Here is a 138107-nt window from a genome sequence, read left to right as displayed (position 1 = left end):
GTCAACATGTACGACTCCTAACTCCCTTTGACTTCTTGAAACCAACTTAAGAATCAGATTCAAATATAAGGGCTATCGGATTTTAAGCTTTTATTCCCCAGATCACTGACTAAAGTTCGAAATAAAAGATCTCATTCTTCTAATAATTTAACAAAAGTTTTATCCGGAATCATCCACTCAATAGAGTTGCATTGCAGTATGTCAACTCTACGTTAATTAAATAATAAACTAAAAATAAACATCGGCAAAACATTATTGGTACATATACATTGCAAAATTTGCAACCAACAATCATGATTTTTTTTATTTCTTTTCGACAAAACCGTAGTTCAATTGAATATTTGACAAAATAAATAAAATATATTCCCTTCGATTTTAATATTATTGTTACATATGTTATTTATTGTAAAATATTTTTTCATATTGAAATGCAATTGTTCACATTACTTAATACTATGTAACCAAATATATTCTAATTTTCTATGACTGTTTGACTTTTTATCTATTTATACTATTATTTGCGAAATAAATTTTTGGAATCGAACTTTCACGTTAAAGGTACAATTGATTAAAATTAATAATAGTAAGAATTATCCAAAATCTGAAAATATAATTTAAAAAGAGATAATTTCTTTATATATTGTATTGTTATCTGAAAAAGTCTTTTAATAAAAAGTTAATAACATGAATTATATAACTAAATATTTTTTTTGTCAACATAACTAACTAAATATTAATCAAATAAAATTCTTAATTATATAATTAAAAATAGAATATTGAATTATCATAAATCTAAAAATATAATTAAAAAAGAAGAAGATAATTTCTATATATATATATTGTATTGTTATCTGAAAAAGTATTTTAGCAAAAAGTTAAAAACATAAATTATATAATCAAATTAATCAAATAATTTTTTTAATTATATAATTAAAAATATAATATTAAGTTATTTTAAGATTTATTTTAGTATAACGAATATAGTGTACAAAGAACTTTTCAAAAATTATGAAATGTTTAAGTCCGCATCCCGGACATAACACCTAGTTTATCAAATGTTTTTGAATGTAAAATTTTAAAATCTCCACACTTTTAGCTAAGAATAATTTATATTATAAACTAGGAAGAATATAATTTCTGAATTAATTTTTCTACGACTGGTGATACAAAATATTCCAATCATTTAAATGGACTTTTTTTCACAATAATGGAGATTTTACATTTTTTTAAAAGATTTTACATTTTTACTTGTAAAAATAAAATAAAAAAAGAATCGCAGACAAAAGTTATTTAGATCCGTCTGTTTCGTACTTCTTCGTTAGTCTCAAAGGGTTTTAGTCAAAAACTCCCTCCACTCCTTTGACTGATAGGACAAAAAAACAAAGATCCGATCCGAAACATCAGTTTCGTCGCCATGGAAACTCTCTCTCCGCCTATCATCACCTCCACCGTCTCGATTCCTTACAGCAACGGCTCTGTCCTCGTAAGGTCTCACGGTCTCAGCTCTTTAATCCTCCGGAAACCGAGATCTCCGGCGGCGAATCCCTCGCTGATCTCCTCTCGCAGCTCTTTCAATCGAGCTTCAGCGGTTGAACACGGCAAAACCTCGGTTTCGATCGATCTCAGCGATCCGAATTGGAAAAGAAAGTACGAGAGAGAGTTCGAGGAAAGATTCAGCATCCCTCACATCACTGACGTCTTCCCAGATGCAGAAGCTATCCGTTCTACGTTTTGTCTCAAGATGAGGTTCGAGTTTAAAAACTTTGGTATCGTTAATATGCAATGTTCAAGATATCACTAGACGATAAGTTTTATAGAAGATTAATGTTTAGACATGTAGCATTATGATTTTATGATGCGGAATACTGTTCTATATCTTGTGTTTTTTTTAAAATCTATTTATATTATATATATACACGTAGTTAAATTGTTGTCGTTTATTTATTCCGTTTATAACATGTTTCTATGAATCAATCATTTTTTTTTTATTATTGTTTAGGTCTCCGACGGAAGATTTTGTGGGTGGGTACCCATCTGATGAAGAATGGCATGGATACATTAATAACAATGATAGGGTTCTTCTCAAGGTTATTAGTTATTCTTCACCAACTTCTGCTGGAGCTGAGTGCATTGATTCCGACTGTTCTTGGGTTGAGCAATGGTAACTCTTTTTGATTCTGAGTTTTGATATTAGAGTTTTATCTTTTTTTCTTTTTTTTTGGTTTTTATAATTTGTGATTTTTGTTGGGGATGATTAGGATTCACCGTGCTGGGCCGAGGGAGAAGATATACTTCAGACCGGAACAAGTGAAGGCTGCCATCATCACTTGTGGTGGGCTTTGTCCTGGTCTCAATGATGTCATCAGACATGTGAGTTTTAATTATTGTCTGAAAACTTTTGGCATTATATAGAGAGGGAGAGGTAGTGTGTTAAAGTGTTTGGATACATTTTTGCAGATTGTCATCACTCTTGAGATTTATGGTGTTAAGAACATTGTTGGGATTCCTTTTGGTTACAAAGGCTTCTCTGATAAAGATCTAACCGAAATGCCGGTATAAGTTTGATTCTCCCTCTTTTTGAAGTTGGAATCTATGATCTGCTTCTTCTTCTTCTGTTTAATGTTTTGCTCTTTTAAACTTCTTCAGTTATCAAGGAAAGTGGTACAGAACATTCATCTATCTGGAGGAAGCTTGCTTGGAGTTTCACGTGGAGGTCCTAGTGTGAGCGAGATTGTTGACAGCATGGAGGTATATCATTTGGTTTCCAAGTCCTTAAGGAACCTTTATGAGATTCACAAATTCTGAAAATTTGAAATTTACTTAGGAGAGAGGAATCAACATGCTTTTTGTGCTTGGTGGAAACGGCACTCATGCTGGCGCCAACGCTATCCACGATGAGGTTCGTACTTAAACACCACAAACTATATGTTGTTCTTGTGAAGATAGATGGTTTACCATTCTCTCTTGCTTTTTAATACTTCTAGTGCCGCAAAAGAAAGATGAAGGTAGCTGTAGTTGGTGTGCCAAAGACCATTGACAATGATATATTGCACATGGATAAGACATTTGGGTTTGATACTGCTGTTGAAGAAGCACAACGAGCTATAAACTCTGCCTACATTGAGGTAACTTAACCAGCCTTCTATGTAATATTCTCCACTATATCTCTTTACCTTAAGTACTTAACCACTATGTTGCACCGAGACGGATACGGGGACAGATACGGGTATGAAAGCGGGGACGGGAAACGGCAAAACTAAAAATTTATGGGTACGGGTACGGCATATATATATCAACAAATATATGTATATATGTATATTTATATACTGAAAAATGAAAAAAATATAATTTTAAATCTTGTCTAGTGAAAAGTTTATAAACTAAAACATTAGAAAGAAGGCTATAAATTCAAAATCTAGTTTAGACTTCTATTTCTTATTTTTATCTGGATGAAAAGAAAGGGAACAAGCTTAAGAAAGGAAAATATTAAAACAAACTGTTCAGAAACATTCCATAATTAAATGTTTCCGTCCCCGGTGCCGTCCCCACAGTGTTCCCGTCCCGGAAACGTCTCCGGTACGGATACATCAATCACTTTGACGTCCCCGTGCTTCATAGCTTAACCATTGCTATGTGGATTTTGTCTTTTGTGTTAGGCACATAGCGCTTATCATGGCATTGGCATAGTGAAACTGATGGGTCGTAACAGTGGTTTCATTGCCATGCAAGCCTCTTTAGCTAGCGGACAAGTAGACATCTGTTTGATTCCTGAGGTACTTTTATTTTTTATTTTTTGCTATACTTTTTCATTTTTCAAAAACATGTTTGCTGAGTTTTTTTGTTCTTCTTCTTTCAAAAGGTTCCTTTCAATATTCATGGACCTAATGGTGTACTGAAACACTTGAAGTACCTTATCGAAACAAAAGGCTCCGCTGTGATCTGTGTAGCAGAAGGAGCTGGACAGGTAATGAGGAGCTTCTTTTTTTCCTCCACTTAAAAGATATGATTTAGTTAACATCTTGGGCCGTTTTTGTTGCAGAATCTCCTCGAGAAAACTAATGCAAAAGATGCATCTGGAAACACGATACTTGGTGATTTCGGTGTCCACATTCAACAAGAGGTTAGTTAGTTACTTATAAGCTAAAAGTTTGATTGATATATCTATTAAAGAGTTATAGTTATATCTTGTTGTTTTTGGTATAGACGAAAAAGTACTTTAAAGAAGTAAGTATGCCAGTAGATGTGAAGTACATTGATCCAACATACATGATTCGAGCTGTCCGTGCAAATGCCTCAGATGGTATCCTCTGCACCGTTCTTGGACAAAACGCTGTAAGTCACTCTCTCATGGCTTAGAAGTTTCCCAATCTTCTAAAGTCCATTAAGTTTGTTAAAAGAGCTTCTGGTCTTATGAAAACAGGTTCATGGTGCATTTGCTGGATACAGTGGCATCACAGTAGGCATAATCAACACTCATTACGCGTATTTGCCAATCCCTGAAGTAATTGCTTATCCAAAGTCGGTCGATCCCAATAGTCGAATGTGGCATCGTTGCTTGACATCAACTGGTCAACCAGATTTCATCTAAAGAAAGGTTTCTTATATTCACTCTTGAAACGTATCAATAAAAGAAAGCCTCGAAATATGTATATACATCATTCTTGGTTCCTCATCATTTAATACATTATAGTCCTCAAAAAATAAAATAAGAAACTGTATTTCTATCACTATGGACCACTTTGATTTAGTTGTTTTTTTTGTCTTTTGCTTCAACTTGTTTCTCCTGAATCTGTTCACTATGCAACGAACACTCACCTCTAAGATCGTGATTTTGCAAACGTTCACAGAATCTGTTTATGTACAACTTTTTGGTAACTCCGCAGACGAAAGACAGTTGTTTCCTACCACTTCGAGCCAAACTTGTAGAGTTAATATGTGTTTTTCATCATTAATGAAGACCACTTTTTGTTTTTCTTTTCTAATTGTTCTCGGCTCTTCATTGAATTCATCTCTTGAATCTCTTTTATTTTTTTGAGAACAGACCTCTCCTGAATCTATATTCACATTTTCGCTGTTTCAAATTCAAAACATCTAAAGTATTTTGTGGTATTTAAAATTATTTGTAGTCCACCTCTATTTTTATTTTCTATATTTTTTTCTAAAATAGAGAAATTATATTATAAAGGTTCTTCAATATATGTCTCCATAATATAATTTCTCTATTTTAAGAAAAATGTATAGAGTAGTACTAATTTTATTTCTGTTTTTCAAGAGTTTGTTTTGACTTTTTAATGCGATATATTCTATTAACTTTTATGTCATTGTATTTGATAAACTATATTGAATAAAATAAGTTCCAGAAAAAAATTTCTTATTTATTAGATTGTGGATCCTATAGCGGTGATAGTAGAACTCAACATATTACAACCTCTGGTCATTTGTATATGGGAGACTAAACATTTGATGCAATTTATAACTGTTTCCTCCCCCCCCCCCCCCCCCCCCCCCCCCCCTCTATTATTGTCATATTTTTCCTATAATGAATATGATTTGGATCTATAACTGTATTTCTTCATATACCTTTTGAAATTACAAAAGAAAACTAGAAATGAGGACAAACCGAGCAAGACAGAGGGAGAGAAGCAAGAAAGTGAGGACTAAAGAGTAAAGAGAAACTGGAAAACCTGTGAAGGTTGCAGTAAGTTTGACAGGTCCCCTCCCCCACATTTATCAGTTATCATTTCCTCAACATGCACTCATACCCCACTCGTTTTCACTTTTTACATATTGACCCCTGTTATTCTTCAGACTTTATCCCCATTTTACTTTTTTTGTTCTTTTTCCCTTTACGGAATAGTATATATAAATCATTGTCTCCGACTCTTAAAATCTGCAAATGTGCTGAACTGCTGATCAAAAGTTGATAAGGAGGCTACAGAATAATAAAATTATGCTAATAATTATTTGCCTTAGTATAATTTTAAACATGATATAAAAGCCAACATGATATAAAAGCCTTATGGCTTAAACGTGTAATTTAATATCTTATCCTGTATTTTCTTTTTAAATTAAGCATAATCAGTTATCATGGATTCCGTTTCCATAATATAAGCAGACGAAAAACCAATAGTAAATAATGATTAGACAAAGGTACAGTGTCTTATGTGTGTTTGAGAGTGTTAAACAAAATCCAAAAATACTAACTAGCTAGTTAATTTTGTAATAAAGAAAATGACCAGGCATGCCGCCTGCACTTACACGAGTTATTCTTGGGTTCACCCCATAGAGAGAACCTCTAGATTCACCAGCCAATAGAATTTCATTATTTCAAATTCGATATCTTTTAAAAAAGGAAACAAAATATTATCAAGTTATATTATGTTTTTAAAATAAAAAAGTAAAAAAAAAAATAGCAGCTACAGAAAAAAGAATTAAAAAAATATTTTTAACGTCGTTAGCAAAATACTAAACCCTAAATCTTAATCCCTAAACTCTAAATCCTAAACCCTAAACCCTTGGGTAACCCTAAACCCTTGGGTAAACCTAAACCTTTGGGTAAACCCTAAACCCTTGGATAAACTCTAAACCCTTGGATAAACCCTAAACCCTTGGATAATATCTAAACTCTAAATAAAAACACTAAACCCTAAAACTCTAAACCCTAAATCCTAAACCCTAAACCCTTGAGTGTTTTCGTGTTTAGTGATTTTGATTTAGAGTTTAAGATTTATCTTAGAGTTTAAGATTTATCCTAGAGTTTAGGGTTTACCCAAGGGTTTAGGATTTAGGGTTTAATGTTTTGCTGACGACGTTAAAAATATTTTTTTTGTAATTTTACTATTTTTTATTTATTTCTTTTTACTTTTTAATTTAAAAAAGATAATATAATTTGACAATATTTTGTTTCCTTTTTTAAAAAATATCGAATATGAAATAACACGATCTTATTGGTTAGTGAACCTAGAGTTAAGAATAAGTCCACTTGCACTTACATTCATTAGAGCTTTTATATATTAAAATGAATTACCGAACTGTATAATTATTCCGAACACTAAAGTTAAAAGTTGTGTCTGCAACCACGATGAAACTAGATTCGATTCCGTTATTGGAATTAATCATAGAAAAATGTGCTCATTTGATTCGAAATTCTAATTAATATGTAATATATTATAAGTGTGTTTAAGAGGAAGAAAAATACTCGGTAACGAATAATAATATATGAAAGGATGAGTATATTTTTTTTTTATAATATTTTTTAGAAATTTAATTTTCATATATTTGCTAATTATATTAAATTTGTGGTACTTTTTTTTAATTGTTAAAATTGTGATGTTGTATACACTTGTGTCATAGTTATTATGTGTAATATTGTATTGATGAAATATAATACCGCACTACACCATTCTGTAACTGTTTAAAACAATATAACATGGAAAAATATAACGTAGTTACTGTCTAGGGAAATAGAACATATTATAATAATCTATTGACACATTCACGTAACCGTTAAAACAACGTAACATAGAGATATAACATATTCTTATAACCGTTTTTGTTAAAGGAGAAATAGAAGGTGGTTAGTATTTAAATACAGTTGGACACAACTTTTATCAATTGGACATGTTCCTATTTTACTAGAATACTAGATTCTGACCCGCCCTAAAAAAGGCGGGTATATTTTTTGTTTTACATCTTTTTAGGTCTTTTCAATTGGTAATTTAAATATATGTCTAATGGCATAAATCATAATAAATAATATTCTAAATAATGATAAAGATAAAAGAAATAATAGTTGGACCATACTTTTATCAATGGGTCACACTGCTATTTTAATAGAATATATATATTTTTGCTAATTATATTGAATTTGTGGTACTTTTTCTAACTATTAAAATTGTAATGTTGTATAATTATACACTTGTGTCATAGTCATTATGTGTAATATTATATTGATGAAGTATAATACTGCACTACACCATTCACGTAACTGTTTAAAACAACATACCATGGAAAAATATAACGTGGTTACTCTCTACGAAAGTAGAACATATTATAATAATCTATTGACACATTCACGTAACCGTTAAAACAACGTAACATAGAGATAGAACATATTCTTATAACTGTTTGTTATCTCATGCACTACATTATTTGTGTAACCGTTTTTGTTAAAGACGAAATAAAAGGTGATTAGTATTTAAATACAGTTGGACACAATTTTTATCAAATGGAGGTGTTCTTTGATAGAATAGATTAAAACAACTTAAGTAACAACATTTTATCAGTCGATAGAAAGAATTCTATTTTAATAATTATTTACTTTTATATATTTTATTAGCTGTTCTGGTTAACTACGTAACGAACACACTTAGTAGTATATAGTAGATTGGTTAACATGTCACATAGTCTGAATTTAGAATGGGTTCCGACTAGTACGAAGCGATAGTTGTGTTGTTGGTTACTGTACAATCCAGCTGTTTTGAGATTTTAGGGATCATAACCGAAACAAAAATATTTATTTAAAGTTTATTTAGTTTTTAGAAAATTTGATTAATGTTTCTTTTATCAATTTTTATTCAATTTATTTTTTAAAATAAAAATAAATGAGATTTTAAGTGACATAATTTTATAAAATATTTTATTTTTATTTCTAAGAACTTTTAGATTTACTATTCAATTTATTTATATTTAAATTATAATGTTTCTTATATCAATCTTAGCTTTACTATTTAATTTATTTATATTCAAATTATAATAACATTAATTTTATAAAATATTTTATTTTTATTTCTAAGAACTTTTTTAATATTAATTTTATATATAATTTTATAAATATATGTATGTAAATAGAAAAAAAAACTTTATAAAAAATAGAGGTCTCATGGGTCTCATTAAAATGTTTCAAATGTTTGTCTAGAGGCATGCCTCTGTGACAACCATATTAACTGTCTAACCTTAGTTCTTTTTCTTTTTACGAAACTGTCTAACCTTAGTTCAAATGTAGATTAGCCAAATAATAGCGATTTTATTCTCAGTAGAAATCAAATTTAGAACAAACGGGTTTAAGCTGAATTAAAAAGTACTGTATTAAGCTGCAAGAAAATATGTGAATATAAAATACTTAACGGAAATATTATAATACATGTAAAATATAATAAAAGTAACAAAAGATTCCAAAGGTTTCCTGCGCTCAGAGATTATTATTATCAGTATTTTTATTCTGAACACGAGGACAGGGAGAAAGAAGAGATGTTGACCGGTCGCATAGTCAAAACAAAAATTGGGCCCACTAAGACCTTTTCAGGGCCGATGATGGCTTTCCCTTCTCCAATCCCCAAAACATGCAATTCTCCTCTAAACCAATTACACAATTTCATCAAACCAAGAAAAATAAAAACTTTTTAAAATATGCCACCTAATCTCTTTTTCAAAGATAAACATCTTTAAAAAAGGAATATTGTCTTTTCATATTTTCCTGTTAATTTTTTTTTTTTAAATAGTATAAATTACATTCATTGATATTTTTATAGTTTTCACATATGTATCCAAGTTTAAAATGCATCAAAATTTATTGAGTTATTATTACTAATCAATCTACTATTAAAAATAAATATGATTAATCATGTATGTATTAGAAAAGCAAAACAGGTATCAATCTTTATAAAATAAAATTTAATTAATTTCAGTAAAACATAAAATATCATTTTATATTTTTTTTTGTTTACAACTCACACATACATTTCATAAAATATGAATCTGAGTGATGAACAAAGGATGCGCTTAATAAAAATTATTAGGTCATAACCCGTTTATAACATTCCCATTTTCAACTGCAATAATAATGGCAGTAAATTATATAATATTATTTACCTAATTTTCTTTTGAATAAACAACTTAGCGTCACAATGAATTAAAAAATCATAAAAAATTAGATTTATCTTTATATTTATTTTCTTATATATTTGTTCTTATGTAGAAAAATAGGTCCCTTGGAGCAAGAACATGAATAGGAATGTATCTCATCATCTTCAATAATGACATTAATTTTGCCGCCTTCAAAAGATCCCTCTTTATTTTTTTTCTCTCTCAAAAAACTCTGATTGAAGATGAGAAACCAAAGAAAGGTAAAGAAATTGAAGTAAAAAAAGGAATAAACCAAAACTATAAAGAACCGCAAATGTCATGACCCTTTTATGGATTGGTGTTGAAAAAGCAAGGTATGACTCTTTATTTCTCTCTCTCATTGTTTTCTCCTCCTCTTGTTGCTATTATTATTGTTGTTGTTTGTGTCTGGACTGCTCTGTGAGGAATTTGTACATGACTCAACTGTTCTCTCATCACTCCTACAGCTCAAACATGTTGCTTCCAACACTCCAATTGGACTCACTGGCACCACTCTTGCCGCTAATCTCGGCTGCTGTGACGACAATGTAGCACCAGTCACATCCTCCCCTGTGAGGTTTCTCATCAGATTCAAACATACCTTCACTCTCTCCTGCTATCCATTTGATCAAATTTCAACATATTAATAAAAATGTGTGATCCTGAAACAGTACTACAAGGAGCAAACAAATTAGGTGGGTTTTACCTGTTTTACACATGTGAGATTAGACATTGTCTTTTCATCATCAATGCAAATAACTTCTCCTGAAATGGAAACAGACGCTGCCGCTGCTGCAGCTATCTCAGAAGGCCTGAAGTCTAAGAATTCAATTGCTGCATTCAATTTTTAACCACCCATCAAGCCTTCCTCTAAACAGAGCAATTCAAAACTACAAACAAGGAAAGAATAATAATACTATACCTTTTGTGGTGTTCAAGATGAACTGTGAGGACCTATAGATGGAATTCTCTGACACGTGACCTTTGGTCTTGTGAATGAAATGATCAATGAAGGAGAATGGAGTTAGAGCTTGCAATCTCCAATTCAAAGTGTTGAGTATCAAAAGTTCCATCCTTTTAACCGTTTTGGCCTCAAAAACAAACTTGGGATCTCCCACCTGCTCATTCAAAAAACACTTCAAAACTCACTAAAACCGCCATAGTTGTAAGACTGAAGGACTAGAATGTGAATTGCACCTGTAACTCAACAGTTTGAGGCACATCTGATTCTTCCATTTTAGCTGCTAATGATAAGCAAGAGACAGCTAGCAACTGAACAGCCCATGACTTGTCTCTCTATGCAATTGAAACACACAAGATTAGCAAATTGTCTGGCACATTAGATAAATTTAATAAAAGAGAGAAAGATGAATCGAAACTTACTGGCAGCTCATAGGATGTTAAGAACCGATCCAAGTAGTTCATGGATAGACATATGCAGAGTGTTCCAAAATTGTAATGAGCACAAACCTGTTTTTTTTTTTCAGACACAACAACAATTGGCACTCAAGTTACTGAAACAGATCAGAATCTCAATCTATAGAGAAGATCCAACTGATCTCAACACATCTAATGATCAGAAGCCTCTTTTATAAACACAAACATAAAGATCAAACCTTTAGAATCCAATCGAGAGCTTGGTTCCTAACACGCAACTCCCAGTCCCCAGAACGCAGCCTCTTGAGGTAATCAGCTCCTGGCAAGAACTCAACCTCTCGCTCCATCATCTCTCTGATTCTTTCTTCTCTCAGCGACGACGACGGAGGAGAACCCATCATCGGGTTTGATCCGTTTCCGTTAAAGTTATCGTCTTTACTAAAAAGTTCATCGTTCACGAATCCGCCGTCACAGTTGGTTTCATCAGTGATCCATGAATCGCTGGTTTCTCCACAGGAGAGACTCTCAGCCATGGGTTTGATCTTTTGTTATCAGCTTTCAATAGTGTCTTTATCGTTTATTTGGGGTCTCAAAAGTTAAAGTATTCAGAGCGTTCGGACAGAAGTCAAGAAGAAACAAAAGTCATCAAGATAGGAGGAGGCTTCTGAGGAGTTTGTGTCTGCGATTTTCGTGGCAGGAGAGAGAAGGAAGAGAGAGGTTTATGGAAGAGGAGGAAGTGGGTGAGTGTGTTTTAGGGTAGAGAGGCCAGAGAGAGAGAGAGAGAGAGAGAGGCCACCACTCTCCGTAGAGTCGAAATGGGATACGCAGAATATATACACTTAAAAGAGACATTTGGAAAATAATTAAATTACATTCATTAATGTATAAATAGTTAAATACTGTATCTCTTCAATCACTTTGGCAATATGTGCAACTTAACTTAAGCTAATTATAGCAATTTTGACGTGGAAGTTTATTTTGTCTTGCGGTTCTTTTTTAACTATTACAAAAACAATTATACAACCTATAAATCTATAATTATATTTGTTTTACGAGAATTCACGGTTGATTGCATCACTCTGAGTCTTTAACTGAGTTTCTTCTATAATATCTATGTCACATGATATTTCTTATAACATACTCGGATGAACATACGAGAGGACAATAGATATTCAACGAAACTTATCACTTTTACGTGCTGATGTGAAGTTTTGATTTGGAATATGAAATGCGTAAAAATCTTACAAATGGAATATGAAATGCATAAAAATCTTACAAATGAAAGTAATTTTCGCAATAAATTGTTTTTTGTTGGTGAAAATGATGGTGGCACCAATAAATTGTTCACTAACCATATAAATGGATTTCAAAAATTTAAGGAATTCTTTTCTAATTTCTTGATCATACTTCATACATATACCAAGAAAACATAATACAGATAAATTTTCATGTGGTATTCGTAAATTTTTTCTTTATTATATGTTGATTTTATACATCAAATAGGTGATTGTTTATGCATAGTTTAGTTATTGTTGTAAAAAGAAAAAGTAACCAATGGAACTTTCAATCTAATCACAGTCCGGGAGTATTATCGGTACCACTAAAAAGCCCAAAAGTAAGTAGCTCAAAGCCCATTAGCTAAAACCCTAGAGTCATTCCTCTATAAAACTTCTCCGCATTCTTGCATGATACTCATCTCCTGTCATCGTGTGCGGTTTAAAAACCTTTGTTTCGCATCTGAAAACAAACATAAATGCAATTTTTAGATGTTTCAGGTCTTTATGGTATGTTAAATTGCTCCTGGTTAGTGCTTATTCTCGTTGTTTGTGTTCGATATGGAAGAAAACTATGTGAAATGTTTTCACTTATGGGTTGCAGTGATGATAACTTTATGATTACAATGAAAGTGTTTTAAAAACGCTTAATGAACGGTCGACAAAATGTCGAACCTGAGCGGTTAGCTGAGCAACCATCTTATTATATTATTCCTTGTCAATATCAATCTAATTTGCTACTTATATAATAATGATTTTAGTTGCGAAACTCGGTGAGCGTTTTAAGACTTTTTTTACTCGGAGCAGGCGTAGTAGCAAACTGTAAAACCCTCTGATGCATGCTTAAATGGGCATGACAACAACCAAGTTCAAAGCGTAACAGTCTCGATAGCAAACCATAAAGCTTATATTGATGTGATGATGCTGGACTGTTTCAGCCCACTCATTAAGCCCATGACAACAACCTAAGTTCTAATGTTGGAGTTTGGTCATGTGGTCTGGTTTAATGTCCATCGGTTTAGTTTTTTTTTTCTTTTTTTGTCAGCTGACCATCTGAGCTCCACTAATATTTCACTTTCTACCAACTTTTTCCATGCTTGTCTTTGATACTGATGATCCGATTCTGGGCTCTTAGTTGTTTTGTAATGATATGATGAAATTTTGTGTTTTTGTCCCCATTTATGTGCCAATTGTTCCTATTTTTTTTTCTTAAATATTTTTAGGCCAAAATCAGTTGTCTTTTCAAATCTTCCATTTCTATGTTGTAGAGTTTTCATCATCTTGTGTCAGGTCTATCTTATATTTTAACTCTTTAATCAGTATAACATAATTTGTTGGATTTTACTTCTTCTAGGAACTACTTCTATTTCGACATGAGGTAACTTTTTGATAAAAAATCCGCATTAGAATTTCATCAAACTTTCTCCATCTCGAGATTACCGCTTCCTTGAATTCTTGTTTTTCTATCAATCTCTTGTCGAATCTGAAATTATTTCTTGTCCTCTTAACACTGGATTAGATCTGTGCTAGGATTGGTCTGTGATCTGAGCCCCATAGTTGCAAAATTCTACTACTGAGTGGGTAAATAAAGCGTGACATTCTTCATTTGCCATTGTTCTATCTAATTTACATTTAACTTTTTCGGATCGTTTTTTTCCCACCTATGAGAATGAGTTTCCTTAGTATGAAAAGTAAAGTATTCCACAATTTTCTTTAACATGATTCGGAAGGGAATGAATGAGCTCTCTAAACGACGCCTTCCTCCTCTTCTCATGGTTTTCCGTGATTTCATTAAAATTTCTAATCATAAACCACGCTTTACTACATGTTGTACTCATGTGCGACAATCGTTCCCAAACTAGGTCCCAATGTCTAACAACAAGGTCACTGTACACGAAAGTCATAAAAATCTCAGGTCCTTCAAGTATGGTTTCAATATCAATCATGTGCTCATCCGCATACAAAATAGAAACCGAAAGATGATCCATATAAAAACGTGGTAGACCTTCACTTCGACCAACCGGGTCCATGGTCATATCTAAAAGAAACTTGCACATTTTGCAAGACATTATGATTATTTTTAGTCTCCTATAAAAATAAAAACTTAGGTAGAAAACACTGATGTAATTCATTTTCTTTGGTCAAGTCGGTTTCCACTCATTGATAGTTTCACGCAATTGTGTTCATTTCAGAATTTTCGGTGGCTTGTTGCTGGCCACCACTGATGTTTTTGCATGGAGATCTTTAGATTTTTCTTGTCCGGTGAGAGAGTTTGTAGGCTGGTCCTGATCTTCCAATTGGTTTAGTTATAGTGTTGTTTTCACATATACAATATTTCATTTCTTTGCCGTCACCAAAAGTGTTTTTAGACAATGAAAACACAGAACCAAAAAAAGTAAGATAGCACTTCTCCTAAAGAAGAGAACAATCCATATCAACGCACCAAACGATGATGGAATCAGATTCCGATGACTTAAAAGTGAATCAATTTTGAGTCGTAAACGTGTGGTCGTTCTCGTAGACGCGGTTTAAATGATACACTATAGAATATATTCGATGTCTTAACGTATGTGTACAACTAAAGCATCTTAAACACATACGTGGAAGATTGCACCGGTTCGCGACTTGTTTTTTATACACTTTTGGGGTGACGTTGTAATGTTCACGTTTTCAAAGATTTCATTGTCTACATCTTGATCAAAGATCAATTATTCATGATCTATCTGATATAATGGAATATGTATATACTTAGGAAAGGTTCTTCAAGTTAATAATCCATAGGAATATTATTTGAACACTTCTAAGGTTTTAAACTCAAATCAAAATAATTATAAAATAAATCATTGATGTTGTCGTTGTTAGAAATAAACTTGAAAGTAGCTTGAAACTCAAGTCATACTAATCCTACTTGTATTAGGATTAGGATAAAAGGTTTTACTATTAAGTTTAGGAGTTTTAAGATCTCTATATAAGAAGATGTTGAGTTGTGACATGAACTTATAAGTGAGAGAGATTATTGTGAGAGCTTAAGTTTTGAGAGATTCTCTTAAGTTAATAAAAAAGTTATTTTATAATCTTGTGAGTTTAGCCAATAATTGGTATCAGAGCAAAATCAGAAATCAGATTCAACAAAGATGGGAGACATCACGACCATACCGACGAGATCAAAAGAAGGGCCATCATCCATAAAGTGTCCAATGTTAACATCAGCTAATTATACAGTTTGGGCAATGCGCATGAAAGTTCTTCTCAAGGTTCACAAAGTATGGGAAACCGTTGAAAGTGAGACGATCGAACCTGAAAAAAACGATATGGCCACAGCTCTTCTCTTCCAATCCATTCCAGAAGCGCTTATCCTGCAGGTCGGAGAGTTAGATACCGCGAAGCAGGTTTGGGACGCCATTAAAGCCCGACATCTAGGAGCAGACAGAGTCAGAGAAGCTCGTTTACAAACCCTAATGGCAGAATTCGATCGCTTAAAGATGAAGGAAACCGATACAATCGATGACTTCGTTGGCAAGCTATCGGAGATTTCTTCAAAATCTGCATCTTTAGGGGAAAACATTGAGGAAACAAAGCTCGTCAAAAAATTTCTCAAGAGTCTACCTAGAAAGAAATACATACACATCGTGGCGTCCCTCGAACAAGTACTTGATCTTAAGGTAACAAGCTTTGAAGATATCATTGGTAGATTAAAAGCTTATGAGGAGCGGGTTGGAGAGGATGATGAAGATGGTCATGAAGAACAGAGTAAGCTTATGTATGCAAACTCAGAGAATCAAGACTACAATGGAGAGTTTCGAAACAGAGGAAGAGGAGGACGTTCGTATGGAAGAGGACGAGGACGAGGAAGACCCTATCAGGAGTTTGACATATCAAAAATTACATGTTTTAGGTGCGACAAGAAGGGACACTTTGCGTCCAGTTGTCCTGATAGACTTCTGAAGCTTCAAGAGACATACGAAAATAGAATCAAGGAAATAACAGAGGATACACAAGAGGCTGATAGGTTATTGATGCACGAAGTAGTCTACCTAAATGAAAAAAACGTAAACCCCAAGGAGTTTGATGATAGTTCGGACAGTGACAGAGTTTGGTATCTCGACAATGGGGCGAGTAATCATATGACAGGGAGGTATGAGTACTTCAAGAACATTGATTATTCGGTGACAGGAAAGGTGAGATTTGGGGATGACTCAAGAATCAACATCAAAGGCAAAGGTTCCATACTATTTGTAAGTCAAAACGGGGATAAAAAGATCTTGGCTGATGTTTACTACATACCAGACTTAAAGAGCAGTATTATTAGTCTTGGACAGGCTACAGAGGCAGGTTGTGAAGTGAGAATGAAAGAAGAATATCTGTTCCTCCATGACAAGCAAGGAAAACTTATAGTACAAGCTAAGAGGTCGAGAAACAGATTGTATAAAGTCTTGATGAACATCGTGGAAGCTAAGTGTCTTAAGATGGAGGCTCAATCCGAAAGTAGTACATGGCATGCGCGGTTAGGTCATATTGGAGCAAGCTCTATGCGAGTGATGATGAAAGAGCAATTAGTAATAGGCTTGCCAAGTCTAAACGTTGACAAAGAAACGTGTTCTTCGTGTTTACTTGGCAAGCACGCCAGAGCTCCATTCCCTAGCTCTACCATGTATCGAGCAACTCAGCCGTTGGAACTCATTCATGGTGACTTGTGTGGACCCATCACACCTCCTACCGCAGGAAGGAACCGATATATATTTGTTCTTATCGACGACTACTCAAGGTATATGTGGTCAATTCTGTTAAAAGAAAAGAGTGAGGCTCTAGAAAAGTTCAAAGTATTCAAAACCGTGGTTGAAGGAGAAACAAAAGAGTCTATAAAGACACTTAGAACCGATAGGGGAGGTGAGTTCACCTCAAATGAGTTCAAGAGTTTCTGCGAGACAACGGGAATAAACAGACACCTAACTGCTCCATATTCGCCACAACAAAACGGAGTGGTAGAACGTCGAAACCGAACACTGATGGAGATGACAAGGAGCATTTTCAAGCACATGAGTGTACCTAACTATCTGTGGGGAGAGGGAGTCAGATACGCCACCTATATCATCAATCGAGTAGGAACAAAAGTTCTCAAGAACCAGACACCATATGAAGCTCTAAAGGGTCGTAAGCCTAATATCGAGCATCTCAAAGTATTTGGATGTATCGGTTATGCCAAGGTGGATACTCCACATCAAAGAAAGCTAGACGACAGATCAAGGATACTCGTGCATTTAGGAACAGAACCAGGAAGCAAAGCATACAGATTGTTTGATCCAATGACTCGGAAGGTAGTGGTAAGTAGAAACGTTGTGTTCTATGAGCAAAAGAGCTGGAACTGGAATGTCTCTACAAGCGATGAGACTCTTGCTCCCGGATCATTCAAGCTCTCTTTCGGAGACTTTGGGAACAATGGCATGCGAGAAGATGGAGGGAATGTAGATGAGAGTGTCAAAGAAACTAAAGAAGAAGATCAAACTCAAATATCAACATCAATCGTAGATCACGATAACGAAACAGAGTCCGAAACAAAGCAAGAAGCAGAGCCGGTACTGCGAAGATCAACTAGGGTCAGTAAGGCTCCTGCTTACCTAGAAGACTATGTATATTTATTTGAAGTCGAGGGAGAACGACTGTTACTTATGTTGAACGAGGAACCATTCAACTATGATGAGGCATGTGAAGAAGAGATATGGAGGAATGCTTGCGACGATGAGATACTGTCTATAGTGAAGAATAAGACATGGGAACTGGTAGACCTGCCTCCCGGAGCTAAAGCCATAGGTCTAAAGTGGATCTTCAAGGTAAAAAGAAACTCTGATGGAACCATAAACAAACATAAGTCGAGATTAGTAGATAAGGGTTACATTCAAAGACACGGTGTAGACTATGAAGAAGTCTTCTCCCCTGTGGCGCGAATAGAGACTGTACGTCTCATCATAGCACTAGCAGCTTCAAGAGGATGGCAAGTGCATCACCTGGATGTTAAGACAGCCTTTCTCAATGGTGAGCTAAAAGAAAACGTCTACGTATGTCAACCTGAGGGTTATGTAGTCAAAGGAAGAGAAGAGAAGGTTTATAAGCTTAAAAAGGCGTTGTATGGCTTGAAACAAGCCCCGAGGGCATGGAATGAGAAGCTCAATAAAACCTTAGAGGATCTGAGGTTTGTCAAGTGCACAAAGGAAGCATCCTTGTACCGGTTGATGTGTGATGGAGACGTTTTACTTGTGGCAGTATATGTTGATGATTTGTTGATCACAGGGTCTAAGACAGAGATGATAGATGAGTTCAAAAGCAATATGTCAAACAAATTCGAGATGAGTGATCTTGGTCTCTTAACCTATTACCTCGGTATTGAAGTGGTTCAAAGCAATGAAGGAATATCGATCAAACAAGAGAGCTATGCAAAGAAAGTTCTTGAGGAAACAAGCATGATTGACTGCAATGCAACACAGTTTCCTATGGATGCTGGTCTAAAACTTTCAAAGGCGGAGCAGGAGGCAAGTGTGGATGAGAAGGATTACCGCAGGGTCATAGGGTGCTTGCGTTACTTGCTACATACTCGACCGGACATATCTTATTCGGTTGGAGTATTAAGTAGGTATATGCATGACCCTAAAACCTCGCATTGGACGGCTTTGAAACAAGTCCTAAGGTATGTAAAGGGCACACTCGCGTATGGTCTCAACTTCTTATGGTCAAGAAAAAAAGGATGGACGTTAACAGGGTATAGTGACAGTAGTCACAATGTTGACATTGATGATGGACGAAGTACCACATGCCATATGTTCTACCTGAATGAGTGTCCTATCACTTGGTGCTCTCAGAAGCAAGAAACTGTTGCTCTCTCTTCATGTGAAGCCGAATTCATGGCAGCTACTGAGGCGGCAAAACAAGCAATTTGGCTACAGGAATTACTTGCTGAAGTAACTGAAGAACCGTGTGAGAGAGTGGTGGTTAAGATAGATAACAAATCTGCAATAGCGCTTACAAAGAATCCGGTGTTCCATGGACGGAGCAAGCATATTCATAAACGTTATCATTTCATCAGAGAGTGCATAGACAATGGTCTAGTGGACGTAGAGCATATTGCAGGAAGCCTTCAAAAGGCTGACATTCTCACTAAAGCCTTAGGAAGATTGAAATTCAAGGAGATGCGAGAGCTGGTTGGAGTTCAAGATTTGAAAGATGGTGATTTCAAGTTTAAGGGGGAAAATGTTAGAGATAAACTTGAAAGTAGCTTGAAACTCAAGTCGTACTAATCCTACTTGTATTAGGATTAGGATAAAAGGTTTTACTATTAAGTTTAGCTAGGAGTTCTAAAATCTCTATATAAGAAGATATTGAGTTGTGACATGAACTTATAAGTGAGAGAGATTATTGTGAGAGCTTAAGTTTTGAGAGATTTTATTAAGTTAATAAAAAAGTTATTCTATAATCTCGTGAGTTTAGCCGATAGTCGTTAGTATAATCTCTATTACAACTACAAGTAACACTAGAATTTTGTAAGACTTCATATTTGAATAGTTGATCAAATAAACTGCCACCTGTATAACATTCAATAAGTAACACTGGTTTTCAATATTCGTAAAGAACAAAAAAAAGTTAAAATGGACATTATATATATAATTTTGAATGTGAATTAAAATAAGATTTGGAGTAAAATATTATTGATCATATTTCATTTAAATTCAAAATAAAATAGAAGTAGAATAATTATTATCATCATTCTGTTTTTCATTTATAATTTTATTTTACTCAAAAATAGAATAAGACTGAAGTAAAATTCAACTTTGATTTGAAAAGAAATATGAATAACACATTGAAGATGTTATGCATTTTTTTTTCATCTAATAATTGTTCTCTTTTAACTAAAACTTTTGTTCACCTAATCTCTCAAAATTAGACCCTCTACTTATTTTCCGAGCATTGAATACGGGTAGTAGGTACCACAATATTTTCAATCTTTCATAACAGATTCATCTTTGAATAGTAGTACAAGATTTTCCGGAATAAATGAAAAGAATATTACATGTAGTTCAAAACTAGCATCAAGATCATCAATGGATCAATATGACTGAGAAAAACAGAAAATATCTCTCTTCAAATCGAATCAAATGAACTGTTTCTGCTTCTCATAGATTAGAAAATTTAATTCCACAGAACTTTAAACTATTCGATTAATCAAAAGAAAATACAATAAAAAAAAACAAAATTTATTTAGTTTAAAGCAAATTATCGCCACCATCACCTTTAACTCTTGTCTCAAAAGTCAAAGTCCTTGAACACCTTCTTAACTTGTTCAAGTGTCACAAACATAATCACCGTGAACGGTGCTTGTCTCGACACCGTCGGCAGAAACCCTTTGTATAAAGCCATGATCCCTTCCGCTCTCACCGTCTTCAACGCGCAATCAACCGCCCCCTTATACGGCGCCGTTTTCCCCGCCTCCACCTTCATATTCATCACTCTCGTCTTGATCACATCCACGGGGTTCGACGCGACCGAAGCCACAAACCCCGCCGCGAAGCTCGACGTCACGTGAGTCCCGAGCCCGTCCCTCATCAACCCTTTCTCCAAAATCGTCTCTTTCACCGAGTCGTACGTAGCCAGCTGCGACGCCGTCACGAGCATCGCTCTGTTTATCGTCATCGACGAACCTCTCCACAGCGACGTGACGCCTTCGCCGCGAACCATCTGCGCGATCGCGTCCAAAACGCTCTTGTAGTTCCTCCGGTCGACCACCGGGAGCCTCCCGTCGGCTTGCATGCGCACCATGGCGACATCCGCCGGGTTCCCGACGGCGGCTCCGATACCTCCGGCGATGAACCCGGCGGCGAGTTTGCGGGTCAAAGGTATGGTTTTGGTTTCCGGGTCGGTCCATTTGGTTTTCAGGATGTCGTATAGACCCATACGAGTCGTCGAGTAGAGAGTCTGGCGGAGAACGGTGGCGGAGACGCCGGAGAAGAGCGCGCGCGTGCCTTCTTGTCTGATGATGCGAGATCCGATGGTGATGATACCCACGCGCGGAGGAGGCGAAGGCGCGTGAGCGGCGGCGGAAGTCTGGAAAGCGAGTGCTGGTCGGAGGTTTGTCTGAATTGAGGCAGATTCGCCTTGGAGCTGCATTCGGACCTTGATTAGATCGAGCGGGTGGGTCGAACAGCCCGCTACGATCGATGCGATCCCTCCTTCAGCGAAACCCTTTAGACCCATTTCAGAAAGATTCTTTTTTTTCGGAGAAAATGAAAAAGGTTATACTTTTATTGTTTTTAAAGAGACCAGTTGGAATTAGAGCTGATCTCACTGGAGATTAGGAGATGGGAATGGAGACCAAAAGCTATAGAAGAAGAATGAGGAACTTGAGGTCTTTGAGACATATGCCGTTCAGACAGGTTTTTTTTTAGGTTGGGAGTTTATGTCTTTCAGAGAGATGAGGTTGAAGAGGAAGAGAGCAGAAAAGCGTTTAAATAAGGGAGGGGATGTAAAGGAAACGCGGAGACTTGTTTGCTATTTTGCGCAGATCTGGAATAATAAAGCGTTTTCCTTTGAAATTTTGGTAGTATCTTGTGACTTTCCCTTGTTGTTTGAAATATATGCTACATATCTTTTTTGACCAGATAAATGGAAACTCGCTTTAATATGTAATTAGTAAAACAAATTATTGGTTAAGCTTATAAAAAAATGAAAATGAAAAGTTGAAAACTTTTCAACCAAACTAGTAAAGTCTACTGAATCGCTTAAATTCATAATTTATGTTCACACAAACACGGATTCATATAAAATATGATTTTTTGTGTATAATAAAGAATAATTGATTTAAAATAAATTATACTAATAAAATTTCTATTTTATTATTTGATGAGCATTTTTAACAATAAACTTTATCCTTACGTGTGATTAATATTTAAATGTCATCACCATAATCATTTTCACACCATTTATGGAAAAACTCTTTCTTGCCTACATTAATTACATGTAATACCATTGCCTATATTTCATATAGTATAGTCACAAATTGATTGTCGCCTGCGGTCATTACATATACCGAAATAATTATTTATGGTTAACTTTCCTAATTATTAAACCACAACTAACCAGAATATTATTTCGATCCGTATGACATTTAGGTTGATACCTTAATATGGTCAGTCAAAATAATATGATCTAACTAATATTTTTTTTAATATATTATATCATATCAATATATAGTGATCGTGGAGATGTCAAGGTATTTTGTTCTCGCATAGACATATTTTCAATCGTGAAATATCCGTAGAATAACGATTTCTGTTAATATGATTTGTCTATTTGGTCCAATAATTATTCGATAAAATATTTAACCAAAATGTATGAGGGCTTTTTATTTTGCAAAGTTATATGAAATTTACTTTAAGGTAAACCATATTATATTATCTCATATTCATTTTTTTTTTTTAACTATGATACATGACATTTTTACTCGGGACTGAAAAATACAAACGGTTCATATATTCATGTTATTTTCTAAAACTTTGATACATGACATTTATTTTAATTAAGATGTTTTTGATTTTATGACACATTATTCATGTGATAATATAGTGGCTTTATATCACGTAAATAATATATCATTTGTCACTTCTTAGCTTTTTATATTATGTAAATTATATATATATCATATTGCATTTTATCGACATATTGATCAAATTTTTGTGACTATCAGATTTTTATAAACATTTAAATAGGAGGTAAGAATTCATTATAAAACGCAATCTTGACTGATTGTACAATACATTCTAAAAAGGAGTCCATATTAAGTTCATGGAATCGAATAACTTAAGCACCAAAACTTTTATTTAAAAAATAATAATAAATGGTGACAAACACAATAAGTTCCCGCTTGGTGAATTTGTGAATGAATTGGGCCAACACCATCATCTCTTTGATTAAGCTATATTTTCTTTCAAATACACTGAACATTATTGAATACTTATTTTCAGTTAAATTTTAATGTGGTCACCATTTATGATAATTATGAAATCAACATTAATGGTAATAGTAGACTTTTAATTTCGAAATCAACATTAATGGTAATATGAGTTTATTTAGTCAATATGCAACGCAGTTAAGTACATTTCCTATACTAATCGTATGCAATGTAAGATCGATAAAACATCAGTTTTTCTTTATAAACATCAACCTTTGGTCTCATTCATTCCATCCCAAGCATAAACTGATGTTATAACAACTTCTTGAGACGGTTTCGAACCGTTATTGGTTTAAACCGGCTGGTCTCGATTTTGCTTTTCATATATTAACGATTATATAACTGATTGTATTCAAAAGAAGGTCCATATTAAATTAAAAATGAAATCCCTTAACTTAAGCACGAAGACTTTTAATTTCGAAATTAACAGTAAGGGTAATAGGAGTTTATTTATTTAATATATAAACTCAAATCCGGTTAAGTTATAGTCAAACAAAAAATTAATATGGTCACCATTTATGATAATTCTGAAATCAACATTAATGGTAATAGGAGACTTTTAATTTCGAGATCAACATTAATGGTAATACGAGTTTATTTAGTCAATATATAAAACTCAAATCCGGTTAAGTTTATAGTCAAATATAAATTTTAATGTTATTTCCTATATTTTATTTTTTTTGCATTTAATACTTTCCAAAATTTTCAAAGAGGGATCAAATAATAAGAAACTTCTCAGATTGATTTTTTTTCGAATTGATTCTCGAATTGAATTGAGGTGGTATAAACCCTAACATTTGTAAATATATAAATATCATACTAAACTGCTAGCTACAGTATCACAACCGAGAATAGAAACAGAAAATGAGTGCCATGAAATTCATCTCTGACTTCACGCCAAAGAAGTCTATGTGTTTAATAAGGGCTCATATTTTTACATGTATGTTTTGATTTGCCCAATTAATTTGGCAACTATTATTGTTAATAGATTACATTTATCCTTCTTCTATTTTTAAGGATTCGGCAAAACAGTATAAAATTGTGAAAAAAACTATAACATATTAGTTTATTAAGAAAACTATTACTTTTAATTATTTTATTTTCATTTAATCATGATAGCAAAGTACATCGGAAAGTCCAAACTGTTTATTTTTAGTTGACATGTATATCAAAAGTTACATAATTGTGTTATATAACATGTATTATTTGTTATTATGATTTTTTACCTTTTTAATACTTATAAACTGATAATTATAATTTTTTTTAATCGTTCATTCCGCACGGGATCATCACCTAGTATAGTAGTATTATCAAAACTGCTGGGCCAATAACATTCTCGCGCATGACACGAGGTAACACTTGTTTATGTCTACACTTGTAAAAATCTACTGTGTACCAGTTATAAAAATCAAATGAAAACGTAAGGAAAAATTAAAATAATTCATTTTTATCTGAATATTCTTTTGTCTACGTTTTATTCTGGTAAATTCCCATCAGTAAAAAGGGGGAAAACAGTGTCTTTGTTTTTGGCATCACTTTCACTTTGTTATTCATTGGTTATAGAATTCAATAAATATTTTCCCACATGAATTATTTTTCACCCAACATTCACATCATCACATGGGATGCTTGCTTCCTTTTCGTTAATGAGATGCTTCCTTAGTTCGTCCCTCCATGTTTGATTATTCCTTGAAAAAGATATATTGAATGGACGAAAGAAAATAATAGGAGGCTACTTTGTAATAATGGTGTGCGATGATTTTATTGAGGCTTTATAATGTGGCTTTAGATTTGATCTTGATTTAAGCTTTGTTGGTTTTATTTTGTTAGAAAATACAAACCAAAACTTACAGTGACATGATTAAACGGGGAATATGTTTTTTCTTAAAATAAAAAAAATCTGTTAGAAATATACAAACGGAAATCAAATAATTCATGATTATGAATCTATGATCACTATGTCACATAACCCTTTTTTTGTCAGCATCACATAACCATTCTTGCACGTAATAATATGTTTTATTTATATAGAAAAATTGTCCTTTAAACATTATTAAATGTGCAACAGGTCTAGAAATGCATAGTTCCTTTATTTAGTTTATAGTATATATTAAAAATATATATAATATGGTATCAGAAACCATATGGTAAAACTTATATGTCCGGAGGTCTGAGAGCCGTCCAATGGCGATCACAGAGATCCAAGAAAATCAAAGATTCTTCTTACAGCGTCACAGACTTTCTCACCTCTCACTCACTTGGCATTGATGGCTCTTATTGCATCTCATGATAACATATTCCATGTTTGTTTATTTAATTGTTTTCTTATACTCATATACAACTCATGCAAATTAGTATTAGAAACTAAGATTAGCTTTTAGATTTATCTTTTAGAATATCTCCATCTTCCAAATCAATATTAATCCACTTGGTCAATCATCGTTTTATGATAGTTGGAACTTGAAAATCTAAAGAGTTGGGTTGAACATAGTTGCAACTTTTATATAGCGGAACATGGCTAGGACTTCGATTTCTACGAATATAAAAATGAAGAGAAAAAATATTAATATCCAAATTACCTCGCGCTTGTACTTGTTGGGTGGACGTTCTACTCTCCTGAGCCATCTAATATTATAAACCAGGTGAAAAAAGAAAAACTAAAACACTTAGCTTCAGATGGTTATGTAAGGTTGGCTTCGGCAGGTCACGCATCAGGGTCTTAACTAGATGGTTCATTTACAGTTGTCAGTTAAATTGGCTTTTGACATCTCCTTTGTAATATATATTATTAATAAAATTCACTTCTTTTTTTGAAAAAAAAAAGATTTCAGTAAATTAAAAGCTTCAGATGAATAATGAGCTAAATTAATCCAAACAAACAATTACGCATATTTTTCTCATCCGGTCTTGTATACTACGGCACGAAATCAGCTGCCAGCATTGACTTTTAATTTGAAAAATAATTACGCAACAAAGATCAAGTAAATAAAGCCACGATTGAAATATGTTTTACTAAGAAACTATGTGTGGCCCGAAGAGGACATTTGGGCCAAGAAGAAGGGGTCTTAATTAAAAGAGGCGACTGATGACTTGTACACCTCTCCCGTTGAGTAAAAGCCGTCTTCTTACAAAACTCGCCACCTGTGACGTGGCTCCGTGGAAATCGGAGTGGCCCGAGAGCTGACTGTTGACCTTTTCCCAGCAAGTCCGAAAAAGTCTGTTATTATAAAATTCCGAAACGCAGGGGACGCACACAAGTAGGCTTGGGCATTTTACCCGGACCCGACCCGAAAAATCCCGATCCGATCCAAAACTGACCTGATTTTTTTACGCTATTGGGTCTTGTTGTGAAGGATCTGCGGGTCTTGGACCCGACCTGACCCGAACCAGAGACCCGAATCGGGTATCCGAAAATCCGAAACTTCTAGTATATATTAGGTATATATGGGTGTTTCAGTTTATTCTTGCTATTATGGATATTTTCTTAAGTTTCAAATTTTATTTTTTGGGTAAGGTTTTGGGTTTCGGATAAAAATTAGATTTTTAAAAATATAATTCGGATAATCAGATTAAATTTCGGATATTTTTCATGTCCTTGATACAGATTTTAGATAAAATTCTCATATTTTCGAGTATTTAAATATTTTCATGTATTTTCTGTGTGTTTTAGGTATTTTTTGGGTTGGACCCGACATGACCCGAACCAAACCCGATCTGTAACCGAACCGAATCTGAATCGACAAACTCTAATTAACCTATTGGATCCAACTATCTAAGACCCGACCCGACCTGGACCCAATAAGACCCGAACCGACCCCGAACCAAGAATTTCAAATTACCCTATCGAATCTGAAACTCTTAGACTCGAACCCGACCCGACCCGACCCGAACCCGACCCGAGGACCGGAATACCCAGGCCTACACACCAGTCCACAAAATAGGCCGCCTGCAAACGTTTTATAGAGACGATGCTCTATATCATCATTCAGCGGACTTAGTTATGGGCCTGTTAAATGATTGATTACCAGTTCCCATGCAAATTGTACCAAAGGTTACTGTCATTTCCCTTGGCAATTCTCTAACAAACCATCAGTTTTTCGGAAGAATTGAAGCAACAAGCACTTCTTCTCCCTTTTACGTGTTTTGGAGAAGAAGTGCCTACCGCCTTACTCACTCGGTACAACAGCAGGTGCTTTAAATTTCAAAGGCTCGAAAAACCTTTTTTAGTTATACCGCAATCACCACATGGTTTTTTCATGTGCTTTTGTCTCATTTGCAGAATATCATGAATTAATTTCTAATAATTCACTCATCTTTCCACTACTCTAAAGCACAATTAACTTTGGAGTTCTTTTTAGATTTATTATCGAAAAGATAAGTGCACTTTAATAATTTAGATAGACAAATAAATTATTTTAAATCTTTCAACATACAATATCATATACCACAAACCGGAATGTTATGTTTGATGGAACATGGCTTGTTTATGGTAACATTTTAGGGTACTTTATGGATGATAATTCGTCTATTACTGTTTTAATAAACAGATCAAGAAGAAGAAATTTTGTAATCTTTAGAACACTATTAAGATATATATATCTCTTACATACTAAAGCGCAAGTCGCCTCGCCAATCAAAAGGTGACACGTGGAAAAAAAAAAAAAAAATAATTGCAAAAAAATAGAAAAGCAAAAATGTCAAAATATAATAAAACAATCATGGAAGTTTCAAAATGTCAAATAACCAACCTAATGTTAATGTATCCGATTATTATGCTTTTAAAAAAAAAAATTCTTTGCATCTCCTATTTTTCTGGAATCTAAATATAAACTAACAATTTTCTAATTAAAAAATAATTATATGTGCAACTCTATCTTCCCATTATCTCCATAACTACTTCTATTTTCACTGTGTTCGTCGTGTGAAACTATATAAAGTAACCATAAACTCTTTACTTTTGGAAACACCGATCTAAAACCAGCAAAATGTTTTATATATTTTTTTTACATAAAATAGATGAATACAACTTCACCAGTTTGGTCATTAATCTCCAACCAGGTTTGTTATTGTTGTTTTTTAGTCCATCTCAAATACATTTCTTGATATATATACCTCTGTATATATCTACTTATTTTATTTTTATTTTATTTGGGATGAAGAAGGTCAATGCGTTGGGAGAAAAAAAATATTGATATCCCTATGAGTGATTGGGTAGAAGTTTATCAAAGCATAGAAAAGGAGGCCAATCAGTTCAATGCGTAAATATAAAAATTAATTAAAATCAAGTATGTGTATTTAATTATGTTTCATTCTACGTAAAAAAGAGAGGTAAATGTCGTATGATTAAAATTGGTATAAGAAAGTGGTAAACATGTAATTTTCCCAATTAATTAATTATTTTGTTTTTTTAACAAATTTAATATATCATACAAAAATTATTTACATTTTCTTGCAATTTTATGAAAGATTTTCTTGTCACATTTCTAAATAAAAATTCACAAAATTTTCATGGTTTTTTAATCTTTCAAAAATATTGGAGTTTTTATGATAGTAACACAATTATACTCAGATCCACTATTTTCTTACTTTTATTCATAATTATTCAAGTTTATTAATTTTTTTGTTCAGAATTAATATTATTATAATAAATATCTGGCTTAAACTCATACAAATATTTTCAAATTTAGAATGCTATAGTACTAATTTATTAAACAGTATTGTGTCCATGCATAGCATGGGCCACAATTTCTTAGTAAATATTTTTATGGTTAATTGTTTTATTCTTTTCAATAGTTTCGTTTGAATACATCACTTTTAATATTATGTGCTACTGTTCATAAAATATTTGATAAAAATAATATAATTTATGATTTAAGACTAACATGATCAAATAAAGTTTAGAAACAGTCAATAATCCGTGCAATAGCACGGGCGGAAATACTAGTGTATATATATATATTACAAAGCAATCATTGCCAGAAACAACAACAAGAAGAAGAAAAGCATCAAACAACAGCAAAAGAATAAGAAACAGAATACGAAACACCACAAACATGTGCAACTAAAGTGTGTGTGAGAGTGAGACAGACGGTAATGTGTTGTGTGGCAACACTTAAAGAGCTTAGCTTCTCACTTGGAAGGTGGTGGAGTGAAGAAAGGAATGGTAGGAATGCTAGTGGGAATATTAAAGGGGAAGTTGTTTGGAATGCTAATTGGGAAATTAGGGATACTGATTTGTGGAAAGTTTGGGATATTAATGGGTTGTGTTGGGTTAGGCAGAGAAGGTATCTGTGTGCTCGGTAATGGTGGAAACGCTGCAGGTTGAGGAAGGGTTGGTTGAGGAAGCGAAGAAGGCATTGGTGGTGGCATTGTGGGTTTGGGAAGAGGTGGGAATGTTGTTGTAACCGGTGGTTGAGTGGCTGGTGTTGATTGGAGAAGATGGCGAGCAGATAGACCGGTGAATAAGCTAGTGAATGTCACTGCAATGACGAGGGATGATAGCCAGGAAACCATTTTGGGGATTTAGGATTTTGTGTTGTTACTATAGAGAGAGAGGATGAGTGTTGTGCATGTGTGTTTTTAGGTTTGATCGATGGAGTGATTATGAAGGAGCTCGTGTGTATTTATAGACTAGTTAATTAACGAGGGGTTGAGGTTTGATGAGAAGTAGGTGAGGGGAGGTTTGAAGAATTTGGTTGTTGGTGCAACTTAATAACAGTTACTTGTTTCACAAGAAAGTTGGGTCACTAGAAGCAGCTTTAACATTAACACTTTATCTCGGTTGAGCAACCTTAGACTTCAAAATCAGTGTTTTAAAAGTTTGATAAGAAATCCTGATTGTTAAACTTATTATATTGTATTTTCCCATTATAGTATTTTTTTGGAATATTACAAACATTTGCAAACAAAGTGTGTGCGATCCCAAGATAGAGATGGTGGTAATCTGTTAATGTTTTAGAGAAAAATATTTATACTATTAAAGAAGAGATCACGTTCTTGACAAAGAGACCATCTTTGCCTTGAATTGTTTTAGATTTTTAAAAAGGCTTCTTCACACATCGATTCTTGTTTCTTCAGCAGTTAAAAACTTAAAATCCTTGCATAGGTTGGAGCTATCCTCAATTCATCAGGGAAAGGGGTGATCGCCACAAAATCTAATTGACATACAGATATTTATAAAAATTTAGCATAAAAACATATTGAAATAATTAAAAAAATCAACTGGTAATGAATTATGAAGCTCACATCACCCTTTATGGAGTTAATCTTGAGTTATCGGAAGAGAACCTATTCAGACACTTCACCATATCAGTAAACATGAACTTCTGTCTCACCACCAGTTGACAATGTCTTGATTGATTGGTACCTAATATATACCAGGTGATATTGTCGATTACTACCGATGTGGGATGGGGCAATAACCATAATGCCCATTTTTTTACAAGAACAAAAGTAAAAGTCCATTACTTTGGTATAGAGAGGCCCACGTATGAAGAAAAACGGAGGTTTTACGAAGCAACGTCGGAAAGAAAACGAACGATCTCAAGCGACCGAGTCAGTGCTCAGTTACGAACGATCTCAAATAACAGTCAGAGTGGGTGGTGATGAGATATGTCTTGACAAACGCTTGTCGCTAAGAAGACTGCAAAGAGAGCAAAATACTTAGATTAGTGGTCAAACACTTTCCATTGGTTCTTGTTTCTTCAGTTGTTACATAATACAAACTCTTTTGTATAGGTTGGAGCGCCATGAAAGCTTTCCTTATCATCAGAGAAAGGGATGATCGTCATAAGTCTATTATCGGTATACAGAGATGATTGTTATATTTATGTAAATTTATTATCAGAAAACATAACAAAAAATATTGGAATAATATAAAAAGTCAACCAACAGGTGAGTTAAATGACTCCCTTTATAGAGTTAGTCTTCAGTCCAAGGACCTATTTAGCCACCTTCGCCTTCGATCATTACCGATGTGGGACGTGTTCATAACTTTATTACAAGTGAAAGTCCATTCCTTTGGACGTGTTCATAACTTATGAAGAAAACTGAACGTTTTACAAAGCAAAGGTCAAAAAGAAAACGAACGAGTCATGAATCTATATACCTCCACGTTATTCTCAGTGTAGCCTCGATCACGAACAGTTTTGATCTCAGAGCAGAACTCTGCAATTTTGTTCTTTAACTGAATCTATGATGAAGAGATATGTCTCTCGAGAAACACTTGTCCCTAAACAGACTACTCAAACCATAACTTATATATAGAATAATATTTAGCTAAAGTCACATCTGTTTCAAAATAAATACCAAAATAAAATAAGTTTGCAATAAGTACCACCGAAAGCATTATAACATCAAAAGAAAATTCATAATTTACGCTGAGAGTTTGATCTTCTTGGCTGCTGGCTCATCTTCAGACACATGAACGTCGGATTCTTCTTCTTCCTCGTCTTCCTCCTCTTCCTCTTCCCCTTCTTCTTCTTCTTCTTCCTCTTCCTCTTCTTCAGATCCTGTGTTTCCACCTTCAGCGGAATTTTCAGAGTTTTCTTCATCTTGTCGCTCCTCCAACTCTTTCTTCTTCTTCACCTCCTCTATCACATCCATCAATTCCCTATTCACCTGTTTTATCACATACATTTTAAGTTAGCACAAGCAATTTAATTACACTGGAATATACAACAAATTTGTTTAACTAGAATGTGGTCATCATCAAACACATTCCACCTTTCTTAACCAGCAGCTTCGATTTACAAGTTTCGTATTATGTACACACTATCATGCCAATTGACTTAATCCTTTCATCATATGATGTGCTACCTAAGGAATCAAGTACAGACAGTTTTATTCTTAAAGTTACCACTTAACTAACTTCATCCAGTTCATATATATGTAAGGACATTGCTTCACTACACATAAGCAATGGACGAAGAAGAGAATACGTTACTGACCTGTGGGTTCTGCAGGAAGTCAGAAATGTCATTTGGGCAGCAAGGGCATTTCATGACGTTCTTCTGTGCACGTAGAGTGCGCCCACCTCTGCTTCTCTGCCTCACTTGAGTTATCCCAGCAAATTTCCCAGTTAAGCATTCCTTGCAGAAGTTGTGAGCGCAGGGCGTTGTCACAGGGGAGCTCATCACTTTCCGACAGATTTGGCAGCCAAATTCTGAGTCAAACCAAGTAAGAAAAAACAGACAAGACAGTTCAGATGTGAGCCTCCTATCTAACATCAACAGCAAAGGAATGAGCTGCACAGACCTTTGAGAAATTTGTCCCTTTTGTTTCCTCCCCCTTTCATGGCTTTCCTCGCTGCAGGATCCAAAGCAGCAATCGCCTTTCTGCTAGCAGGTGGAGACTTCATCCACTTCCAACGACCATCAGATTCCTGATACAAGTAAATGTATCAGATCATCAGTGTTATACACACTCACAACTGTTACCATCGCTGTTTTTTACAAGAAAGAAAAGAGAGGATGTGCTGTGCTTACATCAAAATCCCATGATGGGCTTTCCGTTCTCACAAACATATCGGTGGCCTTCTTGAGCTCTGGGATAGAAGGCAAAGGTCTTGGACGATCACCATGCTCATCACTGCAGTATAACTCAATGTTGAGAGCATAACTAGAAAATACAAAAAAAAGGGAGGTTTAACAACAAGAAATAGATCAAACCTGGTCCATGGAGCTGGTTCGTTGTCAACTCTGACAAAAAGGTAACGGCAGACCCTCTTGCCCTATAGAAAACACAGGCAGAGTACGTCAGAAAAAAAATAAAATCAAACTCTGAATAAAAGTGAACAATTAGGATTCTTAGCCCATAATAACCAAACCTGTATTCCAACTTTTCTCCAGCACTTCTCAATCCTGTACACTCCATCATATCTTACACTTTTCTCCGCAGGGGCATAAGCAGAACGCTTCTCCTTGTGAGACCTGATCATTTGTAAAAAAACCGAAGCACTAAGACAACTATCTGCACATAGTATCATTGAAAACGAAAGACTGCAGAAAGTAAGAAAGGACTAACCTAACAACTCTCACAGGATATCCCATTTTGCAACTGATCCTCAGAGCTGCATTTGACTTTGTAAACTGCTGATCAAACGCCTGATCTTTATTGGTTCTCTTGTTCCCTGTCAGATCTCTTCCTCCACTGCAATACACATTCACAACATAACATATAACAGCAGTGACAGATACACAAAATAAAGAAAAAGGCTTAATCAATCAAAGGAAAACCTTCCAGTGTAGAGAAACCATTCACCATGATCCTCGTCATCCTTGTAACCTCCAGAGAGCGCAACAGACTGAGCTCCATAGCTCGACTGCCCACCAATCCCAGCAACATGCGGGAAATGAGCTCCCCACTGCCGGCACTCCTGCCTGTCCTCCCAAGACTCCCCAACCAAAACACCTTGGTTCCTGTCCGGATCATTCCCCGCCAGAATAGGACCGAAATGATCAGACGGTACAGTCACATAAATCCTCCCACTGCAAGCATTAGCCTTCCCGGTCTTCTTAGCCCTCTCGGTGGTAAACGCCTTCTCAGGCCGGTCCACATTCCTAATGAACTGGTAAGTTTTCGCAGTTGACACAGTAGTCGATTTGGAAACCATGGCAAGACGGATGGCAGAGACGAGAACGGAGTTGATTCTTGGATTGTCCTTCATCTTCTTAGGTATCGAAGCTCGACACGTCCCGCATGTAGGCTTCCTCTTGCCAGCAACCCATTTCTGAAAACACTTGAGGCAGAAATTGTGGCCGCACGGCGTATGCAAGTATCGTTCACAAGAAATATAAATTCAACATTAGCCATAGTCAGTTACATGCAATGGATAAATTTAACATTAACTATAGTCAATTGAATAACACGGAGTTTGATCCGTACGGTGACGGGCCTCTCAGGAAGCTGGAGGCATATAGAGCAGCTGACGTTCTTCCGAAGGGAAACCAGAAAGTCATCTGACTGTTGTTCCTCTTTCTTCTCCTCCTCAACGGCTTTGCCGCTCACCAGCTGCTGCCTCTTCTTCGCTTTCTGCGCCTCGTTCAGAGACGCGTCCGCCTCGATCTCGCGGATCGCCGCCACTAGGCTCGAGTTGCTAGGGTCTAAGCCGGAAGCAGGAGCGGGAGCGGGATCGACGTCGCCGGAGCAGTCGGGACACTCCCACGACTGGGTGGAGGCGAGGGTCGCGGGACGGGATCGGAGGCACGACACGTGCCACGGGGTGACGCACGTGCTGCACGTGAGGCACTCTTCCGACGGGATTTTGGATTTGCATCGCATGCATACGTCATCGGCGTCGCAAGGGAGTTGGATTTCACCGCGATCCATATCGATACAGAGAAGTGATGTATGTTTTCGAGATCTGATGATGTTGAAAGGAAGAAGCGAGAGAGAGGTTATAAGTAGAGAGAGATAGGGGGGGGGGGAGGCGAAATTCGGAAAGGCGCCTTTTGAAATATATTTTTGGAGCGTCTTTTTCGTTTTCGAAACGAAATTGAAAAGACTCTCTCGAAGAAGAAATAAGAATAAAATCTCTAATTTGGATAAGATCTTAACAAATGGCAACTGTATATTCATTTTGTATTTCTTTTGAATATTTGTTTCTTAAATTGGCTTCTTGATATCTCTCCAAATACTAGGAAAGAGAATATTTTATAAAAAATGAAATCTAATAGCATATCTCTTTTTATATAATGTATATTTACTTTTCTAAATTTGATTTGATTTATGATATGTTCCTATCCATACTCAAGATTGGACTTATCAAATACAGAAACAAATTAGATGTGGTAGGTAAAGTGAATCTACTGCTGATAATTATCTGTAAATTGTAAAATAAACTTGAATGAGATTTACTTGAATTTATTGTTTTAAAAAATGTAAATTTACAGTGTGTCATTTCAATCAAATCGTATATGGGGATAGTGTGTTGCATGCCATCGAATCGCATTACCGTATTAATGCCGAAATTACACTAAAATAATGTAATTTTAACACTAAAATAGTATTTCTGGTTAGATATACTCTAACCGATGAGGTTACCAATAGTGAAAAACAAAATTAATTATATTTAATTATGCGTATGACTAGTAACGTTTGGAGTAAATGAAAAAAATAAACAATGTGAAAAGATAAACAAAAAATAAAAAGAAAAAATAAAAAGAAATAGCGACTCTCGTAATCTATGATGAGTAAGCTTTATTTTGATTTCATACTAGTAAACAAAATTTTAATTTCAATATATTTTATTTATTTAAAATATTGGTGTTGATCAACATAGGAAGCTATCATGCACCGAAACAAATCCAAGCACACCAAATATCAAAAGTTTAATGTTTTATTTAATTATGTAATAATTGATTCATCAGTTTTTTTAATCATTTAGGTTCCACGGTGATAAGAGCATCGCTAAAGTTTCTTATTATTATTATTATTATTTTTTTTTATTTAAAAAATAAAAAAATAAAAAAAATAAAAAGCGCACTAATCGCGGACTGCCACATGTTGGTGAGACCCGCGAACAATACAAAAAACACACATCATACGTTTTTTATTGTGTACACTTTGTATACGGTTTATTCCAAAATTGTGGAACCCCCCTTTAGAGACGCGCGTCTCTGCGCGATGCAGATGCTCTAACAACTCTATTGAGTTGTACGAACCTAAAGAAGAGAAGCTTGACTTTAAAATGTGAACCGTTTAAGCCCGATGTGAATTGTTTTATATATAGTACTAGGTGATAATCTGCGTCCTGCACGGAGCGAATAGATTTAAAACTATTATAACTTTTAATATGTAGACATAATAAAAGTTAAAGTCATAGTAAGAAAAATATATGTAAAAAAGTACGGATTATAACTAAAAAATTTAGTATGTCAATATAAATTTATATGCGATGGACTTTAAAATTAATTTGTATATTTGTTTGCATAAAGGTAAATTATAAATATAAGATTACATGAAACATAAGCAATAGTCTAATAAAATATAAAAGGAACAATGTATCAGAAAACAAAAGAAAATGAAAAATAGAGACAAAATAACTGCTGTCAATAATGTCTTCAGAAATCTTCGTTTGCAATCCTATTATGAGCAATAGCAAAGAGATCATCTTGAGAAATTAAAAACATTATTTAACAAAATATGTGAATGCATGTATTAAATCAATCGTAAAGCATCAATTTCTGGAATACCAGTGGGGTCGAAGACAATTTTGGAAAACCCATCAATGTTAGTAACCTTCTTAAGTCGGCCTTTTTATGAAAGATGAAAAATATTAGCAAGATGTACATATAATATCAGCTCCAAAAGATTTATTATATACAATAAATACAATAGATTACCTTGTCTCCAATTAATTTGCCAACAATGTAAAACACATAATACTATGTCTGCATCTATAGAATTCCGTAAATCATTGAAAACATGAGCAAGTGCACCATAAGCGACACACTTAATGACGACGTTACTGTAAAAAAAAAAGGGGATCAAACCATGTGATACTATACAAGTTCTGGTCACGCAAACTTTATTTCACAAATATTCTCCGATCGATTAAGGTAAGTATTTCAATTCTTCGAATTTTGTTTCCTTTAATACGTTAAAATTCTCATTTTTCTTTTATATAATATATTTGATCTCGTGATTAATTCAATTATATTTCTTTTTAAATTTGAAGCATTAAGTTTTGGGAATAAAAAAAGGGATTTTCGATGACTTGAATCTAAAAGATCATAAAACGATTTGAAACTCATATTAGTTTTTCAAAACATTATGATAAACATGGTTTACTTGTTGCAAGATTAGATATGAACAGCAATACATGTTATGATATTTTATTACAAATCGGCATATCAAGCTAAAATAACCAATTCAAACCGTAAAGAACTTAGTTGTACGCAGTGTTTTGAAATCCGACCCGGACCCGCGGTTGAACCGGTAAACCCGGCAACCCTGAAAAATCCGGTTTGGGTTTTGTGAAAAACCCAATATTTAGAAACCCGCAAAAACCCACAAAAACCCAATAGAACCCGGAACCCGATACCGGTTGAACCACTGGTTGAACCAATAAATAACTTTTAATTCATTTTTAATTGTTAATTATGTTTTTAGATTATGTTTTATATTCTAAATTTCTAATTAAGAAGTGATATACCGACAAGAAAAAGTTAGGTTTTTCCTTTTCAGTTTTATATTTGTGATTTTTAGATTTTAATGAAGATTTCACTATGCCACTTGAAGAAAATAAAAGTGAACAATGGTAGAGAGAACCAAAATTAGTTGATGTGATTTGGTGTTAGTTTATTTCTGTTATTGATAATTTTTATAATAATTTTTTACTTTTGATTTATTTTGTATTTGAAATTTAATTTATTATTCACATCAAACATTTAAATATTTATAAATTTTATGTCTTGATTTTTTTAGATGCCATAACTCTTACCTTGTTAGACAAAATTATAAATAGTCTAAACTATTTTTTGATATTTTGTATATCTAATGAAAATAAAAATATAGAAATTAAAGTTAAGTATTTTCTAAATGTTATTAAACATAAAAATATACACTTAAATGAACCACTTTATTGCCTTATTTAAATGAACCACTTTCAAGTTTTCGAGCAAACAATAATGTCTCTTTTTGAATGGTAATAATATGTTACCTTAGTTAAATTCCCGTTTTTTTTTTAAATCCGAGTGTAATATTGATCAAAAATCTTATAATATAATGTAATGACCAGTGACATTTGTTTGTAATTATTCTAGTTGAGAAAAGATTTTTAAAAAAATGTTGTGAGAGTGCATGTGGTGATGACACCTAAGAAATGACACACATGTAATAAACAAATGAAACCAATTATTTTTTATCAATGCTCCTCAAATAGTAAAAAAAAGATTTAATATTCAATGTGGTAAAATTTATTTAAGAAAGTTGCATAATGTATATTGTAAATCAGATTATGGTGGTGAATTTGGATAATATGTTTTGATACCTAATGAATGGATATACCCTATACTTGAAGTTGATACAAGTCCTTGTTGCAAAGCAAAATAATTAACTCGTGACATTAGACCATCATGTTCATCATACTAGATCTTCTCCATTCACTGAAGTGAATGTTGTGTGGATTCCTCATAACAAGATTGCAAAAAAGTTTTAACATAAAGCGTTTGTAAAAGATAATGATCAAACGATTGCTTTAATATTTTTGTGAAACAAACATGGGTGTTCATGAGAAATACACAAGGGGCAACACTTCCTTAAAAAGCAAATGAAGATTTTCAGGTTCTCATGCTTATATTTAGTGATCTTTGTATATTTTTCCATCTTTTTTTCTGCCGCTATATTAACCAAGTTTGTGTAAAAGATCAACTATAGGATATATCATCTCTTCCGAATTGGAATTATTTGAATAAATTTTGAGGAAATTTTACAAATTTTAGATAATTTTAAATTATCCATACTTAAAATTTTGGATAATTAAGGATATACCCAAGAAAACGTAATATCACATTTCACAATTTTGTGAATTACATATATTTTAGTTTTATGAAATATGCTTATTAAGTACACAATTTCAGTCAAAGTAGTTAATCTTAATCGAACTGTTTCTTTCACGTCATTGGACAAATGAGTTAGACATGTGATTCAAAAATCTGCCTATCAAATGCTTGAACAAAAAATGTTGGTGGATTCACCATTGTCTTTTATATTTTCATGTCTATATGGAGCATGATATGATTATAAATATAAAGTATCCTATTCATCGGTTTTTTGTTGATGTTGAAGTTTATCAATAAATATTGAATATAATAAATTTTGTTTGGATCATTTGTTAAAATCATTAAAAATTATCTTGTGGCTTAGTTTCCGGGATTTAGCAAGCACCCCGGCTTTATATTCGTTCTTGGACAAATCTGTGTTTTTTTTGTTTATATGTTACTCTAATCTTCTTGTGTTAAGAAAAAAATCAATATGTACTCTTTCTACAGATGTAGATACAAGTTTATTTTTTCCATCTAGTCGATATCTTGCGCGATGCTTTTGTACATTTTTGGTATGTACTAATTGAAAATAGGCTTATTTTCCAAATAGCCAAAAATAGGTGATAAAATTTTTAATGAAAAGTTAAATACGAAGAAAAACGAGAAAAGAGATAGTGTTTCTGGCTAGATAGTGAATTTGTATTTTTTTTATGTATTAAAAGGCAATTTCCCATTGGAAATTGGTTTGGCTGCATTGGTGGAATAAACCAAAAAAAAATTATAGTCAGAAAGTGTCTTGGATAAGAATTTTCCTTGGGCCCAAAAATAAGGGTTAGGCAGCCCCTAATTGGAGAGAACGCATGACCAAAGATTAGTGTTTCACGAGGAGCGATGGTGCGTATGGAAGGAGCGTTGATGGGTGAAAAATGTATGATGCTTGGTGTTGGTATCTGGAAGATGTATTTTTGCTGCAAACACCTGATGAGCCTGACTGGGTGAGACCGAATCATGTCATTGAGAACGAGAAAAATAAGGCGCTTCAGCTCACGACCTAAGCAAGAATGTGACTTGATTAATGGACAGATCCAAGCCAGCGAGGGCTTCGATGTTGATTGGACCAAGGCCCGCTGCCTTTACAATTACCATCCTGTTGAGTTCGATGATGATGAATTTGTCGAGGAGCCTGAAACCAATCTTGATCTACTCAACAGGCTCTGTGAGAAATCAATTGGTCACTACAATCAGGAAAACAAGACAGCATATGAACTTGTCAAGCCTCTTTATGCCAATTTTCACGGGACTATTGGGATCATGTTTCTCATAACTTTCCAAGTCAAGGATCCTGTTGAAAACCTCACAAAAGACTTCCAAGCTAGGATTCATTACTCTTATTGTAGCAAGAGCCAGTTCATCATGTGCAGGCCAAAACACCACCAAGCAGATAGCCTTGGAGTTGCCGAGAATGACCCCAAGAAGCCAAAGACTGGAGTAGGATGCTCCCTCTACTTGTGACAAAACTTACCATCGACTCTTGGTTATGTTTTTATTTACTATCTCTAGACTGTTCTTGTTGTCTTCTTGTAAGCAAAGCTACCTGTAGCGAACCTTGTATCTCTCTACATTCTAAATGGCTACTCTCTTTTAGACTAAAAGACAAAGAATTTTCCTTGGCCAAATTTTTAAATTCCATTTCGTGGCAAAGTTTTCACCACCGCTTTGCTCCTAATCCTAGCTTTCAATTTATCTGCAGTATCACAAATACCCAGACCCGTATATTGACCAGTTAATAGATAAGATGAGTTTTGACTGTAAAGAATTTGATTGATTAAGTGTAGGGATATTAAGTTCTATAAATAAAAAAGTTTGTTGGGATATTAGGTTTCATAATTCAACAGTTATAGTTAGATTCTTTTGCGGTGGAATCTAATCACTTATAGTTATTCATATTAATATTTTATTGGACATTAGAATCAACACCATGAAAAAAGAACACAAAGACATCATTGTAAATTTGTAATGGTAAAACATTGTCTCAGAATGATCCCACCTCATAGATCTACGTTGATCAGGAAATCAGGTTTTTCGAAGCACAATGAGGTATTGCATTCCGGGTTTGGCGTTGGCTATCTGAGGAAGTAGTTCTTCTGTCTTCTCCCTCACAATCTCATAGGTTTTCTCCATTACATCTTCGCCAAAGTATGAAGCGACAGATCCTCCAACCGTGACCTTAAATGCGAGCGTTAAATAGTCCGAGTCTAACTGATATTCTTCCTTTGAATGGCTAATTTTTTCGAACACTTCGGTCCTGAAACATTTGTTGTTCTCGATTATCCGCTTCAACTCATCCGCGTGTGCAAGATAGACAGGCAGTTTGAAAGCGTCGAGCTTTTCTTGATCAATAAGACCCTTTTATTAGAAGACAAAAACCGCATATATGTTAGTATTGATTAGTACTAGATTAAAAAAAGAGAGAATTAAAGTTTTGTGTTTAAATTTGTTTAACCTTCTTAGCAATTTCATTAAGAGAAAATCCAATGATATCAATCATGATTCCATTAACCGTTTCGGACATTTGAACCCCATTTGGTAGACAATGTCCAAGAAACAATAGCAATCCACCGGAGACGAGCTCTTGAGCTCTCGCGTTCAATAAACTCCCCACGTCTATCTTGTATTGATCAAGGTACAAGTTCGCTACCTCTTTTGAGAATCCGGTGCAATGTATGTCCTTGTTCCACACTGGAGAATGGCGCTCTCTAACTCCCTTAGGAATCTTGGATACGAAATGGAGTGCGAAAGAAGCAACTCCCACATGGAAACTGTTCTTAGGAAGAACACGACCAAAGAAAGACCCTGGAACTCCAGTTGCAAAATATTTTCTAGCAGGAGGAAGTGTCCTGAAGAGAGTGTTGAAATCGTTGTTTGAAGAATCGTTGAAGAAAACTTGGAACTCAATGTCTTTTTGATACTTGTGTTCCACGGCATCTATTACGGTTTGTACGGCGGCGAAAGTGTTAGGTCCAGTGGAACAACCGAAATCTGCAACGCTAATGAGACCTGAAGTGAAATCAATGTCGAGCTTAGTGGAGATGGCTTCGTTGATCCTCTCCTTTGAAGCTTCAAGCAATGCTCCCTAACGAACCATATATGTTTTGTAATCAATATCTAATTAAGCTCAAAAGAAATGATTGCTAAATGTATAATAATTTTAATAAAAAAACCTGATGTTTAGAATGTTGTTGGTAACTGTTAGGACCTTCACCGCCGACCATCGTAAATGTAGTCGACATGTTTATCTTCCCTATTGTATTTTGATGATTATTTGTGAGTGAGCTGTGATGGTTATATACATTCTGACAAAAATATAATAATATATATATATATACACACATACGTATATCAATTGGCCTTTGGGATATTGGAGGGGGGTGTGGGGGGGATGCTATTGCTGAATGGACTAAACGCAATAAAGATGTTGGGACTATTATACATTTGTATGGTTGTCTTATTTTGTCACGAAATATTATGCCAGAGAGCAAACTTTTTGTGTGGAGGCTGAGAGCCTGAGACTTAACTGGTTTAAAACGTGCGAATGAAAAAATTAATATTATATTGCTAGTTGGTGAAATTTGTCAAAACATCATTATCGCTCTCATACGAGCGTATCTTAGGGGGGGGGGGGGGGGGGGGGGGTGGGCGAAAATTAATAAAACCATGTCTTATGTGTGCCAAATAAGAGACGTTTTGAGTTTTGTGCACTGTTCTCCGGTTTCATTGACACGCGGCGTCCGCGATTGGTGCGTTTTTTAATTAAATTTCTTTTTTTAGACAAAAAGTAAAAAAAAAAAATAATTTAAGAAACCTTTTAATGGGTTTGTGGGATAAAGATGGCCTTAGAACATGATTAAAGCTAAAGGTTCTTAGTTTTTTTTTTTTTTTCGTCTGATTGAAAAGAAAAAAAATTAAAAATCGCGAGCCTCCATGTGTCAGTGGGATCCGCGAACAGTACAAAAACCCAACCAAAGTCGCCTCTTACAGAAGAGGAGGAGGAGCCGGGTTTTATGAAAATGGTGGAGCCCACCTCTTAAGAACCCACTTAAGAGCAGCCCCATTGAGAGTTGTAAAGGGGTTCATGGGCTCGGGTTCATAGGCCCGGAAGCAAAAAAAAAAAGAGAAAATGGGTTTAATCCCGCGACCCGCGTCTTACGAGTGACCCCGTATGAAACGGGTTCACGCCAGGTGTCAGCCATCCATTGGAGACGCGTTATTGAGTTCATGAGGAGGAAACCGGAGAGAAATCATTTTCTCTCATTTCTGAAAAAAAACTAGGGTTTCGGTCCGAGAGGCAATTTCTCGTGCGACGCCGACATTTCTCCAATTTTCTCCTTCGAATCGACGATGGAGTGTCTCATCCACGAGCTCAGGTGAGTATCGAGTGGATTCACAGTTAGATAGAAGCTTTTTGGGGTCGAATTCAATCTCGGGAATTCGAAATAGATTTTGTGGTTTCGAGTTAGGGTTCGAAATCGATACGGGGGTTCAGATTTATGGTTGTAAACCTCATGCGGGGTTCGATTTATCGATTTATGGTTGGTTTCTCGGTGATTGGAAATCGAATTGGGGTTTCCGAGTTAGGGTTCAAAATCGATTTTGGGGGTTTTCGATTAGTGGTTTTAAAACGCCATGTGGGTTCGATTTATCGATTTATGGTTGGTTTCTCGGTGATTAGAAATCGAATTGGGGTTTTTGAGTTAGGGTTCAAAATCGATTTTGGGGGTTTTCGATTAGTGGTTTTAAAACGTCATGTGGGTTCGATTTAGTGTTCGTTTCATCATATTTTTCGTGATTATGTTGTAATCAGTTTGCTTCTCTGGTTCAGATGGATCCCGCAGAAGAGAGAAGAGATAGAAAGAGGCAACAGGAGTACTTCAACATGTTAAGAAACGTGGCCGATTCACAATACGGGATTCCCAGAAGATGTCCCTGTGGTGGGAGAATCATTGACGAGGTTCAGGTGAAGGAGGAGTATGACACTCTTCCTGGGAAGCGCTTCTTCACCTGCATAAACTACGAGGTAAGAGATACAAACCGCTTCTTCCATGCATTACTCTCACTTGGCAAATTAGTATAAATTTTATTTTAGTTGTGCGAGTCTGATGTGTTTATGTTATCAACAAGGCTGATGGGTTTCATTATCGCCAGCCTTGGGTGATAGGTGTCCAGGAGGAGATGGAACGCCTGCGTAAGCGTGTGGAGGTGGCTGAGCAGGTGATCAAGTGGGTGCCCAATCTCAATAAACAGATTGAGAGTGTTGAGGTTAGTGAAGTTTTTTTGAGAGTATCGAATGGCAAGTTAATAATTGTAAAGTTAGGTTTTTTTTAAGTCACTAACAACGTTTCTTTGTTTCCATGTGCATGCACATGTTAAAAGGCTCACTTTGCTGCTTGATAACCTCACTAGTGACGTTTATAACCTCACTGTGCAGGTGGCTGATCTTGAGAAGGTCTGCTTCGAATGAAATCCAAAAGGTAAACACTCAAACTAAACTAAACTAAAGTAGAAGTAGTATTTAGTTTAAAAAAATGTTCCCGTGTAGGTTGCTTGCTGAATTAGAACTGAACTTAACTAGGTAGACTAGAAACTAAACTAGATCTTCATAATGCTCGGTTCCGTGTTGTATTATTTTAAATGCTCTGAATGTGATGTGATGCTCTCTAGAGTAGGAACTGAACTAGGTTTCATTAAATCTATGTTAGTTAGTTGATGTGATTAATGCTCTGATGAATGCTCTTTGTCTACTTCTTGTTCGAGTTTTTAAAAACTGATTTGATGTATAATGAATGCAGTGTGTGAACAACTTGTTTTCTAATTACGTATAATCAATGTTTGGTAGTTAGAAACACCACCCGAAACTCAAAGCAAAATAATAGTTTAAAAACATAGCAAATCCTTTCGACCCTAAACTCAAACCAACTTCTCAAAACACAAAGAAAGTTTAAAACACCACCCGAAACCAAAATGGATCCGTTTTCGCTTAATTCTCCCGGGTTTATGAACCTATTATATTCCCAGAGCAGTCAAACCATAGAAGTAGGGTCTTCTGATGTTCCTAAACCGGTGGAAAGGAGAAAGTGGACAACACAAGAAGACATTATGCTCATCAGTGCTTGGTTGAACACTAGCAAGGATCTCATAGTTAGTAACCAGCAGAAGTTAGGGTCGTATTAGAAAAGAATAGAGGAATATTTTAATTTAAGCCCTCATCTCACTGGCTTTGCTCCTAGAGAGTGGAGTCAGTGTAAGCAGAGGTGGGGAAGGGTGAATGAGCAGGTGTGTAAGTTTGTGGGAAGCTATGAGACCGCTTTGAAGGAGCAATCTAGTGGCCAAAATGAGAACGATGTCATGAAGTCTGCCCATGACATCTTCTTAAATGACTACTAGGTCAAGTTCACACTTGAACATGCGTGGAGGGAGCTGCGGTTTAATCAAAAATGGAAATCAAACTCTGTGTCAAAAGATTGTGCAAAGGAGAAAAGGAAGGAATCTGTGGAGACGGTGCCTGACTCGGAAGAGGTTAGGCCTCCTGGTGTTAAGGCTTGCAAAGCAGCCAAACACAAGAAGCATGGGAATGAAGCAGCATTTGATCGACTGGAGAGCATTCTAGACTTGAAACAGAACATATCCAAACAGAAATTACTAGAACGTCTCATATCCAAAAAAGATACTCTAACTGATAGTGAGGTGTCTCTGAAGGACAAACTCGTTTCTGAGATGCTTTGATCTGGTCAGTGATAGTTGTTTAGGTGATTACTCGCGTAGTTGTTTAGGTTGTGTAGTTCATAAATTGGTTACTTGATTACTTGCTTACTTGCTTACTTGATTACTTGATCACTGGTTCTAGTTGATTAATAACTTGTCTTGCTTCTTCTGTGTTATTTTGCTGGTCAAGGGTTGCACTTCTGCAGGTCACGGGTTCTACTTCTCTACTGGCGCAACACATTCTATTCTGTAGTTGATGGGTTCTAGTTGTCACGGGTAGTAGCTGTCACAGGTTATCAGTTTATGTATTTTCATTTCGCGGCAGGTCACGGGTTCTAGTAGGAGGATTGTGTAGTTGTCACGGGTTGTAGTAGTGACAACACGTTTTCAAGTACGTTTGCTTATGTATGTTTGTGTCACGGGTGTAAAAGTGTAGTATTTTGTTTGTTTCTATACTTCACGGGTATTGTAAGAGGAAGGACTATAAAATGTATGTCGTATATCTCATTTATCAATTATCTCTCATCTTTGTTTAAGTTGTTCCTCTCTTCTTTAAATTTGTATCTCAACCTGCAAAAAAAAAACAATCCATCAAGGCCACTCCATCAAGGCCACAGCATCAAAACACTCCCCCTTCTGTAAACTTGTTCCTCTCTGTTCTTTAAGTTCTTCCTCTCTCTTCTAAAAACTTGTATCTCAAGTTCCATATACCACAAAACACTCCATCAATCCCACGCCAAATCAACAACCACAACACCCATCAAGCCCACGCCAAATCAACAACCACAACACAATCCCTCCTTGGTCTATCTCTCCCTTAATTTTTTTTTTAAACACTTAGCCAATTCTTCTTCTTCTATCACTTTTTTTTAAACATTTAACAAAATTTCCACAAAAAAAAATGTCATCTTCATCGTCAGATGGCGTAGATGAAGTTGTTGAAAAAATGTTCGACCAAGAATTTGATAATATCATCGACTCCCTAGTTGATGTTCAAGCCAACAAACCGAAGAGACGAGCTTATATCGAAAAAGATCGGGAACAAAGCCACAATCAACTATGGAATGACTATTTCAAGGAACATCCACTAGTAAAAAACAGGGCCACAGCCACGTTAATTTTCGTGGGTATGACTAAATTTTCATGGCTATACGGAGCAGAAGCCACGAAATGCTACGAAACGCAAAACGTACGTATACGAGCGTAGCAAAAACAGCGCGTGTCAAAAAACGTAGCAAAATGCCACGTATTGCCACGAAACTTTTCGTAGCAACTTTGCTACGATTTGAGACGAAACATGTGTGGCAATGTGCTACGGTTTGACGCGGATGGTAATGTAGCAATAAGCTACGGTTTGCTACGATTGTTTTCGTGGGTAGTTTTAATAATTATAAAAAAAATTAAAAACAATTATAAAGCACCAATTTGAAATTTTTATAAAATGCAAAATGCGAATTAAAAGCTAAAATATCATAGAAACTAAAATATATTACATAAAAGCTGCAGTTTTAAACATTCAAAAGATAATACAACTTGAAACAAAGTACACAAAAGATTGAAGCTTAATACATCAACTGACCAAACCTTACATACCAAGGTCTTGGCACCACCTATCTAACTCAGATGGGTTATTGATCGTGAGATGTTGTGGTAGAGCCGTAGATTGACCTTGAGCTTGTGGCTGATGTTGAGATTGAATTGGAGCTTGGGGCTGACCTTGAGGTTGTGACTGAGCTTGAGGCTGAGATGGTTGTGCAGTTGAGGCAGGAGTGGAAGCTTGAGATTGGAGAGTTTGCAGAATAATGTTGAGAGTTGCTTGGCTAGCTGACATCCCCCCCGTTACTTGAGTTTTGAAAGCATTGATTTCTGCCTTCAAAGCACTGAAATCTTCCTTGACTCCAACAATGTCTTCCTTGACTTCAGAAATGGTGGTCTCAAAGCCAGACATGCGCATATCAACGTCTAGGTTGCGCTGCAGTGAGACAGGAATCGGCACAGATGGACTGCTGTTCTTGTACTGAACACTGCCAAGGCCGTAGATTGTACCCTTTTTTGTCTTTCCTCTCTGCAAAAAGACAGGAAAATAATCATAAGCATTCATTCCAATCACAAGCACCATAACTAAGATAGTATCAATTCCAATAATTAACTTAGACAATCACAAGCATCTTAACTAACTGAGACAGTCTCCAGTTCAATAATTAACTTAGACAATCACAAGCACCATAACTAACATAGACAGTCTCAATTCCAATAATTAACTAAGAGTCTCAATTTCAATAATTAACTTAGACAACTAGTATTGACTGTCTCCAAGTGGAGATCCATCTTGTAACATCTCTTCAACGGCTTCCTCAACCTCCAGCACCAGTTCCTCCGTACGTTCGTCTAGGAAGGAACCATCTTTACCCGTGTGAGTCTTCCTTGCAAGGGCTGTGTATGAAGGTGGTTCATCCAAACCTTCATCAACCATCTACAAGAAAGGAAACAGATGGAAGTTAGACAACACTTAAGGCAAAAAAAATTATGAAAAAAGGCAAAACTGACCATTTGATACGCAATGTTCAGGAAACAGCGTGGGCCTGCACCGTGCTTGTGCATCTTCTTCCCAACTGGAGCAGACTTACGAGATCTTGCAGTTTTTGCTCTCTTCCTTTTTGCTTGCTCAGTGTTGTACTTCTCAACCATTGTTGCCTAGTGAGCGTCTGACATGTAAGAAGGTTGCCTATTATCTCTCCTGTTCTGGCTGATGCGGCCACAGACGGTAACCTGAGTTTGTTTCTTCCACTTCAAGTAGATTTCATCATGGAATTGGTCATCCCAGTAGTAGTGTTGCTACAAAAGAACATAAGACAGAGTTAAACATTATAGCTTCCTAATAGTTGAGAAAGGGAAAAGGAAAGGGAAACAAGCACTTACAATGAACGCATGCCACCACTGATCCTTCTTCTCAGGTGGAACGAAGTTCCAGCTTGCCCACGACCCCCAATAGTTTCCCTGCCATGTTGCTCGGATAAAAGCATGGACTTCAGGATCAATACCAAACCTGAGACAAGACAATGGCAAACATCAAATAAAAATCAAATATTAAACTCTACACTTAATCTTCTAATACACGGTTCAACTAGTATTGACAAAATCAAATATTATACTCTACACTTAGTCTACTAATACAAGGTTCAACTAATACCACAATGCTCCATTGGTCTTGTCAGGGTGGAGGTGTGGCTGGTTACGTCTGGATGGCGCACGTAGCAGAGCATCTTCTCTTCTCCTGACATAAGGGGCAGGAGCCACAGGCACAGCACTTGAAGACCAGACAGATGCGTGAGGAACAGCTCCAGGAGGTACAACTCCAGGAGGAGAAAAAGATAGGGCCATGGCAGAAGGATCCGATAAGGTCATTTGTGGTCTCCCTTGCCGCATACCTGTAGACAGACAGAGAGTATTAAGAGGAATCAAAACTTTAAAGGGAGACAAAACCAAAAAACAAAAACTTGAAATCAAAACCGTAAGAAGTCTAAATTGAAACCCTAAGAAGTCTAAATCGAAACCCTAAGAAGCCTAAATCAAAACCCTAAGAAGTCTAGATGGAAGAGGAATCGAGACAGAGACGAGGGGCTCACTAACCTGGGAGCTGTAATTCCGTAGGGCGAGGGCGACGACGTGATTCGTTGGGGATTCCAGTCGAAGGAGCCATCGTTGAGAGAGAGAGAGAGAGGAGTCTGTGAGAGAGTGTGAGAAAGAATGAGAGAGGCGGTGAAGGTTTGAGAGAGAGAGGAGGCTGTGAGAGTCTCGTGAGAATGGGAGAACGGCAAAGGTTTCAGAGAGAGAGAGAGAGAGAGACACGACAATTTTTAGGTTTATAGGAAAAAAATTGGTTAAGTATAGAAATTGGGCTTTAGTTAAGTGGGAAAATTTTGGGTTTGGAGAGAATTGGGTTTTGGGTTTAGGAGGAAAATTTTTTGGGTTAATTATGTGGTGGGAAATGGGTTTAGGGTATAGATAGGGTTTAGGGTTTTAAGCGAATGTAATTTTTTTAAAAAAAATCTTAAAACTATTAATTAGAATTTAAGAATATAAGAAACTAAATTTAAAAATTTCATATAAAAATTAAAAATTTAAGAATTTAAGAATTTAAACTATATATTACAAATTTAAAAATTTCATATAAAAATTAAAAATTAAGAATTTAAGAATTTAAACTATATATTACAAATTTAAAAATTTCATAACTTACAAGTTACTAATTGTTTAACTTATTTATATTACAATTTTTTTAAACTTCATAAATTACACATTACTAAGTGATTACTTATTCATATTACAATTTTAAAAAACTTCATAAACGACAAACTTACTAAGAACTTGAATCAGATTCCGAATCCGAATCAGTACAAGCCTCATCTAATTCATCTTCTGAAACGTATTCGTCATTAGGAGGAACAACTGGTGTAGATTCATAATCTGAATCATCTTCGACAACATACGTCTCAATGCGCAGCATCACGCTCTGTGCAACAACTTGGTTGTGTGTCTCATCTTGTAATGCAACAAGAGCATCCTCGGAGGTTTCTCGAACCCCTCTAGGCATAACTTTTGTACATGCCCACCAATCGTTGGCTGATGTATGTCGTACCCGCGGATAAGGAATAAAACAAACTTGATCACAATTACCAGATAAGATAAATGGATCATATTTCTCATACTGCCAACGCGGAGACACATCAATGATTCCTGATTTATGTTTTCGAATTCCCCGTCCTTCAGTTGTATCAAACCACTTACATTTAAAAACCATGGCCTTCAGTCCAACGGAACCAAAATACTCAACCATTATTATCTCCTCGATCAAACCGTAATAGTCAGTATCTATGGTTCCACGAACTTGGACGCCGTAATGTTGGGTTTTCTTATCTTGGCCATGGCACTGTGTGTGGAAGCAGTATCCACGTGAATGGTAAATCGGCCAAGATTTATACTTACGTTGCGGACCTTGTACAAAATCTAACATCCACATCGGAAACTCATATGTGTTACTCGCTTGCACAACCTGTCAATTAAATTTATATTTATAAATGATAAGTTTCTAATTCAAATTAAAAATCAAATAATATCATAAACTCACATAGTTTTTCACCCATTCAGCAAAATGTTGGTCTTTCAGTATTTGTAGATCATTAGTAGACATATATGGGTTTCTCTCTGTCATAAACTCCTCGAACATCCTGTTATTTTTAAAAGAGATTATGATTTCAGGTATCCTGAAAAATAACAAAAAAAAAAGTAATTGAAGTACCTTTCGTAGGGTTCGAATGTATCACAATTGAGCATCAGAAAAGTCTGGAGGACAGTGTAGTCTTCATCGGTTAGTCATTTCTCTTCAGATTTTCCACTGACCCGACCTTCGTGATAAAACAAGTTAGGCACATCTGGATATTGATATGTAAACCGAACTTCCCCGGGAAGTGGAACCTCAGGTACCACATGTGGATTACCAAAGAAGTTTACAGAAGCGGTAGATATTTTTTCATTCACATATTGTGCAACGATGGAACCTCCAATGTGTGCCTTATTTTTAACTTTCTTTTTCAGATGGTACATGTATCGCTCGAAAGGATACATCCATCTATATTGCACTGGACCACCTAAAGCAGCTTCGTCTGCTAAATGTACGGCCAAATGTTCCATAACATCAAAGAACGACGGTGGAAAAATCTTCTCCAAATTACAAAGCTTCACCGCAATGTTTTCTTTCAAAATAGCAACATCTTCGTGCTTAAGTATCTTCGCAGAGATATCACGAAAGAAAAGTGCTATCTCTACAAAAAAAAATTATAAGGAGTTAGTCAATAATAACATGTATCAAACCAATTGTTAAGATTATGTACCTGAAATGGCAATGTGAACACTTTTGGGAAGTAATTCCTTAAACGCAAATGGGAGAAGTCGCTGCATAATGACGTGACAATCATGACTTTTGAGACCTGAAATCTTGCTATTCGTCTCGTCTATACACCTACTAAACTTTGAAGCATACCCATCTGGAAATTTTATATCATTTTTCAACCATCGCAGAAATTCTTTTTTTCTTCCTTCGACAACCGGAAAATCGGGACAGGCATCGTTCCATCAGCCTTCATATGTAACTCAGACCTTCTGCACAAATCAGGTAGATCCATCCTCGACTTTGCATTATCTTTTGTCTTCCCGGGAACATTAAGCACCGTGTTGATAAGATTATCAAAGAAATTTTTCTCAACGTGCATGAAGTCCACGTTGTGGCGAAGAAGAAGGTTTTCCCAATACGGCAACTCCCAAAAGATACTTTTCTTCACCCAATTGTGGTCTTTGCCGTAGCCGTTTATAATGCTCGCAGGTTTCTCGTGTCCATTTCCTCCACAATCGATAGTTTTCTTCAATCCTTCGATGTTGTTGATTCTTTCGCGAAGAATTTCTTCTCCCGTCAACCATCGTGGAGGATCATCAGTTACTGTCTGCCCCTTTCGAAAAGCTTGGACATTTCTTCTGTAAGGATGCTCCTTAGGCAGGAACATTCTATGGCAGTCAAACCAGCTATACTTCCTTCCATGTTGCAACCAAAAAGACTTTGTATCATCAAGACAATATGGACAAGCTAACCGGCCATGAGTCATCCATCCGGACATCATGCCGTAAGCGGGAAAGTCATTAATTGTCCACATTAGTGCGGCTCGCATCGAAAATTTTTGCTTCTTCGAGACATCATATGCTTCAACACCATCGCTCCACAAACTTTTTTAGTTCTTCAATTAACGGCTGCAGATAAATATCAATGCTCTTCTTTGGATGCCTTGGCCCAGGAACTAGTACTGATAAAAAGAAATATTCTCTTTTCATACACATACCAGGAAGTAGGTTATACGGGGTTACGATGACGGGCCAGACCGAGTGGGCTTCTCCGCTCATACCCACTGGATTAAATCCATTTGTTGCTAATCCTAGATAAACATTTCGACTTTCCTCCGCAAAATCAGGATATACCTTGTTAAAATGCTTCCATGCTGCAGCATCTGAAGGGTGGTGCATTTCTCCTTCTGGCGACTCATGTTCTGCGTGCCATCGCATTTGTGATGCAGTAGACTCTTGTTGGTACAGACGCTTCAACCTCTCTGTAATAGGCAAATAGAACATTCTCTGTTTTGGACGCCTCTTTCCCTTTCCATGGTTCTTGTGAAATCTATCTTTCCCACAAAACCGACACGCCAACAGCCCGCTATCTTCTTTCCAAAATAACATGCAATTATCCTCACAAATATCGATCTTGACAACAGGGAGACCAAGCGACTTCGTCAGCTTCTTCATCTCATAATATGACTCAGGAGCTATATTTGGTTGTGGCAAAACATCTCTAAAAGTTTGTGATATCTCATCCATACATGACTCCGCCAAATTATGATCAGTTTTTACTTTCATTAAACGAGATGCCAAGTATAGTTGAGAAATACCTTCAACACATCCATCATATAGTGGTTGATTGGCGGCTTCAAAATCTTCAAACACTCTTTCTTCATATTGTTCTTCATTGGGTTCTTCCATCAAATCTTCCGGTATTTCAGTTGAGCCAAAGTCTCCTCCAAGAATGTTCTCTTCATATGGGCCGTCTTCTGCATAACTTGCTTCATTTCCCATACCCATAAATTGACCTCATGTCGATGATTCTCCAGCGTCATAGTAGCTTTCTCCATGGCTTGACCATACATAATAATTACTTTTGAAGCCAACTCGGTAAAGATGGCGAGATACGGTTCTTACATCACGTTGCTTTCGGTTTCCACATGTTACACAAGGACATAACATGATTTTTAGTTCCAAAAAAGAATTTTGACTTGAGGCAAGGGCGATAAAAACTTCAACACCTTCGCTAAACTCTCTTGAAACATGATTAGTACTTGGATCAATGTGTCGATCCATCCACTCTCGATTTTGAAAATAATAAGACATTGAAAACTCTCTTTTTTTTCTTTTTTTTTAGACAAATCGTCTGATCTCACATTTGAATTGTGAATTGTTATGGTAGTTGGTTGCAATGTGAATGAACTCTCATGCGTTTGCTTATATAGGAAAAACATTGCCACGTTTTTGCTACGAAATGCCACGAAAATTGCTACGTTTTTTGCTACGAAATGCCACGAAAATTGCTACGATTTTGCTACGTTTATTTTCGTGGCAACCTATCAGAATATTTCCTGCACCCAATCAGACCGATGTGATTACACTGAAAAAACCTGCCACGAAATTTCCCACGAATGATTTTCGTGGCTTCAGTTTTTGTATTTATCCCTGCCATATGTGCAGGATGTGATTGGTGTGATTTTTTTCGGTGGGCTTGCCACGGTTTGCTACGATAAAATTCGTGGCAATCACTTTATTTGTTTTTTCTGGCCGACTAAGATATATTAATATTATAAATTTCGATAGCCACGGTTAAAATGTAGCAAAGCGTAGGAGTGTTTGCTATGAATTGCATACCCACGATTATTAAGTGGCAATTTCGTGGCTAACCCTGGCCACGAATATATCCGTAACAATTTCGTAGCAACGTCTGCTACGTAAGTTTACGATTTGCCACGTTTTTCTTTCTCGTAGTATTTCGTAGGTAGATCGTAGCTTTTGCGTTTTTGCCACGAAATACGCGTGGCATTTTCGTGGCTATGGCCCTGTTTTTTACTAGTGATCCTACATACCCACCGGACATGTTTAGGCGGCATTTTCGAATGAACAAGCCTTTATTCCTTCGCATTGTCGATTACCTCAATAATGAAGTTCCATACTTTGAGCAAAGAAAAAATGCTCACGGAAGGTACGGGCTATCTGCACTTCAGAAGTGTACATCATCTATCTGAATCCTGACATATGGTCAATCGGGAGATACATATGACGAATATCTCCGACTAGGTGAAAGTACTGCACTTTTATGTTTGGAAAATTTCACTAATGGGATAATACAATTGTTTGGAGATGAGTATCTAAGAAGACCTACAGCGGATGATCTTTGACGATTACTCGACAATGGAAAGGCACACGGGTTTCCGGGGATGATAGGCAACATCGACTGTATGCATTGGGAGTGGAAAAACTGTCCAACCGCTTGGAGAGGTCAGTACACTCGTGGTACAGGAAAACCGACAATTGTCTTAGAGGCTGTGGCATCACATGATCTTTGGATATGGCACTCATTTTTCGGATTACCAGGTACCCTCAACGATATAAATGTTCTTGATCGGTCACCAGTTTTTGATGACATTTTGCAAGGTCGAGCTCCTCGAGTTAATTTCAAGGTCAACAACCACAAATATCGTAAGGCGTACTACCTTACGGACGGAATTTATCCGAATTGGTCAACATTTATCCAATCCATCCCACTTCCTCAAGGTCCTAAAGTAGAGCTATTTGCTCGACGTCAAGAATCCGTCAGAAAAGATGTCGAACGTGCTTTTGGAGTATTGCAAGCGAGGTTTGCAATAGTTAAAAACCCAGCTCTACTATGAGATAAGGAAAAGATAGGAAAGATTATGAAAACTTGTGTCATACTCCACAATATGATAGTAGAGAACGAACGCGACGGATACACTCAGTATGATACATCTGACTTCGAAGTAGGAGAGTCAAGCCGAAGTTCTAAGGTTAAAAGGAGAAAAAGTGTGAATGTCCCTATGCTTGACATTCGCAATCAAATTCGGGATCCACAGATACATGATCGTTTGAAAGTTGATTTAGTTGAAAATGTATGGGAAAAATATGGTAATCATGATGAATAATCTTTGTATGTTTATGAATTCTCATTATATTAAATAAAAACTTTTAAAAAATATTTTAATTTTTTTTTTATTCCTATGAACCCTTCTTCAGGTTCACTAATGCAAGAGCAAAAATTATACAGGTTCAACACTATTCATGGCCCCACCAAAAAATTAATTAAAATTCACTATTGGGAATGCTCTTAAAACCATGATTAATCCAGAGTTCTTAGAGTAAAGTTCTTAGCGGAAGTTATTAGCCCTACGAGGTTTCAGAAATAAGTAAACGTGTGTGAGAAAAGATTTGACAAATAATAACGAAATACTTAAGAGATCGACGCTGGATCATTTTCTCAACCACACACTAAGCCCAAAATTACTCTTTAATCTATACTATTAGAGGATTCACTTTGATGCCCTCCATGGAATGTAGAACAAGCTCATTAGCTACAGATTCCGCCGCGGTCTCCTGGTCCCATGCATGTTCTGTCGAAAGAGGATGCATGTTCTTCTCAGTTCTGGCGCTGAACTACGGATTGATCTTGACTTTGAGTTATGATTCTTTGAACTATGAAAGCATTTTCAAGAAAAATACAGATAAACATAACAAGACAATGATATGAATGTAAGAATACCAAAAACTCACGTGGCCTAGATCAGATGAAGAGAGCAAAGCTGCTGCTTCTTGGGCTAATGAACCTTTCCTTACTCATCGTGATCCTGCCGTTGTTGACACTTTCCAAACTTCCTGGAAGACAAGCAAGCAAGCAAGCAGGAGTCATAACTGCTTAGCAACAAGATATACACCAATAGCTAGTAAGAAAAAAAAAGACAAACAAAAACAAACCTCTCTTCTCTGAGAATATTGTGAACAGTGCAATCCCAATATATCTCAAGTCCCGGTTAAAATCATAAATCTGTGCAAGCAAATGTGTAACATCTTAGAGACTTGCGTTACAAGTAACAACAGTCAGTCGAAGAAAGCTTGGCCAGATCAAGAAGGGGCTTTAGTATATTGCCTATTTCAACCTAAGAGAATGTTTTGCCATCTAAAAACCATAGACCAAACAACTTTGCTTCTTTGCTGAGACGACTTTTTATAGCCTCAGACCCCACCACTCTTTTCTCGTCTAAATGTTTAAAACGACAGCATGTTTAACCAATTTTAAATAATACACATCTGACGGGTTTGATAACGCGGGATCGTTAATCAAAACGCAAACGCAACTAGATCACTTCTTCTCCCTACTCTGCAACAAAGTCAACACAACAAACACCCTTTGTTTCTTCTCTCCCTCTCCGCCATGAAAAGAAAAAAGAGAGAGATCAAAGCTTGCAAACGGCAGAGACAGAGTCAAAGCCAGCGACGCAATCGTCGAAGCCACTCACTGTTTCAAAACAGAAAAATACTTCAGATGACCAGACAACAAACTCAGATCCGTTTCCTTCCGATCTCCTAATGGAGATACTCAAACGGTTCCCGGTCAAAACCCTAGCGAGGCTAACGTGCGTATCAACCATCCGCCGCCAAGAATTCAACAAGCTTTGGTCTTCTTCAAACCAACAACGTCGTAGTAGTAGTAGTAATACTCTCATCTTCGCCTTCAAACGTGACAAAGGCTATGGCCAAGACTGCTTCTTCTTCTCTTCACTTCAAACCAAGAATCCACTCGAAGCCTCTGTAACAGCTACTTACCTCACAGCACACCCGGGAGACTTTTCCGCTCCTCCATCTGTCCACGGTTTGATCTGCTACGGACCTCCTTCTGAAATACAACCCTACCACGAGACGGTCCACTACTCTCCCCAAGTTCGCTTCTCAGAGGAAGTCCTTGTGCCACTACTTGGTGTACGATCCCATCCACACTACTCTCCAGAGTCTCTTCATATATGTATAGACGGGGTTCTATACTACGGAGCTTGTTTTGGGACGGGTACTACTACTAGTGGCGTTATGAGCTTTGATGTTCGGTCTGAGATGTTTGATGTTATCAGAGTACCGCAAGGGAGAGCGAGAAAGTTTACGTGTATGACTAGATACAATGGTAAGCTTGCTCTTATCTACACTGTGTATGGTAAAATCGGATCGTGGGTTTTGGAGGATGCTGTTAAACATGAATGGTCCTCTACGTTTTTCGATTTGCCGAGATTGTCTGGATATGATACAAAGTTTCAAGTGTTTTGTGCCATTGATGATGCAGGGGAGTTTGTTTTGGCACCAAAGGAATTGCAGGAATCGACTTTCTATGTTTTGTATTATGATCCCAAGAAAAAGAGGGTGAGAAAGGTGGACGTGGAAGGAATTACAGAACATGAGGAGCTTCCACTTTGGGATAAAGACTGGAAGCTTAGGACAATGTCTATCTTCCCTGGTCAGGTTGAGATTCTCATGTTTCTCTAACAGTGCTTTGCAATCAATTCTTCTTCTTCATGAGTTTTATGATTATTAAGTAATAATCTGAGTTTCATCTTGTTACAGGTCTTATAATCCGTTTATTGCTGCTATATTTTTAGTTTTGGTTTTGTCTCTGGATTTTAGAGTTCATGTACTCATGGTAGTAAAGAATTTCTTATTTACATTTGATTTTTTTTTCTTTCTGATATTCGTTTCATAATCTAGTAAGATTATTACAATCTGTTCATTTAAAAAGTCAAAACCATCTATCCAACTTTAATTAATTTAAACATTACACATATTCTCAAACGTTAAACATAACTGTAAACTAGCAGTAGCAAAATTGTAAACTAATAACTGTAAATTCGATCGATCACCTCTAACATTAAATCATAATTAAACTACGAGTCTACCAGTTGTTGTGTTTTGCTTCTAAGGAAGGTAGTGACGGAGAGAGCGTAGGCGACTGTAACAGCTACGATACAAACTCCAACATATGTGCAAACAGTGGTTGCACATACGTACAGATACCTGTTCACACCAACACCAACACAACTAGTCAACAACAATTTCTTCTGTCGGTCTAATGAGATCTGGTTAAGGGTGTTCAATTCAAATAAACTAAACCGAAAAAAATACAAACAGATTCAATCAAGATGTATCCGATCAGCAACAGAACCTAAATCAAATCCGGTAACGTGTGTAAACCGACCAATAGAAGATTTGATTTTTACATTGCTTACTAGTTCTGAACACCCCTAACCGGTTACCCTAAAGCAATAATGTGTTTCAAGACGTAAGCAAATACTTACTTGGGAGAGAAGACGCTCCACACAAAAAGGTGATTCCTCATGAGTAGCAGGACCACAGTATATGCCGTCAAGAGTATTGAATTTATGCAGAGTGGTACGAGACAAGGGAACCCAAGCTTTAGCTTCAAGAGTTGTCCTAGATCCGTGTCGGAGTGAGCCAAGTGTGAATGGTTTCTTAGCTTTCCACCAATGTACATCACCAAGGATAAAAGGAACAACAGGGGAGATGCATAGGTGATCATGAACATCAAGATTCCAGAAAGTATTGTAGAATGACTAGAGATTCCCTGAGAAAAAGAGTTTGGTCGAATGTGTCAGTGTTTTTGGGTTTACAATATGAAAAGAAAAAGAGGCTTACAATAAAAGCACCAGCAACATCGATGGTTGCTAAAGTATTGCTGTTTCCAAGAGCAAAGTGACCTGCCATTCCCATGTAATAAAGTGCAGCAATCTACAAAAAGAAGGAAAGCTAAAACTGATGAGCTTTTTGCAGCATCATTTCCGGAAAAAGAACCAAAAGAAAACCAACCTCGACCCATTCGTTGACCTGCACATCTTTAGACGAAAGACATGACACTACTAAAATTTGGATGAGCAGCAAAAGTATGGGTCCTGAGTTGATCGGCTGTTGTAGAAGCAGCTGTAGAAGGCACCAGCATAGTACGTATGCAGAGCCAATCAAATACAAGCAATCACCTGCTACAGCTAGAAATGACTTGTCTTTGTTTAGCATAGACCATGGTAAAACTAAAGCTCCTCCACCCGCAGATATAGAAAGAAGAAGATAGATAACTTTTGCTGTTACGGTGGCTCCATTATCGGTTCCAAACATATCACCCTTGTATCTCCAGGCATGCAGCAGAATTAGGAACCCACAAATTGAGAAAACAAAAGCTTGGATGCGGACACTTTTTCTATTCGACCCTGTTCGAAAGAGAGTGAATAATCCTAGACCAATAACAAGAAAGCTCGAGATTAGCTGGATCCATTTGACATAACTACCGCCAGCTTGCTCTAGCCACTTAGAAATATCAGGAAAGTAAGTCCAGTTCACGCCTCCTTGATGCCAACCTCTCAGTAGTCTACCAGATATAAGAAGCAGGAAGATTGAACCGATTCTATATTCTCCAAGTGAGTTCAGCCCTTTGGAGAAACTGAATGACTTTACTGTCTTGAAAAGTAACAGAAGATAGAATGTGGATACCATGAAATGCCATATATAGTGCTCTTCTTCCACCATTGAACTAGATCCCATACTTATAACGAGGATCAAAAGAACTGCCAAAATGAACACCTCTTCCAAATTCAACAGATAATTCAAACTACAGACTTGATCCTTCGGCTCATTGTAAACCTCTTTGAATAAGGACAGAAAGAGAGTGGCACAGACGACGCACGAAAGAATCATGGCACTCACTCCAAGACCCAGTAAGAAAACTGGTTTCTGCCAACAGAGAGAATATTGAAAATCGTTAGATTGAAATACTACAGATTTGCTAGACTTGGAAACTAGTGAAGATTGAAAATCGTTCGTTTTCCAAAATAATGATCACAGAATTCTAAGAAAAGATGTCAAACATACTTCAGTGGTTTTGCTTGCTAACCACTCACTTGCAGTTTTCAGAAAGGCGTTAAATGCATCTAAAGCTCTGTTGAAGTCTTCAGCGGCACTAGACCTATTAACATGAAAGCCATTCAAGGAGTTAGTTTTTAAGGAGTTCAAAGTCATGAGGAGCACCGCCAGTAAAGCCATCCATACAAATTACGCACTCTGTTAGCTTCTTGGACATCCAAATGCCATGGAGGACAGCAGCGTTCCTAAATAAGCAAATAAGTTGTTTCTCTTTATCCCCAGAGCACTCACTAATATCCGTATCAAAACCCTCACAAACTCCGTCAACGAAGCACTTGCAGGAGAAGCCTTCAAACAAGGAATTTGGTAACTGTGCTTGCATTAGCCTGAGTAACTGCCATGAATTCAGTTCTAGTGCCCGTAGTTGCTCAAAATCTGAAATGATTCCATACGTTAAAGAAAAAACAGTCAGATGCGTTCCCACAGGTTCGAACTGAAATTACAAGGGCTCAAAAGTGGTTAACCTCTTAAAGAATCAAGTGTTCCTGGGACAAGGACTCCAACATTGTTCTTTGGGATCGGCACACCAAATAGAAGAGCTAATGTTGGCGTCAAATCTACCTACATCAAAAAAATACTCCATTGGTTTCATATCATGAATAACTTATTGTCATCAATACTCTTTCCAAACGAGGTAGGTGCTTGACTGTTTAAAAAAAAGGTAATCAGATATATTACAACAATTGCAATGACTGTTTTACCTGGAAAGCTAAATTATTGGTAGCGCCAGCATAATCAGAAATATTGCTACTCAAGCCAATAAAGAGCATTAGGGAGTCAGTTTCTTCATATGAAGATCCTCCATGATTTCCGTTCTCAGTCATGCCATGATCACTGACTACTATCTGTAAATGAAACTCAACTAAGATGACTACGACATAAGAAAGCCAAATGTACCACCAAACACAAAAAGTACTCACCAAAAGGGTCCGTCCTTGATCATGGCTACGATCCACCATGGCTTTTAAATGCATTGTTCTAACTATATCATCCATTTCTTTGAGTTTTGAAGCCATCAAGGGGCTACAACAGAGAAACAAATAATAAGATGCTCTGCACATACAACCTTTCTACTCAAAAATGTGTAATGAGACTAGCAAAGACCTGTTACGGCCGCCAGTATGTCCAACATGATCCAAGCCAAGGTAATGAAGGATCTGATAAGGGGTAGATCTAGTAAGAACAAAGCACAGTAAAACTCAAGGGATTTGCTTCGAAATCACTACTACATATCGCAGGAAATTGAGACGAATCAGTTGGCGGTCAAGTAACTAACCAAGAGATTCCAGTCATCATTGTTAAGCTCATTTGGCAAGTGGCGGGACACATTTTTGTCTACCTGTACTGTATCTTTGACCTGAAAACACACATATATTGCTCATATCACCATCATACGGATAGGGAAAATTCTATTCGACATGAATAAAAAATAAACTATCGCACAGAAACTCACAAAGAAACTGCTAACACCATCATGTCTCATGAATAGCCCCGGGAATAACTTGATCCATGTCTCATCTCCAAGCATCACCATTTTCCAACCAATCCTAAGAAACTGGCCTGGTACATTAGGAGCACAGCATTCCTATCAAATTACATATGGTCGCAAACATGAAACATTAACAAAAAAAAAAAACCCAATCGCTACCAAGAAGGTTGTCATCTAAGAGGGCTTGTGTGTTAAAATTGAAAGCCACATCCAAGAAACCACCAATTGCTCCAGAAACCATTGCCTGAAAACACCAAAATTAATAACTCAAGTCCTCTTAAACCATAATCATCCACATCAAAGATCACACACACACCTTCAGCCTCGGCATTGTAACAGTTGGAGGAGCAGCTTTAGCATGGTAACCAATTGCATCTCCATTAGCCAGCAGTGACTGTGTATAAGGCATAGACTCTTTCCACACCTTCCATGGAGGTTGACCATCCTTCCCCAGTACAAACTCCCCAGGAAGACCATCTATAACCTAAACTAAGCATCTTTCAATACTCTTAAACATTCTCTCACAATCTTAACATCTTAACAACAAGTGCATACCATCAAAATCAATCGATCATATCTAGAAGAGATGCCAGACGATTCCTGGTAGAGCAATCTCAGTTTCTCAGGATGAATCTCCGACTCGTTCTTATTCGGTGCAGGATCACAGAGAGGATGACGATAACTCTCCGAGCCACTGAGATTCAACATACAAACAGAAGAAAATGAGAGTAAAGCAAAAATCAAATGGAGTAGATTCACCTTCGCAGCCAAAATGGTTACCTGACGCCAGAGAGAGTCGGCTTGACGGGGAAGAATCCGAAGACGAAAATCGAAAGTCCGATGATCTGAAGGAATATTCCGGCGACAGTGAGGATCGTCAGCCTCGTACACGTCATCTCCGTCGACATTTCGAGATCGGGCGAAAGAAGAAAAAGAAAAGGTCATTGTAAAGATGAAATCCATGAAATGGGCTTTACAAAGTCGGCCCAGTAAAAAGCCCATTAGGATTTTGTTTTTAGTAAGTGTCACTGTTGTTTGATTCAGTGTCAGTGAGTACTACTGAGTAGGGTCTGTTGAGGCCTAAAAATAGCTAAAAGGTTAGGGGCATTTTTACTCAGAGGTTGGGCAAGGTCACGAGTCCACTCATAAAAGAAACTCTGACACTTTGACAGTGTGTGAGAACACTGTGTCACGTGCGGCTCGTACTGCTAAGTTTTTTTTTTTTTTTTTCTCGTACTGCTAAGTTTTCAAAATACAAATGATTTTGTGGAAATTTAGTCACGTGCAGCAACCCGATTGAAGCGTTTCAGTTTATACGCCAGTCTTTTGTGGAAAGACTTATTTTAAACTCTTAACAGTTTTTGTGTGTGTGTGTGCACAAAAAAAAAACAGTTTTTGTGTTTATTTATACACCAAGTTGTCACGGACTGATTTCTTCGCAGCAATCAGGACGTGCGGCCTTAGCAACTTTCACCTTTGTAATTTGCTAAGTCAACCTTTCGGATAAATCGATCAGCACTTAGAGAGAGAGTATGAACGTTTTTAGAGAGAGATCAGAGCTTATGGAAGTGTTTTCTTATTGAAACTTGGTATCTTATAAATGAGGGGTGACCCCCTTTATATACACTTTTACCTCCCCAAAGGACGGTTCAGATCAAACCGATCTAAACGGTTGAGATCTTTTCTCTCATGTGAAGTTACTTCACCTTTACGTACTTCCACATGAAGTGTCTTCTCCCTTAAGTATTCTACAATGTTCCACACATTTCTACACTTATCCATACTTAAAGATATTTTACAAAAGGCTTAAAAGCTTAAGAAAATCTTAAGTAAAGTGAGCTTGATTCCCTTCTGGCCCGATCCGATCTTTGGTTGTCTTCATGGACGTTTTGGGTTTTCAAAATGGGCCGTGACAAAGTTTGTATGAAAGAGGTCGAGAAAAATTAATTTTGTTTTTCTTTGGTCAACACCAGAGAAAAAGACAAAGTAGCATGAAAAAGATTCAGTAAGCCAAAAAAATGGACTGGGACTAAATTTGTTAAGAGATAGATGTAAATAGTGTTTCTGTTTAACGTGTGTTTGGCGGATTCTTTTTAATTCAATCTTTATAGATAGTTTAGGGAAATAAATTTCCGATCTTCACGGATAGTCCACGAATGTCTTTGTGTACTGACGGACAACCCACATATGTTCTTGTGTCTTGATGTACAGCTCACGAACTTGTTTTGGTCTGTATGTTAGAAAACAAAGTCTGGCTTTAAATGTGTAGGAATATCCTACAATATTGGGATTTAGCTAAATGGTTCCACAGACATGAAATTAGAAGTGGTAAAACTTCATCCTTCTCGTGGTCTCCACTGGGTTGTCTTTCTGGAACAAAGATTGTATTGATGTGGAAATTTTGGATTATGCTATTGTATGAAGATTATAACAGGCCAGTGGAAAAAAAAGATTGTTGAATACAATAGAGGATAATATTGAAAATGTAAGGGCTAAAATAAGGCACGAAGAAGCATATTTTGGTTTATAACGACATAACGAACACAAATTCAAAAGTAAGTTAATTAAACTTTGAATCCTAAACGAGAAAAACGTTTCTTGCGTAGTTGGACTATATAGGTTTGGTTCTCTTGTGCAATACCGAATACTCTTTCATCTAGTCGATTGCGATGTATAACAACCTATTTACATGAGATGAGATGAGATAGTATGTCAACTTAAACCATCATGTGAATTTTTAATGTGTTGTTCTTCAAAATCCATTAAGATCCGGAAATACCCTTAAATAATATGGAAGTCTAAAACAAATTTTAAATAGGGGCCAGTATGCAGCTGGTAAAGCTCAAGACAAAACGTAAAATAAGCTTTAGCACGATATATGCATTGGGGGAGATAAGGTAGGAAGCGAACGTTACGAGCCACGTGTAAATGTCTATAAATGATTGTATACTTCTTAAATAAAGACTATAATGCGGTTTGATTTGAGTAGTTGTGGAGTATCTCTTTATTTTATTTTATTTGTTTTGTTCAAACTTTTCATTAAAATAAAATCTGTACGGACAGTTGATCGTGTTCCAATCAGATTTCTCTTGGTGGATGCTTCAGGTCTGGTTTGGGTCCCCCTTCTAAATAATTTATAGTGGTCGACACTCGACAGTGTTTATTACTCTTTTGCACGAGGGTCCCTCTGTTCACTATATCTTCGCATAAAGCATACTAAAATATTTATTTATTTTAACCCCCCGTCCCCTTTAATCTATTTTTTTCTTTATCACGTATTTTATTTTAGAATGACTGTGGACACGGAATCAGGTGAGGTTGGTCTGTTTAATGAAGTTAGAGCAGTGCATAAGTGTTTAAAGTTAAAGTATGTAATAGAACGTAAAATGATGAATAAACCCTAACCCTTAGAGTTTTAAAAAGTATTAAGAATTACATTGTAACAAAAAAAAATTATTATAGCAATTTATAACAAGTGAGTGAGTATTGGGTAATGGCGAGTTTTTACATCCTCAGAAAATTTGCATCTTTGAACCCCTAGTCTAATTTCTACTTGAAAGGAGTCGTTAACATGAAATGTATGAGCTTCTGACTATAAATTCTAGGTTAATCTTCGTTAAATTGTTTTTAGTTTTTTGGGTGTGAAGTCAATGTATTCATTTATTAGGAGCTATTGTGAGACCTGCATAAATAAATATGAAATAATTGCCACTGTTTTTGACTTTTTACACCGAACACGACCAGTTAGTTACAAGAGTGTATATGATAAAGTGAGACAACTCATTTTATGCTTCCCTTTAAAAAGAAATTCCCCACTGACCCAAACGAACACTTCTCTCATTGGAGACTTACAAATCCTATTTCCTCACCATATCCAATAACCACCCCACACAAACCAATATCTAAATAATAGTAATAATGAATAAAAAATCCTTTTTGCTTTCCAAAAATAATATTTAAGAAACCCCATCATGTTGATAATATTATTAAATAATAAATCCCTCCCTCAAAATATCTCATTTTCACCAATCAACACCCTCTCATGTCTACCTCTCTCCTTGACATTTGTGAGGTGGAAAATTAAAATTTTATACTCCATCCGTTTCGTAATATATGATATTTAGAAATTTTTTATTGTTTCAAAATAGTTGATGTTTTGATATTTTTATGTTATTTTTAAGTTTATTGAAAATAGTGTAACCAATTAGATGTTGTAATCATTTTTGTAATTGGTTAGATGATTTTTAAATTATATTTTTAAAACTATTTTTTAGAGAAAAATAATTTTCTTAATTTTTGTGGATTAAAGAATAACATCATGTACTATGAAACGGAAGGAGTATATTCCCTTAGCGTTTTCTCTTTATTTAATTTTTTTCTTCTTTCTGAGTTTTTGTTTGATCCTATTAACTCTGTATTTTATTAAGGGATATGTATCTCACATTGGACAATCAATGGGATATTAAGTAATATATAAAGGGTTAGGACCAATCCACTAATTGCTAATTGGTTTTGAGTTGGAAGCCTATAATAAACCCGAATCTAACATGGTATCAGGGCCCAGATCCTAATAAGTTAAACCCTTAATTAATATTAACCCTACCCGACCGGGTATATAGGTCGTAATTGACTCGTTCGACCGAGTATAACTGTCTTAAAAAGTTTCCGAGATTTCTGGCTGATAAGAGCCATCATCTCGAGGAGGGGTATTAAGAGATATGTATCCCATATTGGACAATCAATGGGATATTAAGTAATATATAAAGGGTTAGGGTCAATTCACTAATTGACAATTGATTTTGAGTTAGAAGCCCATAATAAACCCGAATCTAACATATTTTTTTGTGGATTCGTCATCTAGATTTAAATCTTACAAAGATTTTTAGTTTCTCTTTACCTTTCAAATCTTCAAAAACTAGGGTTTTTACTGTCTTCAAAATCATATTATTCTTCTAAATTTAGCAAAAAGAACACATTTTTCTTTCCATTTCAGTCGTCTTGTCACTCTCTCTCTCTTTTCTTTAAAGTCTCCCTTTTTAGCAAGACACCTCTCTCTCCTCTCACTCACAATTTCTTTCCTTCTGGGTTCTTCTTCTTCCTCCTTTTTTCTCTCTCTTTTCTCTTCTCTTTGATCATCACACATTTTTGAATCTTAATTCAAGATCTTCCTCCTGTTCATCAGATTAATCCCTTTTGGGATTTTGCGGATCAACTTAAAGTTCTTTCTCTAGGGTTTTTCTTTCCTTTTTTAAGGATGGCGAGAGAGAAGATTCAGATCAGGAAAATCGACAACGCGACGGCCAGACAAGTAACGTTCTCAAAACGAAGAAGAGGTCTTTTCAAAAAAGCTGAAGAGCTATCCGTTCTCTGCGACGCTGATGTTGCTCTCATCATCTTCTCTTCCACCGGAAAGCTCTTTGAGTTTTGTAGCTCCAGGTCTTTCTCTCTAACTTCGCTATGACTATAGTTCTTTGTCATTAGATTTCTCCAAGTCTTTGAAGGAAACGTCTCTAGATCCAGACAGAAGCTTAAGAGTTTTTAGATGTCTTAGAAGTTTACTGTATATTAAACCTTACTGGACCACTAACTTTATATATAAGAAATATTAATGACCAAAAATAACATTTCTGTAAAACTATAGTAAACTCTTTATTTAGTCAAAATAAGGTATCTAAGTACAGTAATATTCAAGATAATCTTAATCTTAATAATCTGCACAAATGCTATATACCTTTATGTTGCAGAAATCTGTAATTGAGTTATTGTGGATACATACGGAAGCCATCAATGTCATATTCATTAAAAATTGTGGTTACCTTATACCATTAGAAGTTCAGAAATAACATTATATACGTGTATATACATATCTATGTGGATGTATGAAAATTGGGAACTTTTTCTTGAAGAAGTGATTAATAAAAATAATAAACAGGTTGGAATCTTTACTAGTGTTGGTAAATGTCAGAGGTTTTTTGGATATGTTATAGATATATTGGGAATCTAAAAATGACTTATCATATCATAAAGATACGGTTTTGGATTTCTGACCCACGGGTTATCAGTTCAGTTCCTATCTTCGGGGACATCTATACACACACGCACATATATGTATATACTTGTCTTTAAAAAACTTCAGTGCTTAACATGAAATAATGTCTTGTCTCTGGATTAAATTGTGTTTTGTAATCTAGGTTGTGTATCTTCTGTGTGTACATTGTCCATCGATGTTTAGTTATATCTAAAGCACTGGGAAGCATCAACAATTACGCTGTTTATAACAGAAAAGTAGATAATTTCCAGTCTTATATAGTAAAATACTTACTGGAATGTGTTTGCATTATATAATGAAGCATGAGGGAAGTGTTAGAGAGGCATAACTTGCAGTCAAAGAACTTGGAGAAGCTAGATCAACCATCTCTTGAGTTACAGGTTAGCTTGCCATTGTGTTTAAATTACCATTTTCAGATTATACTCAAGTACATGCATTTTGGTCAAGAAGCTCTAAAATATTATATTAATGGTAGGACTAGAGCATTATACTTATTGCATACGATTAGACTACATTTTAGTGACACTGAACTCATACTAAAGTCGATCCATACGAACTAAGAGTATTAAAGAGATGTGAGGCTCAGACGATCAGGTTTGTAGTTCTCTTTGTGTAATGGTCGTTTGGTTCAAAACCTTTATAATCAATTAATCATATTTACATGATAAAAAACATGCGAGCTTTTTGAAGCCAGACATGCATGTACAGTTAGTCATGTGTAGAGATCTGAGCTTAGATGATTATGGTTTTGTTTAATGTTATCATTTAGCTGGTCGAGAACAGCGATCACGCCCTGTTGAGCAAAGAGATTGCGGGAAAGAGCCACCGATTAAGGTACCCAAATATATGCGTATTCTTTAAATTTCTAAACAATTATCATTTTCTTACGGCATGTGTTTATATGATCATATACAGGCAAATGAGAGGAGAGGAACTTCAAGGACTTAACATTGAAGAACTTCAACAGCTGGAAAAGGCCCTTGAATCCGGTTTGACTCGCGTAATTGAAACCAAGGTTGTTAAAAATTTAGATGTTAAAAGATGTAACGCCATGATACTATGAATAAGACGACTATGTTACTTAACTACTATGAGATGTTGTTTCAGAGTGAAAAGATTATGAATGAGATCAGTTATCTTCAAAGAAAGGTAAAAAGCAAAACAACGTTTTATCTTTACTTCTTGATTCAAATAATTTTGGCAATAACAAGTTACAATTTTCTCTTTTCCTAGGGAATGCAACTGATGGACGTGAACAAGCGGCTAAGGCAGCAAGTACGCATCTTACTCTTTATCTTTAACACATATCTCCGACGATATTTTGAGATAATTGGTTAAACCAAGTGATTAGCGTGGTTAAAAGTGTATTTATATATAATGGTAAAATAATAGCTAATAATTTCAATTGTATAGTTTAAAAACAAAGGAAACTCGGTCCTAGCTGCATGTAGGATGGTTTTGGTTTGCGCTCTCTATGTTTTCAGATTGTTTTGTGGAATATGGAAACTTAAATAATCAAAATCTCTTTTGATTTGATTTAACCTGGTTCTGATTAAAATTTTGAATATTTATAACACGTTTTCAAGATTGATTTTTGTTTCATATTATTTTGTTTCAGATCAAATTATTATAATTGGTTATTTCTAGATAAAAGTAATCATCCCTCAATCTCTAGAGAAGACCAAGACATTTGGTGCCAGTAAAAACTCAAAATTCAAGTTTTCTCATTGTCTTTTCTATGATCAAATCTTGATTTTTCAGGGGACACAGTTAACGGAAGAGAACGAGCGACTAGGTCAGCAGGTACGTATCGATTGTTGTGTATTTTTATATTTTTGGTTAAATGTTAAATTAGGAAGTTTTATTTGGTGACGGTGTAGATATACAATAATGTGCATGAAAGATACGGTGGAGGTGAATCAGAGAACACTGCCGTGTACGAGGAAGGACACTCATCGGAGTCCATTACTAACGCCGGAAACTCCACAGGCGCTCCTGTTGACTCCGAGAGCTCCGATATCTCCCTTAGGCTCGGGTAATTAAATTAATTATCCACCTTTGGTTCTCTTGATTTAATAATTTTCAATGATAAGAAAATAATTTATAAAGTAAAGGGGGATTATATTTACTAAATAACCATCTTATGCTGGTCACTTGTTTGTATACATTATGAAACGAAAATAATTAATAAAAATAAAAGAAAGGTATATTCATTATAATTAACTAAATTATTTTGGCTTCGTGCAGCTTACCGTATGGTGGTTAGAGGTGGAATAATACAAAGAAGTTGATGGAGCGAGGAGTCTAATGTAAACCCTTTCAACTCTGTAATAACAAGAGACAATGTAGTAGTTCTCATATGTTTGTTGTAAGTTTCTGTCTGAGGAAGGTTTTCCTTTTTCGAGTTTCATTATATGTTATTTCTCTCCAGTGCATTTCTGTTTTGTCACCCCCAGAACTGTATGGACGTGGTAAGTTGGTAAATGAGAAGAAACATTTGACATTTTTATGGTTTATTGCACAAAACGATGGGACACATGTTTACGTTTATGTGGTGGTATTGACCATATGGATCCTGGTATGTGGGCATCGAACCCATAACATATCTCTTGGTTATAGATCTTCAATTCAACAAGCGTACGGTAGATAGATCTCTAAGCCACCTAGAACTGGAAATTTTAGTTTTTACCCGCGGGTCCCGCTCCGTTTGACCCGCTGCGGGGCAAGTGCGGGTCGCCATTTCGAAAAATTCAACATGCGGGTGCGGGTGCGGGTCGATTCGATTCTACGCGGGGTGGGTGCGGATCGGTCGATTTTGAATCGCGGGTACCCGCTAACCCGCCAAAAAATAAAAAAAATTCAAAAAATAATATATATATTTTCGTAAAAAATATATAAAATACTATAAATTCAGAAAATAATATATAATTTAATTATTTTATTAGAAAATAAGTATTATATAATTAAAATATAATTAAAATAATTATTTTATTAAAATTTATATTCCCCGCGGGTCCCGCGGGTTACCCGCAAACCTGGGCGGAACGGAACGGGTGCGGGTATGTGAATCTTTCTTTGCGGATCATGTGGGTCGAAGTTTTGAGTAAAAAAAAAAAGAGTCGATCCGCGGGTTTACCCGCGAACCCAGCTCCACCAACTAGGGTCTAGGAGTCTAGGACACATAATCAAACGTTTGAACTATCGCAACCCGTCTGGTTGCCTATTCTAAACCCAAGCTCTAGCGACTGTATTATTATTTTATGGTTGGAGAGTTCTCTGTAGAAACTAGTTTCAAGTGCCTAGGCCTGAGCGTTTTTAACTCAACCCGAAGTACCGATCTTAACCCGAACCAAAAAAACCGAAACTGAATCCGAACTGTTTTACAAAAATATCCGAATGGGACTTATGAGCTTACTACTTTGGACTTTGGTTATAACTTGAACCAAACCGAAATCCGAATTAGGATCCGAAGATATCCGAAATTAGTTAAATATGTTAATGTTTTTATATATGTTAATGTGATTTAGATATTTTAGAGTATTCAAAATATTTTTGTAGTTTGTTTTATTTGTTTTTTTAATACTTTTTAGTTAATTTAGATAGTTTAACTAATTTTTAATTAGATTTGTAACTAATTTATATATTTTGAATTTTTTTTTGTCAATTTTCGAAGTTTTTAAAAATATATTTTTGTACGATTTTAAACATTGGTTAAATTCGATCCGAACCGAATCCGAAAGGAACCGAACCGAACCCGATCCGATAGTTAGTAAAAACCGAATGGTACTTACGAGCATAACACCGAAAATTCGAATCATTCGGACCGAAACCGAACGGACCACGGAACGCCCAAGCCTACAAGTGACCTTGATAATCTCTTCTGTGGTGCACGTTTATTTAATTTCCAATGGTCGGTGCATAATGAGGATACCCAAAAATAACATGCAATGCACATTTATTTTAGAGAAAATATACAAATACTAATTTACCGGTTAGAACTTTAAAAATTATACTCTAATTATGGGTGGCTGATTTGAAGCCATTGTTATTTGTTCTGTTCACTCACTGACTCTCAAATCTGATCAAGCATCAGTAAAATGACCTACATGCTACATCTACACGTATGCTATATTTAAGGAGGGATTTAAGGTAGGCCTAAAGGAAGGATACATATATAGGCTTCAAAAATCTTAGCCCAAAAGACTAGTATTTTAATTAATTACTAGATTTTAATCCGCACAACCGTGCGGATAGCATTTCATTTATAGATATAAAATTTTATATTATTTTGTATATAATAATTTATGATAATATATTGCTGTCATTTTAAAAATAACTTAATGGATGATATATAGTTATAAATATTGAAATTTAACATATGTTAACAATTTTATTTTTTTGTAAAAATTACTACATAATTTATGAATATTAATCATTTTAAAAGGTGAATGATATTTTAGTCACTTTAAACGGTGAATGATATTTATTTATTTATCTTAATGAAATTATTTTTCAAAATATATTGGTTTACCAATTCAACATAATTTTAATATGTTTGCACAAAAAACATAATTTTAATATGTAATTCATTAATTACTTCTATTTTAATATAATGTAGATTATACTTATAAAATTTATAAAATTAGCATATAATTTCATTATTTTGTTTATAATAAAAATTTAATTAAAATTAATTTATAATATTATTATACTACTAATTGCGAAATTAATCAGTGCATTAATTAAAAAAATATTTAAATTTTTAAAAAGATTTTGTTAGATTTTTTCTCAACAGATTTTATTATTCATAAAACTAAAATTTAAATTTATAGTTAAAATGGATTTGTTATTAATATTTTTATAATTATTTAGAAATGTTATACATTAAATAAACTAATGTAAACAATAAAAAAATTATTTGAGTATATGGACCTAAATTTCTAGTATGACTATTAAATAAACTAATGTAAACAATAACAAAACAAAAGGTGTGTGATCATATAGAGGGAAGAAGATGCTGCAGAGAGCTGCGAGTAACGCGTAGTCATGGTGGTGGGCGAGTCATATTCGTACCAAACAATCTAAATGGCTCGAACAAAACCTTCAAGGTATATTCATATGCACACGTATCTATCTGTTTGATTGCGTATGGCTAACATACGAAAGAGAAAAAAGGTTGAGATCTGTTGTTGAAAATTTACAGATATTGAAGAGAAGGTGCAATACGTGTTGAAGCTACTACAAGAAGACAGGAGACTCATTCGCCAAGCGAGCAGAGACCAGAACTCATAACCTTCGTCGAAGAAACTTTCAGAGCTTACAGAGGTTTAGGCGAGCGTTACGACCACATCTCCACAGAGCTTCAAAACGCCAACACCACCATCGCCTCTGTCTTCCCTGACCAAGTCCCAAACTTCGCAATCCACGACGATGGCGATCCAAAATTCGTTAAAAGACAGAACTCCCTGACAAAGACTTGAAGGCTACCAAGAAGCTTCAGCCGAGGAAGTCACACAGGTGGTGCTACCAAAGTGGTCGTCAAGATCTCTGGTTTGAGCAACTCCGAGGCTAAAGAAGAGATCCTGTCGCTGCAGACGGAGATGGAGTTTGTGAAGAGCGTCAAGGAGAAGCAAGAGAGGAATTGCTGTTTGCAAGACGAGTTCGGGGAGGGGGTTTCGATTTCGATCGAAGACGAGGAAGCGAGGAGGCTGATGACCGAGACAGCGATCAAGTCGTGTAGGGAGAAGCTGGCCGAGCTGCGGGAGAGGCAGGAGAAGTCTTGCGGAGAAGCTGGAGAGGAGCGCGCGAAGATTGAGGAATCTAGAGAGAGGCTTAGGTCGATGGCGAGTCGGCTTCATGAGGTGAAAATGGAAGCTGAGAAGAGGTGTTTCTGGAGAGATTGAGAAACATGAAAAGGAAGTGACCAAAGAGAAGAGTGAAAGCTCTGAACAAACTCACAATGTGACAACAGAAACAGAAGATAATACCAAAAGTCCACAATCTACTGAAAAAGTAGATTCTGAGAAGAAAGATTCTGTGCTTCTTGATAACGTTTTGGAGAAGCAAATGTCTTCTAAAGGATCTGATAACACTTCCAATAGCGAACCGGACTGGAAAGAGATGTTCACCAAGGGAATGGAGAACAGAGAGAAGCATTTGCTTACCGAGTACACAACCATTCTAAGGAGCTACAAGGACGTGAAGAAAGATTTGGACGAAACAAAAACAAACAACGCCACAAAAGACGACGAGAAGAGAAAATGAGCCTCCTCCTGCTGCAGAAGGATCTTTCTAATACCAACGACTTGACTGAAACCGATGACTATTCAATCCCAATCACACCTGCGAGGAACAGTTCAGGCTGAACATCAACGAGCTACTAGAGGAGAATCTTGACTTCTGGCTACGTTTCAGCACGGCGTTCGGGCAGATACAAAGCTACGACACGTCAATAGAAGATCTCCAAGGCGAGATATCGAAGCTGGACGGAAGCATCACGGCTGTGAGATCAGACGTTAGACCGCTTTACCTCCACTTACGGGAGATAAACACAGACCTCGGCCTCTGGCTTGAGAAAAGCGCGGCGCTGAAAGAGGAGCTGAAAGCGAGGTTCGAGTCTCTATGTAACATTCAGGAAGAGATCACTAAAGCACTGAAGTCGAGCGCCGAGGACGACGACTTCAGGTTCACGAGCTACCAGGCTGCAAAGTTTCAAGGAGAGGTGTTGAACATGAAGCAGGAGAACAACAAGGTGGCTGACGAGCTGCAGGCGTGGCTGGATCGCATCACGGCGCTTCAGATGGAGGTTGGCAGGATTCTAGGGAAGGTGAACGACGAGTTTGATCTTTCGGGTTCGAAGAAAGAATCAGATCCTGGTGGTCTCCGGCATTCGGACAGTCGCTCGAGGGTGTGCCATTGAGGTCGTTTATATTTGGCTCTAAGCAGAAGAGAGCTAAGCCGTCTATATTCTCGTGCATGCATCCCTCACTGTATAGAAAGATGAAGGCTTCTACATAGGTAAACATTTACATTATTCAAAATACAGATTCGTAAACTGTAACTTGTTACTTTTTGCGAGATTGAAACACTAGTTTTGTGTGTTGGCTTGTCCTTTTTGAGTATTGTTAGATTGTTTATAGCTTTTTACTGGAGAAACAAGAGGACTGTCTCTCCAGTTTCTTTGTATGTCTCAGAACCATTACAAGAGAAACAGCTTTTGTGTGTTTTTATTTGTTCATTTGTATTACAACATAAAAAAAATGGCAAACTCAACAATCGACTGAATCAATCGAAATCAAAAATGATATAAGTTTTCTTGAGAGATAGTCTTTCTTTCAAGGATCAAAAGAAACTTGAGAGACTACCTTAGCTCCTCTTCCTTTAGCCATGTATAGACCTACATGGTGCATCATCTCCTGATACAAAGAAACAAGAAGATGAGCCGATTCAAAAGTCACCAGAGAAAAAAGAAACTAATGATGCTAAAACTTCAGAAGCATCAAAGTTTTCAAAAGAGAAATTTTATACCTGAGGATGAGCCTGAGCGCCTTTAATGTCTTTTGCGACATGAAGAGGAAGGTCATAAGTGGCGCATCCACGTGAGTAAACTATCACATCTTCCAAAGGAGGAAGAACACTATGGTTTCGAGCAGAGAGTACAGTAGCCACAAAATCAAACACACATATGTCTGTGCAGATACCTACAACCACAATCTTTAGACCATCCCCCCCAAGACACAGGGATGATCAAGTTAGTTCAAGATGTAACTAAAAGCATCAAACAGAAGTGAGGAAAGAAAGCTTACAACTTTGATCTGTTTCTCCTTAACCCAATCCACAAACTTATTAGAACCGTCTTTCTCCATCGAACCCACAAACCCATTAATGCAGTCCTTCCGCATAAGAGTGGCACAAGTCTCACTTTCAAGCCACTGTAGAGCTGATTCATCATATCATACAAAAGTAAGTCACTGGTTTCAGAAGCTAACAAGACTTTGCAAGAGAGAGAGGAAACTACCAGGAACAAGTTCTGCTTCTTGAGTTCCTATGATGCAATGAGGAGGATAAGGGATCTCCGGAACATCGGGATGGTGAGAGTCTAGAAACGCAAAGACGGGCCAATTACGATCGCAGAACTCTCTTGCGAGCATTGCAGATTCCTCCACCATCTTCGATATCTGCTCGTTGGGCTTCGTTGGAGCCTGCAGAATCAAAAAGGGGCAAAGCTTTACTTGAATTGTAAACGTATGATATGAGTCAAGCAATATCACAAACACTTGGTGGGCATGATTTGATTAGAAATTAGAACCATGTTGCCGGAGCCAACGGTGCAGAAACCATTGACCACGTCGACGATGACGAGACCTACGCTCGAGTCTGGGTTCAGAAGAAGAGACTCCTCGTCCACTGGGATCTCCTTCTTTAGGTGATCAAATATCGTTTCATCAGTAGCCATGATCGATGCGAGTTTTTAAGAAAATTCGAAAACTCCCTACAGAAAAACAGAACACAAAAGGAATAGAGAGTTTTGATTTGGTCTTCTGTCTGTTTTTTTGACCAAATATTTCTCCGTCTCCTTTGATACGGTTTGAAAATGCGGTTTTCGATGTTAAAATACATAATAGACGTTATGAACTTTCAACAATTGGGGGTGTAGCTCATATGGTAGAGCGCTCGCTTCGCATGCGAGAGGCACGGGGTTCGATTCCCCGCATCTCCATTTTTCTGTTTGATATTTTTGCTGGCCGTCTGAAAACCAGATTATGGTGGACCTACTAACACAAATAAAAGCCCGTTACGATATTAACGTTCTGAAAAAGAGTCGTTTTTGGGTTTACGTTGTTTAATACAAAGGGTAATTTTTAAGGTTTGATCCGAGCAACTTTGGGATACAGACATTAAATAATAAATACGGTCTGGAAAGTAGGTTCGAATATTGAAAAAGACAAATGCACTCTGAAAAAGATGATTTTCTTGTTTATTAATCTTTGATTTTCTAGTTAAAATATCGACCGTATGAACTTTGGATTCCCAGATGTTAACCCCAAGACCCGCTAGAGCCTCTATGATTGTTGGATACGTTTAACCCCAATAAACGCACTGAAATAATAACCTAAGCGAAACTCGTGGAGATTTAATAGATTTACGCGTTTCTACCAAACAGTGATTTTTATTGAACCTTTTAGATTGTTGTGAATTTTTTATTTTTCCAAAATGTTCAACATCAAAATAGTAAGAACTGAATAAAAGACAAAAATAAATAAAGATTGTTACCTAAAATTTTACAAAAATATGAAAAACACAAAACGATATATTCCCTCCGTTTCATTCCCTCCGTTTCATTTAGATATAAGTTTTAGAAAAAAAAATTGTTTCAACAAAGATAGATTTATTATGTTTTCTATACAAAAATTACAAATTTCAATAAAACTAATTAGATTTATTGAAATACTGTTGGTTAAAAAGCATTGTAATTTGATAATTTAAAAAAAAAAAAATGTATGATTAATGTGTTTTTTTAATATGTGTGAAAATACCAAAACATCTATTTTCAAGAAACCAAAGAAGTATCATTTTGTAAATTTTTATATTTTTCAAAATTCAAATTTTAGTTAAATAGCAAAATTATATTGATAATTAAATAGATGAAATGAGAAAACTATAATGATTGTTATAAATATTCACATTAACGAAACTAGTCGCTTCACCGTCACTTGTGTAGAAAAGAGAAAACACTCTTTAAGAGCATCTTCAAAAAAAGAACTCTATTTTGAAGTTTCCAAAACTCTATATTTGAAGTTTCAATGTGTTTTTCTCCAAAAGTAAACCTAACTTCAAAATTATTTATATTTTACACTATGGTCTTTATATTTGTCATAGTTGATGTAAATTCATAAAACTTATATAAATAACTAGTACATATATATAAATATTACAGAAAGATTAATTAGAAAATCTTACACTAAAATATAAAATTATAAATAAAAGTACATAATTAAATATTAAACTGCAAGCAAATACTACATTATTCCATAAAATTATTTCCGTAATGCTCTCATATATAATCAACTAGTGCGTTTCAAAGTAAGAAATGATTCTCTTTATTTTTTATTTGTAGATTACGAGCCAAAAATTGTTGAAAACGGAAATCCTCATAATATACCCGCTGATAGTTTGATATCATCAAACGAAAAAATCCTTGATCTTTTAAACGAAAGTGCAACAAGCAGGGAAAAATGTCATGAGATGATTGAATTACGACCGCAAAATGAAGGAAAAAAATTAGCTTTTAAAAAAGTAAAAGAGGAAAATAAAATATTGTTAAAAAACTTAGCTTCTATCGATGATGTTAATATTCTTGAATACATTCGATCTGAACAAGAAAGAATCGTACGAAAAAGGCGTCAAGAGCAACAACAACAATCATCTTCGGTTACACAAAATTTGTTTGGACAATATTTTGGAGATTTGAGAGGTTCTGAAGCAAATTTACCAGACTATTAGTGTTGTTATAATATTTAAATTGAGTAATAATTATGTCTTCATATGTCTTTTTAATAAGTTTTTATTATGGTTTTTTGTAATATTCTTGTTGTTTAATTCTAGTTTTAAAATATTATAAATCTTGTTTTAAATTTTTTATTTAATTTCATGTGTAAAACTTAAATTTATAAAATAAATTTGAAATATTTATGAGATATAAAAGTTTTAAGGATTAAAACAATAAATAATTTTTTAAAAAAAAATTATAAATATAATGTATAATTGTAATGAACAAAATGCAAATAAAAATAGGAAATTCGAAGTTTTGAAAAGTAAACCCGTAGTTTCACTCTTAAAATTTTGAAGTTTAGAGAAAAAAACTAGTTATAAAGTTTCTTGTGTAGATGCTCTGACAGAGCAAAGATTCCTCCTTTCGCCGCCATGAATAACCGCCGCGGAACAACAGCCTCCGCATCAAATCCAAATCGACGATTACAGCGACGCCAGGTGATCCACGTGCTACCGGACGAGACGGCCTTACGAGTCGTCTGCCACGCGTCGGTCATCGGCGGCATAATCGGATCAAACGGCCGCGTCGTCTCCAACCTCCGCCGCGAAACCGGCGCCAAAATCCACTGCGAGTCTCCAACCAGCGGCTCCGACCACTCGGTCGTGTTCATCGTCGGCTCGAACGCCGTCGACAAAAGCTTCCTGCTGACGGACAGAGTGGGAGACTACTCATCCGGCGGCGAGCGCGAGGGCTGGGTGACGTGCGAGGTCTCCGCCGCTCAGGCGGCGCTGATTAGGGTTTTGGAGAGGTCGTGGGCGGTTCTCGGGGAGAAGGATAGCGGCGGAGTGGTGGCGGAGGAGGAGGGTAAAGAAGCTTATTGTGGGATGCTAGCTGATCGGAGTCAGATTGGAGCTGTGTTGGGGTTGGGTGGGAAGAACGTGGAGTGGATGAGGAGAAACTCCGGCGCCACGATTAGGGTTTTGCCTCCTCCGAGTTGTGGTGCTAACAGTGATGAACTGATTCAGGTATGTTCTGTCTCTCTTGTGGTCAACTTTGAAGTCAAAGTTTAAGTCTTTGGAGTTTCTCCATTTCAGTCAACTCTTCTTCCAAAGTTTATTATAATGAAAGTGAAGTTGATATATAAGATGTGAGAGTGTGTTTGATGTTAGTAGTAGAAGAATCAATAACATTCCTGAAAAATGATTTATGATCAATGTTTAACAAAAAAAAAAACTGTGATTTTTAAAGTAGCCTTTTGCAGCAATTTTTTGTAGTTTATGATAATGATTATATAAGATGTGAGAATGTGTCTGATTTTGAGCATGTAGAAGAAGCAATAACATTGGTGTTGGTGAATGTAAACGCCAATCTACTATTTTTAACATTCATCAAGCTTTTTGAAAAGTGATATATGATCAATGTTTAACAAAAAGCTATGATTTTTAAAGTAGCTTTTGCATTATTCATCTTAATGTTTCAGCTAGATTACAGGCGATGTCTTAGGTCCAAGTGATGTATGATCAATGTTTAACAAAAAGCTATGATTTTTAAAGTAGCTTTTTGTAGCATTTTTTGGAGTTACTTCATTCATCTAAGTGTTACAGCTAATTCTCTATGGAAGTTGTGTTGCTTTTTTGGTTTTGATTTGTGAATGTCGTAGCTGTGAAGATAGATTAGTTAATTATCTTCGTTTCTGTACATTAGATTACAGGCGATGTCTTAGCTGTAAAGAAGGCACTTGTCATGGTATCAACTTTTCTTCAAAACTCTCCACCTCTCAACGGCTATCCACCGCCACTTTGCAGCAAACCTTATGATACCAACGGAGACTCAGAGGATCCGCATTCTGAGTTTTTCCCCAACCTGCGTTCTTCTTCTTCGTTGCCTAATATCGCTTCAGAAGCTGCTGCATCTACTAGCCATTCGCCGCCACCACGATACGAAGAAGGAAACAGCTTTCACGGTTCCAAAGATACAGATAAGAAGGTTGTGTTCAAAATGATCTGCACAAGTCTTGCAGCCGGGGGCATCATTGGGAAACAAGGAACTATCATCAGAGCTCTGCAGAACGAAACGGGTGCTTCTATCTCGATTGGAGCTCCGTTGAAAGCATCCGGTGGACGAGTTGTTACCATCTCTGCACGTGAGGTAAGCTTTTGATCCTCTCGCTCCCTGCTACATTTTTTTTTTTGATCTGATCACACTAATTCGCTTTGTTTTTCTTGGTTTTTTAAAGAGCCTCGAGTCACGGTTCTCTCAGGCACAAAAAGCTCTGGTTCGCGTCTTTACAAGGTCTGTTGAGATTGATGTTGGGAAAGGTCTGTTTCCTGGTGCTTTAGTGAAAGCCAAGTTAGTGGTACCGTCACAGTTTGCTAATGACGTGATTGGAAACAAAGAAGCAAATGTTGATGTACACATCTCAGTAGGTGGCCAGACTCTGGACTGTATCTCAGAAAATGAAATGCTTATAGAGGTAAAAGCTTCTTCTTTTTTTTACCTATAGAGATGAGAAGATTTAAAGGAGATTTGCTCTTTTTTTGACTCTTTGATTGTTTTTTTTTTATAGATTATGGGAGAGTATAGGCATGTAGAGAAGGCGTTGTCTCATGTTTCTTCTAAACTAAGGGAGAATCTATTGCCAAGGAAGGACTTGGAAGTAATGAGAGCTAGAGTTGGTAATCCGTATGAAAATGGAGAAGCAAACTATAATCTGCAACCATCACAGCAAGTAAGAGGCGATTCTCTCTCGGTATCAGATGGTGAACAAGACGTGAAGATGGTCAGAAGCGGTACAGAAGTTATGAAATCGATCGGTGACTTGATGCACACAGAGGCAGTTAATGAAGCCAACGGCTCTACACCACCAAGTTTGCTGGAGAATGACTTGACACAGGGGATGAAACAGTTTAACCTTTCTGGCAACGGAGACATCTCTTTTCTACCACCACGGTCTGTTACTTCTTGCCAACAATAATGTATCTGTTTTTGTCAAACAGTCTCCTGACATCATTTTTGTTTGGGTGTTTTTATTTTTGGGAAGCAGGGGTAAAGGTGTATCTTTGAGAAACGTTACCTTGGAGCTAGCTGTGGAGAAGGATGCTCTTGCTGCACTCTACGGAAGAGATGGAACCGGTCTAGATAATCTACAACAGGTGTTTCTTCTGTACTTGAATCATTTTTGGAAGTTGATAGAGATTCTAATCAGTTTTGGGTACTTGTAATAGATTTCAGGAGCTAGAGTGGATGTGAAGGATGCTCCTACAGAAGGTGAAACAATGGTCTTACTCTCTGGGAATCCTGAGCAAACCCGTACAGCCATGTCTTTGATCGTTTCAATCCTTGCTGATCATTGATAACACCAAGCGATCAGAGATATTACACATTCTATTGTTGCGTTTTGCAGCTGCTACGTTTTTTTTTTTTTTGTAAATGGAGATGAGTTGTTTTATCCCAAATGGCAGTGATTCTCTCTTATCCCAAATGGCAGTGATTCTCTCTATTACACATTCTATTTTTGATGGATTCCGGGTCAAATGGCAGTGATTCTCTCTTATTTTTACACTAATTTCGGAATCCATCAAGCTTTTTTTGTTTGTTTGATCTCATCTGCTTCAAGCTTGTATCTAAAAGAAAACATTTGCACTGTGCAAACATAATATGTTTTTTTTCTTACTCTTACGTCAATATCATCAACCGGCCAGAGTAGTTCTGGGCTTAAAAACCGTCGGTAGAGGATCCTAACCGATCTGAAAAGTGTGGTTTGGTTCGCATTCTGTTTAAAATAATTCCAAGGGTTTCTCTATATAACTGATTTGATGTCGGTATGATTTATGCGGAGCTGTCAAAACAATGAAATACACATGCAAAGATTACAGATCTAAGTTTCATTCAGATATTTAAATTTTAGTCTCAGTTCAGTTTGGATTTTTGCGATTTTGGTTTAATTCGAATATCTATATAAGTTACAGAAACAAATTAAATTTTTTGATATACTTTAAAATCTAAAAAAAATAACAAATAAATTTAAATAATATATTTAAAATATTTAAAATTAATATGAAAAACCAATAGCATTTAGGGTATTTCAGGGTTTCTATTTCGGATATTTTAAATATTTTAAATAAATCTGAGTATTTTAGATATATGGATATTAAATCTAAAAATAATTAACATATTTAAATATATAGTTATGAATTAGGTATTTTTGGGTGTATTCGAAATTTTAGTTCATATCCAATTTTTCATATACACCAAAATATTATACCCGTTTAAATATTTTATAAGTCTCGGTACAACTTTTATCAATCGGGTTCGCTTTGGACCCAAAATTTTGTCCAGCCCTGTAAATATACCATCTTTTGTAATTTGTTGTTTAATAATTTTTCTTGAGAATCTGTACAATACCTATTTGAAAATCGAAGCGACTCTCATAACCCGAGACCCGAACGCTTTTGTTTAAATTTAATACGGACTTTACACCGCCCAAATAACTTACAACAAAGCCCATTATAAAAAGCGTAGACCCATTGTTAACTCTTAACGGTCGTCTTAGATAGATATTCAAAATTTAAAACGCCAATCGCAGAAAAGGAAAAGAAATATCCTCACGCCTCTCTATCTTTATTTTCACCACTAAGCTTTTCATTTTCTTCTTCATCTGAAGAGAGATAACGAGAAAACGAAAGAGAAGAAACAAACAGGCTTAATGGATGATGTTCAGATCAACGCGGTGGATCCAAACGCGACCTCCTCATCCGATTCACCACCGGAGATTCCCGATCCCCAACTCGTTAGCGACACAACTGAGAAATCAAAGATCGGAGACACACCCATGGACGAGCGCGACGATTCCATGGTCTGCGATCCCAATTCAAGACTCGTTCTCAGCGGTTTCACTAAAGCTAATCACTCAGGTAGCTTCCGATTTCAAATTTTACATACTCCCGAGTTTTCTCGATCTGGGTCTCTAGGGTTTAGGGTTTCGCCTAATTACCACTGGATCTAGCCTTATAAGCTTGTGTATTGAGTAATTTACTTGTTGTTGTTGTTTGTGAAAGCAGCAGATGATACCATCATGTTCATAAATGCTGGAGGAGCTGATTCGAAGGTGCTAGATCCCGAGATGAGTATCCTCAGAGACACCTATTTCGAAGGAGGAGGTGTGCTGAGAACAGATGAGTCTATCCTCGAAGGAGGAGACTTGCCGTTCATCTACCAGTCAGCTCGTGTGGGGAACTTTAGCTACGGGATAAACAATCTTCTTCCTGGAGAGTACTTTGTGGATTTCCATTTCGCGGAGATTGTTAACACCAATGGACCTAAAGGGATTAGAGTCTTTAATGTCTATGTTCAAGATGACAAGGCAAGTTGGACCAACTAAAGATTGTTTTTTTTTTGGTTTGTTCGTGTAGTTATGAATGAGAGTTTTGATTGATTCTTTTGTTTTAGGTCTTATCTGAATTCGATATCTTCTCGGTGGTTGGCGCAAACAGGCCTCTTCTGTTGGTTGACTTAAGGGTCGTTGTAGTGGATGATGGCTTGATAAAGGTTAGGTTCGAAGGAATCAATGGAAGTCCAGTGGTTTGTGGGATTTGTCTCAGGAAAGCACCACAGGTTTCAGGTAACGATGCTGCTCTCTTCTCTTGTTTATGGTTTTGTTTAAGGTTTTTAATAGGGACCTCAAAGTTTTCAGTTTTCTAACTCATTGTTTGCATTCATGTACAGTTGTAAGGACATCACAAGATTATATTAAGTGTCAAAACTGTGCTACCGAAATAGAGATTTCTCCGGCTCGGGTACTGTTTTGACTAGCCTGCTGGCTCTTATATCTTAAGGTTAATGGACTATACCTTAAGTTTCTTCTTTTATGTTGATATCTGAGCAGAAGAGGCTTATGCGAGCAAAAGCTCATGAGAAGTATGAGAAGAAGATAGAAGAGCTTTCTGAACGATACCAACATAAGTCAAACGAGTGCCACGAAGCATGGATGTCACTGACCTCTGCCAATGAGCAACTAGAGAAAGTGATGATGGAACTCGACAATAAGATGTATGAGGCACGCTCTCTAGGTAATGCAGAAATTCCCTTTTTTTGTCAATCCGAATTTGTACTTTCTATATCTTTTTATTTGACGGAGGGTTTCTTGTTTTTAATTTGATGCTTACTTAAATCAGACCAAACTGTGGAGACGCAAGCAGATTGTTTGAACAGTATCACTAGCAAGTACGAGAATGACAAGAGACATTGGACCACTGCAATTGCTAGTCTACAGGAGAAAATAGAGGTAGCTTGGTGTTTCCTCATGTATTGTTGTATCAAAGCCTCTCCGCAACGTACTTGGAATCTATTAAACTGTTTATGTGCAGATAATGAAAAGGGAACAATCTCAGCTATCCCAGGAAGCACACGAATGTGTGGGATCGATTCCTGAATTGTACAAAATGGTTGATGGAGTTCAGGCACTTGGTGTGTTTCCTCTCTTTTAGTTCTTAAAATGGGGTTTAAAGAGGCACTTTCATGAATGCATGACATGTAAACTCGTTAAAAACAGTTTCACAGTGTGAGGATCTCAAGCAGAAGTACAGCGAAGAGCAAGCAAAGCGAAAGGAGCTATATAACCATATACAAGAGACTAAAGGCAAATAATTCTTATCTTTACCTGATCATTTGCCTTAGCTTCTTGACATCACAACTTATGAATCTACTAACAGCATCCCTTTTATCAGGCAATATTAGGGTCTTTTGTCGTTGCCGCCCTTTGAATAAAGAGGAAACATCAACGAGGTGTGCCACAGCTGTTGACTTTGATGGAGCAAAAGATGGAGAGCTTGGTGTTGTTACAGGAAATAATTCCAAGAAGAGTTTCAAGTTTGACCGAGTTTATACACCAAAAGATGGTCAAGGTAGTGTTGTGACATGGTCACGTTATATCATCTTAAGCATAAATAACACAGATTTCTAACAAAGTTTCTTTCTTGTCTTGCAGTTGATGTCTTTGCAGATGCTTCTCCTATGGTTGTTTCAGTGCTAGACGGCTACAATGTGTGTATCTTTGCATACGGGCAAACAGGAACAGGGAAGACGTTTACAATGGAAGGTACCCCACAGAACAGGGGTGTCAACTATAGAACCGTTGAGCAGTTATTTGAAATTGCTAACGAAAGGCGAGAGACAATTTCATATAATATTTCTGTTAGTGTCCTTGAGGTCTACAACGAACAGATAAGAGACTTATTGGCAACATCACCAGCCTCAAAGAAGTAAAAATCTCTACTTATACACACAACTAAAACATAGACTTTTTACAGAGCTTGATCGCAATATTTATTGATATGGTTACTCAGGTTGGAGATCAAACAATCATTTGACGGATCCCATCATGTTCCTGGGTTAGTTGAAGCAAAAGTGGAAAATATAAATGAAGTGTGGAATGTGCTTCAAGCTGGGAGCAATGCAAGAGCTGTTGGATCCAACAACGTGAATGAACATAGTAGCCGCTCTCACTGGTATATTCGGATTTATGCCCCTCTCACGATGTTGTTTGAATGTTTGGCTTTCCTCTCACTATGAGGGTTGCTTGACATATTAATTTTTCTTCGCAGCATGCTCTCTATAATGGTGAAAGCGAAGAACCTGATGAATGGTGACTGCACAAAAAGCACGCTTTGGCTTGTTGATTTAGCAGGAAGTGAGAGGTTGGCAAAGACTGACGTGCAAGGTGAGCGTCTGAAGGAGGCACAGAACATCAATAGATCGCTATCAGCTCTTGGGGATGTGATTTATGCATTGGCTACAAAGAGCAGTCACATTCCATACAGGTTAGTCTATATCTCTCTCCGTCTCTGTTATGAGCTTAATAATATTGTCTGCCTTGACACTTTTCCATTTGTTCATTTTCAGGAACTCAAAATTAACTCACCTGCTTCAAGATTCACTGGGTAAGAATCTTTTTTGACCTTTTTCATTAGGATCAATCCGTGGTTACACTGTGCTAAACCTGTGTGAATGTGCAAATGATGCAGGAGGTGACTCCAAGACGCTGATGTTTGTGCAAATCAGTCCTTCTGAGCACGATGTGAGTGAGAGTTTAAGTTCACTAAACTTTGCAACTCGTGTTAGAGGGGTTGAGTTGGGTCCTGCGAGGAAGCAAGTTGATACCGGTGAGCTTCAGAAGATGAAAGCAATGGTATGACTTCTGAAAGGCTTATGTTTTGATCTTCCTGGATTGTGTCACAGCTTTTCTTACTGCTCAATGTAAATCTTTTAAAGGTGGAGAAAGCAAGGCATGAAAGCCGATCTAAAGAGGAATTGATAAAGAAGCTGGAAGAGAACATACAGAACCTGGAAGGTAAGAATAAAGGAAGAGACCATTCATACCGAAGTCTCCAGGAAAAGAACAAAGAGCTTGAAAGCCAGCTTGAGTCACTGCATAACCAATCGGAAAAGCAAAACGCACAGCTTCAAGAAAAACTAAAAAGCAGAGATGAGACTTGTACCAATCTCCAGCAGAAGGTTCTTTTTTTTTTCCTTTCCGTTTGATGAATGCTTGATTATACTTACCGTTTTATGACTAACAAACCATCTTTTTCATTTAAAGGTCAAGGAGCTAGAGTGTAAGCTTCGGGAGAGACACCAATCAGACTCTGCAGCTTACCAACAGAAGGTTTCCTTTATATCAATGTTGATTGTTACATAAAGCTCATAATGATTGTTATAGACAGTCCAAACATCTTAAATGATGCCTGCAGGTTAAGGATCTTGAGACTAAGTTGAAAGACTCTGAAGGAAACTCCCTTGTGTTGCAACAGAAGGTTAAGGATTATGAGAACAAGTTGAAAGATTCTGAAAGCAACTCTCTTGTATGGCAACATAAGGTTAGGAAGGCTCACTGATTCATTCTCAAACTTTACAATCTTTTTATTTTAAATAAATGTCTCAACATTTCGGTCTTCGATTTGATATGGTGTTTCAGATTAAAGAGCTGGAGAGGAAACAAAAAGACGAGCAAACTCAAGAAGCAGTTTTACTACGACAGAAGGTTAGTTTCATGGATTGTCTCAAGGATCTTCGAGTTTATCAAGTCACCCAGATATGTGATTGATTCCGCATTCTTCTTTGATTTTTGCAGATTAAAGAGCTTGAAGTGAGGCTAAAGGAGCAAGAGCTGCACGTACAGCAAATGGCAGCAACGAGAGAGTTCCCTGATATTGCGAGTGCTACTCCTAACGAAGTGAAAACTTGTTTCAAAGAAGATAACTTTGGGAATGAGAATGCGGAATCCAACAACAACAACATCTTGAGAACATCAAACCGGCTCAAGGCTAGTGCTGCTCGAAGAAACGATTCTTTGAACCTCAATGAGGTGACTAGAAAGAAGAGGGTCTCGAGAAGCGGTGAAACAGAGAACAACGGTGGTGATGAACCTCAGATGAAGGAGAAACGGATCAGGAAATCAGACCCACCAAAAGTTGGTGCCAGATTAACCAGACCAACGAGACCAGTCAGTTCGTCGAACCAAGTCCCTGTGGCTCAGAAGAGAGTTGTTAGCAGAGAACAACAACAAGCTGTGGTCGGGAAAGAGAGAGACCCCAAGAAGAAGATGTGGACCAGATAAGAGAAATAGCTTTTAAATATCTCTCTAATCTCTGTGTGATTTGCTTGATTACATTGATGGTTTATGTAACATACCTTAAGCTTTTTCATTGCCATTGTTTCATTATTGCCTACTACTAGTTGCTTCTCTTGGTTCTTACATGGCTAAAAAGGCAACGGGAACAGAAGAGCATGGGCTAGTGTACATTTCTAAAATATAAACAATATATGATGGTTCTTATATTATATATATTTTTTTAAATTATGTATTTTAGAATGATTCGGAACACTGATTTGGTGACTTTGAACTTATATAAACAATATATGATGATTTTACAAAATATTATGACTGTAGACTACCATTCCGTATCATGTCTTCTACTATATGTTAAAAATGCATAAATCATATCCCCTATACGTTTTATTTGCCGCATGTCCGCTTTACAATCAATTTCACAAAAAAAATGTAACATGTCTAATAAAATTGATAGCATGTTTTATGACCAAATATGACATGAACAATTACATTTAATGTTGATTTATATTTTTGATAAATATTATAGGATATGGTAATAACTCATACATTATATTTAATGTTGATTTATATTTTTTATAAACTTTTTAGAATATGGTAATAACTCATATACCATCATTAAAATAACTCAAATATGACATTACAAATTTTGAAATATTATTTAATTCTATTTTTAAAATTTTAAAATTTTCTAATTTTTTTTTTGAAAAATTATAATTTTTAATCGTAATATCATTAGTTTCTTTTATATATCTACAAATTTTAAAAATGCTTTTAGTTTAAATTTTTATAATTATACGATTTTTGTATCAGTTTTTTTTATTAATTTTATACAAGTTGGTTTAATATATTTAACCAAAAGAAATAGATAAAAAATCTATTTAAGATTATAATTTTAGATATGTACATATATATTCTTTAATATAATTTAAAATAAAAAATTATTTTTATCTTAATTCTATATTTAATCAAATCAAATTTATATTAAAATATTGGTAAAATAGTAAAATCTATAATATTAATAAAAAAATTATTTAAAAAACAAATTGTTGCATATGAGATGCAGGAAAACACCTAGTATAGATTAATAAATTTGGTTTTATTAATATTCACACCCTCGGTATTACATTACATACAAATGAATAAAAACAACTCTAGAAAATAAAATATAAATACCCTCCACGGTAAATTATTTCCACTATAAATCCTATTACTTATTCAAGTTGTAAAAGGACTTTCAAGACGAATATAATCATACATAACACCTTGAAACGGTCCTACACTTCTCGATTGAGTTAAATATATGGTATTATCACCAACACTTAGTAAATCTCCGGCAACGTTGATACTATACAATCTATATAACCCATGAATCCCATGTCTTGCAATGGCATTGTCTTTTCCGATTAAACCGGTCGTGAAAATATGATCGGATTTCGGATTGTTGACCCGAACTTGTAACTCGGAATCAGCAGCTGAGGCTAGAGCTATTCTGAGCGTGTAGAGACCGACACGGTTCACGTTTTCCAGGTTAAATATTATTTGCCATGTCGTTGAATCGTATGTATTATTTCCAGCATTTCTATATTATTATTATAAGAAGCAAAAAAAAAAATTTGGTTTAATATAAGAAAGAATTTGATTAGATAGATGATTTGTCATTTAGGAATTGGGATAGAACTTAATTATATGTAGGTACCTGGTTACATGTGCAAAGAACCAATCTCTTTTATAATCACTAACACCGACTGTGTAGACAAGATCGTTTTGAGGGTATAAATCTGCGTAACGATCCCATAATCCATATTGTCTAAATCTGCATTTTAAAATTCAGTTCAAATTATGTTCTTTATATTCATAAACAACAAAAAATGTCTAAAACTTGGAAATGATGATATCTACTCATAGGTAGTAAAAATATTTATAGATCAGAGTACTTAAGATTATGGTACTAACCTGTCTTGAAGTGGGTTAACATAAAGCTTATTCATAAGTGTAGGATAAGGATCCGGTATATAGAACTCTCCGGCTGTTCGGTCCGGTACACCTATTTCCCACAACGTTGGACCGTTTCTAGGTGGCTCATACACTATAGGCCCTACATTCATCTGACTACCTGCACACCAAGATGAATAGAATGGGCCTTTTAGTGGGGGCTTAAAACTACGAAACCACGATTTTTTTTTCTGCATCTACGTTATGTCACTATGGTAGTATGGTACCTGGAGTGATGGTAATGTTTTGTTCATATTTATAGTCACCGATAAAACCATAACCCCATGCGTAGAGACTATAATTGCCTGCCCTCACATTCTCTATTATGAATCTTCCTTTTCTGTCAGCTTTCGTCCAAAACTGATACCCCTTTTGTCACAAATAAATAAAAATTATTATAGATTATAGCATTTCTACATTTGTATGAAGTATATCTACTATTATTATTATACCTTTGATTCGGTTTGCCATGAACCGGCTTCACCACATGGTGCCAAACCAACAAAAGCAAATTTCCCATATATATTTAGTCTTGACACGTATCTACAACATTATATAATACAAGTAGAATAAGATTAAAATTTTTGTAAGAAATAAATTTTAATTGACAAAAGAAGGTGAAATTATGTTTTAAACAGGGATGCTTATTTACCGGTCTTTGATATAGAATTGACCTTCGATCGTTCCTCTCTGATGAGAAAGAGGATAGTCTTCTGAATTTACAAAATCATAAGGCCAGCTTCTAACTTCTTCAGCCATCTGCGACAATGATGAATGTAAATCTCAAAATTTTCGAAAAGAAAGTTAATATAGTTAAGAAGAACTATATAATAAATTCATTTATTTTTTAAAATATAACATAGAGACATGACAAAAGAACCTGTCGTTTAGCATCTTTCCAGAGACGAAGAGTGGAATCTTTGGGAGAGACAGAGTTGAGATAAGCCAAGACAGGTCCAAAAACCTTCTTCCATGGCTCTCCATTTCTATAATCCATTCTCATCTCTTTCCCCGCGTAATGAGTGCTCGTAAACATCTACAAAACATGATTATTGATCATGATGTACGTGTCGCATGATTAAATACTTAACAAAAGTTTATCAATCAATACATAATGATTATTTGATCATGCATGATTTGAGGTTAAAATAGAGTAAATGGACTCACGGACAGGGTGATGGGTCCCGCGTGAGAGGTGAGGTCTTGCTTGATGGGCCCACCAAGTCGGAATTCATCGCTTGGAGTTATCATCCAAAACCCAACCGGTGGGTCCGACGAGATCCAACCATGAACGTTGTTGTCTTTGTCTTCCATTGAGTACATATACTTATCGTCCACCTGCATCACACCAAATCATTTCCCACAATGTAACAATTATTATATCATAATCTTGAGTTTTGATTAAACTCATCCACATTGTATAATTTAGAACCAAAACCGGTTCTTCGGTTTAGTAGTTTATCCGGTTTATTTCACTAAATTATCATAGTACCTCTCCTTTAAACATAGGGTTCTTCGGGTTTGTCAAGAGAACAGCTTCTCTGTAAGCTAATATCTTAGCATTGTCTCGATCCGCCATGGATGGCATGCTTCTCTGCCGGTCATCAGATATCGCCATGAAATCAAATCTGATATCGTCCCCAAAAATGCAAACTTAATACAAATTTCAGTTAGAAATTAAATAATAAAATGTGTGGTTACTTTTTGGGGTTGAGCTTGAAAACGATCCTAATCTGGTCCATGTCCACGTCGGGCCAATCTTCTAACCTCTCTAATATACCGTACATGTATATTCCGGAGACACCAGTTCGAATAATGTACCTAAAGGGAAATTTATATTCGATGGTAATTATTTACTTTGGAGCCAAAAGTTACACAAATATATATATCTTAGTTAACACTAAACTATATAATATAATTACCTTTTATCTACGTTAAGGGGGACCAAGGAGCCACGTTTCGAGATCGTCCACGTCCTTGTAAATGAAATTTCAACTTGTTCTTCGTTCTGAGTTATGATTTCGAATTTAGTTCCTTCTAGTCTACAAAATACCAAAACTAATGTTACATATCGAACGATCGTTGCAATTATCACTACAAATAAACTATCATATATTGTTACATATATTGAATAAGAATATTCTTTGTATATACTTATATCAAAAATGGCTGCAATAAATTATACTCACTTGTCAATTTCCAATGCCTTTTCCGGTTCATACCATACTACGTCCCAATACCTAATTCCATAAGAATTTATCCAAGAATGCAGTAAGACTTTATTAAATATACAGTTATTTGCATTAATTAGTCGAAGAGAATTGGGTATGTAAACATTGATTTTTCAATATATAATGTGTACCAAACATTAAAATGTGTTAAAAAAAAATCTTACCCACGATCGTCAATTTCGTCGTCCAACACGTTATCGATGCCATTATATTTGATTCCAGTTATCAAACCTTGTGGGCTCGAGAAAGTAACTTGAATAATACCATTATCAACTACCACCTGAAAACCAACATATTCTTCTTATATTATAAAAATAAAAGGACAATATTTGAATATTTCTTACCTTCTCATTACTAACTCTCCTTAGCTGAACTGCTAAGCCTGGTATACTTTGTCCAGGATTTGTGATGTTTAGTTTGTTTCTGCAATAGAAAAATTGTACTTAAAATTTCTTTTGTTTAGAGTATGTGACTGTTTTAGTTATGAATAGGCAATCTTATTCTCAAACGTATTTAAAGTAGTTCAGAAAACTAAATTAGTATATCTTTTATATTAAAATTTACCAATTTATGGGCTCAAAAGCTCTTGGTTCTGCTAATTAGAGTAGGTGATCTGACAAGAATTCAACTCATTCTTGTTTCATTTTAATTTCAACTATAGTAGTTATAGTATGGTACGAACTCCACTTGAGCGTAAAAGGTCAACATTAGTGGAAAGAGTGTTGAAGACGAAAGGAATAATTCTAATGAGGGAACACAAACATCCATCATGTTATGAAAAGGAATAAAGAACATAAATTATTGATGTTTCAAAATACATGATGTTTTGGAGAATTTTTGATGTTTCATAATAGATGAAAGTTTTATATTTTTAATTTTAATTTTATTGGAAACCGTGTGACCAATGATGTTTTATATTTATTTTTAATATTATTTTTTAGGAGAAAATGTATATTTTAATTTTTGTACATACGTCCAAAACATCTGGTAATTTGAAACAGTAGAAATATTATTATATAAATAAATATACCAAATATATTTAGGTTGAAGACCGGTAGTTAAAAAGACATGAAGGTTTAGAGCCGAAAGGGAAAAGCAGTCGAGTATATTTCAAAGTTTTTTGTATTTAAACCTCAATTCCTTAAAACAAATATTCGTTGTTTCTTTTTGTCGTGTAACGTTAATAGACTAATTTTAGACACACGTCTCGCGACGATCTCGGTTTCGAGATTCTCGTCTTTATACGGTTTTACGTTATATACTTATTTTGTATATGTTGTAATTGTAAGTATAATTTTTTCTTCTTCTGATAATTGATATAAATAAATATATAAATAAATAAATAAAATTACTACAAAAGTAAAAAATCAAATAATATTTTGAAAACATTTTAATTTGAGGAATCGAAATAAGTGAAGTTTACTTGGTAATGACAATCCTTAAATACTTTCGTTAATTTTCGTTTATATCTACACTACACATATTTTTTTTTTATTATTTTTTTTTTCGATCAAAAAAAAAATAAAAATAAATATGTGTAGTGTAGATATAAACGAAAATTAACGAAAGTATTTAAGGATTATCATTACCAAGTAAACTTCACTTATTTCGATTCCTCAAATAAAAATGTTTTCAAAATATTATTTGATTTTTTATTTTTGTAGTAATTTATTATATAATAATAAACTATAATTAAAAATGTATTTATTAAATTATTACTGATTTAAAATCATTAAAATTTATAAATTACAGAAATTAATCTTTTCGTAATAAAATTTTATTTATTTATAATATGAGTAAGAAACTGAAAAATGTATAATAACCTTGAAAAGTTAATATGAAAATGGAAACAAGGAAACCTTTGCTTTCTCCTCCGTGTTTTGTTTATTGGGAATTTACAAACATTAATGCTAAACATTTTACTACATGAATTTTGTTAAACTTCCATTTCCTCCCTGAATAGTATAGATAGTTTCTTAATTAGCTAAAAATGTAAAAAAAAAAAACTATAGGCCGGTGAAAAATTACAAAATAGTTGGGACAAAAATAGTAAACACCAGTTTCTGATGAAAAAAGTTAAGACCCTCTGTTTCAGTAAGTTCAACATGTGAACTTAAGAAATTAAAAGCTTCTCAAACCAATTTTGCATTTTAAATAAAAAGTAAGAAAAAGGGAGACGGATGAAAACATGACCCGGCCCGGTCCGGGTGGAGAAAAAACAGAGCTTTGAGTTAAGAGCAAACATACCGTGAGTTCTGAGAATGAACACTTTGAACAAGGAGATGCAGAAGAAGAACTTGGAGCATAACCCAACCCGACTTCTTTCTCGGAGCTCCGAGTTTCATCTCCGCCACAATTCACTAAACTTCTCCGACATAAAAAAAAAACAATTGAAAAGGCAGATACATATATATAAACGGACAAATACGCGTTTGTTTATATATAGACAAGAATTAACAAACCCTTTAAAATGGGTAATATAAAAGATAACTATGAAAGATGAAAAGTAAGTACCTTCTTGATTTTCTTCTGTGTTGGGTTTCTTGGGAAGATACAGTTTGAGGAATGCAGAAGAAGAAAGAAAGGCTTTCCTATGAAGAAGGTAATGTAATCTCTCTCTTTTCTCTGTAAAATTCACTGATTATTCTTTTTAGTTCTCACAATAATCATAGGATTAGAATCTTAAGTAGCTTTATAAATCTCCAGAATCTACAATAAGAGGTGGGGATCGGAGGAGTACATATATATATACATACGTATATGTATATGCTGCATATCTAAATGTGTGCGCGTACGTAATTGATCTAGACCATCTTAATGTTGCAGGTGTGACTTTTTGTTGCCTAACCTTTTTTCATCTTTCTTTATAAAATTAATTAAGAAGAAAAACTGATTTACCAAAATAAGAGAAATATTATATTCTTTGACTAAGATATATAATTTACCCCAACTAATACATTGATAATATAAATAATTAAAAATGTGATGTAAATATAATAACAATAAATTTATTAGTATATATATATATGTAATACAACTAGATCTAAAATGAAAATAATGAATGCATCTTAAACGCAAGATTTTGAAGGCATTTTATAAGGTTTTAATCCATTATTATTTGGAAGCTATGAGATGGTGTTATGTGGATGGAGTTTCAAAGAAGAAAATGATTTTACAGGTCAATGGTGGTTTTCCAGCAAAGGAGGCACATTTGACAATGTAATAGAAGACATCAGATATGTTGAATGTGAAGCTTTAATTTGGACTATGAACTACATAAAAACCTTACGGTTTTCAGAAGTGGTGTCTCAATAAATTATTTTCAACCGGTGAAAATAGTATGTACACCAACAAAATGGTATGCTTTCACTTCCCACATGGATGAATTTTAAAGATATCTAGAGTTCTTCCCTAATTCACAATCAAACATACTTCTAAAGCAAATAAAACAATAGTGTGTTTATACAAGGTGTTCCGAAAATGCCTTATGCTATAGTTTATGCTGATTTAATTTCACCTAATTGCTTGATCAATCGGTGTATGGTTCGTAGTAGAGTAGATATTGTTGGTAATACAATTATTAGTATTTTTAATCTATATTATCTATTAATTCATATTTTAGTTTCAGTATTTTCTCAAATGGAAAATTAGCAACATTCCTTCCAAAGAGAATTTAAAATATTGTCATAATTGGAAGCACATTCCTATATGAGACATCAGAACATTTGTCCATCCCTGATTAACATTTACCATTCAAAAATATGTACATGCATACAAGTTCATTGTATTACAAAGAAAAAGAAACTTTAGCATTACCTCATTGTCTCATGCGCAAAAAGTTTCTTCTACTTTTATTAAAAAAATTAAAATGCTATTGTCATTTTATGATGTAATGAAATTGTTGAATCAAGTTTCACATAAATGTTTTGGTATTTCATTCTATCAATTCATTATATTTATAACATCTAGATTTTAAAATTTGCTGGGAGACACTATATGGATGTGAAATGACAAACATTTTACCTCTCTCCGCAAAGGAGAAAACATTGTATGTACATACATACAATGCATACAACATGTTGTTTTTTCATTTTACATGTATCTCTATAATATTATTTGAGAAGTCAGTTTCCTATGTGTCGCTCACACGTTAACTCTCACGATGGTTGATTATACTGATACCCTTACTGAATTAATTTACATTTAAAATACTATTATTTATTTATTTTATTTAGTTTCCTTTTAAAAAATTTCCGAAAAATTTACACATATAATATAAAAGAATTTTTTTTATAAAGTTAAAAAAAAGAATTGAAAAACGAAAAAATATATATATATATATATAATATGATTTCATAATAAAAGGAAAGTTCACAAAATAGTAATATTACATTTAAAAAATATTTTTAATAACATAAAATATTATTTTGAAGTAATAAAATACTTTCTTTATATCTATGTTTTCTTAGATAAAAATTATAAATATCTATATAATGTGATTTCAATAAAAACAATTTACATAGATAATCCTGATATTAGAAAAAGAAATATTATTTCTTTTAAAACATAATTTTAAACAATAAAAATATTCAAACTAATAAAAATATTTTTATATATCTATATATTTTCTTAGATGATTACGTAAAATAATTAAGTAACATAAACTGATATAAGTAACATAAACAATAAAAAAAATTCAAACTAATAAAAATATTTTTATATATCTATATATTTTCTTAGATGATTACATAAAATAATTAAGTAACATAAACTGATATATGTTTGATTGTCTAAAAATAGTTTATAATTAGTAATATTCAAATGTTTTCTTTATTTTTCATATATTTAATTGACTATAATATCTTTCAATTACAGCAAGAAAATATCGATAAATTATATTTTACTTATATAATATTATTTTTAAATACAATCATATTTTTTTTACTGCTTATTTTTAAGAGATATTAAAAAAAACAAAAAATAATTTTCAAAATAAACATCGTCTGATCAAATAGTTACAAAATATTTTAATGAAGTAGATATATTATATTTTATCATTATTAAAGTTATTTTTTCTTAATATTAAATTTGCTTTTAAATTTTATGTTTTTATGTTTGTAACTTAATAGAACCATAATCAAAATACCAAAGCAAATCTGAATTCTCATTTTTAAGATTATTTAAAATAAATTTTAGTCTTCATTCAATAAATCAAAGGCGTAAAGTTATTTAGAATTTATAAAATATTTTAATTATTGTAAATATTGACATGTGCTCATGAGCTTTCAAAAATGTATCAGCTACTTACGCATGTAACTTCCTATTGATCATATTTTTCTTACAAACATCAACATATAATTTGATAAATACTATGAAAATACATGCACATTTGACTTAATTATAATAAAAAATAATTATACTTCATTTTGAATTTGAAAGAATATATGTAACTCAATATACTCACAACATGAGTAATTCGACTAATCCAATTTATATCTAAGATCATAGATTTAACTACGATAACAGTATATAATTTTATAAGAATAGTAATTTATTTTATAAATATAAATCACATGACAACTCAAAGCATATTAAAATGAAAATAGAATATTAACCAATTGTTACAATTTAGTTCTTTTGGAAAATTTATATATATGCATGAGACTTCAGAATATTATCGTTTCGTTATATTAATTTATGTAATTTGGAATCAGACACTTTAGTTTACTTTTTTATTTCATTCTAAGCACAATATATCTTAAGTCATACATAATCTTCATAAAATATATTCACATATCTAAGACAACAACCACCTAAATGCAAATAAGAAATTAATCAAAATTTTAATATATGGAATACAGATATTACAGTTGAATTCATAGATGCAATCCAATTTACCCAAATGATAACTAAATCGACTCAAAAACAACAAAATCGATTAAATATAACATATATAAAATTGTATAATTAAAGTAGCATAATATTTATTAATATAAATGATACATATAAATATAAATTAATTTAAAATAAAAAGTAAGTAGCAATCAATTATTATAATATATTTATTTTACAAATATTTATACTTATGCACGGGAAAATCACGTAGTATACAAATAATCATCAAAATAACTGCCAAACATACGTCAAAAATTTTGTACTACTATTCATTTTATATAACGAGGACATTCACACGAATTATAAGTATCAATACACACACACATACACAAATTGTTAGAATATTCAAGTCAGTGTAATTAAAAGGACCCCTTATGCACGGTGGAAACACCCATTTTAAAAACGACGGTCAAAACTCAACAAATTTCCTTATTAATATAAAATTATATCTGGTCGTTTATTGCCTAACTCATTGAGAATATGGAAGTTAATCTCTTGTAGTTTTGTTATTCTTCAAGTATATACATGCCTTCTTCATTAATTTATTTCACGTACACGACTTGAGAACTGTCAAGCAGTCGAAAGACTAAATAAAACTAGAAGAAAACGACTAAAACTAACGTCTTTTTTGTCAACTGATCCTTTCGACCAAACAACTAACATTATCAGATTTTCATCTAATTTGCCATTTAGACATTTACCTAGACCAAATGCCAGACTACTACCGTAACATTATGATGGCGAAAAACTAACCATTAGAAATGTTTCTTTTATGAGCGAAAGAAAGAAAAAAACTATTACAAATATTTGTCCCTTGAACGACATATATACCGGATTTTCACCAAACTTACCATCTTTTGACACCAGACCACCAGTTGAATATGTCATTACAAAAAGTAATCAGCTACATACAAATTTCATTAGAGATACATACTTAAGACAGACCATCGCTTCTTTTATTTTGCAGCGACATTTATGTTTTTTAGCAACAAATAGTAATCACTTTTAGGACTGGTTTATATTTAGAAGACACAGATATAATAAATTTGTAAGATAATAGGAATACACGACTTTATTAGGAAAAAAACTGACAAAATATTTCGAGTATTTTATATTTTATATCTATATATATTGGGTTAGTTCATATGCATGTAATAAAATTGGCCAAACAAAAATAGAATATGCTTAAGTGGAAATATAATGACATTATTCCGAAATAACGGTTTCAACTTGACCTCCACATTAAATTTATCGCCCCTCCCCAAAATTATACATATTTATACACGATTTATACAAATCGCATATTATGTTGACATTTTTTCGAAGGAATATGGTGTGACAAATGACAATTTTTATGCTAATTAGGTAATAATGTGATGATCTAACGCTACTATCTTTGAATTACTTTTCAATAACTTCTTCGTGCACGGTTTAGATAAATTTTCTAAATGTCTTTGCCAAGTAATTTTCTTACAAAAATACAATTCAATACATCTACCTTTATATATATAATATATATACATTTATATACCAATTTATACAGTAATAATATAAATATATTTACTAATTATACACTAATATATAAATCTCGACCGATTGGAATAGTATTTATTATAGTATTAATATATCATATGTAGATAAATGAAAACCAAAATAAGTTGACAAAACTAAAAATTAAAATAAATATTCATCGAATAAAAAGATTGTAAATAGATTAAAGACATGCACCACTGAAACAAATGATGACACATCAGGCCGTCCCACTAATCACACAAACGACACAGCATAATTAAAACAAAAATATCATATAAAGAAAAATATAGACTTATGTGGCTGTAAGCAAAATTAGAGGTTTAGTTCATCACAAACTGAACATGATGATAAAATAACAAAGCGAGAAAGATATATTTAGTATATAACTACATAAATTATACTCCCTCTGTTCTTTAATATTACATAATCTAAAAAAAATTGTTTTAAAAAGATCTATTTTTTACATTTTCAAAACATGTTTTATTAATTAATTGTAAATTTTAAAAGATTTAATTGCACTTAATGAATTGTTATTGGTTTAAAATTATGAAACAAAGATAAACATAAAAAAATATGTAAATTTAATGTGTTTTATTAAAACGTGTGAAAAATCTAGAATATGTAACATTAAAAAACGGAAGGTGTATATATTAACATATTAATGACTGCGAAAATGCGGTACAGCTCTGTGGTTTCGTTAGTGCAAGACAAAATTTCAAAGTTGGTTGGTTAGAATGGTGGAGACTATATTATATTTTTAATATTTTTTTATTTTCCTCTTTTGAAAAAGAGCAAATTTACATTTGATATTCTTATGTAAGAGTAGCGGTAAGTTGTTTTCAACCACCGTGGGCCGTGGGCGTAAGGTTTATTGAAATGTACATTTAGCCGTCTGAGTATATTACTACTCTATACTCTGTTTCTAAAAGAGTATTACTATATATGTTTTCTTTTTCAAATGATTTTAGTATTAATATATAGACCATAGAGTTGGTTTGATATTGTTGAACTAAGATTTGCTCTTTCAGTGTTTATCTTTTTGAGTGGATTCATCTTACTAAAATTGGTAATTTTTTTTTTTTACTTTCTTAACTTTTGCAAATCGGATTTTAGGATAATCTACCATCGTTGAAAATGTATTAGTTTGGCCTATTAAAAAAAAAATCTTTTTAAAGATGTAAAATATTATTTACATTAACTTCCAAGAACGTCTTATTGATTCCTCCTTTAGTTTCAAGAACGATGAGATTATGGTCTTATAAGTTACAACGATTTTTGTTGTTGTTTATCATCAAGCAATCCAACTTTTAAACTTTGACATATGTCCCTTGATAATAAGCGTTTCGCAAGTGCACCACCACTTGTAAAGCATCCTAACCGAATTCCAAATGAAATGGCACACGCGTAGTATTTTCACACTGTAAACTTTAGCCATAAATTACGCTTTTGATCTTATATTTAATATCGCCGTCCCATGCAGGTTTATCTTACAAGATTCTTCTTATTGATATATTTATTGTGTGTGCAAGATATTAAAGTATGAAGTTCAAAAACGGTTATTTTTATTGCTTCTGGACAATTTTGATCTGTCAATGTCGTAAAATTGCACGATAAATTCATAATTCTGATTATTCAAGCAAACCTGATTAATTAGAAACATATAATATCAACATAAACTGATGCAGAAACTGTCTTTAAAAATTAAGGATCAATAAAGAAGCGTCAGTTTCACCTAAATACAAAACTTTTCAGGGCAATTGGACGTTGAGTTTCAGTCCATTACATCACGCAAAAACACGAAGGTAGATTCCGAGTGAACAAACGTTATAACTTATATATATATACAAAATCTGACAAAAGAATAGAATAAGAAGTCATGATTCTGGTGAAGAAACGTTATAACTTATGTCTTTTCGTCGTCTATTGTTTTTAAAAAATCATTTGAATATTATTTAAGTTACGAGGGTTTGAAATGTTTTACAATAATAACTTAACCAGAGATTTATTGTTTGTAATTTGTTCGTATTTAGCTTCCTCTATAATTGCTTGAGACTACTTCGGTTAAGGATACAAAAGATAGATTAATTGTGCTTCTAGAAATATAATTATCGATTTTAAGATCATAAAGGCGAAGAAGAAAAAGGACAAAGATTAGTCACATGGCCTTCCCTACTGAGGATTCACAGGACTCCCTTTTGTCCCTTTTGCCCTTTACCAGGTTGTTTCTGTCGACGATTATAGATTCTCCACAAGAACGATGGCATGTGGTAGAAATTTTTTTGACATCAGTCACAGACTCACATGTGTAGAATCTTTCCCCATTATAATTATTTCGTAATTTTTATCATTTAGCTAATAATTAGCGCATGGTAAAAACCCCTACTAATTTGAAAAATTGTTGGAGTCGGTTTAATCGTCAGACGTTTTAGTAATGGAGTTGCAGAGGCGTGGGCTTCCAGTTTGATGGCTGAGCTTGTTTAGAAAAACAAAAACCAAAACACAATAAAACATGTTGGGCGATTTCTTCTCTAAATATGGTAACTTGTTTTCTTTAGTAGTGGGCTTTCAGTTCCTTTTCTAAATATCGTAAGCTAGCTTATTTCACAGTGAGCTTTTGTACGGCTCATAGTTTCATTAAGAGCATCTCAATGATAATTACCAGTCTATAATCTATATACAAGAAAATGACATTAACAATTTGCGTCAGTTTTTCTTTCTCATACTTCAACTTTTATACAAAATTGATTTCAAATAAATAAATTAAACTATTCAATTTAAGTTGAATTCAACATTGACCAAAATAATATTGGTCAATCTTATTGAATAAGATGCTACATATATAGTTAGGGGGATTTCCCAAATATGACACATTAATTCATTTGAAATACAAAAAATATTACATACTCAATTAAATGCAAAAGTAATAAAATTACCAATACTCTTTAATGACGAAACAAAAAAACTAGAAAATCCTTTTATGATTTTATCTTTCTTGATTCTACTTTTAAGAGAGAAGTCTACTGCAAATAGATTTTTTATGACTTCTTGAGAAGTCTACTTTGTAATTTGATATAGTAATTATATTTTAAATATGTGAAAACTAATTTTTTTAAAATTTATTATAAGTTATCAATATAAACATAAATATGAAGTAGATAAATTAAAATTTAATACAATTGAAAATTTTGAAAGAATATAGATTGGTTTTCTAGTGTAACACATATACTATTATACTAGACTTCAAAACTCTTTTAAATATATACCCCCCTCTGTTTTTTAAAAGAATGTCATTTTAGAATTCTAATATAACTTTTAGCTTAATATTAACTACAAATCTATTGGTTTTATAAGTAATTTCATTTATTTTAAATATTATTGGTTAAATATGTGTAATTAATAAGAGTTTAAATATATTTTAACTATTTTCTTAATTTGTGTGAAAAATGTCAAGTGACATTTTTAAGAAACGGAGAGAGTATAAATTAATTTCAAGGTTCAGGTGTTTATTTTTGTAAAAATTTAGTATCTTAGTTGACTGTTAATGATTTCAAGTAATGAACTCATGGCCAACAAGCTTGGAACATATAGTACAATTACAATTTACAACCAGTGTTCAAGTTCCGAGGACTCACAATTCAAGTTTCAATTAAGTATCAAATGTAGTAATTTAATTAATACTATATGAATTCAAAAGCATCAAAATGGGAATAATGATGTAAATGAGGGCGTAATTAATTACTGTTTATTCTCGTCGGCACTAAGAGCATGATTAACCCGGGTTTTTAATCTGAAGTTCTTAACTCATGATTTGACACTTTTTTTTCACATTTTCCGGCTAAGAGCTGGTTCTTATATCTTTTATTTAACAGATGGTTCTTAACTTTTCTTTGTTAAAAGCTAAGAAATGATTCTTAGCCGAAGCTAACAACCCCACCCTAAAAACCCGGGTTAATCATGGTCTAACTACTAGTATCACTTTTTCTCTCTTTCGGGTGAACTTCATAAATCTTGAATGTATCTACAGTTCTAAACTATGTTACATGGAAACAGAAGCGGGTACATGGAAACATAAGCGGGTACGTGGAAACGAAAGCGTATGGAAGCGCAAAAGCGGGATTTTTAAAAAAATTAGGAAGCAGGTACGTGTTGGAAGTGTATCCATATATATATATATATATATATATATATATATACATATGTAAGAATTTTTAAAAAAATCTAGAACTAAAATTTATATGGTTTAAATTTAAAATAAAGCATTTATTCATTTATAATAATTTTGTAATGATTTCATATTAAAACTGTGAAAATACACATAAATTAAATTTAAAATAAATTATTATATTAATTATTTTTAATACTTTATAATTAATTGACATAATATATTTGAATGTATGATTTATCTTTAATAAAAACCTCAATCCATAAATATAATTTATAGTATTAATTTTAATATTTGTATATTTCCATTCTCTCTATTCAATACTATTAAAATTTAGATTTTATATAAATTAAAAACTATAATTTTATATTTTTATTGATATAAGATATTTATTTTTTTAAAGAACGGAAGCGTGATTTCAAAACGGAATTGTAAGTTTCTAACGTGTTTTTCAAGAGAATATTTTAAAAGCGTTTTGGAAGCGAGATTCCTTAAGTTACCACAAGGTTCCGATTCCGATTCCAGTTCCGAATCTGGAAACGGACGTCCGATGAAGCTTCCCTGCAACATAGGTTCTAAACGGCAGTGACAAAAAAAAATCTACAGTTCTAAATGGATCAGAGAGTAAGAACATTTTAATGCAATATTTGAACTATTTACCTACTTTTGCTTGTGGAGTAGATAAGGAAAATGAAAAACTAAGCAAGATTTAGAAGATGAATATCCTAACAAGCATTAAAAATGCTAATCATATAATATTGCGATCAAATTACCTCTATTAAGCTTTTAAATTATATAAAGAACTAGTATTCTTTCCCGTGCATACATTATTATTTGTAAACATATATTTTTTAATAAATATGTAAGATTTCCTACAATAAGTATTATTTTATTTTTTTAACTCTAAAGAAACTTTATTAATAGGTACATGGTTATTATTATAAGGTTATTATTGATAAATTTAAAGAAATAAATAATCTATTGTTTATATTTTACAACACTTCAATATAGACCCAAAATATCAAGATAAAAGATTGATTTCACTTTTTCAAAACCAACAAAATATTAGTATTAGAGATAAAATTCAGGAAAACCATAGCTCTCGTAAAAAAACAATTAGATATAAACAATATTTTGTAGAATATTGACGTTATCTCTTGTAGTTTTTTAGTTCTTCTCGATGTGTCATTGCAAGTTATATATTTATGGGACTCTACAGAATTATGTAACACTATATAAGAAAAAATAAAATAAAATGTGTATATTACTCCTACAAAAATATTATCTCTATACAATTATAAAAACATGTATAAAATAAGGAAAACCAACCTGAGATTAGGACTTGATCTAGAAAGTAGACACGAGATTCCTTTTTGTTTTCTCTACCACTTTGAGTTTCTTAAGACCAGTTTGTTTTTGCTTCTAGTTATCACCACATTTTTCTTTTCTTCATCTTGTGGTGCTCTCAAGTTTATTAGTGAGCTTGTTACTTTCCTCTCTGAAATCATCACCATCACAACAAATAAAAAAATTCAAGCATATCGAGAATTAATCTAGTCAATTTAAAAAACGGCAGTGACCTAATTTGTGTAGTTTACCTTTTTTTTTATCATGATATATGCATAAAAAATATGTAGTTTTTACCAATATCCAAAAGAGAAAAAAGAAAGAAAAAAAAATCATAAGTAGGTTATAAAAGAAAAAAAGGTTCATGAAAAAAATCAACATGACATAAATTATGATTTAAGTATTGAAGAGTTTGAGCGTATTTAATTAGTTTCACTAACCTGAATTTTAACTTCATCTGCCAACTTCCCAGGATGTTCTTTTAAGAGTACGAGGTTACTTTCCGCGTTACGCGCGGCTAATGGGTTTAAATTTAATTTTTATAGTTTTTCACAATCTATTTATGTTTAAAATTGTATGTTTGTAAAAAAAATGTTTTAAGTGATTAGATTTGGTGACCAGTTTTAAGTGAATATTTGATATAAATATCAAGCAAATAAATTAATTTAAAATAATTTATTGCATAAACTACTGTAACGTTTTTTATAGGTTACCTCTTTAAATCATCAATTCTTCTTATCGAAAAAGGTTATCAGTAATATTTTTGAAAGTTTTCTTCAATAGTTATGAGGTACTATAAATAAAATATAAAATAAATTTAATGATAAAAATAAATATCAAAAGGAAACTTTTTTTTAGTAAAGACCAACTTTTTGACAATTTTAGTTTTTAAAAAAAATATTACATTAAAGATCGCTAATTTAGTAGTTGGATTAATCAGCAATAATTAGTTGAAGTGTCCTGAATAGTTCAATTTAAATTGGTCCTTCAAAATGCCTCATCACTCCTCCATAGCTAACTATTTAATATGCATATGAGACTGTAAGGAAACAATAGATAGGAGACACATCACAAGACAAAAATAACGTAGGGTTCATAACCTGTTTAAATTTAGGATACTAAAAGTTGGAGAACTCATGCTATGTGACTATCTTCGACTCATATCTATTTTTTCAAGTTCATAACACTCTTCAAGAGTAGAACGGTTGTTTTATATTGCAACATTACATGCTTTATAGCTTAGAATCCACATAATGTCTCCTGCTAAATTACATTTGTCGTTATTTAGCGTTACCGCCAATAAATCTGTTCCTTTATTTATTTAAATGTATGAATATATACATCTATCATGATATGGTACACACAACTTTATTAGAAACTGCATGAGTAGATCCCTCCATGGTATTAAGTTGTAAATAGTCTAGCAACAAAATTATTAAAATAAGTTAAGGTTTGAGCATATATTAAAAGATCTTTAATAAGACTACTTATAGCAATTAAACATGTAAAAAGAATTAAACATCTTTACAAAGCAGTGTAACATTCAGCGAAGACTAACTCCAGTAGGTCAAAACCTTGGATAGCATCAATTATTAATGCTTTATACACATAGCTTAACAGGGTAGGAACATAGCAGTTAAATATTAATTCGTAGCACCACAACACTCTCAACGAAAACTTAATTCTGAGACAAAACATTAGCTTGCATCAATTATGAATTGGAATCAATCAAAAAAAAAAAAAAAAAAAAAATCAATTATGAATTGAATTGCATGGTGTTGAAGGACATGAACTTAATACTTAGCACTTAATCCCAATAGCTCCATACCTATCATTTGCACCTCTTCGTATTTATCACAGTTATAGCCTCTCTCTCTCTCTCTCTCTCTCTCTCTCTCTCTCCCTCTCTCTCTCTCTCCAGCCATAATCTACCTCAATATGATGACATGTTCATGCATCTCATACCTATCACTCACCGACGGTCTCCAAGTGGACCATTCCTGCATCGATAATGCATCAAAAGATCAGGACTTTCCAAAACCATATACATATTTTAACCAATTAAAAACAAAGATAAGAAGAACCACAAACCTCCCCATTAGGTAGGAATCACGAGCTTCATACTTGTGTCCATCCTCGATGCAGTCTCTGTAGCTATACTGTTCCCCGATCCTCGACGCAGTGTCTATCAGGTTTGATGATAAGATCCTTGAGTTCCATGCCAAGACAAAAGTTCTCGTTTGGTGGCCTCCCATTGTTCGGACTTCCTATCATTGTGGTTAGTCCCAGTCCTGGACTTTTTATATGTAGAAGAGTCCTTTTATTGAAGAAGCCAAATGAAAAGTATCTTAGATGCAGTTTTAACATCAGAAACTAAAAAGGAACGATATGATGCTTTCTTGAATACCTTTCATAACTTCTGGCCTCAGATTTAGCTACACATCGATGTAACCTGGAAGTTAGATAGCAACACACCATCACAGTATGACGATGAACAAAGTGGATCCGATGGTTGGATCCCGTAGCATCATCTTAGATGCACTAAGTTTTTCTGTGGAGATAATCTTCGTCTCTCTTAATCCAGGGACAAAATCATTGAAGAATAAAGCAGATGAGGCCGTTGTAGTTGGTCTAGCCATTTTCTTAGCCATGGATGCGGTGAGTTTGGATGATCAGGTTTGTGGATTCGATGAGAAGCCAGAGAAGCGAGTTATATATATAGGTGAAGTTAGGGTAATTGAAGAGTTTGGTCGCCATAAGATATCTACAATAAAGAAGAGTGAGTGGGAGTGGTGGATGACTTGAGTTACTCCTGAGATCCAAAACGGCTGAGCAGAGAGAGTTTTGTTGAGGAAGAGTTTTGTGAAGAGCAATGCATGTATGCGTTACTACAACTCAATGGTTTTGGTGGGCCATCATTTGGGCTTCGACATAAGACAAAATGACATAAAAATTAAGCTGACATGTGACAATGATTGGCTCGATGTAGCATGCCTAGAAATCCTCTAATTTAGTTCCTTTTATATAGTAGAGATTGCTGCCACTGTTTTGATAAAAAAAGTATTGCTGCCACTGTTTGGCCAGAGACATGTCGACCTGGACATAGAATTGTAGTCCTGATGACAATGTTGATACAATAATTAGAAGTCATCGATCAGTCTTGTTAGAGATTGAAATTTATTCAAACTCTGATAGAAAAAGTCAGTGGAGTAATTGCAGACTGAGAAAGAATTGATAGCATCGTGAGTCAAATCTTGTAAAGAGAAAGTCTTAACGGTTTCAAATTTTGAGATCATGAAGTAGTGGGAGAGATATTATTGATTTTTATTTTATCTTGATTTATATGTAAAAATAATAGAAATCAGTTATTTTAATAAATAACGGTTCTGTTACAAAGCTTTTTTGTGAATTTGTATTTTTAATTCAAAATTTTAAATATATATCATGTGTCAGAATTCTATTGGCCATGTGATTTGTGATTTGTGTTTTACTACATAAAGGACGAGAAAAATAAGAGAATTGTTAGTTTATATTTAGACTCCATAAAAATAAGAAATGCAAAAAAAAATTCATAAAAAATTGCTTTACCAGTAATAGTAAAAGGTTGATTATTTGTCTTCTTTTCAAACTTTCATATTTTGTCTTCTTTTATGTATTTTTCATTTTCTTTTTAAATAGATTTTTCACGTGTCAGCTTTAGATTGGTGATACAACTTGTGCTTTAGTATATAAGGGATATGGATTACGGCAATCATCTTTTGTATATTAGTGAGTGATAGTCATTATCTCTTAAAAAACTATAATATGCCGTAATGCCGTAGAACCTCTATAAATTAATAATGTTCGGACTTTGATTATAGAGATATTAATTTACATAAATAAAAATAAAAAAAAAATATTAATTTACAAAAGCTTTTTTATTTAGATTTCTTATTTTAAAATATATTTATTCTAAGATAAGAAAAATATTTAATTTTAGTGTATAGACATTAATTGTTATTTTTTTGAAATTTGACATTTATATTAATTATATTATATTATTTGGTGTATATAATATATATTGCATAGAACTTAAATGTGATTTTAGATATAATATTACTAAATCTTATCAAAAATTTATTAAGTGTTAAGAAAATATAAAGATAATTTCATTTTGAATATAAAACAAACAATATAATAATATGTTATTACTTATGTAAAATATGTATACATATAAATTATTAATTTATAATTTCAATGAAACCATATATTTATATAGAGTTTTCTAAAGTATGACATACACTAAACCTGTGTTCTAAGACGCGTATGTGGAGACCATTAAATCACCGATAATACGCTGGCAGAACTTTGCCGTTGTTTGATAAAATCAGAATAAAAATTGTAAATGGTAAGAAAACTTCAAATAATCTTGATTTTGTACTCGAAACATCAAATAAGAAAATTTCAAATAATATTGATGTTCCGAGGGCGAGAGCAAGTTACGGTGCTGCAAGGGAGAAAAATTCTCAGCTCCGGGAAGCTTTGTCGGTTGCCAACACCGTCATGGCTGAGAACATGACCCAAATGATGGCCATGGCGTTGATGTTTGATCTCATGGCGGATGGAAACCCGGCGCTTACAGAGATGTGGCGGGCGGTACGTCTGAACATAAACCCCAACCGCACACTTAAAGAGCAGGCAGAGCTAGAGTGGCAGACCGAGCGCCGTAGTTCCGAGCTCCGGGATGACCTGAACCTTTAGGTTTATTTTTTCAGCTTGTAATATATTTTGGATATTACAAAATTTTAATATATTAGATTTTTTATTTTAATTTCTCGAATTTAAATAATTTTGCAGAATTTATTATTTTATGAATTTATAATTTAAAACAAAATATTTTTTTTAAATGAATAATTATCAAGGATGTTAATTGGCCGTAAACTAGTCATAAAACTTATGACTAATTCACGTCGAATGTCGATGTGAATTCATCGTAAATTTACGGCCATCTAACCTGATTTTTACTACCAATTTCACGACAGTGTAACGATCACATTTTACGACTTATTTATGATGAGATACGTGGACCTAATATTACGTCTACCTTACGACGAATCACTTTACGATGATTTAAAGACTACTATTGTTCGTCGCAATATTTACGGCGATTTTACGACGATTGACACATTATGACGACGACTGGAGAATCGTCCTAATAAGGGATTAACGACGATTTAACAATAAATTGTGCAGTCGTTAACCCTCTGTTTTGTTATAGTGTGATTACTAAGTTGAATCTACCACTTATTTGTGATAGAAATACATTATTTATATTAAAGACAATATTTGAATGTTATAATTTTATTTTTAAAATTGGATATATTGTAAAAGTTAGATATTAAATAAAAAAAATTGGTATCATATTAAATTTTGTTTCACGAAAAGAACTAATTATTTTGCTATGAATCTGTAGAGCAATTTAGTAAAAAACTAAGCTTATGGCATCAAAAAAACCTTTACACGGCTCTGCTTATAATATGTTTGAAACAAATAAAGCAACATATTTTTTTGGAAACCAAAAAACTTTTTTCTTTAGGAGGATCAAAATGGTACACTGACGTTCTTGCCTGACATCTGGCAAGCAGGCATTTTTATTATAAGGATAAACATAAAGAGACTCTTTATTAAAGAGGAAAACTGAAAACATCTTATTTATGGGTTGCAGACTCGAGATCTAATTGGTAGAAAACAAAGCAGTGATGATACCCACGTGGTAACTAGTTATTCACCATGACACAAGTTTATATTTTCAGATACGTGCCATTCGAATATACGGGTTTCGGATCTAAATATTCTATTATCCTCAAATATTCGATCATTTTTATAAAAAAAATATTATTATTATTTTTTAAAAAAATATATATATATATATATATTATTTAAATTAAAATATAATATTATAAATTAATGTTACGTATAAATATTAATATATCAACTATAATTATTAATAAAATTTAATATATTTTTAAAATTCATACATATAGATTTAAAAATAAATATATTCTCGCTTCGACGAATCTAACAGTTTATTATCCAGATTTGAGTATTCTGGATATCCAATTTTCAGAGCAGATTTTGGATTTGAATCCCAGATCAGATCTAAATCGTAGATAATATGTCTTAGCCCTAGTTCAATGTATATCTTTATATTTTCTTTAAATATATTACTCTGTTGTAAAGTTATTTTTGTTTTAGTATATACCTAAGTTCTTCTATATTTAGAGACAATAATAATTTTTTTTTTATTTTTTCTTTAAAATAAAAAACCTCTACTAAAGATATCCATTAAAACCAATCTATCTATTTTTTTATAATAAAGTTTATAAAGAAAAATATAGAAATGGATATAAAATTGGGTTTGAAATCTATATTATAATAGTTGAGTTTTTGCTCACTCTTCATCGCGTCATGTCAGAGTTTTGAGGACCCCACTTTCAAAAAGTGTGAAAAAGTGACAGACCCATGGCTCTAACCCGGGTTATTGAGATATAAACACCAACATTTATAACACTAAGTTAAATGATACTTTGTACATTAATGGCTGAACCTAATATATATTTATGAAGGTCGGAAGCCCTTGCTTCTTCGGCTTCCTCTGAGGGTCGGGCCTACAAGTGTATTATGGGTTTCATTTTTAAATGGGATTCATCACGTTATATGAAAAAAACTCAAGTTTAATTGCAACAATTATAGTTTTCTCATATTGTAAATTGTTGTCGTTTAACATGAGTTTGAGTTCTTTTCATCATTGTCTCAAACAAGTCTGAGTTACAGAGTTGCGCCGTGTGTATGTTCGTAATTTATTTTTTCACCGGTGAACTCTTCATGTCCCCATCTTAAATCGCTTGATCATAAATGTTCTTGATTTGTAGCCTCTCTATAAACCCTATATATATGATTCTCATCTTTGATGAACCCTATCTGCATTTCCACAAAACTCATTGATTCCTCTTAGCTTTAACCATCTTCTAGAAAATGTTTATCTCTGCCTCTCCAGTTCCTCAAACCGGCGTCCAGGCGTCCGTCACTCAACCTTCGAGTCTCTCCGTCTTGGTCGTAGTAGTCAGAGCATAGCCTCTGGCTTCCTCCGCTTCTGGGATTCCATGAATTTCAAAAAATACAGGGAGTTTGTGGGAATCACGGCTCTCTTCCTTGATGAAAATGTAAGTTAATCTTTGATCTATCACACTTATTTAACATAATTGTTTTAATTGATTTTCTGATTCTTTGTTGAATAATATTATTTGCAGATTCCGTAATTCATGGATTTACTCCCATCGGACGTGCTAATCATTACATGCCATCTTTGAAAGCAGATTCCATTGTGAAAATTCATTGTTTTGAGGTTGCTAGGTGCTCAAGCATGTACAAGATAACTGATCATCCATTCCTTATTCGTTTCATCTCACTAACCATTATTGATGAAGTCATCACGAGTGCTGCTGAGATCAATCTCCAGTCAAGATTAGACTGTTCGACAATCTCCAAGTGATTGCGAACACAAACCTAGAACTCCTAGGTATATTATCATATTGTTTCTGAGTTTATATTATGTTTCGATATCATAACTGATATTTAAACTCGCAGATGTGTTGGGCAAATCCGTTATGTCCAGGGCTTTGACCTCACCAAAGAAACAACTCGAGTCGTTATCTGTCTTCTCACTGATCTGTAAGAAACAATCAACACATAATTTCTTTTATATTACTGTCTATATTGTGCTAACATCAATTATCAAAAATATTTTCTACCCAAGATTTGTGGTCGTCTATTTATCTCCCTTACTTATCAATCTAATTTTACACAAATTTTTATTTTACAGCTTAAAAGAAACCACAATAACCCAAACAATAAAAGAAACCACAGCCACACCAGAAGATACAAAAGACAATCCCAACAGACACAAAGGCGGCAACAACATCTCCAGCTGCTCACTACTCTTGTCTTATGAAAATAGCTTACATGCTCAATGTCAACATGCCAATGCTATTGTCTTCTTATGAGAAATACATATATTCGTTTAAAACCCATTAAGGCCAAATACTAATTGTCATTCATTTTATAGTTATATCTACAAGTCTTCATATATTTGTTTTAAAGGTCCGGTAAAAGCAACAAGTTTAAAAATAAAAAACATATAACCAACATAATAAGAATAAAAAAAATTATTAATTAATACACACAGCTTACACAACTAAACTGGAAAAAAAATACAGAAACAAAAGGCACTCTCAACAATCTTAATATAATTTATGTAATCTCAACAATACAAGTAACAAATTAAAAAGACAAACAAACAATAAGTCTTAGTGACACAACAAACAACACCACAGACTATATCAATCACATTACTAACACAGTTTAGTCATTCATGAGTGGAGAACAGTGCATACACAGTTCATCATCACAACCATAACCCTATAACAATAAAAAACTTGAAAAACAATGATCAACCCAAAACACAAAATTCATAGCTACAATAACCCTAAAAAATATTAAGATGAAACAAGAACTCTGTCCACAACTCTGCGCAAACGCGGAGCAATGCCCCTAGTGGTTTAAATACTTCAGTCAGTCGTTCTCCTGTCTCATGTGTTTCGTGAGAAATAACTAAACATATGTTTAGTTTTTTTTCCTGAGTAAACACATATGTTTAGGTTGTAAACTTGGTACTTTACAAAATGACCCTCAAGTTGTATCTACCAGTACAAACGACTCAAATAGACTATACATATTCGTTTATTCCTCGAAAAGACTGTTGACTCTTACTTCTTGCTTTTTCCTATTTACCTCTCTCTCTCTCTCTCATCTATTTCTCCTGATTCGTTTTCTTTTTCTTCCTCCTTTCGTCTTGCTGAGATCTAGAAAACCCTAGAACGGGGAAGATCGCCAAGATCGAGGGGAAGATCAAGATAGAGTTAATATTGATGGGTAGAGGGAAGATTGTTATCCAGAGGATCGATGATTCGACGAGTAGGCAAGTCACTTTCTCCAAAAGAAGAAAGGTCTCATAAAGAAAGCTAAAGAACTCGCTATTCTCTGCGATGCAGAGGTGGGTCTCATCATTTTCTCCAATACCGACAAGCTCTATGACTTTGCCAGCTCCAGGTTTCTATTTTCTTTATTGAATCCCTAGATCATTTCACAAATATATACATAGATATAAACAAATTTATATGTATGTCTAAATCTATTAACGAAAGTATATATGTAAATGTACTTATGTAATGTCATGTACGGGTAATGTACTGTTTGCTTGGAAGGGTTGGATTTAAAAAAGTTGAACAAAGAATGGTGAGATTATATTTCAGTGAGATGTGTTTAGCTGTGCTCTGCGCATTTGTTGTGTACAATTTTGTGCATCTTGCTCATTTCAGTATACAAGGTGGTGTATATATTGATTACAACTATTATTTGTAAAGGAAAACAAAAAAGAAAACTATCTAGAGAAGCTTAAGCTCATTATGCTCATGGCATAGTGTGTATGTGGACATGTGTATCATTGTGTATAAATATATCATGTACAAATATGTATATAATTTGTGTGTTTATTTATACATCTGTTATAAATTACGTATCTGGACTGGCATTATGACAGCCAAATTTAGAAACATCTGGGAAGTAGAGGACGACATATATGTATTCCAAGCTAAAAAAACAAGTACAACGTTGAAAAACTAAAAGAGTGATTAAATGGAGTGTGCGAGATGATCACCATAAAGTGATGAGTTTTCACTGACAAACTTGTATGTATAAGATATTAGTTTGACAGAACATCAGATGACTAATCAGTATTCTAACTACATACCACTGTATCAATATATTTCATAAAAATATTTTATTTTATACTTGAACTACTTATATTTTAAGTTTAAAGTATAAGAGATATATGATACATATATATATATATATATATATATATATAGTTGACAAAACAAAATATGATATATGTATATATATATATATATATCATTGGATATTGAGTTTAATATAAGTACCACTGTAAAAATAATTATAATAGGAGTCATCAATATGTGAACTTGACCTAGAAGCTAGTACAAAGTTATAAAATATATATATGACTTCAAAATGTGAATACTTCGTATTTATTTTGAAGATACATTTTTCCAATATGTTTAAAATACATATTGTTATAGCATTTGAGACATTTATAAATCATATAGTTTTTTCTTATGTGATAAATTCTTTATAAAAACTATGAAAATTTTGAAAATTTAAAAAGAAGTAAAGGATTTGTTTTTCCTAACATTACAAAATAGAACTATTATTTGCCTAGAAGGAAGTAAACAGTATAAACTAACTACAGTTTCAATATACTGAAATGAACAGTATGAAATCGACTATTGAACGATTCAACAAGACCAAGATGGAGCAGCAACAACTATTGAACCCTGCGTCAGAAGTTAAGGTACGTAGACTATTCAAAAATGGCACAATACACAAGAGGAGCTGCAGTTACACTAATAAAGATCTTAATCATGTTTCTATATTATTGAACTTGAATTTGAGAGTTGATGAGGTAGATTGTGTTTTTGTAGTTTTGGCAGAGAGAGGCCACAACTCTAAGACAAGAACTGCACTCATTGCAGGAAACTCATCGGTATGTATACGTAATTGTTTTAATTTTGTGAGTAATTAATTATGAATTTTACGCTAAAAATAACTAGTATTTTAATATGTGGTTTAGCTCAAGTTTCTTTTATACACTAGTATTGATTCTCAACAGAAGCTCATCCCATCTCTTTATTTATTTTTTGTTTATATCTATTCAGCTAAAATTTTGGGTATGTAGCATGTCTACTGTCTTGTTCTTCTAGCCACCATCACCATCTTTTCTGGTGATAAATTGATAATATTTTTACATTTTGAAAAGGTCGAAATACATATAACAACATAGATCGTATGTCCATAATGTTTATATGTGTATTTATGACGACTGTGTAAACATGTAATTAAGGGCAACAAAAAAACTGTATATGCATAAATCACAATAAACATTTTGTATGAAGCAGACAACTAATGGGACATCAATTAAATGGTCTGAGCGTTAAGGAGTTGCACAATATAGAAAGCCAACTTGAAATGAGTTTACGTGGAATTCGTATGAAAAAGGTAATGCTTATCTCTCTATATACACATATATTAAAGTTAGATGATAGATGCTGTGACGATCCAGATACCCTCGTGGGTCTTCAATAGAGCCAGATACTGTTCGTCTTGAGTCTAAACTTCACGGATTTGTTTTCGGGTTAATTGTTTTCTAAAAGGAGTTATATTTAAAGGAGTTGGACCAGATATATATTACATATTTTTTAGGTCTAATATACAGTGAGAGGCTTGAATTGCTTATTTATTCTAAAATCTTTCTCTCAAACCAAAGACAAGAAACTATAGCTTTGATACCAATTGGCTGTAACATACAAAATACCCTCCTGGATCAGATGCTCTACAAGAGTCAGATTAGATGCCTTTTGTTGGGGGCAGATGTTCTACAAAACCAGATGTCAAATTTCTCAATTATTATGATATTGTCTAGACAAAGTTTTTATAGATTTATTTTTTGGTCGGTTTCTTCCCAAAAAACATCATACTAAGCGGATATTTATATGTATATATATAGGTCTAATATCTGATGTGGGTCTTAGATTGCATATTTATTCTAACAACCCTTTCCTTAAACCAAAGACCATAGAACTTTGGTTCTTATACCAATTTGTTGTGACGGATCAGATGCCCTTCTGGTCATACTCTATAATAGAACTAGACTAGATGCCTTTCGTTAGGGTCATACGTTTTACTAAAGCTAGATGTTCATCACCAAATATCCAACTCCTCGTTTAGTATAATATTGTTTACATTACACCTGAACTATCACAAATATTTTTCTTAAGGCGACCATTCCCCAAAAAATCTTGTACTAAGTGAAACTGAATTAAAATAAATGTATTAGACTTTTTTGTTCTAATATCTATATAAAACTTAGATTGCTTATTTATTCTAACAATAGACTTCCAACAAACGAACAATCAATCATAAAACAATGCAACTTAAACCGAACAATTTGATCATTGAGCAATGACATTCAAACTAATCATATATTCTCGAATTTTGCAGGAACAAATTCTGACCAATGAAATCAAAGAACTCACCAGAAAGGTCAGTACTAAATGATTTATATCAGTTACAATTTTGAAAGATCAAACGGTAAATGTTTATGTTTGTGTTTACATTTTATAAGTACGAGATGAACTTTTGTTCAATAATAGATCTTTTTGCAAACTGAAACTAAACGCAAATGTGATCTTGCAAACAATATTTCTTCCTTTTCTGATTTTGGTTTCTAGTTTTTTGTTGTTGCTGAAAATTTCGAATGATATTAATACTCAGCAAATTTTGCAACGCAAATAATATTTCTTCTTTATTTTTTGTTGATTCGCTTTTGCGTTTACAATTTACAGTAAACATATTTGTTCGATACGAAAAAGAAACTAAATATGTTGTGTTTAACTATGAGCGTAGATATAAAATATTCACACATGTAAATACAGATACAGTGTAATACATATGATCTTTTCTTTTTGAAAAAAAAAGTAAATACATATGATCTATGTTCTCATTTCTTATTTTCCAGGTTCTTATATATCAATGGTTCATCTTTGCAGAGGAATCTTGTTCACCATGAGAATCTTGAATTGTCGAGAAAAGTACAAAGGATTCATCAAGAAAACGTCGAGCTACACAAGAAGGTTGAATAAAGATACAAGCTTCATTAGTTACTCTGCGTTGAAAAAATATATATATATATAATTTAAAATCTCCCAGACATATGTTTCGAAGTTAAAAAAGTGGTATTGTGGTAACTGATTGTCTGGCAGGCTTATGCAGTGTCAATCAGAAATGAATTGGGAACTAGTGATATTGAAGATACAGCCGATAAATCCCATGCTCAGGTTCGGCTGCAGCTAAGTCTGCCTGAGCAATCCCATTATGAGACCTCAACAAATAGCTAAGATCATAAAGCGTCTAACGACTTGTTCGTTCTTGATTCTCTACACCCTTCAAACTTATATATATAGCCGTTTATTTATATATATACCTCGTTTATATATACTTAAGTATGTTTTCATGCAGGAAAAAGTTTGAGAATACTCATGTGGAAGAAAAAACGAAAGGTTTGATTTTGTATGATACATATATAAATAGTCTCAAGGGAAAGCAATAGAGCATGTCCATTGTATTCTTTTAAGCTTTCTCAGTTGGTTTGAAGTATATAATAAGAATATATGTAAACACTTAAAAATATAGTTAGATAGGGCTTTCGATTTGAGTTTTGGTTTGATTGCAGTTTAAACTTGTTCAGTGAATAAACTATTACTTAATGTCCTTATTGCAGTTCAACTTGTTTTGATTTGATATTATTTTCAGTTTAATATTGATTTGGTTTAAAATACTTCAATTAGGGTTCAGATTCTTTTTACTTTTAGCTTTAAAATCCCTAATTTAGTTGAGCCTACTCCAGATGATAGAATACGCAAAACAGTTCCCAACAATCAGGTTTGAAGATGAAACCATGAAGGCGTGAATTAGTTTCTTAAGTCCAAACTACAACACTGATTGTTGGGAACTGCTTAGATGTGCATACATAAATGGAATAGAGCAATTGGCATAGAAGAAGAGATTGAAGGATTTGGTTAGGAAACCACATAGAAAATTGTGATAAATCTATCTAGTAATATATAAGAGGTGTATCCATGGATACACATCACTATTCACCTGGATAGTGTAAGAGAAATAATCCAATTTCAAAAGCCAAGTAGTTTAATTGCCCTCTCTACTAAGGAAACATCACTACTAGAAATATTTGCTATAAAGCCTATAATCACGGCATAGCTTAAAAGGCTATTGAAAAACGCCACGTTGCTCTCGAACGAGAAAATTTGCGGCTACATTAGCTAAAAAAAATTATGGTTATTCGTGGCTAACTAGCTACTACTTTGCCACGACGATTTTGTGGCTAAATTAGCCATAATGTGAATCACCATCCTCATTCAGCTAATCAGCTTCCTTTGTTTTCTATCCTGTCCTACTGTCCTCCTCTGCCTACACAGCCGTGGAGCTTCTCCTTGTGTCGTCTTCTTCTCCGGTGAGAGCACGGCCGGCTGAACAAACGAGCTGATATGGAGGAAGAATCAAGCGATGCTGTGTAGACGCTCTTCTTCTCCGGTGAGACCATGGCGAGCTCGGAATGACATGATCTGAAACCCTAATGTTCTCTAGTTCTCTAGTTCTCTCGTCTCCGGCTCTAAAACATCTCTCATCTCCGGTTCACTCCACCTAACGCCGCCTCTATCTTCTCTCGTCTCCAGCTCACGGTCTCCGCTGGTTACCACTGTCATCCGCAGTCACTCCACACCTCTACACAAGCCGATTTCACTAAAGAAAGAAAATAAATTATAGAGATTTTTGTTGGATATTTAAATGGTGAAGTACAAAGAAAGATTAAGGGATTAAAAGTATAGAGAAGATAGTGGAGGTTGCTTGGTCGAGAGAGATAAAGGAAGAAGAAAAAAAAAAGAAAAAAGAAGAGAGTGAGACTGATGAAGAACACATATGAGACAACTTTGGACTAATTTATTCAATTTAATCAACGGTCAAGATAGCAATCATCTACCCTATTGTTTCAGCGAAAAGAAAATTAGAAAATACAGATAGTTAATTATGTTTACTTTTATTTTAGTTTCCCTATTGTATATGAAGGATAAATTAAAAATAAAAAAACGCTCTCTAGATAGAACTTTCAAACCTAGCCAAGTTCTCCTCTGCCGCCGTGTTCCTTGCCGATAGGCAGAGTTTCTCTTCTTTATTATCTCGTTTTCAGTTTGCTTCTCTGCTTTCTCCGGTTCTGTGGGCCGATATGTCTTAATTTTGGTACTTCTATGCTTCTCTGGTTCTGTGAGCCGGTGGTGGTTCTTGAATTCGGTGGAGGCATCGTGATCTGGAAGGAGGGCGAGGTTTAAAGGTCGGTTGTTTGCAGAGGAGCCTGCGTTTAGGAGCTTGCATGTCTGCAGATCCATGGCAGATCTGAAGTTTTCTCTTCATGCATGTGCTTTTTCAACGGTTTAACAAAAGATCATGGTGGCCTTGGGTCTAATCATCGCTTCTAGATCTGGGTACCTCTACTTTTCTATGTCTTCGCGAGTCTTGCTTCTTCGCTTTTGGCCTGGTCTCGGTTTGGGGTTTCGTTTCTCGGATGTGAGTTTGCTGTGGAGCCATCTACAATCGTCTTCTCTGTTTGGGGAGATTGGTTTAAGGACGATGCAGTGGTCTCGATCTTCGGTTTCTTCTCTTGCGAGGACGTGACCAGCTTTGTGCTTGTAGATGGGCTAAGCTGGGTACACGAGTGTCCGTGTGTAAGAACCTTTGATCCTCTTAGACGTTTTGCCCTATTGGAGTTTCAAGGTTTACCTTGTGCCAGTGTTATGTTGCGGGTCGTGATTCTTGATGTAAACGTGGTGTAAGTAGTTCGGTGTTGTTGCTCGTTTCTATTACTTGATCCTCTTCGCCGGTGTTGTTACTTGTTGGGATCGTGCTTTGACTTCCTCTAGATTGGATACTCCGCAGATCCTTAGTTCTTAGGTTCAACTCCAGCTACAAATTGCTTCTATGGAAGGGTTCATGTGTGTTTCGTGCTTTCAGCTTCGGTTTTGTATCCTTAGGTCTTTTTGCCTGTAATGCTTTAGATCCTTTGTTTGTTGTTTTTGCTTTTGTAAGATCGTTCTGTTTATGTCTCCCTTGTTTGGACTTCTTATCTTCGGGATGTTCGTACTTCGAACTCGCCGGCTTCACTTCTTGAAGGATATTAACCCTGTCCGGCTTCACTTCTGGAAGGATGTTAATCCTTGCCAGCTTTGGTTTGTAACTTTTGTTTCAATTTTCTAATAAACTTTCAGTGTTTAATAAAAATAAATATGAAGGATAAATTAAAAAATAATATATATATATATATATATATATATATAATGATAGAGATTATTTTGACGCAGCTCAACAGTTACCCCTGTAAGACTTTGAACTCATGTGCACTTTATATCTACTACAACAACGGATAGATGATAAATTAGTCTGAATATATACTACAAGTTAAAAGTGGCTACAAGATGGAAATGATAGATTTGGGGAGGGTCTTCCCTGATGTGGATCACCAGAACTTAAAACTCAAATATGGACACTACACCGGTTTTACCAAAGCTTAAGCATTTCATTAGGAGACTGCTATCTCTAGCCAATGGTACGAACACCCGACTTCAAACTAGAGGAATTGCCATTGATACTCAATGCCCACGTTGCTCAAATCATCCGGAGTCGGTGAATCACTTAATTATTCTTCACTTGTCCACTATCGGTGCAGACATGGCGATCCAATCAAGTAACACTGGGTTTCTCCTCTTCCTTAACAGATGATTTAGAAACCAATATGAGATTCATATTTAACCTCCAATCTCTACCACAGTTAAACCCGGAACAGAAGCTAGTAACTCCATTTTGGATGCTCTGGAAAATTTGGAAATCAAGGAATAATTTAATATTCAATAGTGTAACGATTAATCTTGAACGTGATGCCTATGTGGTGCAGAGGTTTGTGACTGGTTAAAGAAAACAGCTACGAACCCTCCCGTTGTTTCTACTTCTACTCCACGAAGAACTTGGACTCCTCCTATGGAAATGTATTACAAATGTAATGTGGATGCTGCATACAATGCATGAAACCTTTGCGGGTTGGATTATTAGAGATTCACATGGAGTAGTCAAATATTGGGCAATGAGTTTTCTAGGATACTCGTCATCAGCACTTGAAGCAGAGAGTAAAGCGTTATTGGCTGCTATTCAATGCTCTACATGTTTTGATTACAAGACAATAGTTTTTGAAAGCGATTGTGAAGTGTTGATTAAAAGTCTGCAAACTCAGGATCGAGACTACAGAATATCAACTATCTGCTCAGATATCAGACAATGGTGTAATCAGCTCGAAAGCTTTCAATATCGGCATGTCCATAGGATCGAATGCTGTGGCGAATGAACTTGCAACACGAGTCCGTCCGTCTGAATCAGCCATTTTCTTCTTCTTCTAGTTTCATTCCATATTGGTTAAACAATGTACTATGTAATGATTACATTCATCAATTCTAATATAAGTCATTTTGAGAAGAAAAAAATGATAGAGATTATTTTAAAGGTTAAGATATAAGATTTTTTATTTTATTTTTATTTAAGATTTGATGTTTTAAGTTTGAAAGTATTTGCTTTTGGATCTAGATTTACAATTATTATTTTATGTATATTTAAGTATAAATATTAAAATTTATAGTTGTGAAATTTGAAACAAAATAAGTTTAAACAGATAAATCGACTATGCAGTTTTGCTTATTATGCAGTCGGATTTTCAATCACATTCCACGGTTTTTATATTTACACGTATTAAAAATTAAACCGAATCAGGGAATTTTTTTTTTACCATGTTTATCATCCACCTAGTAATTATTGATCTGATTAATCGCTAAACAAGCGAATTTTAAAACATGGTATACATACTCAACTAATCCACATGACTTTTTTTTGGGGGTAAAATGTTAAATCACTTGACTTATCTTAAGTTCAAAGACTAGAGATTGGTTGTAATAGTATTTCTTTTTCTTTTGGCTGAAATAGTATATTTGTACGAAGAAGAACCAATAAATTGCTTAATCTTTCAATTGATAGTGACATTTGAATCGAACTAAAAAGATTGGACAACTAACGCGATAACATTAAAGAAATAATCAAACCGTACCGGTCCACAAAAAATAGCAATTAGTATAATTTAAGCCCCTTTGGTTTCTCTTTCTTTCATAAAGTACCCGTTTCTTCTTCGTGTTCTTGTTCAATCACAGAACATCTCTCTCAATGTTCGCCGTCTCTTCGAGTTCCTCCTCCAATTCGGTAACTTTTCCTCTCTCTCTCTCATGGGTTTTCCAGTCTCATTGCTAAATTTAGAAACTTTTTAGGGGTTATCTAGATTATTTGGTGGACATTGATTCTGGTGTGATGAAAAGATTGCAACTTTATAATTCGTTGACAATGATCTCTTTTGAGCTAAACCATGAATCTGTGCTTTATTAATGTGTGTGTGTGTGTTTGTTTGTTTGTCAGAGTCGACGATAAAGAGCAAGTTGGCATCTTTGAATGAGAAGTTGGATCTTCTGGAACGTCGCTTGGAAATGCTTGAGGTCCAAGTTAGTACCGCCGCAGCAAACCCTTCTCTCTTCGCTACGTGGAATGAATAGCCTGAGCCTTTTGTTGGCGGCTTTAATCTGGAGAACACATCTTTCCTTTTTAATGATTCTTTTATCTCTTCTTCTTCCATATGAAATACAATCCACTGATGAAGAACTGTGTATCATTTCCTCTGTGTTGATGTATGATCTTTTGTATCCCAAAATCGTTTCATCAAGTTTTTCTTCCTTGTCATCTTTGTACGCTACATCTTGGAGTTAAAGTATAGTTCATTCTCCACAAGGTCTGTTTCGTTATTGCTTGTCATCGAACACGTACGGGTTCAAGTCGCTGTATAACATCAGCCTTTCTCTCTCAATCTCCAACAACAACTTACTCAGATAAATGTTTCTTGTTATGGTGAGAGACTAATGATCTCCAGGTTTGTAATAACTAGGACCATCTCCAATGGGGTTCTCCCCATTGGAATTCTTAATATATATATTATGTATATATATATATATATATTATATATGTGTAAATAATTGTGGAGTTCATAATTACTGTGGAATCCTATAAATAAGAGTTCTTAAGGATATTTCTTAGACCACTTACATTGGAGGCTTTTAAACGGGGTTCTTAAAAAAAACTAAAAAAAAAAAAGAAAAAAAGAAAAAACTAACTAAGGGGTTTTGGAACCACTAAGCACCCCATACGTGCCATCTCTGTATTGGTCGATTCCTTCATCTTCTCTCCATACTCTTCGATCCAATCTCCACCATTCCGTCTCCAATCTTCGATTCCAATTGTCAGCACCGCCGTGAGATTAGACTTCGCTGAACTCCACACTTCAAGTCCGGGAGGGTGAAGTTGTGACGAGTCTTGCGTCTCTCACGTCCCTCTCTCTTTGAGATTAGCTTTGACTCTGTAATCTCTTCTCCTCGTCTCACTTCTCCTCGTCTTCTTAACGATTGTTCGAGCCGCCACCACTGATGTCCAATACTGTGGTACGTTTAACACTCCTCCGTCTCTTCTTTTTAGCTTTTTTACTCTTTCTTCTTGTGATGCCTGCCTCTTGTAATTGATCGTTTCATAGTGTCAAAGTTTCGGTTTTTTTCTTCTTGAATTGCAGAGGAGAATGCAGAGTATGAAGTAAAAGTGAAAGAGGTTAATATAGCGCCTAATCCTATAGCTCGAGGCGAGCCAGCTACCTTTACCATCTCTGCCAACACATGTTGCTTCTTTTTTTACTTTACATTGATACCAATGAAAGATGTTTCCTTTGTGATGATGATGAATGTGTTAGTTATGAACTTATGATAGAGAGAGAAAATGTGATTACTTCTTTTGAGGATTGTAGGCTCTTACTAGATTCTAAAGGAGCGTTAGATGGTCAAGGTTTGAATAGTTAGATGGTCAGGGTTTAAAGTGGTTGAAAGATCTGTAAGCCTGGGTATGAGCATGGGATAAATCTGTTTGACCTGTGCTTGTTTTAGACATTTGAGTTATTGTCAAGTTTCTTTAGTTCAAGATGTTTTCTCTGTCATTGCCTATTAGAACTATGATTCACATCGGAGACTTTTTGTTTGGTTTTGGTGTCTTTTGATCTTGTCTGTTTGTTATCTTTGATCTTGTTGTTTTAAGACAGCCATATAAAACAATCTTCTTTTTGTGTGATGCATATGTTTCACTTGATGCCGAAGTCACAAGGAAGCTTTTACGTGTTCAACGATATATTCAGGTTGAACTACGCCTGAAGAAGAATCTCAGATACTATACACTATTTAATCAATGATTTATCTTGAGAATAGAGCAAGATTGTATTTGTGTTTGAATGGAGGTTCGTTTGTCATTTACATTCCAGTGACTTGATAAGACAAATTTAAATGGTTTCCAATATGCTATTTTCATCTGAATGTTTCTCTATCCTCTGACCACTGGCCACATCTCCCGGTCCAAGCTTAGCCTATCAAAGTGTTTTTTTTTCTTATCCGAAGGCTTTACTTTAGTCATTCATTGCAAAGCGGCTAGCAAGAGTTTCACTTACCAGTTCTGTGTTTTTTTTAAAACAAAACAAATGTTCTTATTATTAACTCTGTGTGTTTTTAATATGGTTTTATGTTATTTTTATCAAAAATTTTATGTATGCTTTTATTTTAAATCATTCTACTTAAAAAAAAAATATTTAAGAATCCCTATGAAGTTCTCCTATTGGAGGAGCAAAAAATTATTTGCCCTAATAAAAGTTTTTAACTTTTCAAATCACTTTATTAACTACTAATTTAATTGTAAGAACCATTATAGGTTTTAATGGATGGACTTGCTCTTAAAACTTTCTTTTAAGAACCGTTATGTATGAGATTCCACAAAAATTGTAAATGCTCTTATGCATTTGTAGATCACGGATCTCCTTCGATGAGTAAAGAGAAGGATCATGGAGTGGAGTGGAGTGGGTTGAAGCCTGGAAGATAGAGAGACAAGCGCTGGCTTATCTTGGAAGGGCTTTACCAGTTTTAGCCCAGGAGGACTGGCCCTGACTAGCGATGAAGCAACACTTAAAAGGTGATCCCACTGCTCGAAGAAGTTTTAACTGCATTTTACAACATTGTGTGATACTTGGCGTCTGGGATGTAAATATCCTTTTCTTTATAAATAAACCAGAATGAAAGTCTCAAATACAACTCAATCTATCTGCCTGAAAAAGAAAAAAAAAACTCAATATCTCTCTATATATATAATCTAATTCCAATTATATACTATAGTATTAAAGTTAAATAATAATCATAACTAACTATGATCTATAAATCAACCAATATAATTAATAAAAAGTCGGTGTCAGTTCCAAATATTTATTTAACCTTTTCTAAAAAAATCTAAAATTGCCGGTGGACTCTCGGCGACGGTTAAAAGGCTCGAGAGAGAGAGAGAGAGGCAGGTGGAGAGGAGAAGTCTCAATTTCACTAATTAGATTTTACCAAAAACAGAAAGAAAAAAAGGAAGCAAATCTTTAACTTCCAAAACAGAAAGAGAAAAAAAAACCTAATTTTATATAATTCCCATTTAAAAGAGAGATGCGAGAGAGAAAGATTGGGAAGGGGAGATGCAAGATGGCGCATAATAGGAGAAGCAGAAGTGTTTGTTTCTGGGTCCTTGCCTTTCTTTTCTTTTCCTTTTTATGCCTCACAAAAGCCCACGAGAGACAGAGAGCGCGTATCCCCCTCTCCTCTCCTTTTATCCCTTCGCCGCTTCCCTCTCTTCTCCCAGATCCCACACAGATCTTCGCTCTCTCCCCGTTTCAGAAACCGTATTTTTTTCTTTCTCTCAATTCGAAACGTTTTTCGTCGTTTTTCATCGGTTCCTGATCAGATCCAGGTAATTTTCGATCAGATCCGTCGTTTTTTTTTTTTTTTTTTTTGTTTTCGATTTAGGTTTGTTTGTAAGAAATCAGATCTGGTGATTGCTTTATATGTTTTTGAATTGGATTCCTGGTAAACAAGATGTTTGAAATCGATTTTGAAGTTTTTCCGTGTGATTTGTGATGATTTCGATCTGTTAAGATTTAGATTTTCCTGGGTCAAAGTCCGATTATTTAGCTCGATTTCTATCGATTTGTGATCTTACTTCGGATTCTCTCATAAAGCTTCGTACTTTGGTTATAGATCTGTGATATCGTTTTCTTTATCATAAAGTTTCATACTTTGGCTTCTTTTTTTTTTGTATTAATCAAGTTTTTGTTTGCAGGGGTTTGCTAAGTGCTAACATATCTTCCAGCGAAGATGATGCAGGCCTATGAAGAAGTAAGGTTTTTTTTGGAATTGGTATTAATTTATACATCTTACATCTGTTTAACATTTTTTTCAATTGCAGGACCTTGATGAGGAAGCTGGCTATGATGACTATTACAGTGATGATAATGGCTTGGATGAGTATGAAGAGGAAGAAGAAGAAGTACCCCCAAAGGAAGAAGTTGAATATCTTGAATTGCGCCAAAGGATCAAGGAGTCTATCAGGAAAAAATCGGGCAGTGGAGGTGTTAATGCTGCTCAATCTTCACAAGACAGAAGAAAAAAACAACTCCCTTACAACGAGTATGTGGTAGCTATTAATCACCCTTCTTACAAAACATCTCATGGAATGTGTGTGTTTTACAGCCTTATTACAACATCTGTTTCAAGCTGTGTTTTTTTTCTTCTGCAGCTTTGGTTCCTTCTTTGGCCCTTCACGGCCTGTGATATCCTCGAGGGTTATTCAAGAAAGCAAATCCTTGCTGGAAAACGAGATAAAGAACTCCAACCAACCTGTATGTTGTGTCTTACTTTTGTCTTCACATTTTAAATGTTCTTTTTGTGTGTGTTCTGATGGACTTGTTTGTGGTGTGCAGAAGAAAAGACCTGTTCCAGCTAGCAGCTCGGGCGATAAGAATGTGTCACATGAGAAGAAGCGGCCTAAAGTCTTGAGTGCCACGAGAAGGAAAGTTGAGACTCTCAAGGACACAAGAGACTATTCCTTCTTGTTTTCGGACGATGCGGAGCTTCCTGCTCCGAAGAAGGAACCTCTGTCTCGAAGTGGCTCCTTCCCTAATTCCGGTAGGTAATGTCTTGCTGAAAAACTTTTGTTTTGCAGATTTTGTGATTTTTTTATAGCATTCCATTTTCATGGAGATAACTTAATACAGGCGTTTTGCTGATATTCAAGAGTCGAGATCTGCGAGACCCAAACAATCACCAGCTATCAATGGTAGAGTTGCTCAAGGTCCACCACCTTGTGAGGATAAGAGACCTGTTGTTTCTGCTAATTGCCATTCACGACCGGCTTCCTCTGGCGGCCAAATGAATCATTCAAGACCTACGGCTACGGCTTCCTCAGGAAGCCAAATGCAATCGAAATCTGTCTCGGGGAGACCTACGGCTTCCTCAGGCAGCAGTCAGATGCAGAAATCAAGACCGGCTTCCTCTGGTAGCCAAATCCAAAATTCAAGACCAGTTTCCTCTGGTAACCAAATGCAGCAAAGAGCTGCATCCTCTGGAAGCCAGAGACCTGGTTCCTCGACAAACCGTCAAGCACCCATGAGACCACCAGGTTCAACAATGAATGGCCAATCAGCTAATCGGAATGGCCAGCCAAGTTCCAGATCAGAACACCAAAGACCAGCTCCTGGGAAGGTGCCGGTGGATCATAGGAGGCAGATGAGCAACAGCAGCAGCAATGGAGTTGGTCCTGGTCGGTCCGGGTCTACAGCAAGACCTTTGCCTTCTAAGCCATCGTTGGAGAGAAAGCCCTCCATGTCGGCGGGAAAGAGTTCTCTTCAAAGTGCTCAGAGACCAACGTCCTCGTCCAGGCCAATGTCATCTGATCCTAGGCAACGGCTGGGAGAACAGAGAAAGGTAAACCCTACCGCATCCCGAATAATCCCAAAACAACCAGTGCCTACCTCAAGACACCAGGTATAAATTATTTTTGACATCGTTGTCTTTATCTCCTTTAAATATTAGCGTCTGCACTACTAATTAGTGAAATAACTTTGCCACAGATGATGAGTAAACCGGCAGCCAAGAGACCTCCACAGCGTGACATACATGATGATCGGAGGCCTTTGAAGAAGAAGAAGCCTTCAATAATGTCAGAGGATGCTAAGGCATTGAGCATGATTAGACAAATGTTCAAGTACTGCTTCGAACTTTCCTTCATTACGTTTTCTTGAAGTTTTTTTTTTTTTTGCTCCTGACACTTGAGGGTTTTTGTGTTTCAATATCAGTACCAATCGTTACGCTGGACGTGACGATGATGACAGAAACATGGAAGCCAACTTCGACGATATCATGAAGGAAGAGAGACGAAGGTACATCAATGTTTTGATCTCGAGTGTCATTCACTTGTTTCTTCATTTTTATATATATATATATCCTTAACCATTCGTGTTGGCTTGGTCTATGCAGTGCGAGAATTGCAAGGGAGGAAGATGAAAAGGAAGCGCAGCTGATAGCACAAGAAGAAGAGCGAGAGAGGCTGAGAAAGATTCGGAAGAACCGTTAAAAGTCAGAAAGAGACCTTTGAACTTTATCTTTATTTAATGTGACTTCAGATTTTTTTAGTGGTTCTCGCATTTGCATCTCTTTTTTGGCTGCTTGGGGCAAAAAGAGTTTTAACTTTTATTTTTGTTCTTTTAGTTGTACAACTAGTAATAATATCTTAAGTTGGTGAAAGCTTTTTTCTTTGGTAGAACCGGAGAACGATATAGAAAAATTAGAAACAGAGAAAAATAATATCTTTTGTTTGAGATGATCTGAAATATGATTTTAGTGGTTCTTTTTTGTTTGAATTGAGATTTTAGTAGTTCTTTAATCATTGAAGAAGTAGTTCAGTTTCATTGATGAACGACAAGGATTAGGGGGCTGGCAAAATATTTGTAGAGAGAGGATCTTTCCGTGTGAGACTCCGAGATGTTTGGAAGAAGCTGTAACTTTATATTTTTGCTTTAGAAATAAATCTGTAGATTTTTTTTTTGCTGTGGCTGTAGATAATTTTGTTGTAGAATATTAGCTGTATGTTTAAAAAGATTCAAAGATTTACATATAAATTTTCTAAAGCAAAAAATAAGTGCTCTAGATTTATGGTTTTCTACAGCTAAAAATAAATAAAAAGAAAAGAAAAATCTGTAGCTTTAAAAAATCTTTACAAATCATGATTGGCAAAATTTTGGGTGGTAGAAATAATTTAAGTCGTAGAGAGATCTTATAGCGCTTCTAAAACATTTGTCAATCAACCCCTCCGTTGCAGCAAAATCAATCCATAGGGTTGATCATTAATCAAGAAAGAGTAAATAACTGAAGATACACTCACCAAAATTCAGTTGGCCATCTAATATCAAAACCCATTCCATATAACAATGCTCTCAGATAATTCTATTATACTCGGTCGAATGTCTTTAGACATATCAGTCTTCACCGCCATGAACAGATATGCAAACCTAATCAGAACTAGGGAATGAATAAGCTCTTGAGCAATGGTTATGTTATATTATATCAGCCTCTATGAGACAAAAAACTGATTGAGTAATAGAAATCAAATCTTCCATCCACGGCTTCAACCTCTTTACCAAAATATTTGAAATGACTTTATAAATCACAAAACAAAGGCTGATCGGTCGCATGTCAGAATCATCTTAAGGTTTGAAATTTTGAAGTTAGACATAGATGAATATAATTCCACTCACGGCATGAAACCAGAATTGAAGAAAGCTTGGACGTCCATCACCATTTTTTTCTCTCCAACACTGACCAGAATTTTTGAAAGATCTCCTTGACTTCAAATGCCGAAACTGCTTTATTTAAATGAAAGTTCACCTGAGAAGAAACTCTTGCATGCATATCGTGAAAACATATACCATAGAAAGGAGGGTTGGAAGAGTTAGACAAACTTGAAAAGAATTCCACTGCCACTTTACCTTTAGCAGAATCAGAGAAAATCTTTACACGATCTGCATTAACCAGTTTGTCCATGGCATTCCTAGCAAGAGCAACTTTAACAGAGTTTTGAAATAACTTTGTGTTTCTATTACCTCCATGCCGCCATTTATCCTTTACTCATTTGCCACTAATTTTTTTTTCCATCTTTATAAACTCTAATCATATATCTTTTCAGAAAGTTAATATGATCAACCGAAGGGCAATTTGATGATTATTCCTGTTCCAGCGCAAACTCTGCTTAATGAATTCTGTCCCTAGAATTGATATTCACATTCTTCTTCAAATTACTCAAAGGCTTGTTGCAAACCTTTTCCAAGTAGATACTGAGGCTCCCCTCCATTGCACTAGCAAAATCCCATGCATTAGCAACATTCTTCTTATGCCATCAAGCTCTTTGAATCTTTTATCAAATCTAAAACGGCCTCTGTAAGTCTCATGTGCTTCAATGAGTTTAATAAGCATCGGTCTATGATTTGATCCTCTTGTATCCAAAAACATTTGATTGGAGCATGGAAATTGTTTGAACCAAGCTTGATTTCCAAAACATTTATCCAGCCTTGATTGGATCCAAAGTTATGTCTTATACCTCCCCAAGTAAAACCACTACCATGGCTAACCAGTTCTTTGAACTGACCAACTTCAACCATCTAAATAAAGGGTATAAAGGAATCATCAGCACACCACAGTCCACCAATCTTTTCCCCATTATGCAAAATATCATAGAAATCTCCAAATACACACTAATTGTCTTTTCTACTCGCACCATTACGGTTAAGACGTTCCCATAAAGCTAACCTTCTTTAAAGATCAGACGGACCATATATACAAGAGGCAAAGAAAGAAACCACACCAAACTGTACAATGCAATCCAACAAGTTTTTATTCACAAATTTAAAATCTAACTTTACAGAATGCTTCCAAAATATAGCAAGATTGCCCCCATAACCAACATGATCCACCGTACAAACACGATCATAACCTAACCAAACCTGAAGGTCTACCAAAACAGTTCTTCAATTCATAGTTTTCATCAGAAAAAATACCGTTGGAAAATGTTTTTGACACATTTTTTTAGGTGGGGAATTGTTAAGTCTTGAGGCCGCCCTAATCCTCAACAATTCCAACTGATAATGCTCATCTAAACTTCGTCGATTCCTCATTCGAAACTCACCCTTGAAGTAGAATGCCTTGCACTTTTTGATGAAATACTACTTTCCTCCCTAGCCTTCCTCTTTGATGCCAATACTGTACCGACAAAGAAATCTGTGTAAACAAAATTCTCTTGTGTTTTTAACAAACTCAAACAAGAAGAAGAATAAATATTAGTTTTTTCACAACAGTTACGATTATGCTTTCGTTCCAAGATAAGAATTTACTGATAAGCTTTTCGATCATTACTTGAACTTTTACGCTACAAGGGAGGACACTGTTAGTGGGGAAGGTAACAAGCCAGTCCTTATTATGTTTCTTCTGGTACTTTGCAGTTTGAAAAACACAATCGTAACTGTTGAGAAAATCTAAAGCCAGAACATACTGATTCAATTATTAAAGGTTATCCTAGTAAGGATACCAAGATGTGTTAGCTCATTTAGGGATTTTTTAATAAAAATTTTCAATAAATTTTTTTTTTTTTTTAATTTTTAATATTTTTTTTATCAAAATTTTTTTTATTGGATTGGAAATCATTTCAAAAATATTTATCGTTGTTCGCGAAAGAAGACTGTGCCACATGCATTAGCTCAAATAAAAAAGAATGAAGAATTTTGCAATTGCTAAGAAAATAAGCCATATACAAAATCAACAATTTAGTATTTTAAGACTAAATTCACTTATTATAAGTAACTATAAGTCTCTTGCTTCTCTTTAGATGTATGGTTTACTGATCGAGATCAATCTGATGGAGTGATGGTCCAAGTCTGTCTTCTTTTCTCGTTCATTTGGCTTGGAGCTGAGTCTTGAAGAATTCATGACGACTTTGTTTTGGTTAATGATTATATCATCGTTAGGTGAAGAGCTAAGAATTTCAGATGAAACAGTACTCTCAAATCCAAAGCATATCCAGGAATAATAGGCCAACTTGATCCTGAATCCATCAACCAACACATAGTGACAAGAAAGATATAAAATAATAATAACAACAAACTAATTATATCCCCTACGTATACCAAGTGGCAGAAGCTTATCATAAGAGATTCTTGGATATTCTAAGAGACCCTTTTGTTTCTTACTGTTTGTTTGTTCGTTGCCAATTTTTCAAAACGGTCTCTCAAAAAGAAGATAATTATTAATTAGGAAAAGAAAAAGAGTTGATAACGGTTTGGAACACTTTTTGTCTTTTTTGACACAATCAGACACAACTTGCTGGAGGGACACTTTGTCTAGTTTCTGAGCTGAGTTCGGACCATTGTGTCCCTCGCTTCCTTAACTGAGACAAATATTGAGTCAGTATTTTTTTAATTATATCTCCCCAGCTGGAAAGCGACCGTACAACCCTGCGTTTTGTAAAAGTTATTAAGTTTTGGCTGTTGCGTTTATGGGGAAAAGGTACCAGCAACAGCCGTTGGATGAAGGAAGATCTGAGGGCGATGAAGAGCTGCGCTAGAGAAAGAAGCTTTGGTATTAAATGAATTGTTATCTTGTCTTTTTCTCTACGGAAGCAGCCTCATCTGCACTACGTTTGTTCACAAAGGTGATTGAGAGTCTTGTGTTTTGAGGTTTTCCGCCGCCAGCTTGGTGAAGGGTTTTGACGATGGAGGAAACCTGCATGGTTTTAAGTGGTGATTGGGTTTGTAGCGATGTTGGGACGTGGGATTTTGTTATCGAGAAAAACAGAATGGGTCGTATGGTTGAGATTTACGAGGGGATTGGGTGCAAGGAGCTTGAGGGAAATGTTCTGCGTGAGTTTAAACTCGATGAGGAGCGTTACCGTGTGAGTTTAAGTTACTGGCCACCCACAAGCTTCGAACTTGCGACCGGGATTAGGACCCCACCGGTTCTGATAACCAACCATGGTGCGGTGAAGTATTTCTGCGAACATCAGAAAGTGAAAGGGGGGATGAATCTGTTTGCAAAGTTTGAACTTAAAACAGATTGCATGGACACCGAGGTTGTGGACGACTCAAGGATGGATTTTGTGTCACCAGAAGCGGCGCGTTTTGTGGAGAAGAGGGATTTTGGATCTGTTTCCTCGAAGAAGGGTTATGTCTCATCTGCTGCGTCGAAAAACAGAGTAATGAACAGTGACTCGGGCTTAGGGTTGGGATTTGTCTCAGAAAAGGCGGCTAGTTTAGGAGGCATGAGGGATTTTGCTTGTGGTTCTTCAAAGAAGCGTAACGTGACATCCCCTTACAGAAAGAGCAGAGTAATCGACATTTCAGATGAGGATGAACTAGTTATGGAAGTGGAGAAATTAGAGGAGACAATAATGAGTGAGGGTGGTAAAGGAGGGACTAGCTTAGGCGATGATGAGAGTGGTTTTAGCTTTGCAACAGATGAAGAAGGGAACTTTGAAGTGGACGAGATTTCAGTGAGGCCTAGAGGTTACGATAAGGACTTCTGGTCACCATTACTAGCTGGAGATTATGGTGGTTCTGCTGCTGTTAATGTTGTTTACAATGAGGAAGAGATTGTTGAGGGTCTAACGAAGAAGAAAGGGCCTCGTACTTATTTCTGTGACACAAAAAGTTGTTTTGACCATTATGTAGAGGTGGGTGGTGATAGCGGGGGAGAAGATAAAGTGAAAGAAGAGATGTCGGAGGAGGCTAATCCTTGGAGTGGAGGCGGTGGCGATATCAGGAACAATGAGCCCAAACGAAGACTTGCAGACATCGATGATGAAGAGTTTGATATACCACCGCTGTTTGATGATACAGAGTTTGATGCCGCTGAAATACCCGATATGGACGTGGATGAGCATGACTGGAACATTGAAGTTGGAAAGGTATTTGGAAGCAAAGAGGATTGTCAGATAGCTCTAGCTATCTATGCCATAAAGAAGCAGTTCAAGTTCACGCAGACGAGGACGAAGATAGATTCGTTCGTTGTTGAGTGTCCTGACAGTAGATGTGATTGGCGAGTAACAGCACACGAAGTCAGGGGGTGTGGGTATTATGAGATAAGGAAGGCACAACTTGATCATACCTGTCCAATTGAGTTCTATAATGGGTACAAGAGCAAGGCGACATCACGTGTGATAGCTGCAGTTTACAAGGCGAAATTTGGAGACTCGGGTAAGCTTCCTGTGGCTAGGGACTTGCAAAAAATTGTTTTAGAGGATCTGCGGGTGGACGCCTCCTACATGAAATGTTATAGGGCGAAGGAGAAGGGCGTGTTGGGATTGCGTGGTTCTAATGAAGACTCTTACTTGAAGTTGCCGAAGTATTTGTATATGTTGAAGCTAGCAAATCCCGGTACTATAGCTGATTTGGAAACTGATGTAGATGATGACGGGGACGAACGTTTTCTATATTTGTTTCTAGCATTTGGTGCTTCAATTAGTGGGTTTAGAAAGCTGAGGCATGTTTTGGTTATTGACGGTACACATCTCAGTGACAAGTACAAAGGAGTGTTGTTAACCGCAAGTGGGCAGGATGCAAATTTTCAAATATTCCCACTTGCATTTGCCGTCGTGGACAGTGAGGATGAGGATGCTTGGACATGGTTTCTTCAGAAAGTGGAGAGGATTCTATGTGATTCTCCATCTCTTGCGATTATTTCAGACAAGGCTGTGAGCATATCTAATGCAGTGAGTAAGATTTACCCTCAGGCGAAGCATGGCGCTTGCCTTGTTCATCTTGCTAGGAATGTGAATTCGAGATTCTCGAGTAAGAACCTTGCAAAGATGGTTACTGCCGCTGCGATGGCACATAGTGTGGGGGAGTTCAGAGATTATTACGGGAAGATTAGGGCGGCTAACAGTGAGTGTGGCATTTATCTGGGACAAATTGGTGTTGCTCGTTGGTCAAGAGCAAATTTCCCTAGTGATAGATATAACATTATGACCAGCAATATTGCTGAACAACTGAACAAGGCTTTGTTGGAAGGAAGGGGAGCTGCTATAGTAGAGTTGCTGACTTTTATATAGAGGATGATGACCCGATGGTATTGTACGAGAAGGAAGAAGGCTGAGAAACATAGGGGCTTGGTTAGCGTTGGAGTGGACAAGCAGATGACTAAGAACATGGCAACTATGAAGGGGAGCAAGATAAATGCCGTCAATAGCTGGAGCAGCCAAATATTGGGGAAATTTGGAAGATCAGACAAAGTGATGCTAGCAGAGAGGAAATGTAGTTGTAAGTGTTTTGATAATATTAAAATCCCGTGTGGCCATGCTATGCTTGCAGCTGACGGGGTAGGTGTGCCTTACGACACATTGTGTGGGCATTGGTACAAAACGACTGTGTGGAGGGAGACGTACGCAGGCGTTATCAACCCCCACGGTGCTGCTAGAGATGTTGATATACCTGAAGAAGTCAGCAGTTAGGTTGTTTACCCTCCTAATATGAAGAGACAACCTGGTAGACGTCGCAAGACACGCATACCATCAACCGGAGAGATAAGGGTGAGATGTTAAGAACTTATTAGGCGAGTTATTGTTAATTTGCCCTATGAAGGTAGGTAACTGACTTGTGATTGACACTGCAGGCGCCTAAGAAGAAAGTTACAAAGAACAAATGTGGTAGGTGCAGGGAGGAAGGACACAACAGGACTAACTGCAGTGTGCTTATCTAAGGTTGTCGCAGGAGGGATTCATTTGGAAATGTAATGTTGTTGGATCAAGGCAATTTTTTTTTTTGGAACTTCTTATTAATTGCTTGAAACCTAGTGTTTGTGGTTTGTCTGATTGGAGGTGCTTCCTTTTATTGGGAAGTAGTTTTGTTGAGAGTTTTTGTTGAACTGAATCATGGAAACGTTATTTTGTTAAAGGGTGGTGTACTCGGAATGCTGTTATTGGTAAGCAAAATGAACTAATAGAAATTAGAAATGTTTAGAAATTAATCTGTGGATGTGGTCAGCATTTGTAAAAACATTTTGGTCCATTGAACCACACGGGAGGGCCGTTATTAATAGCTTGTAACGTAATGTTGGTTGTTTGAATGTGTGTCGGTTTGGAGCAGCTGCCTTATAAAGGGTGGTCTAATCGAACTGCTGATATTGTTAAGGAAAATTGAACTAATAGAATCAAATCTGTGGATGTGGACAGCAGATTTATAAACTTGTTTTGTTTAGATGGAAATTTCCAACAAACGCATTAGTGTATAATAGTCGTTGAGACAGAGAGTGTTGGTATGTAAAGTTTAAAAGGAAAACCTTAGAACCGAACTCATAAATTGAAGAAGCTTTAGAAATATTTGTGTAATTAAGCAGCAGTTTTGGAAATGATAACAACCAATTAAGAGAAACATTAGTTAAATGAACTAGTGGGGACAATGAAAACAGAGGAACATTAGTTATGGGCATACAACCATGCTAGGGACATAGAATCAGATGCTGGTAATTTTTACATACAACCACTCCAAAGTACCTAGAGCAATGGCAGCAGCAACCATGTTGAGGAGAGGGTAATGGGATTTAGCATCCAGAACCAAGGTTGATTTGTTTCTTAATTCTTCGAGGAGGATAGTTTGGTCTTGAAAAATCTTTTTCATCTCCAGGAGGCTCTCGTCAATATGTCTGCCATGTTCGTGAAGTCGCATAGTTGTTGTAGTCTTGAATGATTCAAAATCGGACTGAAGGTGGGTGACCTTTTTATCAACCATTCGAATCTCGTCGATGATGGCCTCGTCTATCCATTTGAAAAGGTGGTGCTCAGATTGCCTCTGGTTTGTGGACGTGGACATGGTATAAGAGTGTGTTTGCGGATTGTGTTTTTCATTGAATTAAATGAAAAAGATGGTTGACTCATCCGAAGCAATAACAAGAAACTCGTTAAGCCAACAAAGCAGAGTTAAAGTACAGAAGAGTTTGAAATCCTAGCACAGCTTAGAGTACGAGAAGATAGAACCATGGTCGGGTTCAAAATAGGAAAAAAAAAAGGAAGATGCCCCATTGTTACACAAGAGGTGGGCTTAGTGATTCAGCATAAACAACTTAGGTAGAATAAGCAGGCATGTCAATGGTTTTGTAGAT

General features: G+C 34.9%; 18 protein-coding genes, 1 long non-coding RNA gene, 2 other non-coding genes and 2 pseudogenes across 32 annotated transcripts; 12 read left to right on the top strand and 11 right to left on the bottom strand.

Annotated features, from left to right (window-relative positions):
- Positions 1-1319: 1319 nt before the first annotated feature.
- Positions 1320-4773, top strand: LOC106415835 (ATP-dependent 6-phosphofructokinase 5, chloroplastic). Its single transcript, XM_013856632.3, has 12 exons — positions 1320-1746; positions 2000-2161; positions 2259-2370; positions 2458-2553; positions 2647-2748; positions 2825-2899; positions 2985-3125; positions 3657-3773; positions 3860-3964; positions 4040-4120; positions 4204-4332; positions 4421-4773. Exons 1-12 carry the CDS (start codon positions 1415-1417, stop codon positions 4586-4588), a joined length of 1620 nt encoding a protein of 539 aa, XP_013712086.1. The 5' UTR covers positions 1320-1414; the 3' UTR covers positions 4589-4773.
- A 5226-nt stretch (positions 4774-9999) lies between these two features.
- LOC106411811 (cyclin-D2-1-like) lies at positions 10000-12074 on the bottom strand. Of its 2 annotated transcripts, none has more exons than XM_013852645.3 (6): positions 11499-12074; positions 11266-11352; positions 11080-11178; positions 10805-11000; positions 10589-10716; positions 10000-10498 (listed from the first exon to the last, which is right to left on the bottom strand). In XM_013852645.3, exons 1-6 carry the CDS (start codon positions 11790-11792, stop codon positions 10241-10243), a joined length of 1062 nt encoding a protein of 353 aa, XP_013708099.1. In that variant the 5' UTR covers positions 11793-12074; the 3' UTR covers positions 10000-10240. The 2 variants fall into 2 exon arrangements, with proteins under 2 accessions (XP_013708099.1, XP_013708100.1); XM_013852646.3 differs by having other exon boundaries at positions 10000-10495; positions 11499-12072.
- A 1057-nt stretch (positions 12075-13131) lies between these two features.
- On the top strand, positions 13132-13228 carry LOC125592224. Its single transcript, XR_007328065.1, has one exon. It is a non-coding gene; the product is annotated as a small nucleolar RNA snoR128 (small nucleolar RNA).
- A 7442-nt stretch (positions 13229-20670) lies between these two features.
- LOC106415624 (mitochondrial uncoupling protein 5-like) lies at positions 20671-22010 on the bottom strand. The gene has a single exon (XM_013856377.3). It carries the CDS (start codon positions 21768-21770, stop codon positions 20823-20825), a length of 948 nt encoding a protein of 315 aa, XP_013711831.1. The 5' UTR covers positions 21771-22010; the 3' UTR covers positions 20671-20822.
- Positions 22011-29434: 7424 nt separating this feature from the next.
- Positions 29435-30142, bottom strand: LOC106414327 (extensin). The gene has a single exon (XM_013855001.3). It carries the CDS (start codon positions 30034-30036, stop codon positions 29653-29655), a length of 384 nt encoding a protein of 127 aa, XP_013710455.1. The 5' UTR covers positions 30037-30142; the 3' UTR covers positions 29435-29652.
- A 1621-nt stretch (positions 30143-31763) lies between these two features.
- Positions 31764-34933, bottom strand: LOC106416328 (E3 ubiquitin-protein ligase ORTHRUS 2-like). Of its 2 annotated transcripts, none has more exons than XM_048765058.1 (9): positions 34408-34933; positions 33759-34291; positions 33547-33672; positions 33350-33452; positions 33192-33253; positions 33009-33111; positions 32779-32905; positions 32472-32686; positions 31764-32142 (listed from the first exon to the last, which is right to left on the bottom strand). In XM_048765058.1, the coding sequence occupies exons 1-9, from the start codon at positions 34849-34851 to the stop codon at positions 31897-31899; spliced, it is 1959 nt and encodes a 652-aa protein (XP_048621015.1). In that variant the 5' UTR covers positions 34852-34933; the 3' UTR covers positions 31764-31896. The 2 variants fall into 2 exon arrangements, with proteins under 2 accessions (XP_048621015.1, XP_013712639.1); XM_013857185.3 differs by having other exon boundaries at positions 33759-34261; positions 34408-34932.
- Positions 34934-39819: 4886 nt separating this feature from the next.
- On the top strand, positions 39820-40729 carry LOC106414526. Its single transcript, XM_013855166.3, has one exon. It carries the CDS (start codon positions 40017-40019, stop codon positions 40518-40520), a length of 504 nt encoding a protein of 167 aa, XP_013710620.1. The 5' UTR covers positions 39820-40016; the 3' UTR covers positions 40521-40729.
- Positions 40730-40925: 196 nt separating this feature from the next.
- LOC106413711 (farnesoic acid carboxyl-O-methyltransferase-like) lies at positions 40926-42456 on the bottom strand. Its single transcript, XM_013854459.3, has 3 exons — positions 42230-42456; positions 41512-42141; positions 40926-41414 (listed from the first exon to the last, which is right to left on the bottom strand). The coding sequence occupies exons 1-3, from the start codon at positions 42398-42400 to the stop codon at positions 41082-41084; spliced, it is 1134 nt and encodes a 377-aa protein (XP_013709913.2). The 5' UTR covers positions 42401-42456; the 3' UTR covers positions 40926-41081.
- Positions 42457-47275: 4819 nt separating this feature from the next.
- On the bottom strand, positions 47276-49189 carry LOC125591238. 2 transcript variants are annotated; one of them, XM_048765057.1, is made up of 3 exons: positions 48687-49189; positions 48315-48602; positions 47276-48240 (listed from the first exon to the last, which is right to left on the bottom strand). In XM_048765057.1, the coding sequence occupies exons 2-3, from the start codon at positions 48453-48455 to the stop codon at positions 48064-48066; spliced, it is 318 nt and encodes a 105-aa protein (XP_048621014.1). In that variant the 5' UTR covers positions 48456-48602; positions 48687-49189; the 3' UTR covers positions 47276-48063. The 2 variants fall into 2 exon arrangements, with proteins under 2 accessions (XP_048621014.1, XP_048621013.1); XM_048765056.1 differs by having other exon boundaries at positions 48315-49189.
- Positions 49190-50127: 938 nt separating this feature from the next.
- On the bottom strand, positions 50128-53444 carry LOC125592025. The gene is made up of 7 exons (XM_048767005.1): positions 52655-53444; positions 51924-52518; positions 51808-51811; positions 51659-51719; positions 51370-51589; positions 50896-50995; positions 50128-50820 (listed from the first exon to the last, which is right to left on the bottom strand). Exons 1-7 carry the CDS (start codon positions 53442-53444, stop codon positions 50128-50130), a joined length of 2463 nt encoding a protein of 820 aa, XP_048622962.1.
- Positions 53445-57005: 3561 nt separating this feature from the next.
- On the top strand, positions 57006-58130 carry LOC106411902 (F-box protein At2g21930-like). Of its 3 annotated transcripts, XM_048765055.1 has the most exons (3): positions 57006-57591; positions 57748-57923; positions 58026-58130. In XM_048765055.1, the coding sequence occupies exons 1-3, from the start codon at positions 57006-57008 to the stop codon at positions 58032-58034; spliced, it is 771 nt and encodes a 256-aa protein (XP_048621012.1). In that variant the 3' UTR covers positions 58035-58130. The 3 variants fall into 3 exon arrangements, with proteins under 3 accessions (XP_048621012.1, XP_013708214.1, XP_022564229.1); XM_013852760.3 differs by having other exon boundaries at positions 57748-58130; XM_022708508.2 differs by having other exon boundaries at positions 57006-57923.
- A 52-nt stretch (positions 58131-58182) lies between these two features.
- LOC106411901 (GPI ethanolamine phosphate transferase 2-like) lies at positions 58183-62813 on the bottom strand. 2 transcript variants are annotated; one of them, XM_013852759.3, is made up of 16 exons: positions 62656-62813; positions 62431-62569; positions 62192-62359; positions 62035-62119; positions 61840-61946; positions 61663-61743; positions 61491-61543; positions 61307-61409; positions 61088-61231; positions 60851-60947; positions 60524-60761; positions 60336-60429; positions 59283-60197; positions 59112-59204; positions 58754-59040; positions 58183-58472 (listed from the first exon to the last, which is right to left on the bottom strand). In XM_013852759.3, the coding sequence occupies exons 1-16, from the start codon at positions 62781-62783 to the stop codon at positions 58343-58345; spliced, it is 2862 nt and encodes a 953-aa protein (XP_013708213.1). In that variant the 5' UTR covers positions 62784-62813; the 3' UTR covers positions 58183-58342. The 2 variants fall into 2 exon arrangements, with proteins under 2 accessions (XP_013708213.1, XP_022564228.1); XM_022708507.2 differs by lacking the exon at positions 62656-62813 and having other exon boundaries at positions 62192-62364.
- A 4087-nt stretch (positions 62814-66900) lies between these two features.
- On the top strand, positions 66901-70427 carry LOC106411741 (MADS-box protein SVP). Its single transcript, XM_013852555.3, has 9 exons — positions 66901-67311; positions 68226-68304; positions 68694-68758; positions 68840-68939; positions 69032-69073; positions 69158-69199; positions 69686-69727; positions 69805-69959; positions 70172-70427. The coding sequence occupies exons 1-9, from the start codon at positions 67130-67132 to the stop codon at positions 70188-70190; spliced, it is 726 nt and encodes a 241-aa protein (XP_013708009.1). The 5' UTR covers positions 66901-67129; the 3' UTR covers positions 70191-70427.
- Positions 70428-72938: 2511 nt separating this feature from the next.
- On the top strand, positions 72939-74955 carry LOC106413468 (annotated as a pseudogene).
- Positions 74956-75122: 167 nt separating this feature from the next.
- Positions 75123-76517, bottom strand: LOC106413942 (nicotinamidase 1). The gene is made up of 5 exons (XM_013854668.3): positions 76233-76517; positions 75942-76125; positions 75730-75863; positions 75452-75637; positions 75123-75339 (listed from the first exon to the last, which is right to left on the bottom strand). The coding sequence occupies exons 1-5, from the start codon at positions 76377-76379 to the stop codon at positions 75259-75261; spliced, it is 732 nt and encodes a 243-aa protein (XP_013710122.1). The 5' UTR covers positions 76380-76517; the 3' UTR covers positions 75123-75258.
- A 53-nt stretch (positions 76518-76570) lies between these two features.
- On the top strand, positions 76571-76643 carry TRNAA-CGC. The gene has a single exon. It is a non-coding gene; the product is annotated as a tRNA-Ala (tRNA).
- Positions 76644-78761: 2118 nt separating this feature from the next.
- Positions 78762-82088, top strand: LOC106411642 (KH domain-containing protein HEN4-like). The gene is made up of 6 exons (XM_048765053.1): positions 78762-79441; positions 80121-80564; positions 80653-80889; positions 80983-81365; positions 81460-81568; positions 81641-82088. Exons 1-6 carry the CDS (start codon positions 78848-78850, stop codon positions 81767-81769), a joined length of 1896 nt encoding a protein of 631 aa, XP_048621010.1. The 5' UTR covers positions 78762-78847; the 3' UTR covers positions 81770-82088.
- An 870-nt stretch (positions 82089-82958) lies between these two features.
- Positions 82959-88144, top strand: LOC106415697 (kinesin-like protein KIN-14R). Of its 2 annotated transcripts, none has more exons than XM_048765052.1 (19): positions 82959-83329; positions 83480-83778; positions 83865-84036; positions 84141-84211; positions 84301-84484; positions 84590-84699; positions 84782-84881; positions 84967-85053; positions 85142-85318; positions 85402-85675; positions 85760-85921; positions 86018-86233; positions 86316-86353; positions 86438-86601; positions 86685-86927; positions 87013-87078; positions 87164-87289; positions 87388-87453; positions 87544-88144. In XM_048765052.1, exons 1-19 carry the CDS (start codon positions 83122-83124, stop codon positions 88027-88029), a joined length of 3249 nt encoding a protein of 1082 aa, XP_048621009.1. In that variant the 5' UTR covers positions 82959-83121; the 3' UTR covers positions 88030-88144. The 2 variants fall into 2 exon arrangements, with proteins under 2 accessions (XP_048621009.1, XP_022563698.2); XM_022707977.2 differs by having other exon boundaries at positions 82960-83329; positions 83477-83778.
- A 979-nt stretch (positions 88145-89123) lies between these two features.
- On the bottom strand, positions 89124-95053 carry LOC106415698 (probable rhamnogalacturonate lyase B). Of its 2 annotated transcripts, none has more exons than XM_048765051.1 (16): positions 94782-95053; positions 94515-94627; positions 92612-92690; positions 92432-92547; positions 92226-92276; positions 91959-92078; positions 91738-91857; positions 91529-91664; positions 91204-91374; positions 90917-91072; positions 90689-90795; positions 90489-90579; positions 90264-90405; positions 89998-90157; positions 89741-89857; positions 89124-89623 (listed from the first exon to the last, which is right to left on the bottom strand). In XM_048765051.1, exons 2-16 carry the CDS (start codon positions 94610-94612, stop codon positions 89260-89262), a joined length of 2028 nt encoding a protein of 675 aa, XP_048621008.1. In that variant the 5' UTR covers positions 94613-94627; positions 94782-95053; the 3' UTR covers positions 89124-89259. The 2 variants fall into 2 exon arrangements, with proteins under 2 accessions (XP_048621008.1, XP_048621007.1); XM_048765050.1 differs by having other exon boundaries at positions 94515-94632; positions 94782-95052.
- Positions 95054-114013: 18960 nt separating this feature from the next.
- On the top strand, positions 114014-121163 carry LOC106414653 (annotated as a pseudogene).
- A 1915-nt stretch (positions 121164-123078) lies between these two features.
- On the top strand, positions 123079-125429 carry LOC106412253. The gene is made up of 3 exons (XR_001282527.3): positions 123079-123240; positions 123451-124520; positions 124646-125429. It is a non-coding gene; the product is annotated as an uncharacterized LOC106412253 (long non-coding RNA).
- A 1001-nt stretch (positions 125430-126430) lies between these two features.
- Positions 126431-129716, top strand: LOC106415603 (protein SPT2 homolog). 4 transcript variants are annotated; one of them, XM_048765049.1, is made up of 10 exons: positions 126431-126885; positions 127255-127310; positions 127381-127601; positions 127711-127813; positions 127895-128103; positions 128189-128450; positions 128487-128957; positions 129044-129177; positions 129269-129352; positions 129450-129716. In XM_048765049.1, exons 2-10 carry the CDS (start codon positions 127290-127292, stop codon positions 129544-129546), a joined length of 1602 nt encoding a protein of 533 aa, XP_048621006.1. In that variant the 5' UTR covers positions 126431-126885; positions 127255-127289; the 3' UTR covers positions 129547-129716. The 4 variants fall into 4 exon arrangements, with proteins under 4 accessions (XP_048621006.1, XP_013711809.2, XP_013711808.2 ...); XM_013856355.3 differs by having other exon boundaries at positions 127895-128099; positions 128209-128957; XM_013856354.3 differs by having other exon boundaries at positions 126432-126885; positions 128189-128957.
- A 7745-nt stretch (positions 129717-137461) lies between these two features.
- LOC106413467 (uncharacterized protein At4g04775-like) lies at positions 137462-137818 on the bottom strand. The gene has a single exon (XM_013854239.1). The coding sequence runs from the start codon at positions 137816-137818 to the stop codon at positions 137462-137464; it is 357 nt and encodes a 118-aa protein (XP_013709693.1).
- Positions 137819-138107: the final 289 nt, after the last annotated feature.

This window comes from Brassica napus, chromosome C8 (genome assembly GCF_020379485.1).
Source record: "Brassica napus cultivar Da-Ae chromosome C8, Da-Ae, whole genome shotgun sequence".
Lineage (NCBI taxonomy): Eukaryota > Viridiplantae > Streptophyta > Magnoliopsida > Brassicales > Brassicaceae > Brassica > Brassica napus.
This window is presented reverse-complemented; position numbering and strand designations above follow the sequence as displayed.

Excerpts from the sequence above, each read along its gene's own strand:
- LOC106414526 (XM_013855166.3), top strand. The coding sequence starts at position 40,017 with ATGTCATTGAGAACGAGAAAAATAAGGCGCTTCAGCTCACGACCTAAG.
- LOC106415698 (XM_048765051.1), bottom strand. The coding sequence starts at position 94,612 with ATGAAACTCGGAGCTCCGAGAAAGAAGTCGGGTTGGGTTATGCTCCAA. Across the intron at positions 92,548-92,611 it reads GGAGAGTTAGTAATGAGAAG|GTGGTAGTTGATAATGGTAT; the intron begins GTAAGAAATATT and ends GTTGGTTTTCAG. Across the intron at positions 90,580-90,688 it reads CAATTCTATATCAAAGACCG|ATACGTGTCAAGACTAAATA; the intron begins GTAAATAAGCAT and ends ATAATGTTGTAG.
- LOC106411901 (XM_013852759.3), bottom strand. The coding sequence starts at position 62,783 with ATGTCGACGGAGATGACGTGTACGAGGCTGACGATCCTCACTGTCGCC. Across the intron at positions 61,744-61,839 it reads ATGGTGTTAGCAGTTTCTTT|GTCAAAGATACAGTACAGGT; the intron begins GTGAGTTTCTGT and ends GTGTGTTTTCAG. Across the intron at positions 58,473-58,753 it reads TGGAGCGTCTTCTCTCCCAA|GTATCTGTACGTATGTGCAA; the intron begins GTAAGTATTTGC and ends TGGTGTGAACAG.
- LOC106411642 (XM_048765053.1), top strand. The coding sequence starts at position 78,848 with ATGAATAACCGCCGCGGAACAACAGCCTCCGCATCAAATCCAAATCGA. Across the intron at positions 80,565-80,652 it reads TTACCATCTCTGCACGTGAG|AGCCTCGAGTCACGGTTCTC; the intron begins GTAAGCTTTTGA and ends GGTTTTTTAAAG. Across the intron at positions 81,569-81,640 it reads GTCTAGATAATCTACAACAG|ATTTCAGGAGCTAGAGTGGA; the intron begins GTGTTTCTTCTG and ends TACTTGTAATAG.
- LOC106415697 (XM_022707977.2), top strand. The coding sequence starts at position 83,122 with ATGGATGATGTTCAGATCAACGCGGTGGATCCAAACGCGACCTCCTCA. Across the intron at positions 85,676-85,759 it reads ACATCACCAGCCTCAAAGAA|GTTGGAGATCAAACAATCAT; the intron begins GTAAAAATCTCT and ends ATGGTTACTCAG. Across the intron at positions 86,928-87,012 it reads GTACCAATCTCCAGCAGAAG|GTCAAGGAGCTAGAGTGTAA; the intron begins GTTCTTTTTTTT and ends TTTCATTTAAAG.
- LOC106416328 (XM_048765058.1), bottom strand. The coding sequence starts at position 34,851 with ATGGATCGCGGTGAAATCCAACTCCCTTGCGACGCCGATGACGTATGC. Across the intron at positions 34,292-34,407 it reads TTCCTGAGAGGCCCGTCACC|ACGCCGTGCGGCCACAATTT; the intron begins GTACGGATCAAA and ends CGATACTTGCAT. Across the intron at positions 33,673-33,758 it reads TGGTTTCTCTACACTGGAAG|TGGAGGAAGAGATCTGACAG; the intron begins GTTTTCCTTTGA and ends TGTGTATTGCAG.
- LOC106413942 (XM_013854668.3), bottom strand. The coding sequence starts at position 76,379 with ATGGCTACTGATGAAACGATATTTGATCACCTAAAGAAGGAGATCCCA. Across the intron at positions 76,126-76,232 it reads CCGTTGGCTCCGGCAACATG|GCTCCAACGAAGCCCAACGA; the intron begins GTTCTAATTTCT and ends TTGATTCTGCAG. Across the intron at positions 75,638-75,729 it reads AGGAGAAACAGATCAAAGTT|ATTGTGGTTGTAGGTATCTG; the intron begins GTAAGCTTTCTT and ends GATGGTCTAAAG.
- LOC106411811 (XM_013852645.3), bottom strand. The coding sequence starts at position 11,792 with ATGGCTGAGAGTCTCTCCTGTGGAGAAACCAGCGATTCATGGATCACT. Across the intron at positions 11,353-11,498 it reads CTCTCGATTGGATTCTAAAG|GTTTGTGCTCATTACAATTT; the intron begins GTTTGATCTTTA and ends AAAAAAAAACAG. Across the intron at positions 10,499-10,588 it reads ATCTCACATGTGTAAAACAG|CAGGAGAGAGTGAAGGTATG; the intron begins GTAAAACCCACC and ends TCAAATGGATAG.
- LOC125592025 (XM_048767005.1), bottom strand. The coding sequence starts at position 53,444 with ATGGGTATGGGAAATGAAGCAAGTTATGCAGAAGACGGCCCATATGAA. Across the intron at positions 52,519-52,654 it reads CCCGTATAACCTACTTCCTG|CATATGATGTCTCGAAGAAG; the intron begins GTATGTGTATGA and ends ATGGTGTTGAAG. Across the intron at positions 50,821-50,895 it reads CTGAATGGGTGAAAAACTAT|GTTGTGCAAGCGAGTAACAC; the intron begins GTGAGTTTATGA and ends TTTAATTGACAG.
- LOC106415603 (XM_013856354.3), top strand. The coding sequence starts at position 127,290 with ATGATGCAGGCCTATGAAGAA. Across the intron at positions 127,311-127,380 it reads TGATGCAGGCCTATGAAGAA|GACCTTGATGAGGAAGCTGG; the intron begins GTAAGGTTTTTT and ends TTTCAATTGCAG. Across the intron at positions 127,602-127,710 it reads AAACAACTCCCTTACAACGA|CTTTGGTTCCTTCTTTGGCC; the intron begins GTATGTGGTAGC and ends TTTCTTCTGCAG.
- LOC106415835 (XM_013856632.3), top strand. The coding sequence starts at position 1,415 with ATGGAAACTCTCTCTCCGCCTATCATCACCTCCACCGTCTCGATTCCT. Across the intron at positions 2,162-2,258 it reads TGTTCTTGGGTTGAGCAATG|GATTCACCGTGCTGGGCCGA; the intron begins GTAACTCTTTTT and ends GGGGATGATTAG. Across the intron at positions 4,333-4,420 it reads CCGTTCTTGGACAAAACGCT|GTTCATGGTGCATTTGCTGG; the intron begins GTAAGTCACTCT and ends TTATGAAAACAG.
- LOC106411741 (XM_013852555.3), top strand. The coding sequence starts at position 67,130 with ATGGCGAGAGAGAAGATTCAGATCAGGAAAATCGACAACGCGACGGCC. Across the intron at positions 69,200-69,685 it reads ACAAGCGGCTAAGGCAGCAA|GGGACACAGTTAACGGAAGA; the intron begins GTACGCATCTTA and ends TTGATTTTTCAG. Across the intron at positions 69,728-69,804 it reads ACGAGCGACTAGGTCAGCAG|ATATACAATAATGTGCATGA; the intron begins GTACGTATCGAT and ends GTGACGGTGTAG.
- LOC106414327 (XM_013855001.3), bottom strand. The coding sequence starts at position 30,036 with ATGGTTTCCTGGCTATCATCCCTCGTCATTGCAGTGACATTCACTAGC.
- LOC106413467 (XM_013854239.1), bottom strand. The coding sequence starts at position 137,818 with ATGTCCACGTCCACAAACCAGAGGCAATCTGAGCACCACCTTTTCAAA.
- LOC106415624 (XM_013856377.3), bottom strand. The coding sequence starts at position 21,770 with ATGGGTCTAAAGGGTTTCGCTGAAGGAGGGATCGCATCGATCGTAGCG.
- LOC125591238 (XM_048765056.1), bottom strand. The coding sequence starts at position 47,886 with ATGGTGCTTGTGATTGGAATGAATGCTTATGATTATTTTCCTGTCTTT.
- LOC106411902 (XM_022708508.2), top strand. The coding sequence starts at position 57,006 with ATGGAGATACTCAAACGGTTCCCGGTCAAAACCCTAGCGAGGCTAACG.
- LOC106413711 (XM_013854459.3), bottom strand. The coding sequence starts at position 42,400 with ATGTGTGTATATATATATATATTATTATATTTTTGTCAGAATGTATAT. Across the intron at positions 42,142-42,229 it reads AACAACATTCTAAACATCAG|GGAGCATTGCTTGAAGCTTC; the intron begins GTTTTTTTATTA and ends ATGGTTCGTTAG. Across the intron at positions 41,415-41,511 it reads TTAATGAAATTGCTAAGAAG|GGTCTTATTGATCAAGAAAA; the intron begins GTTAAACAAATT and ends TTCTAATAAAAG.